This window comes from Misgurnus anguillicaudatus, chromosome 23 (genome assembly GCF_027580225.2).
Source record: "Misgurnus anguillicaudatus chromosome 23, ASM2758022v2, whole genome shotgun sequence".
Classification (NCBI taxonomy): domain Eukaryota; kingdom Metazoa; phylum Chordata; class Actinopteri; order Cypriniformes; family Cobitidae; genus Misgurnus; species Misgurnus anguillicaudatus.
The window spans coordinates 9,615,001-9,743,528 of record NC_073359.2 but is presented as its reverse complement, the minus strand read 5'-3'; the positions used below and the strand labels follow the sequence as shown (position 1 = coordinate 9,743,528).

The 128,528-nt window shown below is 37.7% G+C and overlaps 1 protein-coding gene across 1 annotated transcript; it reads left to right on the top strand.

Annotated features, from left to right (window-relative positions):
- The first annotated feature begins 10,296 nt into the window (after positions 1-10,296).
- On the top strand, positions 10,297-104,321 carry nek7 (NIMA-related kinase 7). The gene is made up of 10 exons (XM_073861613.1): positions 10,297-10,515; positions 35,319-35,399; positions 45,216-45,356; positions 52,131-52,190; positions 59,854-59,964; positions 69,056-69,164; positions 71,831-71,938; positions 81,405-81,499; positions 95,520-95,633; positions 102,115-104,321. The coding sequence occupies exons 2-10, from the start codon at positions 35,343-35,345 to the stop codon at positions 102,223-102,225; spliced, it is 906 nt and encodes a 301-aa protein (XP_073717714.1). The 5' UTR covers positions 10,297-10,515; positions 35,319-35,342; the 3' UTR covers positions 102,226-104,321.
- Positions 104,322-128,528: the final 24,207 nt, after the last annotated feature.

Genomic DNA, 128,528 nt, shown 5'->3' with positions numbered 1-128,528 from the left:
TTTGGGGGGGCAAAGTCAGCAGATATGCTCAAGCTTTCTACACCTCTTTTAAAAAAATAAGGTCCTGAGATATCAAAAAGAAGGCAATGATAAGTAGAAGATTTTTCATCCAGGACTTGAGGAGGAGTGGACGGTCACCGTAACCAGAAGCAAACAGAAACCTGAATGTTATCATCTAAAGCAGACTACGATTATATGGAAATCACATGTGGAGCCAAACTGCATGAGGAATGGAGAAGGTTTGTGATGTTTATAACTGAGCACCATGTTGTGTTGCTAACACACAGTCGGATGAGTGACGATTCGCACAGTACAAAGAGTTTTATACAGAAACATCATCCTAAAAAAGGTACAAGAAGGTACTAAAGTTGTCACTGGGGCAGTACCTTTTCAAGAAGTACATTTTGTACCTAATAGGTGCATATTGGTACATAGGACCTTCTTAAAAGGTACAATCCAAGTGACAACTTTTGTACCTTTTTTTTGAGAGTATACAAAAAGACTACCTGAAGGAAACCTTTGAACGTTTTTAAGCAATTGTTTTCTCATGTATGAACTGTTAGCTTTGGTCAAGACTCCCTGGAAGAGGAGATTTTATATCTCAAATGGACTATCCTGGTAAAATAAAGAATAAATACATTAAAAGTTAATTCATAATTATGATATCAATAAAATCTGTATTCTTGTACAGAACTTTAAATATGATTGGGAACTAGGGTTACAAAACAAATGTCAGAAATAACAAATAAGGGATGTTTTGTTTTATCTCAGACGTTTGTCCTAAACATTAAAGGATTAGTCAATTTTCTTAAAAATAATCCAGATAATTTAATCACCACCATGTCATCCAAAATGTTGTTGTCTTTCTTTGTTCAGTCAAGAAGAAATTATGTTTTTTGAGGAAAACATTCCAGGATTTTTCTCATTTTAATGGACTTTAATGGACCCCAACACTTAACAGTTTTAATGCAGTTTAAAATTGCAGTTTCAAGGACTCTAAACCATCCCAAACGAGGCATAAGGGTCTTATCTAGCAAACGATTGTCATTTTTGGCAATAAAAATAAAAATATGCATCTTCCTTCTCATCTTCCTCCTGTCCTGTGACGCGCCAGCGTGACCTTACGTAATACATCATCACGTCAAGAGGTCACGGATGACGTGTCGAAACTACGCCCCAGTGTTTACAAGTGTGGAGAAAGCGGACCGTTCCGACGTTGTTGTATGTCGAATGATCCTCATTAATGTCTTTGTGTCAGTTTATTGTTTAAAATGGTCCACAAATGTACGTTTTGTATATGTAACAAGTGACATTTCCACGGCATTACGTAATGTTTTCCTCAAAAAACATAATTTCTTCTCGACTAAACAAAGAAAGAGATCAACATTTTCGATGACATGGTGGTGAGTAAATTATCTGTATTTATTTTTTTAAGAAATCCTGAGGTGCATTTGCTCTCACTTCAGTCTCATACTGAAGTGAAAGCAAATGCATCTCAGGATTTCTCAAAAACTTAAAGCACCCCAGTGAAATCATTTGTGCGTTCTCTCGAGTTTCGTAAAAGATCAGAAAAATGGTACAAAAGCTGTTACTGGGATGGTATGTACAGTATACACATGTGGTCTCAATATGAACATTGAGGTACTAATATACTTTTTAAAAGAGTACTGCTCTAACTTACTTGTTTTTCTGAGTTGACTGTGCTTAAAGGGATAGTTCACCCAAAAATGTAAATTCTGAAATCATTTAATCACCCTCAAGTTGTTCAAAACATGTATACATTTCTTTGTTTTGCTGAATACTTATAATCGAGCAGGAAACAGGAGCCCCATTGGCTTCTGTACTGGGAATGAAAAATACTGTGGAATCAATAGTGCTTAAAATATTTGGTTACAAACATTGCTCAAAATATGTTTACAGATTTATAAATGATGACAGAATTTTCATTTTTGGGTGAAGTATCCCTTTAAATTTAGCAACTTACCAAATCTTCAATTAGTAATCAGTCAGTATGAACTGAAATATTTCTCCTCAAATTCTTCTGACAAAAAAATCAAGGATATGTTATGCTCACATATTTTTCATACTTCTATACTCTTGCACAAGTTTATTCATTTTATTACTTTTACCCCCGGTTTTACAGACAGTGCTTAAAGGAAAACACCACCGTTTTTAAAGATTTTACTATGTTCTTACCTTAACTTAGATTAATTAATACATACCTATCTTTTTTCAATGGGTGCACTTAATCTTTGTACAGCGTGTTGGGGATGTGTGAGCATAAAGCTTAGCCCCATTTGTTCCTTAGGATCCAAACAGGGATGAATTTAGAAGCCACCAAACACTTCAATGTTTTCCCTATTTAAAGACTGTTACATGAGTAGTTACAAGAGTAAGTATGATGGCACAAAATAAAACGTGACGATTTTTTAAGCAGATAAAAATGAGAACTATATTGTATGGCGGAAGAGCACTTAGTTCTGTGTAACTACTCATGTAAAAGTCTTTAAATAGGAAACGCATGGAAGTGTTTGGTGGCTACTAAATTCATCCCTGTTTGGATCCTAAGGAATGAATGGGGCTAGGCTAAATGCTAACACATTCACGACGCGCTGTACAAAGATTAAGTGCACGCATTGAATATCAATGAGTATTCATTTGTCTAAGTTGAGGTAAGAACATAGTAAAATATAAAAAAACCAACATGATCTAATAGAAAGTTGTGTTATAGTCACGCAAAATTGTATTAATTTATTTGTGTCCATGGCAGGAAATTTAGCATTTATCGTGCCTTTAGCACAAATTTCTTTTTCGTGTCATTTTATGTATTGTTTTCTCTTTTTTTCCTATTTTTAAATCATTGTTGCTTGGGGTTAGATTTGGGGTTTAGGTTATGGTGTACTTTTTGTGTATTGGTTTCTACATGTTCGCTTTCAAAACTATTCTCATCTGGAGTTGGGGTTAGAGTTGGGGTTTGGGTTAGGATGTCTAAAAATTTAACAGAAAGTGATTCTAACCCCAAGCGACAATGGTAAGAAAATACAGTTAACAGTTAACTTAACTCAAACCATTTAAGTAAACCGGTTGCATAAGTTTTAAAACACATACATTTAAGTACTGTGAACTTGAGTCATGTGCAATTATGCACTTATATTTAAGTAGTGCAATATAAGTGCATAACTGCATATGACTCAATTTGTTTAAGTTCACAGTACTCAAATGTATATGTTTTAAAACTAAGGCAACCAGTTTACTTAAATGGTTTGAGTTAACTTTTAGGTTTTACAGTGTAGAAAAAAACTTTCTCACCCTCAGAAAAAATATTTAAAGGGGTGGTTTCCCAGACAGGGATTAATTTAAGCCAGGACTAGGGCTTAGTTTAATTATGAAATATAACTAGTTTTAACAAACTTAAAGCATTACTTGTGTGCATTTTGAGGCAAAACAAAGGTCACTGATGTATTTTAAGAGTTGCGGTAAGTTTGGACAGCTCTTAAATTTATTTTAGTTTAGGACTAGTCTAATCCCTGTCTGGGAAACTGCCCCATAGAAATTCATGCGAGTGTTACGAAAAAGAATTAATAAGTGAATACAATTTTGCGTGACTATAACACGACTTTCCATGAGATCAGTCTGTAAAAAACTGTGGTGTTTTCCTTCAAGCTAGTCTTAGACTAAGTCAAGTGTTTGAGCTGCGGTGACAGATCTTAAAATATGCCAATGACATTGATTTGTCTCAAGATGCAGCAGTAACATCTTTTTCACGGTCATGTTTATAAAAGATGCTTAAACATCTCAATTTATCTAAGGCCTAGTCATGGCTTCGCCTAAGCCTTGCCTGTGAAACCGGCCGTTGATACTTAAATTAAACCTGGAAGAAATCTCCAACAGAGTTCTACAAGAGAAACTTCTGAGCAATAAAATGTTCCTCTGGGAAATTCTCAAACGTGTCTCTCCATCGGACATGTGTGCTTCAGAACACACAGTGTTGTGTAAACATCTGAAGTGTGTGTCCTGTGGACTGACACACTAGATTGAGTCTGAGAGACACACAGTGTGACACATACACACAGACAGGTACATTGCATATACAGTACACTGCAGAGCTGAGAAAGCCCACTGTCATATGATGTGTACAGTCAAGCTGACGTACTTGTGTATGTATGTGTGTGTATGTGTGTGTGTTCACCGACAGCAGCAGTTCCACACCAGCACCCTTTATCCTGGAAAAGTATGCATATCACTCGCTGCTACTGTGTCAGAAATACATGTTCATGTACCCACTGCACTGAATGTACACACACGCACACTGTGACTCTGAGGGCCCGGCAGATGCAGACGACACGTCGAAGGTTTGTAAAAGTAAGGTCAAAGTTCAATGACTTACATGCCGGTTCGGGTGAGGGGGTCAAAACACAGACCCATAGCTTCTTGGTGAAAGCAGACACACAAATATACATGAATATAGGTGCATACCAGTTGGGGCCGGTGACTTCTTTTTTCGAGGGTGCTCGATGCGAAGTTCGTCACAACATGTATGTAGTTCTTAATTTCAAAATATGTGTTCTGCGCGTCGAGTGATCCTATGTGCATCACGTGTTTTGTCAAAATAAGTGCCTGCTGCAGACGCGTCTAAAGGGTTCATGATTAAAGAGACACTCGCGTTTGCCACATTTTCGCATAATTTCATGCGTAATCAGAGTTTAGTGTTAAGGGAGTGTCTTGAGAGTATTTGTGAATGGGAGTGTCTCTTTTATCAGAAACGGTTTTGCGTGTATGCATCAGGCACTTATTTTAACAAAACACGTGATGCACATGGTTCACATGACGCAACAAACACATATTTTGAAAACACGAGCAACACACATGACACTCCGAACACATATTTTGAATTTACGCCCCTTGGATGAGCAGTCACCAGCCGCCACTGGTGCATACACTTAAAAACATATAAAAAAATCACTTACATTTTGAGTTTGAACCTATAATTTTTTATTAACTTACACTTTTAAGCAATTAATTTAATGTTTTATGTAAATTTTGCGTATTCAGATTAAAAGTGAACACTGAAAAAAATGATTCTGTGCCTTAGTAAATTTAACTTAAAAGAAATTATTAAATTCTATTTAAAAAAATGTAAAAGTAAAATAACACAAAAAATTTAAGTAATTCTAAATTAACAAATTATTGAGTAAATTTCACTTAAAGCAACACTATGTAGTTTCCATGTAAAAATGACTTACAGCTCCCCCATGTGGTTGAAAAGCGCAACAGTGCCTGGTATCAGACACTCTTCTGCAGGCAGGGGGAGGGGCGGGGCTGTGTGCTCTAACCTCCATCGCCACTTTCAGAGTGTGCTTGTAGCAGCTAGGAGGCTGCTCAGGTTGCAGCAACAGTACAATTTGTCCAGTTAAAAGTTGTTCTATCACTGAAATACTTTTAGAGACATTATTTAAAGGTAAAAAGCTCAGCGCCGCTCTAAAGAAATTGAACACATTGTTTTCTATGAGTATATGCACACCGGCGCCGCCAGGTGGCGCCTGTCCTGTGACTCAGGAAGTTGCTCAAATCCCTGTCGCGCCACACAGCGCCACTCACATAGTTTAACATTAAGTAACATTATATTTGTCCCAAATTATTATCGATTAACATTGGCTGCTAACATATATTTTGTATTTTGAAGTAGATGCTATCTGACAAAGCTTGGGCTATTTAATGTGCACTTCCGGTTTACAATACCTCCGAGTTGTCCAAGACACGACTCGACGCAGCGCGACGCTGAGCTGCGCGGCCGGTGTGCGATCCCCTTTAGAGATTAAAAAAACAATTGGATTAAACTTCATTTTAGTAGGTAGAAATTAAACCATTAAATTGATCTGGTTGCACATAATTAATTTTAGTGTACTGAACTTAAAAAATTGAGTAAATTCTACTCAAAATTATTATGAATATAATTAATCTGAAATTACTTATAAATATAAGTACATTAAATTGATAAATTGTAAGTACACTCAACTTAAAAAAATATATCTGGAGTTAGATAAATTAATTGTGTGCATCTTCTTTCCATAATAAAATTAAGTAAATTCAACATAACATTTTTTTTCAGTAAAGTTGACAAGTGGTGACACAACTTTTTTAATCTCAATATTTACAGATATTGCAGTCAATGTTTTGATCCAAATTTTGAGGACTTTTCTATTTGATGATATTATCAGTTTTTGTTTTCTTTTAGATATTTACATACTGTAATATTTCAGAGAATTAAAAAGCAATGATGCATAGTAAACAATAAATGTACATTCACAAAAATTAAGAGTAGACAGCCGCCTGAATTCCACGAATGCAGACACACATGAAACCAAAACAGAGGAAGACAAAAGCCCACGTGTGTGCGTGTGTGTTTGTTTACATACACACATAGATGAAGAGTTGATTTGGGTGACTCTTTATATATCGACAGCTGCGATGAAAAATAAAATCAAGCTTTCTTTGCAATACGTCGCGTCCCTTTCTTGTGAATCTAAAAAAGTTCATTGTTTCAGGGCAAAGGGAAACAAGACCCTAAACAAGTCACATGAGAAAGCTAATCTACATTCCAAAAACATACGAAATCAAACAAGGGTTTTGGCAAAACAAATATCTAAAAAAAAAAAAGTTCGTATTACAGAACTGCCATCGTTCTACTTTTGGAACAATCGACTCATTGGATTATTACTCAGATTCTGAGACAACAGATTCGAGTGTCGAACCGTGCAGTCATAACAGCTGCTTCTTATCCATCTATCTAATTATTCCCTCAGAAACCAGAAATTTGAAGATACTAAAGACAGTGCATATCTGTCACGGAGCAGCATTGATCTTATTGAGAGCAAAATGTGGGTGTTGAGGGAGCCCAATATAACCCATGCCATTAAATTCCAGCATGCCGTTATTCACCAGCAGAATTGACAGATTTTGCACAGACGTTTCTTTTAATCTTCAACGCTTGTTCAAGAAGAGGGGAAAACACACAGTGTGTGCTTTACCTTTCTTATATGATATTTGTGAGGTGGTTAGCAGAACTGCATTTGATGTGTCAGGACAAAAAAATAGTAGAAGCAACACGCAGCACTTGTTGATTATAAAGTGTCAAAACGCAAAAGGAAATATTGTTACTTTTCTTTTATGAAACAAAAAATACTCAAATCTCAAATCTTTTGATGTATTACTACTGTATGGGGTTTCGGCCAAACTCAGCATAAAATTGTTTTACAGCTGATTAAACAAAATGTATATTTATTCTGTATATAGATACGCTCACTTTACATTGATTTCTTCAAAGGTGACACATACATCAAATGGGGTTCCACATACTTTCATTTCACATTTTTAGTTTGTAAGGAGAAAAGTTTGCGAGTTTTACATGTACATGAATGTGGATGAGACTAATATATTTGTTGTGCAAGTTGTTTCTGTCTAAATCATGTTTAAACTGAAAGTAACACAAGCCTATGGATTGTAGGAGGTGGACAAGAGACCCTTTTAAATAGTTACACTTTAAATAAAATATGCAAATTAAAATACATCAGTTTGGTTCACACTGCAGGTAAAGGTTAACTGTTTACAATTTTCTTTGAATCTTTTGAATTGAGTTTTATATGGATTTTACATTGTGCCCTCCTGTAAAAATGTGACATTGAATGTAAAAAGCACTATACGAATAAATGTGAATTGAATTGAATTCATTTTTAAGGGGACATATCATGAAAATCAGACTTTTTCCATATTTAAGTGCTATAATTGAGTCCCCACCAGTGCTTCTATCAACCTAGAAAATGTAAAAAAAGGATAATCCAAGTTACTTAGTTTTGGTAAACCATTCTCTGCAAGCATGTGAAAAATAGGTTATTGACATTTGGCTCCCCTTGTGATGTCAGAAGGGGATAATACCGCCCCTTAATCTGCACTATCCAACCACAGCACTGCCATTTAGTGTAGAGATCAGCTCATTTGTATTTTAAAGAACACACCCAAAAAATGGCACATTTTTGCTCACACCTACAAAGTGACAATTTTAACACGCTATAATAAATTACCTATATTTTGAGCTACTCTGGGGACACCAAAGATTTATCTTTAAAAAGCCTTGTAATATGTGCCCTTTAAGCAGTTGTAGGGGCTCTAGACTTGAGTAGGGGCATCATTTTATTTGCCCTATAAAAGCAAAGGGAGAGCACAAAAAGTGCAGTTTGTTGCAGTAAAAGTCTTTTGTGCTTAAGTGGAGCTATTCACCATCTCTGAGAGTTGACATTAAGTCCATGTTTCTAAATTCTGGTAACTATATTATATTTTCCAGAAAACAAAAATGGTAAAATACAATAATTCTAATAATAGAACCACTCTGGAGGTAGAAAAGCAGTGTAATGTCACTTTCTGAATCAAATAGAAACGTACAGAATAGAATGTCAGATTTATAGATGGTTTCAGCAGTAACAACATAAACACGTGGCTTTCATGGTCATCGCGTAACATCCGGTAAACTCTGCGAAGAATAAATAACAACAAAGTCGTTTTTTTATATCACAGGCAAAATAAACAACACGTAGATTACATAGGAACCCAAAACATTTGTTATTTTTGACGAGGTATTTGTTTAAGAGTTACAGCAACTAGTCAGACCATTAAACAAACAGAAACCGGAAGGAAAGTTCGGATCAGACGCTTATCGCGTCACCGCATGTGCGCCCGATGAAACGGTATATAGAATAAAATAGAAACTTACATAATAGCTATATGTCAAACTTAAAGAACTGAAAAGAACCTAAAGACATTTTTACTGTTTGTATACAATGATGACGTGGCAGCGTATGTGCACGCAGTTTGGCAGCGGAAGTATGGCAAGAATCAGCACCCTGCTGAAAAAAAACAATAAAACCATTACAGACAATTCTAATGGTTTTATTGGGAATTGTATTGGTTCTAATGGAATATGGCCCAAAACACACTACAGTGTATTGTTTTTTTGTTGGTCTCTAATGGTATGTATTGGTTCTATGTAATGGTTCTAATAGAATATGGCCCTAAACACACTACAGTGTAGTGGTTTTAATGATCAAAGCTAATGGTTCCTTTTGGTATTTTAATGGAAACCATCAGAATTTTCTGTAATGGTTATTGTTTTTTTCAGCAGGGCAGGGAAGCAACACAGACAGAGAAAGTTATTTTAAAAATTTGACTTTATCAACTTTTTTAACACAGCTCCCAGATCCGTGTATAGTGGAGTGGATAGAAGATGTTAACAGATAACCAAATATAAAGTGGCCAGATACATATATACGTATATTATATTAGTACAACCAAACTCAACAACCAGACATTTTGATGCTGGGAAACCGTTTTAATAAACTTTCTGAGTTGCTAACACGTTAGAACCAATGGGGAATAACACAACTTCTGTTGCCAAAATGCACGCGCAGGCTATTCGATCACGTGGGCTGTAAAAAGGGTCCATAATATATGTCAAGCATAAAGACTAGAATAGAAACTTACAGAATAAATAAGGCACTGGAATAGAAAAGAACAGCAACTTACAGAACAGAACATTTAAATAAAAATCAGATTAGAAATGTGCAAAATATAATATAATATAATATAATATAATATAATATAATATAATAGACACAGAAAAGAACAGAAACTTACAGAACAGAACATTTAGATAAAAATCAGATTAGAAATGTGCAAAATATAATATAATATAATATAATATAATATAATATAATATAATATAATATAATATAATATAATATAATATAATAATATAATATAATATAATATAATATGAGTAGAATAAAATAGAATAGAATAGAACAGAAACTTACAGAACAGAACACTTAGATACAAATCAGATTAGAAATGTGCAGAATAGAATAGAATAGAACAGAACAGAGACTTGCAGAAAAGAATAGACGAAAAAAGAACAGAAACTTACAGAACGGAATACATGACTTACAGAATAGAGACTCAAAGAACAGATAAATTAGAGAAATCGAAAGCTAAAGAATGGAAACTTACAAAATAAAACACATGTCAAACTTACAGAATAAAACATACAGAATAAACCAGAATATATCTCAGAATACAACAGATAAGAAGTGCCATAAAGTTTAACAAAAGTAAATCTGAGAGAAAATTAAACTTTATGTATTTGCTCAACTACTGCATGTCCCGTGTGAAATATCCCACCCCTTGAGTGTGCTAGTGTGTGTGTGTGCGTGTGTGTAACTTACACAGGTCAGGAATGGCGTTTTAAGGAGCGCGCACACGCAGGCACGCACTCGCAGGAACACAAACGCACGATCTGTGTATCCGCGCACAGACAGTGTGTTGTTGCAGTGTCACGCAGGACCTCAGCTCGAGCTCGACCTTGATCTGGCAGACTGAGAACCCCTCATCATCATCCTCATTCTCGTGTTCATCCTCATCGGCGCGAGCTCCAGTTAAACGCGCGTGAAGCTCGACTGGCACTTCCTGGTAAGAGTTCATACTCATCCAGTCAACTTTAAAACAGCGTACTACATCACTTTCAAGTAGAATTGTCCTAAAACAAGGCCATTTTCAGTCAGTGGGACACTGTGTGCGTTGATACGTGTATATATAACAGCATTTCATCTGGTGAAATAACATGCGACTGAGAAAAGTTGACACAAGTTTGGTGCTAATTTGAGTTAGCGCGCTAAGCTAGCGCGACTTTAGCTTTAGTTTATTGGATTTGTGCACCATACGTTTACGAGTTATGATTAAACAGGATTTATGATATACGGAATTAACGTACACAGTTGTGAAACGGCGTTTTTAAACAGTTTTAATGAATGTCGGTTGGGTTTTTAGCAGTCACGCGCCACATTAGAGAGAAAGGTGAGCTAAAGCTAGTCTGCCAGTCTGACACATGCAACAGAAATGTGAGGACAGTCTCACACCATATTGCCGTGACAGTGGCCAAATAAGATTTATTCATCGATTTCGTACGAAAATGACACGCATACATTGTTTATTGCGCATTGGAGCGTTTCTTAAGAAGTTCAAGCAAACTTTACTGCTGCCATTGACATCACGTTAAATACATGTTTTGTAATCGTTATAAACTTTGTTCCTAAAGTTTGGATTGACAACAGTGAGTCAATAAGTATACAGTATACAGTTAAATATATGTATACAAATATAATTAATATAGTTGTTTGAAGTCCAAGCAATGCAGTACTTTGTATTTGTGAAGTGAGTCACTTGATTCAGGGTTTGTCTGGTTCACATTGTTCGCACTTGTCAATGAATCAGCAAAATAATGAAAATGCTGATTTCATAAAGGATAATGAATAGTAGTTGTTGTCAAACTTTTTCATAATGCGGCCCCCCTTGTGTAAGGTGCATCATTTGTTTCCCCCTAAAGAAAATGTAAAAACTATCTCAAAATTAAACATAAAAAAACTATTATTACAACAATTATACATGGTAGACTTAATTCTCTGAAGTTTGATTTATGATAAATTTATATATATATTTAATAAAATGTCAGAATACTAAGCCCTCCAGCAGCATCGCATGGCCCCCAGTTTGAGAACCACTGACGTGTAAAGTAAGTCAAAATAGTAGTAGACATTATGATATAATTTTTCCATTTTTACGTCTCATTTTCTACTATTATTAAATAGAATTTTATACTCAATTCTATTGACATTGTATCAGTTATTCTGCAAATTATATTTTGGTATTTGCAAAAAAAAATTAGATAATTGCTGCATGGAGCATGTGCACATGAAAAAAAATACAAATGAAGAGTTTGGTTCCAAAACGCAATAAATCCATTTTGACTAATTTGGGTAAAAATGTGTTTTCTATACCAAGAAAGTGACAAGATGAAAACCACTCTTTTATGTTACAAATGTTCACATACCATCTTTAGGTTATAATAATATTAAAAATTCAAATCCCCTGGGGTCAATGTGTTAGCATGACAGAAGCTTGATGTTGTCGTGTGAGAACAAGCAACAGCCGGCATTTTTCCTTTGCCCGAGTGCCTCTCACGTAAATTATTAGAAGTTGATGGGTTACGTTTCTTCTCCGCCACAGAAAACCACCACAGGTATAGCAATGCCATAAAAATTACTATTTTGTTTTTGTTTGTTTGTTGATCACGACGCACAAAGTAGAAGAGGAAAGCTAGGATGCCCTGTGCATTCAAAGCTAGCACCACCCTTATTGTTTACAATGTGTGGAATGGTGCGCTGTGATTTGTTGAGCGGATTTATTGCATTCTGCAGAGGAGGACTGGCATTTATTGCGTTTTGGGAAAAAAATGGAGAAAAGATAACCGAATAATAGGGGTGTCAACAATAATCGATTCGGCAATGCATCGCAAATGCGCACATGCACAATTCAGCATCGATGCAGCAAAGTGCCATAATCGATTATGTCACTGTTTATTTTCTGGCCTCTAGTGGACAATAAAGTTGTGAAGTTACAATTACTTCTGGGGGCATAACAACAACAATCAAGATGGCTGAGGCGGAGAGAGATGACTGTGATAGACGGGTAAATAAAAACGCACCATTTTCCATGGAAAGTGGACATATGGGCACATTTCGGATTCTACGAAGTTAATGGGAAACTAGACAAGACTTACGCTGTGTGTAAATTCTCATCTCAGGTATATAATTGTCATTGTCTTAAAGCTGCTAAGCTTCCGTTTTTGTTGAGAATAGTTGCACTTGCCTTGTTGTGTACAGTAGAATTATGATGCATCGCAATACATTGTAGAATCGAATTGAATTGTTACCTGGTGAATCGAATTGTGAGGGCAGTGCCAATGCACACCCCTACCGAATAACACGGCGGATATCGGATTTTGAGCAAAATTAAGAATTTACTTTTTAAATACCGACCAGATACAATACTGATTTTGGCTGATACTAATTTTTTTTAAAACAATGGCATTTAACGCGTCTTAGAACCAAACTCTTCAAATGTATTTTCTAGCTTAGAGGGTTTTAAACTGGGTCACACAGTTCAGGGCTCAACGTAATTTTTTTATACTGGCCCAGTTGGGCCAGTGGTTCAGGTTTTCACTTGCCCTGCCAAAATTTTCACTGGTCCCAATAAAAATGTCAGTGTCACACATTTAAAAATGGTAATTCAAAACTCAAAAATAATTGTAGTCATATAAAACCGACATGTTCCAACAAAAAAAAGGCTCTCACTCAGCTGACAGCAAAATGTGCAAAATATTGCATCGTTTCTTTCGTTGTGTTTTACCCAAGTAAATGTCTGCTTTCAAGATGTTATATATACATTGAGGAAAATATATTTTAGTGATTGAGGGTGAAGCACTGGCCCGTTCGTTTGATGGTTTGAAAGCACTGTATTATTTTTTTTGTTCAGGTGATCTTGATCCTTAAAGGGTAGATCAATTCCTTAAGAAATTCTCTGAAATGACTTTCATCTCTTGATTTTAGTTATGTATCCGGTCACACACATGTATATTATGCTTTATGATATAGAAAGTCTTTGTCAGCGTGCTATTTCTGGCATGATTTTAGGCTGAGCTGGCAATATTTCACTTCTGCTCTCAGCACGTCCGAAGGCGCATATGCGCAATTTGTCGTTGTTATTTTTCATTTTCTTGCTTTTTTAGATATTTTAGATTTCCCCAGGAAACGAACCCGCTTTCATGGCATAATTACATGATGCATATGCCACTGTAAACACAGTAATAGAGATGCTGACAGCCGGCATTTGTCATAAAATATGAGAAAATCTGAGTCAATATGCGCTGTGATCCAAAAAAACTAAATCCCAGCTTCTCCATACTGGATGCTCTCGGCATTTGTTGCATCCTTTCGCAAAACGACTCTTAATATTTCACACAGCATGACATGGGGAGCAGGGAAGAGGCTCTGTGTTTTGAAAGCTTGTCTCTCTTAATACGCAATACTCCATGTGTTGTAAATAGCTGGGCACGCCAGCCTGGCATACTAACACTCATCAGCTTTTCTTCAGCCGAGTTTCTCCAGCCCAAGGGCTGTCGAGGTCTGTGGCTGGAGTGAGCCGTAACACCCCCTCATTCCTGGATCTTCCACGACAGGATCTTGCTCTCGAACTCGGTCAGTCCGGAAAACATACAGCTAGAGAGAGCCGTAGCAGGAAGCTGTTGTATGTATGTGTTGTATTTTCAGAAGTCATGCCAAGTTGGAACACTGAGACCTTTGCCAGTTGCCTTTGAGGAGCGATGAATAAGAAACCTCTTTACACATGTCGTAAGCCAGGCCTGAAAGCTAGCAGGGTGTTTGAATTGCTCTGGAAGGTCTTGAAAAGTGGGCCGGTTCCCGTGCCGCACCGCAAGCAAGCATTGGTGGGAGACCGAGGGGCGGTGACCGAGGTCTAGTGCCACCATACTGTGAAGGCCGGGCAAGTGGCCAGCTACGTTGACAGTTTAACAGTGAATATTTTACAGCGCAGCATACTGCATGCTGTAAACAGGGGTAGGCTACATAAAGGCTGTTTATCGTGCTTGGGAAGCCTTGGAAAAAATCTGCGTCTTTTAAGCCCTGTATTAGAATAAAGCAGATGGCTTGGGCCAGTGTGGCTTGGAGAAAAGCTGGAGATAAAAGCAGGCCAGTTTCTTTGAACATGGAATCTGTCACGTTTGTATCTCCGGGTCTCCGGGTCAAAGTGTGTGCTGAGCCGCTGAAAGTCATGGGTTTTATGCCGACGTTGGCCAGAAATATCCCTGGGAATCTCATTAATATTGATGTTTTGATGTTGCAAGCATTTGTAGAGGTGGTTAACGGGCCAAATGTTTGGAGTTTTTTTTTAATGCATGGTTTAAGGTCTTTGATGAGTATTTTTCTTAACGGTGTCATTTGTCATAGCCATCCGTTGACTTTAACCGCAAGTACAAGCAGCAGTAAGTAGGACCACAAGAAGATATTGGCTAACTTTACTAGTGATATAAATAAAGATACATAAAGATGTAAGTATCTAAAGGATTTATTTTATGCTCTGAATCACAATATTGATCACACATGACTTTGAGGAAGTCTGGGAGTTGGCAGCAACAGCGACTTAGCCAGTTTTCATCTGGATCTTGATTTAACATTGGCATTTGTTTAACGCACATTTCCATCCTGATCCGGTAGCAGCATGTAAGACCCTCCAAAAGAGAATGAAACATACTTGCACTGTCTCATAAGCTGAAATGAGCTTGTGTTGCTAAAAGCATTTCGTGATCACTTGAGTCGATGGCTCACGTACAGAGCAAAGCTACATTTCTCCAGAGCCTCTCGCTCATGAAAAAACACTTCTTCTGCCCTCTATTAAAGATTCACCAAAGAGGTTGTGATCTGTGTTCTGATGGAGAGGAGGTGATGGTGGTTTAAGATGGTGTTAGCTTTACAAATATATCTCATAAAAGAGGTGAAAGGGATTTTGATGGAGCGGTCTAGCAGGATTTGGAATAGGGAAGTCCCTAATAACGGTGTTCAGAAGAGACCGTACCTTTCATAGCTCTTGACCAAGATGATGATGGTGTTTGAGGGGTACTCGACCAGTTATCTGCAAACCTTCATCAGAATAGCTCTGTGTTTACATACTTGAGAAACGAACAATGACGTACCAAACTATAGCCAGGGTTTCCATGGGTCATGGAATTTCTGGAATATCATGGCATTTAAAAGGTCTATTCCAGGGAATTTTATATTTTCATGGTCATGAAAACCAGGGATTTTTGTCTGTCTGTCCATTTATCAAAATGTAATCCGCTTGATAAGTTGTGTATAAGGAATGCAGTTTCCCGTTCATGGGCTACACTGATTTCAAGGAACACTACAATCTAAACAGCCATTTATTGGTATTGTTTACTCATTTCAGGCATTTAAGCTACAATTATAAACTCACAGTGTACACTGCATTATCCAGGCTCGTGGCATTCCGGACATAGGTCATGAAAATTCAGCTTTTTAGTCAGTGAAAGTCATGAAATTTGTAATTTGGCTTCGAGTGGGAACCGTTTGAGGCGTCAAATTCAGGTCTACTGTGTCTAGTTTGCCGCTTGAACATTTTGAGTTTACTTGCTTCGTTAAATTCTAGTCATCAAGACATTCACGCAGAAAGTCGCGTCATGGGAGGGGCTTCTGCGACTCCGCTCGCATCCTGTAATCACGTCACTACTAAAGCAAGCTTGTGATTGGTTAACGCGACGCGTTGTTCCGCCAAAGTTAAAATTTTTCAACTCGCGTGTTTGCCGCAGCAACGCTCAATTCGCGCCATTCGAATGAGGCGGAATCGTGTATACCGTGCCGCGCTAAACGCTTCATTCGCGTCGCGAGATCTCCAGACGCGTGTCAATGTGTCTTCACATCGACTTAACATTGAAATCACTCACGTTTGATGCCTCCATTGTGGCTGGTGTGAATGCAGCATTAGTATGAGTATTATTCTTAGTTCTGAGTAGTGGTACAACTTATTTTGAAAAATTGACCTATGGCTAAGTCACGCCCCTCCACTCACTCGGACAAACAATCAACACTCGGTGATGGGTGCTATGGCAGCTGTCACAGTAGGAGACATTTCACAGGAGGCAATTGATGATTTTTGGAGACGGCAAGACTCTATATAATCTCGAAGTCACCAAAAGGGCCTTAACTATGCATTGGAGGGTTATATTAATAATTTTATTGTTGAGAAGGTCTATGTAAACGCGATAAACCGCATCTCGTTGCCATCATGATCAAATTAAATATGTACTAAGTTGCATACGTTTTCAGGACAAGCCTTTTTACCATCTTTACCAAGAGTCCATCTCCGTTAGTTTGGTGCTACAGTATTTACATGAATCATTCAGCACATTACAAATAACAAAAACATTTGTTATCTCGGTTATTTTCAGATACGCTAATGAAGCTAAGTGAAATGACGTACAACGCAGCTAGAAGCTAACGTTAACGTTTTCTAATGTTAGGCTAACGTTACGTTAGAGTTGTTAAAGATAACGTTCAAATACGTTGTTGACTTAGCTTAGAACAGATGTAGACATCCTTGATGTCCTTGATTCCTCCACGTTAAGTTGGTGTTGTGGTCTAGTGCATAACTTAAAACAAAGCAGACACTTAACGTTATTTCGGTTGAAATGTGCTTGGGAAAGGGTAAAAAATACACAACATCGCCCAGCCTCTCGTGATACCTAGTGTCGGAGTTGCATGTACCCCATGCACACTGTTTGACCATTTTAAACTGAAAATGACAAGAAAAAACATATAAAAACCAATGAAACGGACTAACTGCAATGCATTTCAATGGACGTGTAAGCAGAGAATGTATTGGGTTAGCTATGCGCACTGTGATTGGCTCATCGCGTTTGGCGGAGTGGCTTAGCCATAGGTCAATTGAATGATTGGTATTGCTAATTTTAAAACATTTGACTGAATAATAAAGAGGAAATTCTTAGTAGTTAACATCAGACACTTTCAGTATTTATAGCTTTGTTAGTGATCTGGTTTAAAATGATCTATTTTTGGTTTGCGTCAGTATAACCATACTGAGGTGTTGTTTTGAAAGCTTCATGTGGTTTGAAAGGACATCAGGGGTTTCTGGTTCGACACCAGCAGTAGGTGGACAGCGCAGATGGTCTTGATCAGTAGGTACTTTTTGTCACTATGCACTTTAGTATTTAACAGTAGAAGTAATAGAATATGGATGAATACACTGAAAGTATTTAAAGAACCGCTTGTCTTTTAAAATAAACTGAGATGTTGCAACACTCTTGCGTGACTAAGGTATTGAAACGGTTAAGTGGTGCGTATCATTGAATCTTACAGAAAAAAACACTTTAATGCTTCTTACCTCAGATTGAATTGTGATGTTGACAAACTGTCAAAGGCCGCAGAGGAAACCGTGTTGTGATATTCCTCCGATTATTGCATCATGAATATTCCAGAGAAATGAAGCATGATCAACATCTGTTGTTTTGGTTCTGAGCGATACGGAGCGTAACGGTAATAACAAATCGTGCGTTTAGTGATCGGTTGAAGTCGCCTTGAAACTTCGGCCGCTTCAGATGCTAAAAAGAAAGAGCCAGGAGGGAAATTCAAGACTGTAGGCTTCTGTTAGCGTGATTGTAGCCGGTGGGCTTGACCTATGGCTGTGGCAAATAAAAGGAATTTAGCCCGGTGGTGAAAGTTGTCACATCCCATTGTGGTCAGAGGTTAGCTGGCGAACTTTGTTGTCGGTGACATGGCTTAGTCCTCATTAGACGACATGAGATGAAGGTCTTCAGAGCAAAGGGTCTGCAGGCCACGGATAACGTGCAGTTTCATGCAACAAAAACATTTATCTGAGTTTATTTTTTTTTAAAAGTAGCTTAAAAATATTTTTTGGTTGAGACATAAAGACAATGAAATAATGTGTTTATGTGAAAATTGCTTTTCCCCCTAGGTTCTGTTTTTGATAACACATTTTTATTTATTTATTTACAAGACACTGTCAAAACTGGCGCCTGCAGGTGCGTGCGATCTAGCCGAGATCTATCAGATTAAGGTCTTTCATGCTGTGCTTTCTTCGGAAGTCAATTAGGAAGTAACATTGATTCACTTGACAACTCATTGACTCTGAGTCTTTGAGAAAACTATGCTTTTTCTTTAGAACAGCAGGTGTTTGTAATCAGAATATGAAGGTATTTTAGTGGTGAAGTTTGTCTTTACAAACCAGCTCGACCAGAAATGAAGAAGTAATTGTGGACTCAAAATTATTGTTTAAGGATCATACAAGATGCAACCATTGTTAATTGTAGTGCAAATATTTGTCTGTGCATTAAGAAGTGATATGTGCTATTTTGTCTCCTTGCATAAGTGTCTGTTTTCACAGTGTAATTGTGACCATGAATAATAATCTTGCATATTCATTCAAAATCCCCTCTTATTTTAGGCTTACTGCCTCATAGTTTATTCTTAATAACCCATGAACTTTCCATGACAACTGTAGTTACCTGTGGTTGTGCAAGATCAAATGTAAGAACAGTTACTTAAACAGGACTTTTAGACGGATCTCTTGACAGAAATGCAATATAATGTACATAACTAAATGATCAGTGGTGTATAAAGACCTTACATAATGAACTGTATTGTTTTTATTACCTTATTTACCTAAATGTTTTACCGTATTTATCTATATACACCGCAGGTCTCCTTACATGGAAGGCGCCGCCATGTTTCTACAGTAGGCCTTAATGGACGAGCCCTGCGTTGTTGACATGTTTGTCCTGTGGCAGCTACCGTAGCTTCTCATTGCGTTTCGAAATTGAAGCTGGTTGCAATTCGCAATCTCACCAATAGATGCCGCTAAAACACACATTATACCTTGAAACAAGGGACAGAATAAAAGTGATGTAAAATTTCTTAAAGGGACACTCCACTTTAAAAAAAAATATATGCTTATTTTTTAGGGCTGAACGATTTGACCTAAAATCAAAACCTCGGTTAATTTAACATCTGACATCGGTTACGATTAATGAGCGATTATTATTATTTTTTGCCTCATAGTTCACTGGCAAGGTTTGTATTTTAAATATGCTCAGATATTAAAGGTGGAATATATTTTTCTACTGAAAGGGCATTTGTTGTTATCTTTTTGATTTTAAAATAATTAATTGAAGAGGAAAGTATTACTAAATAGACTTGACCATATGCAGTTGCTGCACATGTTATTATGCACAATTGATGAAACTTTCAAAATAGGAACTTATGAACCAAAGATTCATACATCCCACGTGACTAATTCTAGCCATAAGATACATACATATACAATTAGTTATATCCAGATAATGAGATGAGTGGCATGGTAATACACATTGTATCCTCCTTTACACGTTTCTTGTCTTCTATTCAGTTTTCCTGGGCTTTGCTGTTTAAGACCTTTACTCTCATCTATAATGTTTTTGGTGTTAATGTAGATTAGAAGTTCTCCCGTTCTCTCTATCTCTCTCTCTCTCTCTCTCTTTCACCTCTGCAATGTCGAATTAAACCTGCTTGCCTGCGACTTCTTGCGGTTCTGAGTTATGTGTTGACTTTACCCGTGACATAAACTTTTACGCGTCATGCAAATTTGCGGTAAAAACCTGATCGCGCATTCCGTAGTTTTATCACGGGGGCCCGCACATGCGTGACTACTTCGTTTTCCTTTGGCACTAGATGATCTGCTCAGTTAACACAGTGTTTGAGTTCTCCTCCATGTGTCTCTATGCTACTGACTGGAAGGGGCGGAGCCACGTAACCTCACACGCAGTATTATGTTTTAAAGGGAAAGTATTAACAGGATTAAAAACCGAAAATAACCGACAATAAAATAGGGTCGGTTAAAGTTTCTGAATTTCAGTTTCGGTTATTTTTCAATTAAACGTGCAGCCCTACTCATTTTCCAGCTCCCCTAAACTAGAGTTCTCAATGGACCTGAAAATTACAACCCAACCCGACCCGTGGCTTTTAAAGCCCGGACCCGATGTAACCCGTAGGGGTGTCAACAATAATCGATTAGGCGATGCATCGCAATGCGCGCATGCACGATTCAGCATCAATGCAGCAAAGTGCCATAATCGATTGTCACTGTTTATTTTCTCGAACCCGACCGGCCCGACCCTTTGAGAACTCTACCCTAAACATTAGTTAAAAATTTGATTTTTACGGCTTTGGAATCCATTCAGCTGATCTTCCGGTCTGGCAGTACCATTTTTAGCGTAGCTTAGCATAATCCATTAAATGTGATTAGACCATTAGCATCGCGCTACAAAATAACCAAAAAGTTTCGATATTTTACCTATTTAAAACTTGACTCCTCTGTAGTTACAGGGTGTCCTAAGACCGATTGAAAATTAAAAGTTGCGATTTTCTAGGCCGATATGGCTAGAAACTATACTCTCATTCTGGTGTAATCATCAAAGACTTTGCTGCCGTAACATGGCTGCAGCAGGCGTAGTGATATTACGCAGCACCTGAAAATAGTCCCCTGTTATTGAAAAGTAGCAAAGGGGACTATTTTCGGGCAGTGTGTAATATCACTACGCCTGCTGCAGCCATGTTACAGAAGCAAAGTCCTTGATAGAATGATAGAATTGTGCGCAACAAGATGTGTTTCGTGTTTTGTATTTCATATTATAAAGCAAATGAAAAAATACCAAATTTGCAATCACAGACATTATGATTAATTTAACAGAATTATTTTGTACAAGTACAATTTTCCTAAACTAGCAGAAAAATAGTTATTTCCTCCATCATTTTTGCTTCTGTGAGAAAAACACAAGCGTGTTCAGTTTGTTTGAGATTAAAATCGCAAAGTGGGTCTTTAAACCACAAATTTATCTGGCCTCTTTAGAGAAAACCAGTGCCGTTCCAATTTGGCTCTAGGGCAGAGTTTTTACAAAGGCTACACAGATAAAACCGAACAAAATAACCTCTCACCAACTATAGTCCTGAATATTCTCAGTACTTTGACTAAGATGTTTTTTCCGCATCCCGTGTTATTCAAATCACTCATCTCCGTGCAGACAAACAGGGTAGTCAAGTTACCTCTAATGGATTATTTGCATCACTTTAGGACTCCCTTCTCTGCGCTCAAGCTCCGTACATCAAACGGCACGTGGGGAGACGCGCACCCCTGCAGGGTAATTAACTGTACCCTCTCAGACCCTCCTCTATAAAGCACCTGCAGGCTTGACGGCACGCTCACAAAAGCCAGAGCTTAGAACTAATTCATCAAACCGGCCCTCGAGAAGAAACAAACAATGGCCGGTCGGGTGAGATGGTCCGGGTCTATTGCTGCCCTGCCAACTACATCCTTTTGACTCAAGGGTACGTAAAGTGGACCATTACACCTGCACGCACTCGAACCTCCTACGCCATGCTAAATGTTTATGGAAGATGCGCACATATGCACTGCTGCTGCTTTAGAAGAGCAGGGTTCAAGGGGTACGGGGACCCCGGAGCGAGAGTGTCGCTGTCGAAAGAGGGTTCAAGCTCCTCAGAGACTTGCTGTAAAAGAGTCAGGTATTAAAGGCAAAGGGCTTTGCGCTACTTTGTGTGTGGGTATAAATCACAGCCAGCCCTCACATGCAGAAGCTGTTTGTGCTGTGCTATTTACTTCCGCTGAGAAATAATCATTACCCTATAAAATGTGAAAGTGAAAAATGCAAAGGAGGCCTTTAAATAGGCACCGAACAGGATTATGAATGGCCGGTACAAACTCCCTTAAGACCGCAAGACTTTATTCCCCTTTGGTGCCTTATGGAAATGCATTCGCTTCTTACAAAAACAGCTTTTAGATGAAGCAGCAGTCGCAACACTTTTATTCAGTTACAGAATATTATAAGTTAATTACTTTACATACCGCTTCTTGAAATTTTATTGAGATTAATGAATTTTTTTTGTAATATATTATAATAGAAAACAATGTATTTGCATTGATATATGGAAATAAATGATCGTATTTTTTACTACAATATACAGTAAAAAATCTGCAAAGCTGGAAAAAAGCTTAAGCAAATTTGTTATGCAAGTCATTTTAAGTTTTTGACTGTTTAAAAAACAACTTGAAATTGTTTAACTTTATTTGTAAAGTTACATGAAAACATATGTTAAAATGACTTCCTTGAAAATTTGTTAATCTGGGGGAAAAAATTCAAGGCCCTGGGAAGTTTTTAGAAATATACATACATGGATACAGGTCATTGAAATGGCTTGAATCTATTTTATGCAAAAAGGTTTTTGGAAAAAAAATAATCCATATCATTCCCTGTGTAGTGTAGGATAATATCATAAAAAATTCTAGACTTTTTAAGCACACATGCTAAACTGTTTGCTTTAAATGCTTATATCTTCTGTATGCGAATGTTGATTCATACCAAAATGCTTTTTTTGCATAGTTGTGTTTGACACATGAAAACATCTCAGGTTATGTATGTAACTGTTGTTCCCTAAGAAGAGAACGAGACGCTGCGTCTACCTTGCCATACTTCCTGTGTCCCTGTAACGCCGTCTTTGGCAATATTTCAGATAGCGATATACTTCCTGGCTCCCGCATCACCCTGTCTTTGTCGTTAAGCCTCAACATTGGTTGAATTTGATATACACATTCAGACACAATTACCCTTGGAGGCGTCCACAAAATTGTCACTGCAGTGACGCAGAGCGAGTTCACTGGAAAGGGAACTGTAACAATGCATCTTAAAAGGTATCACGATGTAACCTTGCTCTCACTTGAAATGTGTCCCCACATTTAGTCCTTGAATTTGAGGGTATTGGACCTGGAAAGTCCTTGAAAGGTCCATGAATTTGAAGTTATCTAACGTGTGGGAACCCTGATATATGCATTTGTTTAAAGGGGTTTAAGTGGTGATTGTTGTTAAGAGTTTAAAGCAGTTCGATTTGAAAAGCTCAGATGCAAAACCCTTAAGTGCGCTGACATGTTTTCTTGTAAATTAGCATTTTTATCAGACTCTTAATGGATTCTGCCTACTGGTATTTCTGTATGGCCTGAGGGCCGGGATTAAGCAGATTTTAAGAAAAAGTATTTGATAAGTGTATAATATCATATGTGCCGAATGCATTCGTTTAAAGGAATAGTCTACTCATTTTCAATATTAAAATATGTTATTACCTTAACTAAGAATTGTTGATGCATCTGTGTGCGTGCACGTAAGCGCTGGAGCGCGCCGCGCCACTTCGATAGCATTTAGCTAAGCCCCATTCATTCAATGGTACCAATCAGAGATAAAGTTAGAAGTGACCAAACACATCAACGTTTTTCCTATTTAAGACGAGTAGTTATACGAGCAAGTTTGGTGGTACAAAATAAAACGTAGTGCTTTTCTAAGCAGATTTAAAGAGGAACTATATTTTATGGCGTAAAAGCACTTTTGGTAATAGCACTTTTGGTAATAATGCATACATTGGCGGGGCAATAAAGCTAAAATGTCTTTTATTCTAAAGTTTTTAAAAACAAAGAACTGCCACACTGGCTAGCTAACATTTCCTTTTTTTTCTCTTCAGCCAGAGTACTCATTTTTACACGTTTTTAAGGACAAGGCTTTTCACGTCAGGTGCCGTTGAAGATAAACATATTTGTACTAAATGCTGCACAAAATGCTTTCACTAGCCACGTGGTATTTCCGCAACTTACTGCGTACCATGTGAAACGGTCTTTAATGACGGCAGACGCTTTGAAGCGTAGTTTAGACATGGTTTTAGTGACTCTTTTGACCCAATTTGACCCCATTTTAATGTCACCCGGCTTCTAGTTTAACCTTAACAACCATGCTTTGCATAAAACAAGCAGCACTCTAAAAATATAGTTGTTTAAAATTAATTGCAACTAGTAAAATATTTAAATGAATGAAATGCATATTCATAAGGCTGAGCTTTCAGCACTCGCAAAGTTTTTTGTGTGATTTTTACTTTTTATTTTTTTGTAATAGCTATGCCACATTGTTACAAATCTTAAAGGAACAGTATGTAGGATTGTGGCCCAAACTGGTTTTGCAATCACAAAACTTGTGGCTAAAACTGGTACTGCAATCACACAACTGGTGGCCAATACACAAAATGACAACATAAACATCAGCTGAGGGCTGCAACTCCACTTTTTGAATGACAATATCCTGGCCGGACTGCGGTTGTCAGTGATATAAGTATTTGAAATGAAAATGATTTCTTAATGTCTAGTGATATATCAGGGCCATTTTATGATTATTTGATATAAATTTCTTACATACTGTTCCTTTAATGGTGAAGTTTTTCAAAGAGTTTATTTAACAGATAATTGATGAACAGTAGTTTATAAACAGCATTATTATCTAAATAATCTACAGGCTACACCCTAAATCTTCAAACTTGTTTCCTTCATTGTGACTTACGTTCATAGACTCACAGAGAGTTTATTTCCACAGTGTCTAAAATAAATGTGCAAATGTCCTTTTTAATTCCTGACTGTCTCATCATTAACTCTGTTCTCCTCAAAGACTCCAATGATCAGATGGCCCAAGCTTTGCTTTCACGGTAAAAAAAAAGGTTGTTCATTTCTTATAATCATGGCCACTACTTTACTGTATTCAGAAGCTCAAAGCAAGCTTTGATGTTTGCTTCATACCACGCTCCGCTGTTGGCCTTCTTCCTCACCCTTCATCCGCGCTCGGATTCGCCCACATCTGATTCCGGTCTATGTGAACACCTGTGAGCAAAGGCTAATTTAAGTCCAAAGCCAGTTAACATCTTCACTACTTGATCCACTTTAAAATCTCACTTTCTTGTTTTATCTTTTCTTTATCCATAACTGAACAGGAAACTGTAGGGAAACGTAGATATTAGGGGTGTAACGGTTCGTGTATTCGAACCGGACCGTTTCGGTTCAGGGCTTTCGGCACGGTGCGCACGTGCACCGAAAGCATTTTGTGTGCGCCTGTGCGGAACATAATACGTGCGTTTCCGCACGAACATATTAAGTGGCGGAAGTCTCCGTGTTCAGCGCAAGTCTTCTGTCAAACATATAACATAATTCGGCCCGCTGAAAGATTTTTATTTACTTAGTTGTATATCCGTTTGATTATTGATGTAAACGTTTACGTGTCGTATCTAAAAGCGCATGTTAAACGCGTGTCAACGCGCTGCTTTGTTCTTTCAAAAGTCCGGGAGAGGATGCACGTCTTTCGTTGCTACGCATTCATGAGACGCGCTTTCTGTGACAGCAAGAATAAGGAATGCGTGATCAGATTTTTCATCTGCACCTCACGTCAATCATATCATTGTCACAATGCGATCAGCTGGTCGGGACAGAGAAGAGCTGTAACCCGGGGTTACTCAGCTGTCACTCAGCTGCGGAGGGGTTCGTAAGTAAAGTCACAGCTTACATTGATGACACAAGCAAAGATTAGGAGAAACGTGCAAAAGATCAAAGATGGCTAGGTATGCAGCTCACTAATCTCAAAATGAGTGTATACTAAGTATATCATCATGTTGCTTGCTATGCAGTTACACAGAGCAGTAATATTATTTTTATACAGAGATGGTACATAGCCAATTCAATACTGTGAGTTAAACAATCCAAAATAAATCAAAACAGAAAATTTTTAGTGGCAAAAATGTAGGCTAATAGTTCATAAATGTATTCAGGAATTGAATTTGTTAGTTCAAGGTTTTAGTAGAAAAAGTTTAAGAGAAGGTTAAGATAAGAGTTACCTTCTGTTATAAAATAATGTAAAAAATAACTTTGCAGTAGTATTTTATTTATTATTTTTTCATTTTATATATATTTTATCTGTTATACTTTAATAAAGTGTTTAAAAAAGTGTAAACAAATTGTAAAAAAAAGTTTAAAGTAATAAACAACCTGCAGTTTAATGTTTGCATTTCTCCCTTACTGTACCGAAAATGAACCGAACCGTGGCTTCAAAACCGGGGTTCGCACCGAACCGTGATTTTTGCGTACGGTTACACCCCTAGTAGATATCAAGCAGAAATAGAGCATTCATGCTCCCCTTTCATGTGAAATAGACCTGTTGTGTTAGCTCGGCCATGGTAGTGCTATGTGATATTTTCACCAAAATCATGTGATTTCCTTATATCGTCGCTGCCCGATGAAACTCACGTATGTCCAAAATGGTTGCTTTTCAGGAAGTGGAAAAAACACCGTATTTCAAAAGCAGTTGAATGTAGCGTTGTCATACCTGGTACGACATCTTTACATGTAACCATATTCTTGCCAGTGTAATGATATAAAAAAGAAAAATCTCAAAATCGGCAAAATGGACATACGTGGTTTTCATCAGTGGCCGCCGGTGACGACTTTTTTCGAGGGCGCTCGATGCGAAGTTCATCACATGTATGTAGCCCGTCATGTGTGTGTGGTTCATAATTTCAAATGTGTTCTGCGCGTCGAGTGATCCTATGTGCATCACGTGTCTTGTCAAAATAAGTGCCTGCTGCAGACGTGTCTAAAGGGTTTATGATAAAAGAGACGCTAATAAGTTATTATTATGGGATAAAAAAACAAAAATCCTGAAATCATTACAATCCCTAGAATTATTATTGCTATTACTACCATTTTTGTACATACTATTACATAATATAATAATAATAATAATAATAATAATAATAATAATAATAAATTACTATTATTGTTATTACTATTATTATTATTATTAACACAAATATGTATTATTATCTGTTTAATTTATTATCATTATTGTTGTTGTTATTATTGTTATTGTTATTGTTATTGTTATTGTTATTATTATTATTATTATTATTATTATTATTATTATTATTATTATTATACAAGTATGTATTATTATCTGTTTATATTATTATTATTATTATTATTATTATTATTATTATTATTATTATTAATAAATATAATAATAATAATAATAATAATAATAATAATAATAATAATAATTATTATTATTATTATTATTATTATTATTATTATTATTATTGTTATTATTATTATTATTATTATTATTATTACACAAATATGTATTATTATCAGTTTAATTTATTATTTTATTATTATTATTATTAAACAAATATGTATTATTATCTGGTTTTATTATTATTATTATTACTATTACTATTATTAGTATTATTATTATTATTATTATTATTATTAAATATATTATTATTATTATTATTATTATTATTATTATTATACAAATGTATTATTATCAGTTTAATTTATTATTATTATTATTATTATTACACAAATATATATTATTGTCAGTTTAATTTAATATTATTTATTATTATTATTATTATTATTATTATTATTATTATTATTATTCGCTTATTATCATTGCTCAGAACAAAACCATCGTCACAATTGTTGTGTCTGTTTTGTTTTTGTTGTTTTGCTGCTTAACTAACTGTTGTATGTTTTGCACTTATAATAAAAAAGACCCTTGCGTTTGCCAGATACTCGCATAATCTCATGTGTAATCAAAGGTTACTGTTAATGGAGTGTCTTGCATGTATTTTGTGAACATGAGCGTTTCTTTTATCATAATCGGTTTTGACGCGTTTGCAGCAGGCACTTATTTTGACAAAACACGTGATGCATATGGTTCACATGACGCAACAAACACATATTTTGAATTTGCGCCCCTTGGATGAGCAGTCACAACAAGCCGCCACTGTTTTGTAATGAATTTAATGCACTTTTCTTTGCTCATTAAGTTTCCTGATCCCAAACTGGTTCATGATTGTTTTTTGTCTTGGTTGGACAAATATTAAAACATTTAATAATAAGAATCCTTATTTTTTATTATTTTTTTACTAAAATTTCTTTGTAGAATTAAACATTTTGAATTTACTTTGCTGTGATGTATGTTTTAAAATCACTTCAGCCTTCGGAGCATTGATTTGGTTACTTGATGCATATCTAAATTACCAATAATTTACGCATAACAAAGCTGCATTATTGACTTAAGATGGACACCTTGCATATACTCAAGTGTAAAAAATGCTGGAGTTAATCAATAAGATTAAACCCCAGCGTTGTATTTTATTGAGCAAAAGTTCATACTTAGAAAATAAGTAAAAAAAACATCATTTTAGCCTTAGTTTATAGAAAAGTAGTTAGGAAATGACGAAACAGATGAGATCAGGAAACGCTGCAAGCCAGATCAGGAAACGTTGCATCTAAATGGCCAATTCCTGTTTTTATTTCCCTTAATGCAGCAGGTAAAGAAACGTTTTTGCTGTATGTATCGTACATGCACAACTTTGCAGCAAGACTATTTGTTAGTCAGCTCCCAGGCCTCTATTTCAAGTAGGTTGCCTACTGTCATCATCGCACGTAATGGCCCTTTTGTCATGCGAAGCTATGTATAGCCGCTTTAGTTGTTGCCGCGGCCCCTTTTCAGTATGTTAATTTTACAAGGCACGCAGCTGGAGTACCACGTGTTACTCGCAGACGCCGTAAATAGCCGGTGGAAAAAGCGCAGATGAATGTTTCTCTAGACAGTTGGGTGTCGATGATGGAGAAGGAGTGTGTTTTGGGTGCGTGTGTGTTTGGTGTATACACTCATCTCGGTGTTTAGTCTGGAAAAGATGCGGCTTTTGTAATCTCTACCCTTTTAGTTTAGATGCTGGTGTGCTGATATCATGTGGCATCTTTAATCGATTCTGTTAATGAGGGTGTTGGTTAAGTCGTGATGGAAAGCGTCATTGCCCTTAAGTCAATTTGACACTGCATAGGTCAGTTGCTGCCAGCCAGTGTTTGAAAGTGAAAATAATTGTCAATGAGGGCAACCCGTCCCATATTGCCACTGGTAAATGTGACCTTTAATAATGTAAGTTAAATAATGCTATGTTTTAACTTTTAATCGACTTTCCATGTCGGCCGATGTCATCAAGCTTTCATTTTTCACCCACTTCAGATATGAGATGTTGTATAGAAGCTATGAGTGAGAATCTGTAGAGTATTATATTGATATCTATGTCATGTTTCCTGTAGCTGAACTGGTGAAGCACTGCATTAGCAGTGATGGGTTTGATTACCAAGGAACACATGTACTGATAAAACATGTATACCTTGAATGCACGCAAGTCGCTTTGGATAAAATTGTCAGTATTTCAGTGTTGTCAGGTTTTCAATACTTTGTTTGATCTCCTCTTACACTTTTTTTTCTTGTTGGATTTCATGTTTGGCTCTTTAAAGGTGCCAAAGAATGCATTGATACAATATGGAAATTGTTTTCTGACACCTAGAAGGTATATGACTTTATTAAGTGCAAAAATGATTCAGAGATTGTTTTACATATCCTATTACCTCATTTGAAAGGGTCAAGAATAATAATGTGGGGCTCTGCTCTGATTGGCTGTTTATCAGAGCGGCTCATTTCTGTAGCTCTGTGTGTGTGTGAAGCTGCTGACTCTTTGATCGCCCCCTGGTGGCTGGTTGCAGTACAAGTCATAAACCCGTTCTCTCCATGCAAACAAACATGACTCGTGTCAAAACAAAAAAAATTACACTTCGATAAAATTTTCCAAAAGATGGTATTGATCTCTTAAGGTAGTTGTTATTACGCTGATATATGTTAAATTGTTCATTTTAGTGATAAATTTCATTTAAGCTAGTAATTTGATGCTACAGAAACAGGGGCGTGTTGTTATATTGACATTTGTGATTAACAGCTACTCTATGTAGAGTGTCGGAGCTTCGAGGGAAGATTGAACTATTAATTTTTGATTTCTGTGTTTTAACACTGACAAAAAAAGTTTTTTTTAACTTACCTTGTTTTAGCAAGTTGAATTGGGCGTGCGAGCATTTGGATGGATGTTTAAAGGACAAGTTCGGTATTTTACACTTAAAGCCACTTAAAGTTTCCAAACGCCTCACAACCGTATATTCTTCCGCTGAGAGCTTGAATAATAGACACTTCAGCCCAGTTGGTGGCGATAATCCGCCTTTGGCAATTGCAAGAATACAAACAAAGTTCCCGGCGCTGAGTAATACCGCACAGCACATCTAATACAAGTCATGGGAGTTGGACAAAAACTACTATAAAACCTGTTGGAAAGCATCTTTTGCAGCGATTTTTGTGTGAGCCTATAACTGACCACTCGGTGAGTTTCACATCTTTGTAAACGAAAGTTTAATGCATTTTAGGAAGGATTGTTCCAGTGCACCTATATAGCCATTATAGAGGTGGGAGGTGATACAAGAAACACCGAAAATTCTCGGGCCAGCATCATATGTTCAAATTTCAGTCAAAACCGTTCTATTTCATCATAAACAATCTGAAAACAGGGCTTTAAGTGTAAAATACCAATTTTGTCCTTTAAAACCGTGGCTCCGCATATGTAAGTGCCATCGTCGTATTTTATGTTAATTTCATTACAATGAAAGAAAGAGGGATCGCGCCGTCCATCTTTTTACAGTCTTTAGTGTAAACAGACCTTATATGTTTCAGCCTGTATCAGATATTGGAAATGGACGTGTTAAGTTTGTGTTTTTTCAGTATGGACCTGCAAATGTAACTGTTACGTCAATAGTAGGGCTGTAACGATAAATCGTGCGTCCCATTAAAAATTGATTCTAAATCGCAAGGTCGCGATTCTGTTTCATGCACAGCTTGTGCGTGTACTACGACATTCGTTCAGTAGGAAGTCCTTATCAATCTAAAATCATTATGATTCGGAGTCGTTTATAAGATACATTTAAAAAAGCTAAAATCGTTAAACAAAATCATTTAAAATATTATTTATTATCATTTAAATACATGAAACTATTTGAAAAACAGCGATATAAATATTCCTCTAGACATTTCCTGGAACAGCGTTTGTAATGCTACTACTTCTGTGGCACAAAGGGAGTTTCTGCACAAGAGCGCCTCCTGACTTTGGGATGTGCCTGGTTTTACAATCTAATTCATTAAAATTAATTCATTGAGAAAACGCACATTTGCACGATTAATCGTTACAGCCCTAGTCAATAGTGGAACCTAAGTCTAAACGTTAGCATATAGCATTAACTAGCATATAGCGCTAACTCAGCCGTCAATACTTAGTCGGTGTTATGTTGATGTCTTTTTGCATTCACAAGGTTTGCATAAGAATGAGGAAAAAATTATGTTTGAGGCTAACAATATGTACAGAACTCTTTTATTCATCTATGCCTTGATAAATACAGTTTTACACTCTATGGCACCTTTAATATATCACAATAAGTAAAATATGGCAACTTCCATATTATGTTAACTATAAAGCTTGATAGTGGCCATCCCTGCGTTTGTTTCTGTAAATAGCCATACATATCCACTTTGATTTATTACTCGGATTCACGCAATCGTGTAAACAATCCTCTTTTAAAAGTAACACAGAGAAGACAGTTTTGTTAGTACAGTGTCAGCATGAGCATTCGCAAATCTACCGAGCACTGACTGCTGTCTCATGTTGTTAATTAGCACAGTGAATTATTCACCTCTGCCTCAGTCGTCATTACGAAATCTCGTAAAGAAAGAAGAACGTACGAATCTTTATGAAGGCTGAATGAGGGCAGCGTGTGTTTCATTGATATAAAATCTCATAATTACATACTCGTAGAGGTACTGTGTTAATAGTTAATTCCCGAGGGGTAATGCATCAGAATAATCCTTCAAACAGACACGAATTCAACTAAACTGCAAAAATGGCAAACAAAAACAAATCTTCAGCGAGCAACTGCCTCACACAAATCTTAGACTCAGGGTTGGTGTTTAATTAGTATTATTAACCTTCCCCAAACCGAGATGGTTTTATTTTGCCATGGTGACAGCTCCGGCACCATTTCTCCGTTCACCGGCATGAGGTATTTTAATTGGCTCGAGGCTCTGCGATCCACTCAGCCCTGACAACGCGAGGAGACGGACGTGCACCGTGGTGAGCGACATGTAAATGGCCTTTCTATGAAAGGAGTGTTTTTTTAACCCTCGCTTATATTCTTTCAGTACATCGAGGAAACGGCGAGCTTCCCTGAGCGGTGCGCCGCAGTGATGTGACAACTGAGCTATCATTAAAAATTTTGATGGCTGCCGCACGCACAGGCCCATCTCCCGGCTTGATGTAAAGAAAAGCATGCGGCCGTCTTTTGTAGTTGCTTTCTGTCACCAATGTGAGCTGAGGTCTAATTTATTCTTTCTTATCGTTGTCTCTGCGACAACACACCTCTACTGTATTTCACACGTGCGGACGTCTGCATGTTAATTTCTCTGTGGGTTAGTAAAATCTATGAATAGACCAGGCGCTCTATGAACAGAAGGGTTTAATGGAATTTTTGGTTTCAAGGTTAAAGTCTAATAATTTAATTATGAGATTAGGAGCATCAAAGTTGATTGATTTCAATCTTTGACATGATATTACTCAGCTAATATTAAAGATATCAAGGTTATATTTTCATAGAATGATCTTTACATGATCTAGGATGATTTTATGTATAAAACAATTAATCACAAAAAAATTACTACAGCTGGGTTTTTATAGACTGGGTCACATATTATGTTTCAGTAGTCTTGTAGTAGATGTCCTGTCAATCTCATGCTTAACTCTTTCCCCGCCATTGACGAGATATCTCGTCAATTAAGAGAAAACGCTTCCCCGCCAATGACGAGATTTTCCGTCTTTCCGCAATACCGCTTTTATCCACCAGGTGGCGCACTTCCGCAACTTATACAACCCGGAAGTATTGCCCTCTGACAAGCTGCTGCATGTCCGTGTCTGTTTAAAGATCGCTCTGAGTGGGATCTCTATGAAAAGTCCGTCACAAAAATGGAATTATCTCTGCTTTTTGCTCAAAATGTGGTGTTTTTGCAGAAACCTACCCATATTCAAAAGCTGATTACAAAAGAACTACTCAAGGTAGGATGAAACGGTTTTTTTTTGTTTGAAAGCAGAGGGTCTGTTCTTTCATTTGGTATATTGTATGTTTATATATCTGAAGAAGAACATTTTCTGGAAGGCATTAAACTTTCGTGAAAATCATGAAAAACGCTGGCGCTGGCTGGCAACTTTTTTAAAAAATGCTGGCGGTGAAAGAGTTAAAGGACTAGTCCATTTTCTTAAAAAATTTAAAAAATCCAGATAATTTACTCAACACCATGTCAGTCAAAATGTTGATGTTTTTCTTTGTTCAGTCGAGAAGAAATTATGTTTTTTAACATTCCAGGGTTTTTCTCATTTTAATGGACTTTAATGGACCCCAACACCTAACAGTTTTAATGCAGTTTAAAATTGCAGTTTCAAAGGTCTCTAAACGATCCCAAATGAGGCATAAGGGTCTTATCTAGCGAAACGATTGTCATTTTTGGCAAGAAAAATAAAAAATATGCACTTTTAATCCACAACTTCTCTTCTTCCTCTGGCTGTGTGACACGCCAGCGCAACCTTTTTGCGTAATGATGTCACGTGTTACATATATGAAACGCACATTTGCTGACCATTTTAAACAATAAACTGACACAAAGACATTCATTACAACAACATCGGAACGGTCATCTTTCTCCACACTTGTAAACACTGGGGTGTAGTTTCGCATATGCCATCCGTGACCTCTTGACGTGATGACGTATTACGTGAGGTCGCGCTGGCGCGTCACAGGACCAGAGAAAGACGAGAAGTTGTGGTTCAAAAATGCATATTTTAATTTTTATTGCCAAAAATGACAATCGTTTCGCTAGATAAGACCATTATACCTCATTTGGGATCGTTTAGAGTACTTTAAAACTGCAATTTTAAACTGCTTTAAATCTGTTACGTGTTGGGGTCCATTAAAGTGAGAAAAATCCTGGAATGTTTTCCTCAAAATAACATAATTTCTTCTCGACTAAACAAAGAAAGACATCAACATTTTGGATGACATGGTGGTGAGTAAATTACCTGGATTTTTTTAAGTGCAACTAAACCCCTGTTCAGATCTGACTCCACCCACTGGCAATATTTGAAAAATGAAGAAAAGTGGGCAGACCCCAACGGAGATAGAGGGGACGAACTGAGCTTGTACGAAGGGTGTGGGGAGATCGTAACAAGGGCGTAGTGCTTACGTAGGGTCGTACCACTTGCGTCACGCGGTACCGCAACATTCAATAGGAAAATTCAACTGCAGTAGCCACCGTTCAACCTGAAGAGGGCAGCACTGAGACGTTTTAACACCATATATTGTAGCATTGAAACACTTTATAACCAAATGTCAAAAAAGTTACTCAAATCAATGAACAGCACTAATAAAGCCCCATTCTTACAGATCATTAACTAAAAAAATTTGGTTTAGGGTTTAGTTACTCTTTAAGAAAATGGACTAATCCTTTAATACCATAATCTTGAGTGTACTAAGTATTCGGACAGCATCATATTTGGTTACGCATACAGTAAAATGCTTTGTATCGTTACTACATCAATAACTTCCCCAAAGTTGTTCGGTCACTTCGATTGTATTGTCTAACAAAACGCATAACCCTTTCATCTCACAATCAGGTTTTAACAATAGAATATTCCTATTTAATTTTAAGCTTGTCCAAGACTTTTTGACAGGTCTCATTAACGCGAGGGGTGTCGTGTTCTCAACTATCGGGTTCCTCGGACGAGGTGACGCTGGATGGCCGTTTCCTCGGCAGCGACATGTGAACGTCAGGAGCCTAATTCTATTACCAGATTCACACATTCAGCTTCAGACAAATCCGAAGGCCGAGATTATTAAACGCATGGGAGACGAAGGGGGGAGGATTCTGTATGATACAGGGGTTGGTTGATGTATCTTATTTTGTGTTTGCTTGGCAGGGGTGTACAGGACTGAGCTAAGACATGATGGACGCCCAATCACAAGGTCAACAGCCTCCAATGACAGTATTACAGCCACAGGTATGAATGCCGGTTACTTTTGTCATTTTGCCTCACACATAAACAAAAAACTCGCATATGATTACAGCCTAGCCGAACTTTCTTTGTAATCTTGAATATATATAAAATATATATTTATATTTTAGTCTACAAAGCGATTTTAGTTTTTTTCAGTCTACCGATCCGACTCGCCACCTGCTTGCTTAGCAGCATGTAACGTGATCTCGTCGCCCTCTTCCACATCCACATCTGCCCCTGTCAAGTCTCCCCGTGTCTGTCAATCCACCTGCAGAGAGACAGGCGGCGGTCTGCTCTGGCTGTCTCTCCGCTGTGCCGGGTGAGAGGTGATAATGAGATTCTGCTCTCTGCACAAGCAGCGTTTCCTGCACACAGGAGCCATCATGTGTTTCTCCACCATAATGCCAGAGACAGAGGTGTTGAAAATCTGCTGCTTTTAGCAGTCTTTTGCTCTGTCTCTCTCTCTCTCTCTCTCTCTCTCTCTCTCTCTCCCTCTCTCTCTCGCTTTTTCTCTTTCTTTCTCTTAATCCCCCTTTTGTCATGCTTTATTTTTAAACCTGGACTAACTCGCTATAATCATCTGGGGCCAGTTGTTCAAAAGTAATCCATTTGGATTTTGGCTATCGAATGAGATCAGAATTTAAAAATGGGTTGCTCATAGCAAAAAAAATGGATTCTGAATTTGGATTGGATCACAAAATCTAATCTAAGTTTTGATCTGGATCAAATCGTCACTTTGTGTTGTGTAAAACATTTTAGTAAGATTGGGATTTGTTTCATCACAAAAAGTAGGATTATTCTGATCCCAGCAGAAGGTTGGATTTCAGGAACAAAATTGTAATAAAACTTCTAAAAAGTTTTACTACAACTTTTAGGGGCGGTTTCAGGGTTTCCCGCAGAAAATTTATTAGTTAAGGTGGTAGGGTTGGGCGGGGGGCGGTGCCGGGGACGTGACAATCAAAGGGGCGTTTGTACGCGTTGCACGTGAAAAGAGCTCCGGCTCTTCGATCCAGATTAAACTTTGATCCAGATTAAACTTTTGGCCCCTGACTTTATAATTGGATTTCACATTTATTTGAATAGCGCTTTTCACAGTTTACACTATTGCAAAACAGCTTTACAAAAGGATATAATGTAGAATACACATAAAACACAACAATTCTGAAAATTTCTCTTGGGTCATCTGATGGAGGCAGGATCCAGACTGGAGCTGGCGTAATCCCTAGAAACAGAAAAGCACATAGAGAAAATGAGCGTTGTTGCTGTTCATAGATTTTTAGGTAGAGAATAGTTATTGATGAGTTATTTTAAGCCTTGTGATTGGTTATGGGTTATATTTAATTATACCACAGGGCTGTTGAATGCTTTATTCTGATTGGTTGAAAAATGTTCCATGGGTATGCATTATTTTTCAATATACGCACACATGACCTGTCAAATATCTTAAAATAACCACCAGAGGAATGTCTTAACAATGTCTGTAGTAATATGCAGAATAATTGACTTTGGTCCTTTTTAATTATTTGAAAATAAGGCACACCTGCGATATAACAGCAAGACCTGAATTGGAGTGACGTTACACTGCGGATGTGCATTATGTAAGGAATAATTGATGACGGCTGTTAATTTATTAGAAAATAATGCACACCCAAGGTGGTAATGCAGCACGAGGCGAATCAGGTGTACGTTATTTTCAAATAATTCAAAGGACCAGAGTCAATTATTCTGCTTGTCACGGTTACCACAAACATTGCTCTGGTGGTTATTTTAAGACACTTGACAGGTTAGGTGTGTGGTTTACAGAAAAATAATCAATTCTAGTGGAACAATTCTCAACCAATCAGAATAAAGCATTCAACAGCAATGTGGTATAATTTCAAAGAATTCAAAGGACCAAAGTCAATTATTCCTTACTTACAAGGCTGATCTGTTTATTAGGAATGTGAATTATTCGGAATTTGGATGTCACAAGGATTTTGTTTGCAATTCTCGGTAAAATTTTGTAATCTGAATTCAGTTCTGGTGTTCAGTCATTTATTTAAATTAAATGGAAATTTCCAGGTTTACGATGTGTAAGTGTAACATTGACCGGTTGTATTTTCACAAAGTTTTTGATTTGTTGAATACAGCTGAGTGCTGGGAACTTCAGGTCCGCTGTCATCTTAAAAAAAAAAAAAAGATTTGACGTTAAAGGAATAGTCGTCTCATTTTCAATATTAAAATATGTTATTACCTTGACTAAGAATTGTTGATACATCCCTCTATCATCTGTGTGCGTGCACGTAAGCGCTGGAGCGTGCTGCGACGCTTCGATAGCATTTAGCGTAGCCCCATTCATTCAATGGTACCATTTAGAGATAAAGTTAGAAGTGACCAAACACATCAACGTTTTTCCTATTTAAGACGAGTAGTTATACGAGCAAGTTTGGTGGTACAAAATAAAACGAGCTACATTTTATGGCGTAATAGCACTTTTGGGAGTACTTCGACTCGGCGCAGTTACACTCTCCCTCTCCCATTATGAGAGTGATAAGGGGAGCGGACTTTTCAGGCGAGTCGAAGTACTCCCAAAAGTTCTATTACGCCATAAAATATAGTTCCTCTTTTAAATCCGCTTAGAAAAGCGCTACGTTTTATTTTGTACCACCAAACTTGCTCATATAACTACTCGTCTTAAATAGGAAAAACGTTGATGTGTTTGGTCACTTCTAACTTTATCTCTAAATGGTACCATTGAATGAATGGGGCTAAGCTAAATGCTATCGAAGCGTCGCAGCGCGCTCCAGTGCTTACGTGCACGCACACAGATGATAGAGGGATGTATCAACAATTCTTAGTTAAGGTAATTACATATTTTAATATTGAAAATGAGTAGACTATTCCTTTAACACTCAAGGTATTTTTGTAGCAGTAAAATTCACCATGAAAACTAAAGAGAATGACTTTTACAAGGCTGAAGGATTATTCTCAAGTTTCCAAGTTTAACTCTTATTCCCTCCAGTAAAAAAATACAGAAATGCTTAAATCCTGAATTGTGTATGCAATCACGCATACAAGTTTTCCCGTCGATACCATAACTTTACGTCTCTGCGGTTTGATGGATATGCATAGAAGATACGGGATAAGTTGGTAAGACTTGCATATTTGATGGCGCATTTGCTCTCTGAGCGAGTGGGAGGGCAAGATCTTCAGATCCGGTTTTAATCGCCACGGCGGATTTTTCGTCAGAGCAAAATCCCTGTGTAAAGCAAGCCGAGCTTTAAATACTCAAGCAGATGGAAGAGGAGCACGAGTACTAGCAGGGTGAAAAAGGTATAAATATTGCATGGGTTGGGCCTGGAGAGAGAGTTTGATGAAAAGGATGCGAACAGGATCTCCTGCCTTGTTCCTCCCCGCCACGTTGATCCCCCTCCAGCACCCACCAACCAACACCACCAAGCCCGTCTTGCTACTCCACCACGTCTTCAGAGCTTGGGTTGTCCTTTCCCTGGCAGCCGCTGGCAGTGTTGTGCTGTCAGCTCACACCTAGTCTCCACACTGCTGCCACCCCGTCCTCCGTCATTCTCTACCTCCTATCTCACGTTCCTTGTCATGGCGCATTTCTCTTTTACACTTGTGTCACCAGCGGCCAACCCTCCATCCTTTACTGTTGCTCCTGTGATGTGTTGTCCCTTTGAGTTATTACCCAGCATGCTTTACTGCAGCTACCATTCCCTCTGACCTGTCTTTATATCGTGTGCTTATTTTCTAACCGAAGCACATCGAAACAAATTTTTTATTTGAATGCTAAAAGTTGGCAACTTTAGGTATATTTGGTGGCTGCATAAAAAAGCACCTCCACCTGTTTCCCTGCGTGTTATTTTGGTTTTCTCCTTTTGCCAAAACAAGCCCTTGAGCTCTCGCCCCACCCGCAAGCCGTGATATGTACAAACCGCGTCACGCCGTTGTGGAGTGACCCCGGCGGTAGTCGAGATCCTCGGCTTCTGCGGTTCATCTTGTGTCAGCTCGGCGCTCTAAATTGTGTGACAGCGCACAGCCACGGATGAGACAAGCTGTCAGTCAGGGCGCCCCTACTGCCCTTTGAAGGCGAGGCCAGGGGGCAAAAAGGTGCCGCAAATGGCCTGTGAAGTTTACATACACTGCCCACTGCTAAACAGATTACCTCTAATGAAGTGTCTGGAGCTCAGGCCGCATCAGGCCTAATCCTGGCTGGCAGTGCATCCCTTCGGCTGCCAAAAAAGCCGCCACCCTCTGGCCTCATCCCGCCGCTATGCCGTTCGCCCTTGCGTTGGGAGGTGCCCGTCGTTAATCAGGCCGGACAGTGTGCGAGCTGACATGCAAATGTAGGTCATTGCATATGTAAATGTGTGATTAGCGAGCCGCATGCCAGAACACATTAGCTCGACTTTGCTCTCAGCATGCGCTTGTCATGCTGCTTTAGAGGCTCATGCTAACATTTGTCAAGCGACCATGCGGGGAGTGAAAGCAATGCCTTGCCCCTGTGTTGACCATGCATCGCTGACCAAACCCTTATTAATACAACACATACATTCTATATATATAAATATGTATATGTGTGTGTGAGCCCATGTATATAGTGTATGTATATTTATAATCACACATTTCATGGTACTGCTGCAGTTTATCTATGGATTTCTTCTTATGGTATTATTGAAAAAAAATTAAATAACAAATTCTCTATTTGTTACACACTATGTATGTTACTAGTTTTCAGTTTTGTGTTCTTTTTTCATGAAAAGCTAGACAATGCAGCATTGTAAAAAAGCTCTCTTTTAAATAAATGTAACACATTAAGTGTTTCCCACAGGATTTCAAGAGACTGTAGTGTGATGACGTCACGTGTCAATTAGCATATGTGACGTCATAACGTCATGTTTTACTTTGATCTGTCACATTATATTGCATTTTAACACAACTGAATGCTATTTTTAACATTTACGAGAGGGCTGGGCAAAAAAAAATTATTTTTCGATTAAACGTTTTTTCATTCATATATATTTCCGCAAACATTTAATGTAAGATTAACCTTAATCTAATTACTAGTCTTCTTCACTAGATGTCACCCTCTTTTTTACCTTGCGCGATGTTACCAAGGAGTGAGAGGCAAGTCTGTCATTCATTCATTCAGTGCTTAAAATGGCAGTTTCAGGTGACGTTGATGCCACCTTCACATAAAAAGTCAAAAGTATGGAAGCTTTTTAGATTTCACAAGCAAGACTATCTATATTCATTGAGTTGAATCGAGAGTTGAGTATATACCGGCTCGAGAACCGGAACCGAAAATCGAACCGAGAATCGAAGTCGAATCGATTTGATAGCTTACGAATCGAAATGAAACGATCTGGAACATCTGAATCGAAACACAGTCCTATTTACGAGTGATATTTTTATTGTATATCGCGTATAGCGCAGACAATTTGGTGCAAATTTAGCAATATGAGAGAATACGCTGTTGCTGTTACACAGAGTTACGAACAAAATTACAGAACACATGCGCGGGCATACCACATCATAGGTAGAGAGAGAGCTCGCACACAGAGTCACAGCAAGAGAACGGGTATGTGTGGGAAACGCTACTGCTAACCTTTCGTTAAGTCATAATGACCTCGATCAGCCGTCTTCTCTGTCAGAAACATTCGTGATTGTTGTCGTTTACGCGAAAAAGAAAGTACAAGGAGGAACGCGAGTTAAAATACTTTTCACTGTAAATGCGAGAGAGGCGCGCTGCACACAACATGAGAGAGAGGAAAGGGGAGGAAGGCGGGCTGAGTGCTCGCTACAATGAATTAAGCTGTTTTAAATAGTAAAATAAAAATGTACATGGGAATTATGAAAAATGTATTTGTGGCAGCCAGTGTTGATTCTGTGGTGGGCTGCCACAGATGAATCAATGTATGGGAAACACTGAAAAGGCGTCATGAACTGTACATACATTTTTTTAAAAATTAGTAAGTAATAGGCTTTTTTCTACCCTGATTTTGATCCTCTATTTTAACTCTTTACCCGCCATTGACAAGTTAACCCGTTTTTTGGCAATCCGTATTATATTATCCACCAGGTGGCGCTCTTACCCATTTTATAAAACCCGGAAGCAAGTATGTTTTAAAGATCGCTCTGCATCTGATCTCTATCAAAAGTCCTTCACAAAAATGGAATTATCTCAGCTTTTGCTCAAAATTTGCTATTTTTTAAGAAACCTACCTGTATTTAAGAGGTGATGAAAAGAGAACAAATTTTAGGTTGTTTGAAAGCACAGGGTCTGTTCTTTCATTTGATATATTTCATTTAAATTGCACGTTGTAATTATTTTAAAAAGTGTGGATATTCTCCTGCAGAGGCAGTCTTTTGCATTACTATCAGGGGTGTAACGGGTACACAAAATGTATAATTCGGTACGTACCTCAGTTTTTAAAGTCATGATTCCCTTCCCTTCAGTTAGGGGGAACATCAACAGTTTACATACAGTTTACGTTATCTTTAAACCGTTTTTAAAGTAAAACACCTGCTTTGTTTAAAAAAAAAACGAATAATTAAAACATGAGGGAATAATGGATATTTGCATGCAACTTTGCAATGTTTGTCCCGGCTTCAGGGTTTCCTGATTGGTCACTGTACTGGACCTGACATTGATGAGCTGCGCTGCCTGCAAAAGTTGATATTCTTTTCGAAACTTGACACGGCGTCTTAAAACGCAACGCTCGGGCACGAGACGCAGCAGATACAAGATACAAGATATGCGTGTGACGTCCAAAGATGTCTGTCTAGTGTGTGTTTAAATACAAAAGCAATGGAAAAGTAGTGCATTGGAATGAAAAAAAATGCATTCGCTTTTAGCGGCTTTGGCTTTGTTGTCCGCCTTTGCGATATTTAAGTATATTCTAGAGTTGTGCCGATAGACAATAGTATAGTTTATCGATAATGGTCAGATATATGGCTGATAGCGATTAGTTATTATTATTATTTCATCAAAGTTTGACATTAACATGCGCATTGTGTGCTTTTCCTGGCATGAGAAGGTTTGTGTGCTTTACTTGCGCAAGATAGTTTGTAACGTGCGGATTCCTTCTCGCACGCACCTGGACTTGTAATGCGTGAATCTTAGACTCTTGCTCAGACCTGAACGTGTTCGGCACAGATTCCTTTTAGCACCTGAACTTGTAATGCGCATGGCTCTGACATTTTCTTGCACTAGCGAGGTTGTTAGGCGTGCAGGGGTTTAAAACCAGCAAGTGTGTTGTTCCCACTCCCTGGCACAAAGGAAATATCAGCGCCTGGGCTTTATGATGCGCTTGGATTAATGACATCAGTTTTAAGAAGGTTGTGGTCATGACAGTGTTGCCCTTAAGGGGGTCGCACACCGGCCGCGCAGCTCAGCGCCGTTCTAAAAAAATCATATAAATTATTTTCTATGAGTATACGCGCACCCGCGCCGACCAGCTTTGACTCAGGAAGTTGCTCAAATCCCTGTCGCGCCACTCACATACTTTAACATTAAATAACATCATATTTGTCCCAAATCATTAACGATTAACATTGGCTGCTAACGTATATTTTGCATTTTGAAGTAGACGCTATCTGACGAAGCTCGCGCTATTTAATGTGGACTTCCGGTTTACGATACCTTCGAGTTGTCCTAGACGTGACTCGACGCGACGCTGAGCTGCGCGGCCGGTGTGCAATCCCCTTTAGAGTAAATCAGCTTCTTTTTCAGTCCACCAATCAAGTGACTTGTCATAAATGAGTACAATATGAACAAATAAATAAATGAGTAAACTATTGCCCCGCCCCCCGATACTATTCTGTATCGTGATCTCACAGGCTGACGATAGGAGGATCTCAAAATGTGGCATATCACCCAAGACTAGTATGTTCTGCACGTAAATCAAGCCTACTGTTAATGATTGCATTCGGTATGAATATCTTTACCTAATTACTATGACGTCATAGTCACACACTTTTTATAGACCAGTTCAAATGATGTAAACAACGCTGGTCCAAAAACACTTCCTGTTACAGTTTGTGACAGTTATTTTTTTATTTTACATATATTATTATCTTTAAGATGTTTGTTTAACTTCAGTTAATTCAGGTTTATATGTTCTGTTGGTTTATTTTATCCCAACGTTTATCTAGTGTTAAAAAACGGAAACAGGAAGTGCTTCTGGACCAGTGTTGTTTACATCTCTTGAACTGGTCTATATTCTGACCGCGGTTTAAATAAAAACGTTTTTGAAATAAGAAGGAAGTGTGGGTGGTTTTGAAAACTTTTATAGTATAATTACCTCTTTACTGTCAAAAGATCAAGAAAAAATTGGATTCTCAGTTCACAACCCCGTTAATATAAGATGTATTATATTTAAAATATTACAAAACATGGGAAAAAATACACCACACTGATTTTTCCTTTATCCATGTATTTAGATTTAAAACCTGAAATAAAATAACTTGTGAAGGGGTTGCCATTAAAAATTTCTCAAATATTTCTGGAGTTGTTCCTGCTATTGCATTTAGCAAACCAAATGCAAATGTCTTATTTCAGTTTCGTTTTTTTGGATTTGACACAAAGTAGTGTTGCTGGGAAACGTGGCATCTTAGATATTAGGTTTATACAGTATGACTAAATGTAGTCTGATCCAGCTTTCTCTCTTCACTGTTGAGTTCTTCTGCTGCACCAGATGTGTCCCTGGAAGAAGAGGCTGAGAGCGTGTTGTCACATGGAAAAACAAGCTACCTCAGTGTGTTAATTGGATGGGGCAATTCTTTGGCTCACACCTTTTTTTCCTTTAAAGCTGTCAAGTTAGAAAACAATGAAATTCTTAAATTGGTCGCCCTTTGATCCACATCCGCCCCTCCAGCATCTCGCCAAGTTTCTCTGAATTTATTCTGTGTATATCTCAGACAATAATAATAATGTTGATGGATGTGACAGATTGTCCGTACAGTATATTGCAAGAAAGACGCTGATGCACCTCATTCAAATTGAACTGTTTTTAGTTGGTGTGACTATCTTAAAAAATGAACATTTCAAGTTGTTTGGATAAGCTCAAACTTAACTTTATACCAGAATATCAAAAAACATAGTAATAAATTATCATTTTATAAGAACCTGAAGAGTCTTCACTTAGTTATTATGCTATCATATGTAACCGGTATCTAACCTTTCACATGGTACAACAAGGGTGCTATTTTTATATTCATTTTTTTATCTTCAATGTATTTTGCCTTCAAGGATGTCTTATGGCCATCTCCAGGTAGTTCGCCACAAATGATGTTGCATTCCACTATCTGTCACCTTCGGTTGCCAGAGCGTTTTTGGGATTTACACAAGAAAATCCTCTAAAGGTCAACCTGTTAATTTATTTATTTGCTCGCACCATTTCCGTAGGGCTTATTGCGGGTTTTGTTTAGATTTTTAATTTTAGAGCGCAAGTGTCAAGGCGCCACAAGAATTCTTAAGAACCCCCGAGGCACTTTGTCACTAACTGGTGCAGCATAAGTCACTTCAAAAGCAGAAATGTCACGAAGGTCTGATTCATCTAGACAGTATATGGCAAAGACTCATATTGTGCTTGGGATCCAGCATGGATGCTTAATGTTGATTTGTTCTCACACTCTCTTGTCCTGACATATCGCCCTAATGACACCTATCGCAAATGCCCCCGAGAGCTTGGTTCCTTCTGTTGGCACATCAACAAAAACAAACACAATGGCCGATCTGTGGAGACACTTTAAATTTAAGACAAATCAAAAAGCTCAAAACGAATGCGTCTGATGTGCATTTCTTTTTCTTTTTTTCAGAAAATCCAACAGGATGTGGGCTATAATAATTTAGCCAATTTTGCCATTGGAAAGAAGATTGGAAGAGGACAGTTCAGCGAGGTTTATCGTGCCACATATATACAAGATCATACTCCAGTAGCTCTGAAGAAAGTACAGATAAGAAATAATTTCTTAAAGATTTTTTTATAAACAAGTTGAAAGAAAAGATTCACAGAAATTAATCAGATTTCGAATTGTATTGTAATTTAGAGTAAATATGCGACCCTGCCAGTGAAAACCCAGCTAAAGTAATTTTTAGTTTATTGTTTTCTATATAATATCATCCTACATAATGTAAAGAACATTCTGTGAAAAAGTAAACTTACACAGTTAACTAATATTTCATATTTCTTGTAAATTGCGAAAGTTTTAATTACAGTTTACATGTCACTGAATATATAAATATGCTGTTGTTGTTGCATGTACACAGCGTATAACCAGCAGGTTTTAGTGATGCACCGATGTATCGGCCTCCGATATTTATCGGCCGATTTTGTATGAATTTGAAACCATCGGCATATCGGCAATAGCACGAGAAAGGCCGATACCGATTGTTTATTAATTAACCGCATAAAGGCAATGAATTGCATGTCTGTTGTTCAATTAAAATGATTTAATGTTTGGGTGTGCACTAGGGCTGTTCCGAATACCATTTTTTGAGCTTCGAAGCTCTAGTAGAAATCAAATCAAACATTCAAAGCTTCGGAAGGAGGGACTGAACATATTTTTCTCTTTAATAAAGGCAGGAATCTGTGTGCGTATGTAGCGGCGTGCCTGTCACGCGTGCTGCGAGAACAGCATTAGTGAAACAAAACACGAGCAATACTTTTAATAAGGTAGCCTAACATTTTTTCTAACAAACAAACACTCCCGTATCAGAAATTAGAAACATAGTAATTACTGATAACGTAAAGGGTAGGCCATTTAAATAAAACAACGAAAATAAATGAACGAATGAATGAAGTTCAACAAACTGTAATAAAACAGTAGCATACTTTCAAAATCAAGTTTATTTACTAACACTTACACCATCCAATATGTTTTTTCATCAGTAGAACAATATAGAAGATATTTTGCAGAAACCCCAGGCCAGTGCTCCGTCATGCAAGTCAACCGATCCGCCACTTTTAGCATATAACGTTATATCTAATACAAAAGTAATCCCCCATAACTCCGTGTGACATATTGACGTCTTGTGAAGCAAATCAATCAGTTTTTGCAAGAAACTGAACGTTATTTACAACACTATTAGCGTGAATGCCAAAGCAGGAAGCCCGCTTTCCATTTGAGGCGATCTCTTCTTCTACTGGCTGCGTTTGTTGGCTGTTGGCTATGGATGTTGGTCTCTCTGCGCCATCTATAGAGCGGGAGCGTGAAGCGCACTTCCTGCTTGGCAAAAGCTCTGCATGAACGCTGTAAAATATATATATATATATTCGAATCTCAAAACTGAAAATCGAATGTCAACCAACGGAACGAATATTCGAACATTCTGGTCCAGCCCTACTGTGCACTATACTTAAGCACCGACAGAAAACTTTTGTTGAGCTGGCTCAAGTGTCTTAGACAATAAAAGAAACAGACTGCACTTTAGTGGGGCAAGAAGTCCAGCTTTTTTTGAAGTAGCAATATTTATTCTCTGTTTAAAGCAATAGCACTGGCATTATTTATGTTTATTAAAGAAATCCATTATATGTAAAAAAAAAAAAATTGTTAATGTTGTTAATAAAAGAAATGCTGAATAGCAAAAACCACCTTTGAAGGTTGTCATGTTGTCTTATTATATTTGTTTTAGCTTAATTTGTGCCTCTTATTATGTTGGTCAGTTGAATGTTAATTAGATACAATCCATGTTCAGTAAAAAAAATTTGATGCAGAAATAAACTAGCTAATAGACCAACTGTATAGTATTGTATACAAGTGTTTAATATCGGTATCGGCATCGGTATCGGCCAGAAGTTGTCTGTTTAAATCGGTATCGGTATCGGCCCAAAAAAATCCTATCGGTGCATCCCTAGCAGGTTTCCTTAACACGCTGTGTTTCACGTAACTTTAAACAGTGAAACTAGTAGCAGGGGTGCAAACTTGTCACCTTTCGGCGAAATTTGCAGTTTTGAATCCAAAATAGGTAATTCTTCTGATTCGTCTAGATCCGATGAGTTTTTGAAAATGAGGGGGGTCTGCGTCAGGGTTGCAGTGAATGACATTATGAAAATCATTTCCAGCTATTGTGGTAATGATGTCAAATCGATGTCAAATCAGCCTGGAAAAAACAAGCGTGTCGCACCGCGTGCGCTTTGCTTTCATTATGAGCGTGCATACCGCGCCTACATATGAAATAACGAACTTGAGCGCGCAAAAGATGCGAAATGTGAATCGCCCGGAAGAGGAGCGTGCAATAATTATTTGTTTATGTGTACTGAATAATATGAAATACAAATTTCTGTATCATTTAAAAAAAATGTGTTTTTGTTCACATTAGTAAATGCATTATTTACTTACAAAAATAAACAATATATTGTATATAAGCATTTATTTATTCTTGTTTATGTCATTACAGTAATTGATGTTAGTTTGAGGTGCATTAACTAATGTTAACAGTTAAAAATTTGATTAAAAATTAATAAAATTTACTATTAATAAATAATTGATAAAAAATATTCAAATGAAATACAAATAATTGCACCCCTGTAGTACTTTGTGTAATCTGATATCTAAGATTTTGGCATAGTCAATGTGGTAAGAAAAAATTATTACGTAGTGACTTTCACAGCAACGATATTGTTCATTGTATCTTTATCGTTATATTTGTGGTGTGAATGCCGCTATTCTCTTAAATATAAAACGATTTTTAAAACTTTTTTTATCGTACGGGCCTTTAAGCCTTGATTTCACTGCCCGGGTCTCATATATGCCTACAATATTTAGCACATAAAAATTTAACCACAAAAGCAAATGCATATTTGAGTTTCAACGATATTCTAACAATGTAAAACAATAGAGCAATAATGGGTCACACATTATATTAGGTGTCTTTAACCACTATATACTTAACTCCTTCCCCGCCATTGACGAGTTATCTCGTCAATTAAGAGAGAACATTTCCCTGCCAATGACGCGTTCCTGACGAGTTTTTACGCAAATCTGTAATTCTGCTATTATCCACTAGATACAAAATGTATAAAATACGACGCAAAAACCAATTCAATTAATTTTAAACTCTGTGTATGTTTTGATGATCGTTCTGAATTTGATCTCTTTCAAAATTCCTTTACAAAAATGCAATTATTTCAGCTTTTTACTCCAAGTTTTGTATTTTTTAAGAAACCTACGCATATTTAAGAGGTGATAAAATAACAAATGAAGATAGGATGAAACGTTTTCCTCCATGCAGCGATTGTGTACATACATTGTACTTACATTTAAAGTCTCTATAAAGTTTCTTTAGTTTATTACATAATTTTTCTTATGCAAGTAAACTGTAGTTAAAAGCACCTAATATAACGTGGCACCCAAAATTGAGTGGACCAACTAAGAAAGTTTTATAACACAAATAGCTGCGTTTCCATAAAAGATTTGCGCATTTTCTAAATGTCGACAAAAATGATTTTAAAATATGGCATTTCCATAAACCAATGTTATGCAACTTAAATTTAATTAAATATAAATAAGTATATCCAAAAATCATGGTGATGGGTGTATTCGACTTCATACGGTATCGCAGAGACCGACATGTTGATGACATCAAAATACCACGAGAGCAACTCGAAAGTGCACAGAGCTGTTAACTCGTGAATCGCTCTTGCTGTATTTTGTTGGTTCTTGTGATGCCACATGAAGTGTTTCTTCTGTCTTGTCCAGTCTTTTGTGTTGTCCTCCAACCAAACACACTGTACAATAATTGATTACAAAAATATCATGTGACTTTCACGCACGCCAAGTGACCTGTAAATACGAGAAAAAAATGCAGTTTTGCGATACATTCTTTTTTGGAATTGCCTTAAAAACCACCTCACCTTAGTGTAAAAATGTTTTTTTTTGCGATATATGGAAGTTTATTCAAAATTGACGTGTTTTCAATTTGAAGGGTTATGGAAACGCAGCAAATGTTTGTTGGGATTTTATGCATAATACAGCCATCAGATTATTTGCATGTCTTTAGCTTTAACTGAAGCAAGCATCTGATTGGCTCTGCAAGTGTTATAATTAAGATTGAATCTGTTGCTTGTCTCACCACACACATAAATAGACACAGCTATCAGAAAAAAGCTCCAGTGCTTCCTCCGGATGTGCAAAGCAGAAGTGCTGAAAGAAATAATTGGCAAGCTCTAGATTAAAAGAATGGTGCCTGGTTACCATAGCTGCTGCTTTTCTAAGATGCAACACACATATAGACGCACCATCTTCAACGCAGTGGTCTGCTCCCTCACAACCACTGGCTTTATCCACACTAATGAGGAGCCGAGGATGAGTTGGTATTTTTGTATGTGACATTAAAAAAAATGACTGGTTGTAACACATTTAACTCCGTGAATATTTCCCATAATGCCGTTTGTTTTACATGCCAGTCACATCCCTTAATTGGTGCTTGTTGAATTTAAATACCACTATTGTTGTAGTCTGTAGTATTGTATAATGTACAAATTCTGTAATGCAGAGATGCAGAGCTGCAAAATGCACCGAACCTGGTATTTCAAGCACATTTATTATTATTAGTTATTTTTATTACAGTATATAGTGGAAAGATCTAAAGTTAAATCCCTCCATGATATTGTACACATTGTTTATAGCTTTCAGGGTAGACATTCACTACAATGTCACCACATTTTATGGTTGTAAATTGAGCATAAATGCAGTGTTTTTTATTTAAATGTTTATTTCTGATAGCAAGAATTGATCAAAAATTTCCGTTATGACTCTTTATCAATACAATTTTTTAGATTTAAAGGAAAACAACACCGTTTTTCAATATTTTACTATGTTCTTACCTCAACTTAGATGAATGAATACATCCCTATCTTTTTTTAATGCGTGCACTTAAGCTTTGGAAAGCGCGTTGTGAATGTGTTAGCATTTAGCCCCATTCATTCCTTAGGATCCAAACAGGGATGAATTTAGAAGCCACCAAACACTTCCATGTTTTCCCTATTTAAAGACTATTACGCGAGTAGTTACACAAGTAAGTATGGTGGCACAAAATAAGCATGGCGATTTTTTTTAAGAAGATAAAAAATGAAAACTATATTGTATGGCGGAAGAGCACTTAGTTTGCTACACTTTGACCTCGGGCGCAGTAATATTGATAGAAGTTTTAGCGAGAGGGGGAGTAGTCAGGAGTGATGATGTTACTGCGTGCCGAGGTCGAAGGGTGACATGGCGCAAAATTTTGCCAAAGTTAAAATTTTTCAACTCGGGCATCAGCCGGCAATTCGCGTCAAACAAAAAATGCACAAAAAGCACCATTCGCGAGTACCGAACCAGGCGCTCAATTCGCGCAAACTAGAAGCGCGAATGAGCCGGAAACGTGTCTTCCGCGCCAAACGCCTCATCCGCGCCGCGAGACCTCATTAGACTTTGTGCCTCAGGTATTAATAACGTTTCTTCAATTCGTTTGATGTTGGGCAGTGTTTTATTAAAATGCATATCATTTATTGACTGAATTATCTTTAGAGTTTGTGTAATATAATTGTGTGATCTTACACTAGATGGAATAAACTACGTACAGTCAGCTGTGTTTTATATAAAAGATTACAAAAGATTATTGACATACTATGTGTAGTTTTGGTTATTACATCAAAGATTGCTCAAATGTTCGTTTCATTAAATGTTTTGTGCATTATTTCACATAGTACATGGCTGTAAATCATTTTTATTTTTATATTGATAAAAATTATTGATATATTTTAACTCTTTCCCTGCCGCTGACGAGTTAACTCGTCAATTAAGAAAAAACGCTTCCCTGCCAATGACGGGGATTTCCGTCAATCCGCAATACCGCTACTTATAATCTTCCGCAACTTATAAAACCCGGAAGTATCCCCCGTGTATGTTTTGAGGATCGCTCTGTATCTGATCTCTATCAAAAGTCCTTCATAAAAATTGAATAATCTCAGCTTTTTGCTCAAAATTTGTTTTTTAAGAAACCTACCCATATTTAAGAGGTGATAAAAAGAGAACTAATGAAGATAGGATGAAACTTTTCTTTTTAAAGCAGAGGGTCTGTTATTTCATTTAATATATTGTATGGCTATATATTAAAAAAAAAACATTTTCTGGAAGGCATTAAACTTTTCGAAATTTGTGAAAATCATGAAAAATGTTGGCGCTGCCTGGCAACTTTTTGAAAATAAAAAAATTAAAAAAACAGGTTCATTTTAAAAACAGGTTTAACTTTATTTTAAGGTGTCCTTGTTACGGTGTAATTATACATTTAAGTAAATTTATTAACAACATTTACTCACTATCGAGCTAGTGTTAGGCTTTGGATTAATTGTATATAATTATGCATAATTTACTATTAGTACTATAATAAGTATATGTAATGTGTAACACAGACAATGCACAAAAACCTAAAATGTTATGGATTTATTTATCATGTAATAATGATTGCATAAAATACACTAGCAGAAATCAACCCAAGTCTTACCAATAGCTGTTCTCACCTGTGAGTACAGCTGAATGTGAGAAAACAGAGACATTTGAAGCAGCAGGCGGGTGGATGCGGTGAGGCAAAAAGTCTGGGGGTCCAGAGGTTTTCTGCGCCTAACAGCACCTCCCCTCCTTCTTGCCCCACCAGCTTCTGCCACTACTGTTTTTTACTTGTTTTTCCTTCTGTATGGCATAACTCCCTTTCTCTTTCCTTTTTCCTTCTCCCTTTTGATCTTTTGATAGATATTCGACTTGATGGATGCCAAAGCTCGGCAAGATTGCATCAAAGAAATAGATCTCCTGAAGGTAAGAAACCAGAGAAACGAGAGACCGACACCATGTGCCGCTATTAGGCTCTCTAAAGGTGCCTATGCCGAGACCTGATACCAGAGAAAGAGAAAGAGAGAGAGAAAACAATTGATCTAAATCAGACCTACAGCTCTTTCTCTCTCCCTCATTTTCCTCTCTTTCTCTCTGTTTCTGAACACGGTCCTCTTTCTGTCATTCCTTTAGGCCAAGATTGACTCTGTTTTCAATGCCACAAAATATAGTTTTTATCTCGCCAGTAATACTTAGCAAATGGGGGATTCATTCCCCCATGGATCTTTTGATGTTCCCGAACATCATTTTTCGTTTTTGTTGTCTTTTAAATGCATCGCTTGCGTTCATCAAACCACCTTAAACAGACCGCGGCTCGCTGCAGCACGCACTAACTAACAAGTTAATGACAGCTCCAATAAGAGCTGACGTCTAGCTGATCTGAGGTGTCTGCTTTCTCTCTGTTTTGTTTTAGTATCGGTTGTCGGATAAGCCTCCCCTTAACACGTGCACACACACTTCTCGCTCCGTTATCATGTTAATTGCTTCACCCCAATTGCTGTCCATTGCCGAGCCTACTTGCTTGTAGACGTCTGCTTTGAAGAACTAGTTTTAGTTGCTGCTTTGTATATAATAATTAAACTTAACGGCCTTCATAAACGAAGATCGGCAGCAGTTAACGAAAGTCACTCATTATTACTATATCAATAAAAACGTAGTCACGTGACCTGCCTTCGAGATTGTGAAGTTTATGCTACTGTAACCAATTTTAAATTAATTTTGTTATTTTTATTGGGGAAAATTTGTCTAAATAAAATATAAAATAGTCTTATTCCTTTCAAATTGTAGTTCAGTCCACTGATTATATTAGGTCACCCAGAGGTAGAAATGCCTCCTAACAGCGCAGTGACCCGGTGACCTCCAGCGATACAAACCCTGCCTGCGTGAACGGGGTGAAGTCGAGCTCGTTGAAAATTTGGGCCTCCTGAGATATCGTCATTCCCACGGGAGGAAGGGAGGAGGATGCGGAGGTGCCGGGTGAAAAGGTCATGTTGCGGGCGTCAGGGGCGCTGTCACGCTCCTTAACGACACTTTGCCAGGCGAACGCTCCTCTGCGCTGAGGTCAGAGGGTGCTAAAACACCGAAACATCTTCTGTTCGGGTCTTTCTACCATGCGTTTCGTCTACCTTACAAAATAATTTCTAGTCCGCTGCAAATGAAATCAGTCGTTATAACCAGCTCACCTCAAGCCGCTAATAAGCCATTTGCATGGAACAGAGAATCGTGCCTTCTACCTCAGTGGACAAAGCTGGAGAAAATACGAAAGAATCGCAAATCAAAATAATGAGGGAGACTGGCAGTAGCCCCCCTTTCATCCGTGCATCTGCCTATTTGTTTTTCTGTCAGTTTAAGACACCCCCCATTTCCCACTGTAAACAAAATGATGCTGTTATGCGGAAATGTTTCGCTGTCTACAGAAGAAGCTGGCACAGTTATCCTGTTTCTTATTGTAACCATTATGTATCCCATTAGTTGATTTTTTTTGTAACGGATCATATGGAATAAATTAAAAAGCAACCGTTTAATATATTAACAGCTCTAAACATGAACAGGATTATGAAATTGCTTGCCAAACCCACGAGCAATCTCGAATGTTTCGAGTTCGCATAATATAATTGTCACTGTAATCTACCTTGTCATAAACAGAGGGTTGACTTAATGTCGTTCCCAACAGAAAGGAGGCTAATATAACAGCATGTAACGTGATTAAAGTAAATGTTGTGATAGTGTCGTGTTTCATATCACCATTGGATGTGGCAGCTCAGGGGTTTGAGAGAAAAGAAGAGTGGGGCTGACACCGCCGGCTGCAGCTGTGTGATCCAAAAATACATCTAACGGAAGTCACAGGATGGCGACAGAGACGCTCCCGTTCTCCCCTGTATCAGCGCGGGCCATGAACATTTCTTTAATAACCCCCTCTGCTGTGTCACAGCTCATCGCGGTGCCCGACACCCTCCCGTTCGCGAGGTCCCTCGCCTGTCTCGCTTCTCATTGATACACTTGTTTTCTTTTATTTTACATCCCCCAACACTCGCCTGTGCTTTTACGAACTCGCACACGTTGACCAACCAACAGGAAAAAATGACAAAAAGCTGAAGGCTTGGGACCTTTCACCTAACAGGAAGCAAATTTACAGAATGTCCAAGTATCCGCATAACAATCGCCATAGCTAGGGCTGTCACAATGATTAAATAATCGTCTCATCGCGATTGTTTGACCTCATCGCGATTATTTCACATCACCGCAATGATTGCACATCTCTCTAAAAACACAAGGGGGAGCTGCAGCGCCTGTATAAACGAGGCCGTACACTGGAAAAAATGACTTTTTTTACTTACACTGCAAAAAATGATTTTCAAGAAAAAAAATTCTTTGTATTTTTGTCTTGTTTTCAGAAAAATATATAAAATGTTTTAAATTAAGATGCTTTTTCTTGATGAGCAAAACGACCCAAGAAAATAAGTCTAGTTTGGGGTAAGCAAAATAATCTTAAACACTTTTCTTAAACAACAAATTCAAGAAAAATTCACTTACCCCATTGGCAGATTTTTTTGCTTGTTTTATGCACAAAATCACTTAAATTTGATATTTTTGTCTAAAAACTAGACTTATTTTCTTGGGTTGTTTTGCTCAAGAAAAAGCATCTCAATTTAAGAATTTGTAGATATTTTTACTGAAAACAAGACTTGAAAATCTTTTTTTTTTTTGCAATTTTTACAAAAATATATAAAATTTAAGTGAATTTGTGCTTAAAACAAGCCAAAAATGTGTGTGTTTATGAAAAAAGTAAACTTATTTCAATAAAAAATATGTTTATTCCATTATCAGATTTGTTTTGCTTGTTTTAAGCACTTGTTTACTTAAAGTTGGTATTTCTTAGTCTAAAATCTAGACTTATTTTCCTAAGTTATTTTGCTCATCAAGAAAATGCATCTTAATTTAAGAATTTTTATATATTTTTACTGAAAACAAGACAGAAATACTTAGTAAGAAAGTCATTTTTTGCAGTGTATCAGATTACTTTTAAATATGTGTTATGGACTGCAAAAAAGGATTTTCAAGAAAAAAAATCTTAGTATTTTAATCTTGTTTTCAGTAAAAATATCAAAAAATTCTTCAATTAAGATGCTTTTTCTTGATGAGCAAAACGACCCAACAAATTAACTCTAGTTTTTAGACCAAAAATATAAAAAAAATATAGCTGCAAGCAGCAATGCCGGGGTCAAGCCGAAAAGGGCACAAAAGGATGTAAAATTGAGATTGGATAAGCAAATTGAAGACTCCAGGTAAACCTAATAATTTTAGATGAAAAAACAAAAAAGTTATTAACAAAAATAATCTAAGTTCTTGTCTACTGCAATCGTCCTTCTGTTATTGACAATCAGGGAACATTAGAGCACTGAAGGACATGCGAGTGGTGTTTGCAGTGGCAAAACATGGGTCACGTCATGTTATAACAAGTTTAATTAGTCAAAAGAGACTATCCGCGTGTCTCTACGATGTTCTGATTCAGAGAAATAGCTTTTGCAAAAACGGTTGATAAGGTATTCTCAATGGTTGCTAGGGAGTGAATTGGCAACCACCAGTGATTATAGTCAAAGCCATGAAAGGAATAACCCATGATGACTCATGGTTTTAGATGTGTTGTTGCAGTAGTTTTAGGCAAAAATACCATATTCTATCTCAAAACCAGTAGGTGGCGCAATGAAAAATTTTTGCATGCAACATCAGGTCATGATTGTGTTACATCTAGCTAGTTTTATGACTATACACTTTAGTTTAGTTAAGAAACAGTTGTATGACCATAAGGCTGGCTTGTTATCAAAGGTTTTGTTCAATTATAAGGCCATCTAGTGGTGCAAGCATACAATTTTTTTTGTGTGGTCTCAGAATGTGCTCATGCATCAGCGTATCAAATCTGGTGTAAAAATCTCATTTTGTTGCAGAGTTATAACCATTTATGTGTAAAAAACACCAAATTTAAAGGTAATTTTTCGTTTTTTGCAATTTTCGGCCATTTCTGATGGAAATTTTAATATAACGCCAATAGAACTTTTTGTTCAGAAGGTAAGGTTAGTTTCTTCCTATGGTGTTTTCGAGTCGATCGGAAAAACGCTCGCGGAGATATTCACGCGTATTTTTTAAGCGCTATTTTGCTGCGCAGGGTTAACCGTAAGGCGAATTCTGGCATGTTTGGTATCGTTGGACTCAGCAACTATTCAGAACTCCAAAGAAACAAGTCCCGTGAAAATACGTCAATCGGAGCCAAAGTTATAGGCGTGTAAAGCATAAGTCTGACCACTAGGTGGCGCTGTGACGAAACTCTGCATGCACCAGTAGTTCCTGACTGGCATCACAAGTACCAAGTATCGTGTCAATAGGCTTAAGTTTGCCGAAGATACAGCCTCAAATCCGTTTTTTTGCGCTCTACGTAAAATTCGTTGACGCGGTTTACAGAAACGGATCGACGAATTGACATGAATTCCATAACTTTTTGCCGTGAGGGTCTGTAGATGCTACATACCCATTTTCGTGGAAATCGGGCTAAAGCTCTAGGACGAGTTCGCAAAAGTAGGTTTTACGAATAATTCAAAATGGCGGAAAAATTTTCATGACGGAAAATGACGTCATAGGGTCCAGTCGAATCGTCTTGAGCCAAGGAATCAGATGAAACAAGAATTTAATTTCTAGGACGTATGGGTCAGAAGTTATAAGCAGAAACGTAAGTGCAACTTTGGACTGTTGGTGGCGCTAGCGGGTTAGACATAGAGACTCCAAATTTGCTATGGGGACACATTGGACTGTCCTTTATCAGTGTGCCAAATTTCATAACTTTCCTACGTACGGTTCTATGGGCTGCCATAGACCGCAATGGCGGAAGAAGAAGAATAACTAATAATAAATATAGCTGCAAGCAGCAACACGGGGTCAAGCACCTTCGGCGCAATGCAAACACAGCACAGCAAGCACACAAAGCACAGCAAGCACAGCAAGCTCAGAAAGCACAGCAAGCACACAAAGCACAGCAAGTACTCAAAGCACAGCAAGCACACAAAGAACATCAAACACCCAAAGCACAGCAAGAAACATACAACGTATCAATCACCCAGGGCGCATTGAGCACCCAAGGTGCATCAAGAACACAAGGCGTAGCATCACAGAGCAGAACCACCGCAGTGCCAAGAAGCAACCGAAAACATGGCAAAAACTGAACATATGTGAACTACAGACAGGTCGAGAAGAATAGGTGAGAAAGAACAAAATGTAATAGAACAACGAACACTTGCCTCAGGCGGGATTAGAACCCAAGAACTCAGAATCTCATTGCGTGCGCCTTACCCGCCACGCCACTCAGTTAACACAGTTCAAGGAACAGCAGAAAAGAAATTACAGAGATGCAAGGATTGACATATGCCAATTACCAAAGATGTAGAAATGACACTGCAGAGCAGAAATAACAGAAATACAATGTATATGAGAATCAAAAAGCTCAAGTGAGATTGAAGACAAGAAAAACATTCTGTAGAGCAACGCTATAAAATGTAATATACAGTAATTAACTATGACAAATAGACAACATCACAGGCACGATCAACTTTACAGAGGTATTTCTCAAAAAAATGCCTAGGTGCCAGAAAAATCTGTTCAGTCATTTCTGTGCGGGTTGCTCCAAAGAACCTACGAGCAGAACCTGGCATAAAATAAACAAAATTTGTAAAAGGAGTAGCGAAAAGATAATTTACCATATGCCTTACAATAACACATTAATAGAATGTTGGAAAATGACAAATTAGGTATCGTTGCAATCGGCATAAACCAGTGAATTTAATTTCACAAAGAAAATTAATATCAGACAAAGTATTCAGAAGTTATAGGCAGTTCTATAAGAACTGTTATTGTTTATAACCCCTAGGTGGCGCCATACTCTGACTTCCCAGGTAACTTCAGGACATCATGCCGAAGCTCCCTACCTATTTTTTTCGCCGATATAGCCAATACTTCAAAAGTTATAGCAATTTATGACTCATTTCAAAATGGCAGACAAGCGGTCCGGTCAATCCCGGCATAATACACATCCACAGATGCGGCATGAGCCAAGGAATCCGTAGACACCACAATCATAGTTTTCTGACAAACAATTCAGTAGTTATGGGCAAAAATAGCCTTTTTTCATATCTCATGACCCATAGGTGGCGCTGTCACCAGATTCAGCATGGTCCCCCAGTTTATGCTTGACATGACGTGTACCAAATTTCATTGCAATTGATCAAAGAATGACTGAGCTACAGCTTCAGAACCATTTTTGCGTCAACCTCGTTAAGTTTGCGCATTTATTACTTTTGAACAAAGATAAAAATCAAAATTCTGTTCGGTCATTTCTATGCGGCTCACTCCAAAGATCATCTGTGCCAAATCTCATTAGAATTGAACCACATTTGAAGGAGGAGTAGCGAAAAAACGAAATACTGTACATTTCAAAATGGCCGCTACTGTAATGGGTGGAGTCTTACTGTAAAGTATCAAATTCAATAAGCGGGATGAGAGCAATCACGTGTACTAAGTAGAATTTTCATAGATCAAATAGTTCACCAATTATAACAGTTTGAACATTGAATTTTTGGACTACTGGTGGCGCTATAGAGTTACTGCTAAAGACCCCATTTTTGGTCACATGACTATTTATGACCATCTCTACAACTGTGCCAAATTTCATCATTTTCCTATGTACGGTTCATAGGGCTGCCATAGACTCCCATTGGGGAAAAATAATAATAATAATAATACTAACAGAAACAATAGGTGTCTCAGCACCTTCGGTGCTTGACCCCTAATAAGAAAACTAACAGATACAATAGGGGTCTTCGCCCATTCTGGGCTTGACCCCTAAAAATAATTTAGTGTTTAAGAAAAATTTTCAAGATTTTTTGCTTACCCCATTAGCAGATTTTTTTTTGCTTGTTTTATGCACAAAATCACTTAAATTTGATTTTTTTTGGTCTAAAAACTAAGACTTATTTTCTTGGGTCGTTTTGCTTATCAAGAAAAAGCATCCCAATCTAAAAATGTTTAGATATTTTTACTGAAAACAAGACAAAAATACTAAATTTTTTTCTTTAATCATTTTTTGCAGTGTGTGTATTAATCTTTACTGCCAGTTAAACCTGGCAAAAGATTTATTTTAAATAATCACAAAAAAATGTATGAGAATTAAATGTCAAAGCAATAAAACGGCCAATTAATCATCATAATTGTCACAGTTTATTAGACGATTAACCATCAGCCAAATTTCATAATCGTGACTGGTAGTTAGTGGTAAAACAGTGCTCTCAAATAATAGTACCGTACAAGAATAATTGTTTACATTATGATCCATTCCGTTGTTATTTCTAAAGGTTCCCTTTGGTCTTTAAGACAGCAGGGTAGCTTGGACAGTAGATGATAATGTCATGTTTACCTTCATACAAGCATCTGCTTTGGTTTCCGCCACCTTCCTGTTTGCAAGCTCTCCTGACCCACAGAGTCTTGTTAATATTTAAACAGTCACTGATACTCTGCCTCTCTCTCTCTTGCCTTTTCCTCTCTTCCACAGCAATTGAACCACCCCAATGTAATTAAATACCACGCGTCATTCATCGAAGAAAACGAGCTAAATATAGTACTGGAACTCGCAGACGCCGGGGACCTCTCACAAATGATAAAGGTATGGGACATGTGCCGATTTGTCAGCAATTTTTCCCCTTCTTTTTTGTCTTACAGGGTGTTTTCTCCATCCTGGCTGTTGGATGGATACGTGAATGCAGATTTATGTCTTTAAATGACTTTTGCTTAATGCATAAAGTCATCACGAAATGAGCAAAGTGTTTGGCTTTTTTAAGTAAAATCAGATAGGAAATTGGAACAAATGTTTGTTGGGGCTTGATTTTATGCATGAATTCACATGATTATGAAAAGTTGTCTCAATATGATATTGTTGAATATCATATTGGAAAGGAGGGATCAGTGCGTGATGATGTCATCTTAAAGGCCTCAAGCGGCTTTCACATAGGAAGCGGTGTGCGCTGCGCTCGCCGCTTGTGCTCTGCTGGCCAGACCCGAGTATAAGCTTTTCGTTCATTTTGTTTAGACGCCCCGTTTCTATTGGCCGCACGGGTAGTCGTCACAGAGCGCAGCGCAAAAGTTTAACTATTTTGAACTTTGACCGCGGCATGAGCGCAAGCTGCGCTCGCTGCGCCCGCGCTTTGCTTGACGCAACAACAAACCACCCTTTGTACGCTTTTGTGAGGCTGCTCCTCAGCGCGCGCTGTCTTGCAGTGTTGCCAGGTCTTTGTCTTTTTTGTACTTGAATACAGTTTTAGCGCTTAACCATTTTTGGCTTTTGGCTCATGAAGCGATCAAGTTTTTGGTGTTATAAAAGTGTAAAGATGTCGGTCCCAATATTTTGATATTTGAGGTAAAGCATTTGGATTTATTTCGGTTTATTATTAGATTTTTCTTGTTCGCTGCTTTTTCGTGCAAGATCTGGCAACACTGGCAAACGCTCATGCCTCAGACATTTTTTTGGACCAAAGATCAAACATAAAGACATACGTTATTTAATTAAAATAGCAAACCAATAAATCATCCAAAAGAAGACCAGGAACATGTGTTACTCTACGTGCACACCACCAGCGACGCCTGTCCCTTTCAGTGAGGTCATTAGGAGGCGTTCATAATTCTGGTTGTCACAAATTAGTAACTGTACGTTCACACCAGCTTTGACCAGGGTGTCAAAAAATGCTCTGGCTGCCCTGCCAACGACGCTATCGAAAAAGAGTAGTGGACACTTTGATGCTTGAATGCATTCTCTGGAATCTTTTAAAGAGCGCCTATTGTCCGATTCACGATTTTACATTTCCTTTGGTGTGTAAGTGTGTATTGGTACATGTTAACGATATGCAAAAGGTACAAACCCCAAAGTTAAAAATTACGCGAGTTATCGTCTCCAACGTTAATCTCTTTTTGTAGACTACAACAAACACGCGGATTGTAGGCAACAGTTTACCACTGCTTCACTCTCATTGGTAGTTTCTCCCGAAAGTCCTAAAACGGTCTTCACCTTTGTCACGTAGCTGGATACTTGTTGCTAACACTCACTGTCGGTCGTGTTGTCGAAAGTCGCCAAGCCTCCATTTAAATGAACAAGATCGCATTGGTCTGCCGTTGTTGGTCACTGGCGGTGTGCACGTAGCATTAGCAAAGTAAATAATTAGTGCTGGGCAACGATTAATCGCATACAAAATAAAAGTGATTTTTTTTTGCATAAAATATGAGTTTGTGCTGTGTGAAATTATTATGTATATATAAATACACACACATTCATGTATGTATTTAAGAAACATTTACGTGTGTGTGTATATATATTTATACTATAAATATTATTTATTTATATTTTTATATATTCTATATTATATGTAAACAAAAAATGGATATATAAATAAAAAAATTCTGAAATGTGTATATATGTATGTGTCCGTGTTTAAATATACATAAATATTACACACAGCGCACACACACATATATTATGCGATTAATCGCGATTAATCTTTGCCCAGCACTAAAATAGATTCATTTTGATGTAATGTTTACTTTTTACAACCTTTTTGTTACATTTTAAGGGCAACTATAAGGTGTAAGGTGTAACTTGCATTGGCGTATGAAGGAATGAGTGAATGGGTGAATGTGAGGCAACTAATAAAGCGCTTTGGATGGCCATGGGTCTGTTGAAAGCGCCATATAAATGCACTCCATTTACCATTTCATTGCTCAAAAGCAACGTTATTTTGTGTATTTGGCATAATATAATGTGTTCGCATGGTTTATGGTTCAAAAAACATACATTGCATTGTAGCTCACTCTCAATGCAATGCTAACAGGAGTTAACCTACATGCTGCCAGTCCAAGCGGGAGGAATTAATAATAAGTCGGTCTTTACTACATCACCAATCCCAGGAAGTAAACTGTTGCCTACAATCCGTGTGTTTGTTGTAGTCCAAGTAAAAAAAGAGATATACATGCGTCATGGTTTACTTTTGTGTGTAATAGTGATGCATAACAATTAATTGCGATTAATCTATAGCAGAATAAAAGTTTTTGTTTACATAATATATGTGTGTGTGAACTGTGTATAATAACTTTGTATAGATAAATGCACACAGATGCATGTATATATTTAAGAAATGTTTACATGTGTATATACATCTGTATATTTATGTATAATTTATATTATATATAAATATAAATACTTAATATATCAATATATATTTTTCTTAAAATAATACATGCATGTGTGCATATATATATATATATATATATATATATATATATATATATATATATATATATATATATATATATATATATATATATATATATATATATATATATATACATACATACATACATACATACATACATACATACATACATACATACATACATACATACATACATACATACATACATAATTATTATACACAGTTCGCACACATAATATATGTAAACAAAAACTTTTATTCTACTATAGATATAGATTAATCGCGATTAATCGTTATGCATCCCTAGTATGTAAGTGTGTATTAGTACATGTTAACAATATGCAAAAGGTACAAACCCCAAAGGAAATGTAAAAATGTGAATAGATCCCCTTTAAATTTTATTTTGGCTGTCACGGATTGCATTGAGTCTTCAATTGATTTTGCAGGTTGCTTTTCATTACAAGTATCGTTCACTTCAGCCCAGATTCCACCTCAGTTTTTATATACTCTCGCATTCCTTTGATTTTATTATGAGAATCCTATTCATAAGTAGGATCGTGTAGCTTTATACTGTTGCTTTGATTCCTTTCCATTTTCTCCACTCCTGACATCCCTACAGCTCACGTTTACAACCTGATGCTTCAAATTTAATGGTCTGCATGTTAATATTCCCCTCACTAAATCTCCCCCTGCATAAACAATTCTCAGCGCAAACAAAACCTCCCAGATCAAGCTTTTCCTTGCGTTTGCGTCGGTAAATGAGGAACAGTGAGGATTAGTATGACTACAACTTCGACAAGACAGCCTTTAACTGGCATCATAACAGGCGCTCAGGCTTACTTATTTTCTGACCGTCAGCTACTTCTGTTTGCTCCACCGCACCGCCAGATTTGCGCCTCTCGCCCTCCCTTTTTCCCTATCGCTGCTTTAATTAGTATCATTTTTTTATTTAACAATATCACTCCAAAGGTATATATTAGTGCTAATCCCCCCAGCATTGTTAAGTGAATACAATCAAACATTGAGCCATATGTAAAACAGAAGCTCCGAATGCATAAATTCAACATTTTTTATTCTTTTTGATTTTTCCCATCTTTTCAGTCCCCTTCCCAATTCTGTGCGTCCATCTCGGAATTCAAATGAAATCAAATGGTCCCTTCATTTGCATGCACTTACAGAATATTGCATGTGCCGTGTTTGCTTTTTAAAGGCACAGAGGGGCTGCCTCTCTCCCTCATTGACATCAAACAGCCCTCTGATATGCAAATAGAAAGGCAGGGGAAGAATAGATCCACCGACTTTATTTGGATGTGGTCCAAGGTTTCTGGCGCTCAAGACTGCTCGACGCCAATCTGATCATTTCTATGAAGAGGTGTACGGGTGGAGCCAGGGCTCAAAATTGGCAAAGTGAACAATCGTGCAACGTAATAATACGTCGCCCTAAAATAACCTACAGATCTCTCTTTTTGTTCTGTTAATAGATTCCCTACCCCATTTAACTCATTTGATAAGCAGGTTTACCACATTGCCGGTGGTTCAATTATTGAGACAGCATGTTAAAAGGTCATATAATTACAGCGTCATTTTGACTAAGCAAGCTTTATTCTGTCTTAATTAATAATGTAACGTCATATTAATTCGCGCTTTGAAGCGAGGTCATGCACTCGCAGACCCCATCCAGAGCGAACCGACTGCTCTGGACGACATGGTGCTAAAAGGTTTGCAAACTTTTGTGAAAATGATTAGCAAAATCTGTTGTTAGATTTCAAGTATAACGTGTGGAAAGTGCGGTCCAGAATTGTCGCCAGAAATTACATCAAAGCAAATGTTGCACTTTGATGTAAAATGGGTCAAATACAACATCAGACGCACTTCAGAACCGTTTAACCCTTAAATGGTCCTCGTTTTCTGTTTACACCACTACTATATGATCGCATTATTGTAAGAAAAATATACAATTTCAAAAATACAAATAATATATCTTTATTTTTGTTTACTTCTCATCTATACAATAAAGCTGTGTTTTGAGAGATTTGAAGTACTTTTGTAACCATTTACCACAAAAATCCTCAACTACACCATTAGCTTAAAGGCGGAGTCCACGATGTTTGAAAAACGCGTTGGAAAAGGAGACGGGCCGACTACCAAAACACACTTACAGCCAATAAAATCAAATCAAACGCCGGGTTGCGTATGTGTGGGGCGGGTCTATCAACAGAAGGTCTAGATTCTATTGGGGATGGGGCGTGTTTGTTTAGGTGATTTCAAATATCAACATTGGCTTTCAAACATCATGGACTCCACCTTTAAGTTGCATGTGAAATATACAAGGGTGCAAACTTGTCACCTTTTCGGCGAAATTAGCCGTTTTTTTTATCCAAAATAGGTCATTCTTAGATCCGATGAGTTTTTGAAAATGAGGGGTCACAGTATATGAAATTATGAAAATCATGTCCAGCTATTGTGGTAATGATGTCAAATCACTAGCCAGTTTGTTTTACAATTTATAGTCACCTTATTTGTTGCCGAAGTTTAAGCAGTCTGTTTAAGCAGTCTGTGCAGATTGAGCGCACACTAGGGCTGCAACTAACGATTATTTTAATAATCGATTAATCTGTCGATTATTTTTTCGATTAATCGATGAATCGGATAAAAAACAAAAAAACAAGAAAAGCATTCATTTCCAACCCCTTATTCAAAACAGAACAAAAATCTTTAGAAATTACACAAACATGTTGCTCCTTGAACATACCTGAGCTGTTACAATAATAATAAAAAAAAAAAATGGACTAACACAAAAAATACACATGTATGCTTTACATCTGCCAAATATATAGACTTTTTTATGATGCATTTCCCATCAAGAAGCCTCTCTTGATGGGATCAAAAAGATAGTAAATGAGTACACTAGAAATAAAGGTACAAAAGTTGTCACTGGACAGTACTCTTTCAAAAAGGTACACCTTTCTTTGTACCCAAAAAGTGCATATTAGTACTTCAAAAGTACATATTGGCAGTTCAAAGATACATATTTGTACCTAAATGGTACATATTAGGACTTTTTATAAAGGGTACTGCCCCAGTGACAGCTTTGTGCCTTTATATTTGACTTCATGTGTTTTCTCTGATCGGATAGCTATCTCATTTGTTAAAACTGTTCTATTTACATTTGGCCACATACATGCGTCTTGTGAAAACGGAAAATGCTTCTTCTACTCCCGCGCAAAATGCAAATACACCATTCATTACTTCGCCTTAAAAAATGTAAGACGATGTTTATGCAACAAAAGGCGGCACTTACTGTATGTTGGGCCGGGCACGCGCGTCTCCTTGCTTGGCAGTCGGCATGAGCTGGAGCGCGCAGGAAAGGGCAGCAGGAGAGTGATGGCGCGATGATTTTACGTAAAGGTCCATGACGGGGAAAAGCGTTCATACAACTCCCTCTCAAAGTTTTATTTCATTGTTTAATATCAGTGGAGTTTGTCATTGGAGTTTTTTATTCGTTCTAGAAACTTTTTTTACCCGCTGTCGTCGCTCCATAAAGCATAAGCGTGTCGTCTTTGTTTGTTTACCTCTTTGCCGGCTAACTTCCAGGTGACGCGCTTACGTTTGGGATGAGTAAAACACTGACATGTGGTTTTCCTCTACCTTTGCTGGTTTTTTCATCTTTTCCCCGCCGCCCTGTCTTTTCTCCGCCCTGTCTATGAGCCGCCGAACTCTGCAAGCAACAGTGCGCGAGAGAGACCGACGCTGCGTCCCAAACAGCATACTTCCATACCATATAGTAGGCGAAAAGCACTACTTCTCATACTCTTTGCCTACCATATAGTATAGAAATAGGCTGTTTGGGACGCAGCACGAGTGTGTTCACTCCGCTCCGCGCTTAACTGAAGGGTTTATTTTTTTCTTTTTTTAAATTAAACGTCTCTGCGTCACGCGACACGACGAATCGATAATGAAATTCGTTGCCAACACTTTTAGTAATCGATTTTTATCGATTTAATCGATTCGTTGTTGCAGCCCTAGCGCACACACACTTAACTTTTTTTTACGATTTTCTCATTCGAGGTTACGCACCCACGTCACGTTGCTGTGCGCCTGGTCACAAAAGCTTAAAATTTGTGCACGTATTTAAGCACCACAGTTTTAAATTGAGTGATTTGAAGCCGTTGAAACACAAACAACAGTGCTATATGCGCGCACTGTTTCTGTTTGAGAGAAGCGTGCAAGCCGCGCATCCGCTTCTCATTGAGCTTGTGAGTATTTTTGCCGCTGTATTAGCCTTAAATACACACATGCGTCAAAATTCCCGGCTTTTGCAAGTATCGTCATAAACACGACAATTTAGGTCTTAAGAGAAAGTAAACAGCTTAAAGAGAAAACGAATTTGTAACATTATATTAGATCCGGACTTTGGTCTTAAAGGGGAAGTTACCTAATTTTGCTCCTGTCTGTCACTTGTGTTAATTAAACAGGATTGAGAGAAAATCTCTAACTGCTCTTAGTTGAGGTGCATTAACGCAGTGGTTCTCAAACTGGGGTCCGGGGCCCCCAGGGGGGCCGCGAGATGGTGCCAGGGGGGGCCCAGTTTTATAACATTTTATAAAATACATTATTTGTCATGAATTCTGTGAAATTAAACCTGAAAAAATAAGGCAGCACTACCTGTAATTTAGTGTAATTTAATGTTTTGTTTAATTAAAATGTGAAGTTTTAGAACTGTTTTTCTTTGGGGGGGCCGCAAGGAAGTGCATCGTACACAAAGGGGGCCGCACGCTGAAAAAGTTTGAGAACCACTGCATTAACGAATGCTAACAGTTTTAAATTTGATTTAAATTTAAATAAATTAAAATGCTAAAATTAATAACATTTACAATAAATAAATAAATATACAAATTATAGTTGATATATAAACTGTTTATTAAATTTATTTATGTATTTATTTATTTATTTATTTATTTATTTGAACGTCATTTTTTTCACCCCTGATGAGTTTGCACTGAATATAGATTTTTTGTTATGAAAAAAATCACATCAAAGATTATATAAAAATTAAATTTAAATTATGTCTGGATATTGATCTAGGTGTTGGGTGTAAAATTCCACCTTTTTATGGTTAGAGATAAACCAGAATTACCGTTTAAGAAAGAAATAGCTTTGACCAGAAGAGGGTCACAGAAAGCCATTCATTTCACTGAATGTGGCCAATTGCTCACATCACTACTTTAGTGATACATTTTGTGAATTTATATATATATATATATATATATATATATATATATATATATATATATATATATATATATATATATATATATATATATATATATATATATATATATATATATATATATATATATATATATAGTCATTTTTTTATAGCTTTTTAATGCATTTTGAAATGTCTGTTTTTACAAAATGCCACAGAAATTTGAATGAATGTAAGTGTGTTTGTGTACATGTGCGTGCATTAGGTAACAACTCTTTATATCTTTTTTTTCTGCATTTGTGGCTGATTTTATTTGCCAAATTCTATACAAATGCCCTCTGTGGCAGTCATACCTGTGTGTGTTTGTGTGAGCATTCATTTTTGTCCGGAAATTTTTCAGATTCATGATGGATTTATTAATATATTTTTTTGACAATTTTTTTTGCATTTCCCATTCATTTCCCTTGGGGTCATATTGACCCCCAAGGACCATATTAATAATTTTCTTAAATACCTTTGGAACAACCAAAGCAAGCCCATTTTATTGGGTATGTATAGATAGATTATTTAGGAAAAGTCACAAAATGTTATATCTCTGAGATGAAGGGAACCACTTTTTTTACTTATGAAATGTCGATTGGGGTCATATAGACCCCAAGGACCAATTGAGGGTTAAGGAATAAACCGTCAAATAGATAGATAGATATTAAATTTAGATGCACAACTAAACTTAAAGTTTAATAGTGCCGGTTGTTGACCCTTCCCTAGTTTCCCTAGTAATTTTAAAATAGTTTTTTATGTTGGTATAATCTTGTTGGCTATATCTAGTTACATTCTGTTACTTTCATCGAGTCGACCGTTTCTCAAAGCTTGTATACACTTAATCCTCTAAAGCATGTGTGCATTTGAAAGCCCCTAAATGTTTGTTTCCCCATGAGGCTTCGGCTATGTTCACAAACGTCAGATGGTTTCCATTCCACTTGCTTCAAACGAAATGGAAATAAAAGTTTATTGAAGATGGTTTGCAATGTAGAGCCTGCATCAGATTATAGCAGCAGGGCATAACTATAAGGTGGCCGCTACCTTTTTACGATCTGATGTTTTGTCATGCTCTGATCGGACAGGTTTGACTGTGTACTAAATATAGTCCACGTTGAGCCCCAAGTTCTAAATGAAAACGTTGACGTTTCGGGGTTAGCGGGCATCGCGTGCGTCTCCGAAAATGAAAAGTCTGCACGTCTCGCCGCGATCACAGCGCATTTATTTATTTATTTGTTTATTGCCTGCAGCATTTCAAGAAACAAAGACGGCTGATTCCAGAGAAGACGGTGTGGAAGTACTTTGTTCAGCTGTGTAGTGCACTGGAGCACATGCACTCTCGCCGTGTCATGCACAGAGGTACAAACACACACACGCTTACACAGTTTCACAAGTACACACTAGAATAATGTGTGCCTTTATACATAGACTATAAAGGATCATTTCCTGTGTCAAATAATTTTTATGCTTTCATCAAGTTAACTCACTTACCGATCAGTATACAGGTTGACAGCTTTATGAAGGTTATCTCTCTAATACTAATTGCCTAACTGCCATAAACCAGTATAATTCGCACATTGACAAGCATCAGGATAGACTGGGTTGCTCAGGATTGGCTCAAATTAAATAGGTGTTAATATAAAACGCCTGTTGTTGTGATGTGATCATGCATTGGTGACATCGTTGAGCCTCACTGCAACACTCGTCGCTTAATTCAATACCATGCAGGACTCATTCTACTTAGTAGCATCTGCTCCTCATCAGCTCTGAGACAAGAGTCTTACGGTCTGTGCTATGTACAAGCTTGACCAGACACACTGCTGGGTTCATTGCATCATCCCATTGCCATTTGAAAACAAGCGAGATGACGCAACTGTCCATAGCGACCTGAGACCTGCTCCCCAGTCTTCATGTATTTATGCAACACTCGGCGAACTAATGTAACATGCCGGACGTTCACTTGAGGAGGGCGAGCGTACGAATTAGCAATGTCTATAAAGGTTTGAACATGCCTTATACACTTTCCGAAGAAAAAATGGCCAAAATATGTACCATAGCTGTCAATGGAGCAGTAACATTTCAAAAAGTACAGCTTTGCACCATAGTATCTCATAGGTACATATTGATACCAAATGTATACATATCTGTACCTAATGGTACATATTAGGATATTTTTAAAAGGTACTGCCCCAGTGACAGCAATTTACCCAATGTTGAGATGTTTATAGGGTGATATTTTGCATTTTGAGATCTTGTTCTTTAGCAAGAATATCGGCTTCGTATCTGTCAGCTGTATGTATTTGTTATCATTAGGAAAGTTTATGTCCAAAAGTAGTTGACATCGAACAGAAGTGTGTCAACATGTGATTGGTATCTCGAAAGGGACTAGCCGTCACCTAAAATAGCTTGCTAATAGTAACTCTTGTATTAACTTTTTCCCTGCCAGTTTTTTTAAGTTGCTATCCATCATTTTCAATGATTTTTACAAAAGTTTAATGCCTTCCAGTAAATTGTCTTCTTTAAAGGCGGAGTGCACAATGTTTGAAACCCAATGTTGACATTTTGAAATCACGTAAACAAACACGCCCCTACCCCAATAGAATCTGGACCTTCTTTTGATAGACCCGCCCCCCACATACGCAACCCTGGCAAGGATGTCGGTTAGTAGACACGCCCCTTACTGCTGATTTGCTACAAGTGTGTTTTGGTAGTCGGCCCAACTCCTTTTTCCAAAGCGTTGAACATTGTGCAATCCGCCTTTAAATATATAAACATACATTTTTGTAAAAAACTTTTGTTAGAGATTAGATTCAAAACAATAATCAAGCATACATGGAGTTTTTACTGTTTTTAGATCAGTTGATGCATTAGTGTTTTATAAGTTGGGTAAGAGCACCACCTAGTGGGTAATTGCGGAAATGTTAATTGGCGTAAAAACTTTTCATTGGCAGGGAAGTGTTTTCTACCATTTTTCAATATTTTACTATGTTCTTACCTCAACTTAGACAAATTAATACATACCTATCTTTTTTAATGCGTGCACTTAATTATTGTACAGCGCGTTGTGAATGTGTTAGCATTTAGCCTAGCCCCATTCATTCTTTATGCAGGGTTTACACCAGACATGGCGAACGCGAGTGATTTACATGTTAAGTCAATGCAAAGACGCAATTAGGCATCCTGCGGCATGGTACACGCGGTAAGCATAGCACGAATGGCGCGGTGTGGATGGCGCTTTCGGCGCAAATTGAGCCTTGTTGCAGGAAACGCGCGAGTTGAAAGATCTGAACTTTGGTGGATTTCCGCGCCGCGTTAACCAATCACGACCTTGCTGTAGTAGTGACGTGATTACAGGAAGCAAGGGGAGTCGCAGAAGCCCCTCCCATGACACAAATTTCCACGTGAATGTCTTAAATGACTAGAATTTAACGCGTAAGGTTTATGTGTGAATTAAGCGAGTGAACTCTCACGTTCAAGCGTCCAACTACGTGCGAATAGCGCGTTTTTGCCTCCACTACTGCGGCTGGTGGGAATTCACCATTCAGATCCAAACAGAGATGAATTTTGAAGCCACCAAAATAAAACATGGCGATTTTTTAAGCGAATAAAAAAAAGAGAACTATATTGTAAAACAGAAGTTTTAGCGAGAGGGGGAGTAGTCAGGAGTGATGATGTTACCGCGCGACGAGGTCGAAATGCTGCAAACTTAAGTACTCTTCCGCCATGTAATAGAATTCACATTTTTATCCTCTTAAAAAATCGCCACGTTTATTTTGTGCCACAATACTTACTTGTGTAACTACTCATGTAACATTCTTTAAATAGGGAAAACATGGAAGTGTTTGGTGCGTACTAAATTTATCCCTGTTTGGATCGTAAGGAATGAATGGGGCTAGGCTAAATGCTAACACATTCACGACGCGCTGTACAAAGATTAAGTGCACGCATTGAAAAAAGATAAACGTGAAGCCTTTTTTTCTCATGTGTCGTATACGTTACTACAGCATGTGTTTATTCTGCTATAGATATTAAGCCGGCGAACGTCTTCATCACAGCCACTGGAGTGGTGAAACTGGGCGACCTGGGCTTGGGACGTTTCTTCAGTTCCAAAACCACTGCTGCTCATTCCCTAGGTAATCACTTCCTCTTTTTTATCTCTTCTTTTTTCCTGACTGTCCATCTGTTTGTCTCCTTTCTCTGAATACAACAGCGATTTCCTCTGATTGCCCAGTAGGGCATGGATGTGTTTCATTAGGGCTGCCTGCAAGCAAAACCATGTGTCTTATAAAAATCTCCTTCCCCTTGGGCCCTGGGGCCAGTTGAGAGTCAAGTGTGTCAGTGGATGTAATCATTTCATGGGCTTGACCTCTTGACTTTTGTCTTCACATATGATGTTTAGTTGGGGAACAGATCTTGGCATTACTGTCACAGATGACACCCCAAGGTGTCCACACACCATGACAGAGCTACTTTTAAGAAAAGTCACCCCGTTTTGGGAAAGCTTAAAAGATGACGAGGTGTTGATCATCCTGCCACGTTCGGTTAAAAGAGTCATGCGGAACATTTAGGCCCACGCGCTGTTTTAACACCGCTTATATGTAAGATGACCTGTTGTTTATAATCTTCCTTTAACAGTTTATAAATTGTTAACAGCTTGTCTTCTGCTCGGTAGTCATTTTGTATTGTAATAAAAAAGGTTTTCTGGCTATCAGGGTCAGATGTACATATTTTGGAAAGCTCTGTGACTTCGCTTAAAATGTAATATATTTTAGTTAAGTATTTTGCATTACAAAAGCTCCTTTGGATTTTAAGTTATGTGGCATATTTTAAAGAGATGCAAAACTTTTGTAAGCAGTCAAAATTTTGTGTAGGTGTTCGATAAGTTGTAAAAACAGGGTTTCCACGGGTCCTTGAAATCCTTGAAAGTTTGTGAATCTGGAGGGAAAAATTCAAGGCCCTGGGAAGTTTTTGAAAATATACATACATAGATACAGGGCATTGAAAGTGCTTGAATCTATTTTATGCAAGAAGTTTTCTGGAAAAAAATCCATATTATTCCATGTCGTGTAGGACGGCCATTCCCAAACTGTGGTCCGCGGACCACTAGTGGTCTGTGAGGGTACTGCTGGTGGTCCATGTAAAGGCAAAATAAAATATAAAATAATATTTTTTTATAAGAAAATGTATATAGACGTTTCAGCAGTAACAACATAAACAAGCGGCTGTCGCGGTCCGTAAGTAACTTCCGGTAAACTCCGCTAATAATAAATAACCACAAAGTACTTTAAACGTAGTTTATTTATATAACAAGCAAAAAAACAACACATAGATTACCTAGAAAACCAAAACATTTGTTATTTTCGACAAGGCATTTGTTCAAGAGATCAGTTTAGCAACTAGTCAGACCATTAAAAAAACGAAACTGGAAGTAAAGTTCGGATCCAGACGTGTATCACGTGCGTCCGATGAAACCGTCTATAAAGAATATTGTTATAAGAATATTGATATAAATTTTAAATTAAATTGTCGAGTTAAGCCTTTATAGGCAATTTATATGAAACAAATTGTTTATAAATGGAATGAATAAGGCCTGTTATTATTTTAATTTCCAGTTAGTTTCTTGATCTCGCGTTTCGGAAATGTTTTGCAGATGTGCTGTTGAATTGACTTGTAAAACTCTGAAGATTAATAATCCCCTAAAATCGCCAAAGGTTTTGATATGTTTACTATATCCAAATATTCTTGTTACTGTATGGATTTCATACTACTCCATTGCTATAGAAATAACCACATTGTTCAAATGAACCATGCACCGCTTTGTGCAGTAAACTTTCCTTTAACAAACCTGTTGTACGGATGTGATGACCAGTTATAGTTTTAGGGCTAGTAAGCCTATTTAGAGGTGCAGGTTAATTCAGGACTTTGTGTAGACATATTTTATTATGAGTATTATGAGGTGGTCCGCGAAAATTCTTGATTACAAATAGTGGTCCACACACACAAAAAGTTTGAAAACCCCTGGTGTAGGATAATATCATAAAATTTATAGCCTTTTAAGCACACGCGCTAAACTGTTCGCTTTAAATGCTTATATCTTCTGTATGCGAATGGTTCATACCAAAATGCTGTTTGGCATAGTTGTGTTTGACACATGAAAGCGTCTCGGCTGCGTCTCCCTTGCCATACTTCCTGCATCCATGTAACGTCGTCTTTGGCAATATTTCAAATGCGATATAAAAGCGATATACTTCCGGATTTCCGCGTCACCCTGTCTTTGTGGTTAAGCCTCACCATTGGTTGAATTTATATACATATTCAGACGCACTTACCCCTGGAGGCGTGCCAAAAGTGTCACCGCAGTGACGCAGCGCAAGTTCCCTCGAAAGGGAACTGTAACAATGTATCTTAAAAGGTAACGCGATGTAATTTTGCGCTCACTTAAAATATGTGTCCCCACATGTAGTCTTTGAATTTGAGGGTATTGGACTTGGAAAGTCCTTGAAAAGTAAAAAAAAGGAAACACCAAACACGCTAGCAATGCCTCTGATACCAGAAATTTAGTTATTATAATATTACAATTGTAATGGTTTAATAAAAACTGTACATTATAAATTCCATTTATAAGAAATTTTACTGAACAGTTAATAGATCTGAGAGAGTTAAAATATAATGAAAAGAAAGTGTATATAATAGTATTGTTTGATGTTTGTCTTATATTTTTGTATAAATGAATTAACATGCAAATGCAGTATGTATAGAGACATACGTCTATGTGGACAGTAAGGTGTGTAAGAATACAAAATTATCTTTCATGTCCGCATGATAATGATGATGAATAAAAAATCGGTGCAAATAGGAAAAAGCTGTAAAGCATCTAGAAATTACCTCCAAATTTCACACTTTGTGTTTGCCTCAGACCGCAAGCCCACCTCAACACAACACTGAGTCAGGAAATGCATGTGACTACAATATTAAAAACCTGAGCTCACAGCGCCCTCTACAGGATACCTCGCTCTTTTCATTCAGAACCGCAGCGATTCATCCAAGGCTCGGGATGAGCTACAGTCTCAGTAAGAGCTTAATCGGGGCTCTCCTTAATCATGTCTTAATGGTGTCTGCGTCTTCGTTGGAGCCAGTGGCTCCGTGCAACCACATCATCCATTCGCACCTGCTCCCGTGGCTCGTGCTGCACGGTATCATTTACACACCGCTATGTTAGGGAGCAATTTTTTTGGGGCCCTAACATGATTTATAACAGTTTATGGATCAGGGTTATATCGTACCACCACAGTCGCAGTGGTCTTTTGCAGTTCTACCTCGCTTATGCATCCATGCATCCGAAATGGTTTTTGTATAGACAAAACAAGCACAAAAAGGCACAAGGCAGGTTCACCGAGAAAATCTTCAACACAACGCCATGTCACCTGTCCCATAGGCTTGGGCTTTCCATACGAAGGCTGAATGGTATGAAATTCATGAGTCTCTACATGGCAGGTTAAATTCACCCATGGGCAAAGAGACCTTCGATCTGTGCCTCCCTCAGGGCGGGTAGACCAAAGCTTCCTGCCTGCACGATCTTTCCAGCGCTCTCCCGCTCCATCTCTCTCTCTCTCTGCACGGGGGCGGTTTAGGGTGGAGGGTGCGGGGTGCTTCGGTAAGGTTTGGGGGTTGACAGTTCAGTCTGTAATGAGACAAACCACCGTGGTAGAACTCCGGGACGCGGGTTGGATGGAGGTCCGGGAAGCACCGTTCCACGGCTGTCAATTTTTTTCCTCTGAAGCCGAGCCCTCGCCTTTTAACTTTATCTCCGAGCGGCTCCGCAGCCCACAGATACAAACAAAGCGAAAGATTGAAAGAAAGAAAAGATAGCTCTTCTTTACATTTCCCGCCAGAGGCTTGCTAGACTTTAAATTAAGGAGAGTGGAAGGTTTTCTGAGGGGAAATCGGAACAAAGGAATTTGGTGGGAGAAACAAAAACGCTAGAAATGATTCAAATGAAAAGGAATTCCAAATCCTCGTATTATGCAATTTATCTGTGCTAATTATGTGCTAGCATCTCATTCGAAGGGGAAAAGTGACGAAAAAAGCCGTTATTATTCTGAGGTTTGAAAAGCCAATGGGACAGAACGTTTTTTTTCTTTCTTTTGTAATTAAACATTACTGTAAATACCACGCCATCGAGAGTCTCGTAATCTTTCTCGTTTTTTCACAAAAATGCATCATAATGTCATAACAATTCATAACAATAGTTACGAATCCCAACACGGTTTACAATTTATTTGCATGAATAAGTAATGCGCTCTTAATTTGACGTGCTGCTGGAATAGTTGCTCTGTACCGCTAAGCCTTTACGAAACTATTAGCATAAGAGAAGACGAATATTTTCAAGTGTCTAACGATGGATGTCAAAGCTCTCGACTGAGTGTGATGACCAATTACTAAATGGCATTAGTTATACAGCCAATAAAGGGTTAATCGCCATTTAATTCTTCATTTTAGAGTAACTTTTTGCCTTATTAACCAATAAAATTTAAAAAACGACAAAAAAATCCCAGTAACATTGATGGGTCTGACATGCGTGCACATTGCATCACATGGCGAGACGGTAGGGATGCTGCTTGTGTTTTTCTCAGTAAGTGTTTCAACCTCAGCCCAGCCGTTCTGACACAACGTTTGGTGTTGAGACGTTTCGCTTTGGCTCTTGTTCTCGCCACCTGAGACATCTTAACGGTGTGTCAGATCTGAGCTGTTTGCGGCAAGGCTAAACTTTTGTAAACTGCAAGCATTTGTCAGAATGTTTTTACTCAGTTTTTTACCCTGACTTCCTTCCATCATCAATCTTTGACGGCGGTTGGCTGGTCGGCTACAGTCGATGAGCAGTAAGAATCTTGTGATGGCTTTAGGGAGTTTGACTGGCCTCTTGGGTACCGCTCTTGTGTCTGATAGCTATTAGTCACTGCCAATTACCCACACTTCTCTGCAGGGCCACAGACTAAATGACCTGACGGTCTTTTTAGTCTCGCTTTTGTTGTGCCTCGAGTCTCGAAGCCTTTTGACATGTGCGACGTCACGGTGCGTAAACATGCCGTTTACCTTTGTCTTGAAAAGCCTTTTAGGCACATGCTGATCAATTGAAACATGAAATGTGGGATTTTTATAATAAATGCCAATTTCAAATATAGTCCTGTGTACAGTACCGTCCTGTGTAGAGAGAAAGACGTGACCAAGTTTTATTTGGCTGGCTTGAATGGCTCCTGTTGTAAATCATTCAGGTTCTTTTGTAATGAGAGGTGAATGAGAATGAATCTGCTCTTATGTAAGCTGAGATTTTGATTTCCCAGTGCTCGTACTTACAGACAGTCTGAAACCAGTCCCGCAGACTCTCTTAGCCACCCACCTAAATGCGTTCACGAACATTTACAGCGCTTGACTCCATCTGGAAAAGTTGTTGTACAACTTCAATGTCAAAACTACCACTGTTCCCAAATTATAGATTTTTCTATCCCGAATGAATGCTGTTTTATTTCATTGCTGTTTTTCTAGTAAAACTGTATTATCAGGTGACTTTGAATGGTGAATGGCATGTTTTGATTTTATGGGCCAGATTTACAGCATTTTCAGAGTGCAATTTCAATAAAGCGCTGATGGGAGTGGAAATTTCTGACAAGGCGCAGGTTAAAGAACAGAGGCGCAGAAATCATATTTTTCATAATGACCAAGAGCAGCACAAGTGAGTGTAGGGTTTAAACTAGCTTTTAAGGTGTTAAATTATGGCGCAAATACCAGTAAATTGACGAGCGGAAAACTTAGTAAATGTCGTTACATGATTAATTTAAATACTCTTTTCCCCATAAATTTAGCATCTAAATGGGAAACCTCTACAAATGATTATGCATTAAAGGCCCCGTGCTTCCTGTGTTTTGAAGCTTTGGTTGTGTTTTATAGTGCGCAATATAATATGCGTTCATGTTTCACGTGTAAAAAAACCACGTTAATTTACTTATCTGTATACTGCTGTTTTCACTGTCCTAAAAATGAGCCGATGTCTTCCTTGTTCTATGAAGTCCCTCTTTCAGAAATACGTGACGAGTTCTGATTGTGTAGTTTGTTTGGTGTGTTGTGATTCGACAGCAGCTTATCTAAGCCAGAGCCGTTTGAGCTTAGCTGGCGACTGACGTATTCCAGTGTGCGGAGTTTAGTCAAACTCTTATATTGACGTCATTAATCCGAGAACTAGAGGGCCGTAGTCCAAACCAGCCATTCGCTGTAAGCTTTTAAAGGCGAATTCTGTTAAAGAAAATATAGCTCCCGGCATTGAACGTTGAGCTTTATCATTTTGCAAGTATTATTAATGCTCTAACAGCAACATTACACACTTACTAAAGTTTGAAAAATGGGATCAGGAAGAACATGACCTTTAAGGACAGTCAAATAATATAATTTGATAAATTTTCACTGTGTCTTTAGTAAATCCAAGAGTCGTTTGCGCAAACTGTTAGTAAATCTGGCCGTAAATTTTTAAAGGTGGTGTGTGTAAATTTTAGTGGCCTCTAGTGGTGAGATTATGAATTACAACCAACAGCTCACCCCTCAATTTCTAAAGTTTGAATAATGGGATCAGGAAGAACGTGACCTTTAAGGACAGTCAAATAATATAATTTGATAAATTTTCACTGTGTCTTTAGTAAATCCAAGAGTCGTTTGCGCAAACTGTTAGTAAATCTGGCCGTAAATTTTTAAAGGTGGTGTGTGTAAATTTTAGTGGCCTCTAGTGGTGATATTATGAATTACAACCAACAGCTCACCCCTCAATTTCTAAAGTTTGAATAATGGGATCAGGAAGAACGTGACCTTTAAGGACAGTCAAATAATATAATTTGATAAATTTTCACTGTGTCTTTAGTAAATCCAAGAGTCGTTTGCGCAAACTGTTAGTAAATCTGGCCGTAAATTTTTAAAGGTGGTGTGTGTAAATTTTAGTGGCCTCTAGTGGTGATATTATGAATTACAACCAACAGCTCACCCCTCAATTTCTAAAGTTTGAATAATGGGATCAGGAAGAACGTGACCTTTAAGGACAGTCAAATAATATAATTTGATAAATTTTCACTGTGTCTTTAGTAAATCCAAGAGTCGTTTGCGCAAACTGTTAGTAAATCTGGCCGTAAATTTTTAAAGGTGGTGTGTGTAAATTTTAGTGGCCTCTAGTGGTGATATTATGAATTACAACCAACAGCTCACCCCTCAATTTCTAAAGTTTGAATAATGGGATCAGGAAGAACGTGACCTTTAAGGACAGTCAAATAATATAATTTGATAAATTTTCACTGTGTCTTTAGTAAATCCAAGAGTCGTTTGCGCAAACTGTTAGTAAATCTGGCCGTAAATTTTTAAAGGTGGTGTGTGTAAATTTTAGTGGCCTCTAGTGGTGATATTATGAATTACAACCAACAGCTCACCCCTCAATTTCTAAAGTTTGAATAATGGGATCAGGAAGAACGTGACCTTTAAGGACAGTCAAATAATATAATTTGATAAATTTTCACTGTGTGTCTTTTTAGTAAATCCAAGAGTCGTTTGCGCAAACTGTTAGTAAATCTGGCCGTAAATTGTTAAAGGTGGTGTGTGTAAATTTTAGTGGCCTCTAGTGGTGAGATTATGAATTACAACCAACAGCTCACCCCTCAATTTCAAAATGTGAGAAAATGTAGTGATGAAGGCGCTCTATAGAGCAGTTTGTCCATTTAGGGCTACTATAGAAACATGATGGCAACTTCCATGTAAGGGGACCGACGTTGTGTGTAGATAAAAACGTCTCATTCTAAGGAAATAAAACAATAGAGTTCATTATGTAAAGTTTTTATACACCACTGATAATGTAGTTATGTAAATTATATTGCACTTCTGTCAAGAGATCCTTCTAAAAGTTACACAATGCAGCTTTAAACTAAGAAATAAGTGTAAAATTCGAATTTGGTAAAGTAATATAGTTAAATATGGTTTCATTTAGTGAAAAACTAAAATCGATTTTGCCGATTTTACAGTATCTTACTTAATACATTAAACATTTAGAATGTAATGGGCATTCTAATGGCTGTTCAGTTAAAGTGATGCTTTTTAGTCCAAAAAAATTAAGAATTAGCGTAAATGCTTTAAAGGTGGGGTGCATGATCTCTGAAAGCCAATGTTGATATTTAAAATCACCTAAACAAACACACCCCTACCCTGATAGAATCTGGACCTCCTTTTGGTAGACCCACCCCACACATACGCAACCAGGCAATATCTGTTAGTAGACACACACCTTAAGGGCTCATTATAGTCGTGCGTAGGTCCTACGGCGTAGGGTCCGCGTCGGTTTTCATTTATACTTTTGTGTCGTCGTCCGCGTCGACGTGCAAACACACGCGCGACCGCTGGTGGACAGTATCCAAGCGTGTAACCACAGTAGCAGCGCGACCGTCAGAGAAGAAGAAACCGGGCAAGTTTACCCACAAACGAAGAAGAAACAGCAACTTGTTGTGTATGTTTTGAGAAGACCAGCAATGATGGAAGTAAATAAACAGCGACTTTTGATGCAGTTTGAGTTAAATCACTCCTCAACTTGGTTCATCTTTGTTTTCACCGTCACAAACGGAAATACCTATGACGCAGTTTTTTTTTTTACCTGACGGGAGGGTTTCTGGTGGACCAATCACAGCGCTTGCGGTCCGCGTAGAACTGACGCGCTGTTAAAAATTTTGCGAGGTGCGCGTCAGGCTACGCAGAGCTATGCACAGGCTACGGATAGCCTACGCCGTAGAACCTACGCATGACTATAAATCGCCCTTTACTGCTGATTGGCTACAAGTGTGTTTTGGTACTCGGCCCGACTGAAAATCATGCACCCCGCCTTTAAAAGAGATGTAAATTAAACATATTCAGAATATGTGCAGAATATTTAGAATCATCAAACTCTTTATGATGGTCAATTCTAACTAGAGATGCACCGATACAATTTTCTGTGCCAGTACTGATATTTGATTACCTAGAATGACATCTACCTTTACGATAGTTTTGCTTTTCACTCCTTGTTTCAAATTATGATGTCGTGAAATCCTAGAAATGTGGAGCGTACGAATTGCAATACTGTTGTCATTGTCACCCAATTAAAAATAATCACACTGTATGAGTTCGGATGCATTTTACGCCCCTTTTAATTTCCAGAATATAGCCGTTTTAATAATCGGCTGATATCGGATAGTGGGGAAATTGCTGATACTGATTATAGGCAGATATATCTGTGCATTCCTATTTCTAAAACTGGTGTTGTTTCAGATCTGTCAGTGGTCCACTGTTTAAGGTACGTGTTATTCGATTGTGCACTTGACCATCAATATATAAATGGTTAGTATGTGTTTTGACCCTTACCACAGGCACGCATCATTGAGTTCATGTGTATCTCTCTGTTGTTAGTAACCTCCTCTTTGTCATCTAAAAATCTTCAGTCTGAATCCTTTGTCAATGAAGCATCCATGGATGAACTCCTCGCATTGTAAATCAGACACAGCCTAACTCTCTCTCTCTCTCTCTCTGCCTGTCTCTCTTTGTGTTCCCTAGTGGGCACCCCATATTACATGTCTCCCGAGCGGATACACGAAAACGGATATAACTTCAAATCTGACATCTGGTCGCTAGGCTGCCTGCTCTATGAGGTAAAGTATAAAAAGCAATCCCATCACCCCCCCCCAATCTTCAGCACCGTTCCTCTTCTTTTGTGAGACGCAATCAGACACCCCGACTTCAACCACGCAGCCCGTCGTGAAAATTACAGCATGGGTTTGTAGTCGGAGGTAAATGTTTCCTGCATAGGAAACCTGGAGTGTGTCGCAAAGCCGACGGGGAAATTCGCTTGACGTTTACATGTGTTTTAGATAACATGCGCTACTCGCAATCCAAAATGATACTGACTGCTTCGATGAGCCTTTAATAACGTACACTTCCCGAAGACACAGTGCACTTAGATCCAATACGATCCTAACGTTTCTCAGTCTAAATTTTAAATTAAGTTTGCTTATTTGGTCCTACTTTCACCTAAACCCCTTACTTTACTAGGTTACCCGTAATCTTAAATGAATAGTCTACTCATTTTCAATATTGAAATATGTTGTTGCCTTGACTGGGAATTGTTGATGCATCCCTCTATCATCTGTGTGCGTGCACGTAAGCGCTGGAGCGCGCTGCGACGCTTCGATAGCATTTAGCTTAGCCCCATTCATTCAATGGTACCAATCAGAGATAAAGTTAGAAGTGACCAAACACATCAACGTTCTTCCCATTTAAGACGAGCAGCTATACGAGCAAGCTTGGTGGTACAAAATAAAACGCAGCGGATTTAAAAGAGGAACTATATTTTATGGCGTAATAGCACTTTTGGGAGTACTTCGACTCGCCTGAAAAGTCCGCTCCCCTTCTCACTCTCATAATGGGAGAGGGAGGGTGTTACTGCGCCGAGTCGAACTACTCCCAAAAGTGCTATTACGCCATAAAATATAGTTCCTCTTTTAAATCCACTTAGAAAAGCGCTACGTTTTATTTTGTACCACCCAACTTGCTCGTATAACTACTCGTCTTAAATAGGAAAAACGTTGATGTGTTTGGTCACTTCTGGCTTTGTCTCTGAGTGGTACCATTGAATGAATGGGGCTAAGCTAAATGCTATCGAAGCGTCGCAGCGCGCTCCAGCGCTTACGTGCACGCACACAGATGATAGAGGGATGTATCAACAATTCTTAGTTAAGGTAATAACATATTTTAATATTGAAAATGAGTAGACTATTCCTTTAACCTTTAGGTTCTTGCGTAACAACGATCTTAACAACGAAAGCATTTTCATGCTTTAACCCGAAACGAGGGCCACCTGGAATCATCCGCAGCAATCTGTAAATGACACAATGCTTAAACCCACGGGACGTGCTTGCCACCAAAAACTGGTGTATAAACACACACGCGTGCAGGCACAGATTCACACTCACGCTGTGCGGAAATAGACACATTGTTAGTCCAGCACTCGTTCTATCCCATGAATCCCCCTGAGTGTTTTTTCCTTTTTTTTTTTTGGCGAGGGGGGCAGCTTACCAGTAGCTACACCTCCCACAGTGCCTGGGGCTGAAAAACAACCATCTGAGTTCACCGCTGCTTGGAGACAGTGTTTCTTGGCACTAATTAGTCTCCCATAATGCACCAGGCCCATCAGTGTGATCAGGCCGCCCTGCTTAGCAGTGGCCACGGGTCAGCCAAGTGTGGGGAGAAGGCAAACGGGGAACAGTTGTGATCTCTTAAGCTTCTGTCGAAGCCAGGCCCGGCCTCGGCCTCGAACAGATCTCTGCTGTCGCCCTGTGGTACACGAAGACTTTCATCTTGTCTCGCTGCCAGCGGGTCACGTGACCTGTGGGGGGTGGCTGGGAAGGTGATGAATTGACATCTGTTTGAGTGACAGATCTGATAATCGGCAAACCCGCCGGCGGTTGGTGTGATGTTGCAACCCGGAGGAAAAATTCGTTGCTCAGAAACCTTTCTTTATTAGCTTGGGATACTTAATGAAGTTCTCAGGTTTTTTTTCACATTTTAGCATCAACTTCGTCTTAGATGTCTTTTTAAATGAGACAGTTGATTTATATTACAGCAGTGGTTCTCAAACTGGGGTTGCCAAATAATGCTGGGGGGCCCTAGTTGTATAAAATACATTAATTTATCAAAAATTCAACACCTCAGAAAAATATTGCTGCATAGCTCTACATTGTATAATTACATATGTTTTGTTTAATTAAATTTTTTTAAATTTGAGATGTTTTATGTCATGAATTGACATAATCCCTTTTGCAAAGGGATGCACCCTTCCAAAAGGGGTGGGCACGTGCTATAAAATAAATAGTGGCAGCATATCTTAGATAATTCTGTAAAATTAATTACAAAAATTATTTAAAATTCACATTAAAATCTCTAAATTGCAGAATTTGGCTTTACTCTCAAATTCAAATCAGAATTAGCTAATGACTTAAGATATAGATATGTGTGTGTATAAAGATTGCACGTTTCATAATTTATTTCGTTGTCGGACAGTCGAAAGCTAGCTGCAATGCTCCACCGCACACTCTTGACATCTTGCATTGATCTCCATTGATCTATTTTGCGCGAAAGGTCTATAGGTGTGCATGTAATTCCTTTATTCTGAGAGCATGAATCTTTTAGTCGATCTGTTGTGGGGGTCACGGGGCCTCGATTGAAAATCATCAATACCTGTGCATTCTTCTCCATCTGCATCTGCCATTCCGTTTGATGCCCACACTCTCGGTTGGAGCTCATCTGGTCAGCTGATGGGGCCGCCCGCCTCGCGATGAAGCGCAGGGGTGCGGGACAAGGCCAGAGACGGGGTTGGATCCCAAACGGCCCTCGCGGCAGACGGGACACACGCTCTCCGCGTGCATCTCTCAATAAGACCGCACTGTATAACGTGGTCCATCTGCATTATTGACGGCTCTCTACACCGTAGAGGAAATGTGTGGTTGTGTTTTAAACTGAGGGTCTTGTTTACGTGTTGGGTAAGATTTTGGTTATTCAGCAGAGCTGTAGCAAGTAAATTTAAATTACTGAAATTTTATAGTAAGTTTAATGTTGTTCACTAAAAACTTTCTTAGTAATTTCGTAGCCTGCGAGTCGAGGAAAATGCAGTAGACATCTGTGATTATGAATACTTTACCAGGGCTTGACAACATCAATCATCCACTGCAATTCGTTTAGCTGACTTTTCATTTTTATAGCTAGGTAATAGCGATATATTTAGTATAGCTCAATAATAGAGAGTTGGGTTACACTTTATTTTAAGGCGTCACTGTTACATTGTAATTATATATTTAAGTACCAAGTAATAATCATCAACAACATGTACTTACTGTAGGGTTAGGGTTAGGAATAGTTGCATGTAATTACGCATAATTAACTGTTATTACTATAATAATTACATGTAACATGTGTAACAAAGACGCCGTAAAATAAAGTGTTACCAAGAGTTGCATTAGCAGCACAAAAGGTCATGGATTCGAACACACATACTGATAAAATGTATACTGTAGGAAGCTTTGGATAAAAGTGTCTGTCAAATGCATAAATATTAATGAATTGCATCAGGAAGTAGTGTTTAGTAAATTTGCCACCTAGTAGACATATTTGAATACGAAGCAATATTAAATTTCCAACTACCAGACACAGGGACACTTCACTATTTAAATTTTGACTCTTCTGTAGTTACATCATGTACTAAGATCGACGGACAATTAAAAGTTCATATTTTTTTCTAGGCAAATATGGCCAGGAACTATACTCTCATTCTGGCATAATAATCAAAGACTTTGCTGCCGTAAGTAATGATATTACGCAGCAGCCGAAGATAGTCCCCTGCTATTGAAAGTAACAAAGGGGACTATTTTCGGGCACTGCGTAATATAATTGCGCATCCTGCAGCCATGTTACGGCAGCAAAGTCCTTGATTATTACGGCAGAATGAGAGTATAGTTCCTAGCCATATCTGCCTAGAAAATCACAACTTTTAATTTTCCGTCAGTCTTGGTACACTATGTAACTACAGAAAAGTCGATTTTTAAATAGGAAAAATATCGAAACGCTTCGGTAATTTTAGCGCGATGCTAATGGTCTAATCAGATAGATTATGCTAAGCTATGCTAAAAGTGGTACCGGCAAACCCGGAGAACAGCTGAATGGATTCCAAAACCGTAAAAATCAAATATTTAACTCCAAGGGAGCAGTGTTAATTTCGTTGATGAAGACGATGACGAAAAATATTCGTCAACGAACCTTTTTCACAGACGAAAACTGAATAAAAACTAAATAACAGTCAGATATGATGACGAAGACTGTAACGAAATATAACTGACACTTTAGTCAACAAATAAAAATAAGACGACAATGTTAGGGAGGGACGAATGGAGAAGAGATCCAATCAGAGCTACTCATTTTGCGGGACAAGTTGTGAAGAAATCCAATCAAAGCGAATCGTTGAGGGTAGGTTGATTTATGCAGGCAGCAGAGGCATTTTAAAAACCCGCGACAAAGTTCGTTTTCACAACAGGTTGTTTACATTATACTTAGTTTTACAGTCTTAGTTACCCAGCTTTGGCTGATGTCAGTTGACTTCGCTCGTTAGCAACACGCTAACGTTTTGAGGTACACCCGGTCTGAAGACATGTCTCATTGACAACAAAAATGTCAGAGCTAACGTCTAATCTGGTCACGCTTAAAATATTACAACAAGACTGCCTGTAAAGACGACTCATCCAGAAATACATGCGAAGGTAAGCATACACGCTAAGGTTATTTTATCAGATAAACCACCGTGTTTTCGCTAAACTTGGAATAACAGAAACTAAAGGAATACACGTCTGAACTGTATTGATTGCATTGGATTGTCTGAATTAATACTGAGTATAAATATTCAGTGTCCTCAAATTGAATGAAATGTGTAAAGTTACTATTATAGTAGATGTTGTGCCGTTACATGACTGGACAAAGTGCGTGCGTGTCTGTCTGTTGTGCTCTCGTGTGTCTGTGTGTGCATGTCATTCAAAGAAAATGCATATCTTTTTCTGGGACCATGTATATTTTTTTGGTAGAGCGAGTCTTATGCTTATTTTATGTGAGATTATCTTTTGTGAGAAAGCCAGGGTCAGTGTTTTTGACATTAAAGGAATAGTCTACTCATTTTCAATATTAAAATATGTTATTACCTTAACTAAGAATTGTTGATACATCCCTCTATCATCTGTGTGCGTGCACGTAAGCGCTGGAGTGTGCTGCGACGCTTCGATAGCATTTAGCTTAGCCCCATTCATTCAATGGTACCATTTAGAGATAAAGTTAGAAGTGACCAAACACATCAACGTTTTTCCTATTTAAGACGAGTAGTTATACGAGCAAGTTTGGTGGTACAAAATAAAACGTGGCGCTTTTCTGGGCGGATTTAAAAGAGGAACTATATTTTATGGCGTAATAGCACTTTTGGGAGTACTTTGACTTGCCTGAAAAGTCCGCTCCCCTTCTCACTCTCATAATGGGAGAGGGAGGGTGTTACTGCGCCGAGTCGAAGTACTCCCAAAAGTGCTATTACGCCATAAAATATAGTTCCTCTTTTAAATCCGCTTAGAAAAGCGCTACGTTTTATTTTATAACTACTCGTCTTAAATAGGAAAAACGTTGATGTGTTTGGTCACTTCTAACTTTATCTCTAAATGGTACAATTGAATGAATGGGGCTAAGCTAAATGCTATCGAAGCGTCGCAGCACGCTCCAGCGCTTACGTGCACGCACACAGATGATAGAGGGATGTATCAACAATTCTTAGTTAAGGTAATAACATATTTTAATATTGAAAATGAGTAGACTATTCCTTTAAGAAAAAAATAAAATGCGTGTTTTTTACAACAACCATTAAATCTGTGTCTGTATTGCATATTCAAACCTTACCATTCCATAACAGACTGAGGATACTTCCAATGACTAAAAAACTTAAGACTAGATTAAGACTAAAACTAAAAGATTTCAGATGACTAAAATAAGACTAAAACTAAATTGTGTGTTATCCAAAAGATTAAGACTAAATCAGAATTTGCTGCCAAAATTAACACTGCAAGGAAGCTAAAAATGAGCATTTAAAAAAAAGTGGTGTCCCTTTAAGAAGATTTTTTTGTAGGTCTATTAGTCTACTAATCTCGCGCTAGGACAGTCGGTTTTGGTGTTAAGTTTTATGGCGCTGAAAATGAAAGGGTCGTCTCGGGTGACCCAAATGGCCCTCACGGTGTCCTCACCGTTTCCTCTCCGCCATGTCTCTAGTCTCTATTAAAGACAGACAGAGTTCATATTGGTGGATCTCTGTGCTCTTGGTCTGGCCTGGCCTTTTGAAGTCCTCCTAAACCCCTTCTTAATAGCCGTTCTTGAAGGTGTTTCGGATTTATGTCTGCATAAATAAGAGGCAGAGACCGTTGCATCTGCCTTCATCACAAAAACACGATGCCTGGCTTCCTGCTCAACGTTTTACAATTAAAACCGTGAAGTCACAGTCGCCGTTTACGACCATGTGTTTCGAGTATAGCCGACGACGCTGGGAGATGAGAAGCGAATCGGCTCTGTAATAGATTAACACGAGAGCTAAAAGTAAACAGAGTAGCATGCATCACAAGGCGTTGCATTTTTGATACGTGCCGCAAATGATATTCTTTCATGAAAAAAGAATGCTTAGTGTACAGTGTGAGAGATAAGATTTTTTATATATTTAATTCGTGCAGGTTTTTTCATAGCAAGCATCCTTCCAGACGTTTGAGCTGATTCAACTCGCTTATTCAAATATAGATTACCTGGTATACCTTGGTGTTTTCTCACTACGCATCTCAGATTTTAATTTGATAGCTTAGTGAATTAATTCGGCCCAGACGTGTACAGCTGCGGAATACTCATGTTCTTTAAAGACGCTGCGTACGGGAACGCCGGAGTCTCCGAAGGACTCTTAACATTCCGACGAGCTACCTCGCCCGTGTTTTGCTAATGATGCATAAAACCGAGGAGCGTCTGCACACTCATTCAGCAAATTTACAAACATAACACGCGTCTGAAACTTTTCGGAGTTTCGATTCACAGAGAGGCGATTTTGTCTTTTTTGTTGTTGTTGAAGAGAAAAACCCAGCTTAATCATCACTGTCTGTGTGAATCTCTCTCTGTGTGTGTGTTTTTGTCTCGGGTATGTGTGTGTGCCAGTTGTCACGCTTAGAATATGGATTCATATTTAATTGTGTTCCCTCCTTTTGCCTGCGCCTCCATTTGATTAATATATCATTAAAGAAGAGTGCAAGAAAGATGAGTGAGATGAAATAATGATGGTTCTCTTGCGCTTGAACACCAGACGCCCTCTATCCCGACTCCTGAGAGTTACGCAGGACCTCTGTTATAAATTACCATGCAAAGAGTTTGACGAAGAAGAAAGCTCAATAATAATTACGCTAATAGATAGCTCTTCTCTACGGATTGAGACCTTCAGGCCTGACGTGATTGAATACAGTTTTTGCTTCGCAAGCTTGCGTATGAATTGCATTCTTAGAGAATCGTTTTTAGGTTTGGCTTTTCAACTACCGTCATAGTGGAGTGACAACTCCAAGAGTGAGCTATTAATAATCCAACATGGATATTTGAACATATGTGGCCTTGTGTGAGAAATCCAGGCTAAAGTCTCATAATCTAATGATACATCAAAGTTCACATTGATTTCAATTTTTGACATGAGCTTACTCAGGCAGTATTAAAGATATCAAGGTTATATTTTTACATACAGTACTGTGCAAACGTCTTAGGCCCACCAGCAAACTTGTTGTTTTAGAAGTTTTAACTCTTTCACCGCCAGCATTTTTTTTAAAAAGTTGCCAGCCAGCGCCAGCGTTTTTCATGATTTTCACAAAAGTTTTAATGCCTTCCAGAAAATGTTTTTCTTCAAATATATAAACATACAATATACCAAATGAAAGAACAGACCCTCTGCTTTCAAACAAATAAAACTGTTTTATCCTACCTTCAGTAGTTCTTTTATAATCAGCTTTTGAATATGGGTAGGTTTCTGCAAAAACACCACATTTTGAGCAAAAAGCAAAGATAATTCCATTTTTGTGACGGACTTTTCATTGAGATCGCAACAAACACGGACATGCAGCCACTTGCCATAGGGCAATACTTCCGGTATTAAAAAGTTGCGGAAGGGGATTATCCACCTAGTGGATAATAGCGGTATTGCAGAAAGATGGAAATACTCGTCATTGGCGGGGAAGCGTTTTCTCTTGATTGACGAGATAAGTCGTCAATGGCGGGGAAAGAGTTAATGTCCATCTATTATTGTTTATCTATTTTATTAAGATACAAACAGAAAATACAGGAAATATGTAAAAAAAACATTTTTTTAAACTAAATGTTTTCTTTAGGCATCGTCTGTGTTTAGTGTGACCTCCCTTGGCACTAAACACATCTTGAGCGTTTTTGAGCAGAATGAAGTAAAAATACTAATTTATTTAAAATTAGAAATTAGGATTTAACCTCTATGAAAAGCACCCCCACGCTGGCCCAAACCAAAATTTATTTAAGATAAAAATTAAAAAAGTTAGAGAGGCTGAAATACATTGTAATAAATTTGCATAACATCTAATTTAATACTAAAAATCTTAATGATAAATATGTGTGTGAAACCTAGAAATGCAATGATGCCAAAGCCACAAGTCTGAAGAAGTTATGTTTTACGTTTGAGGTCAATAGGCCCAAAAATGAGCTTCTTGCAGGCTAGTGCCTTTTCTAGGTGCCAAATTTAACAGCGTGTCAGATCTACGCGGACCGCAAGCGCTGTGATTGGTCCACCAGAACCTCTCCCATCAGGTAAAAAAAACTGCGTCATGGGTATTTCCGTTTGCGACGGTGAAAACAAAGAATGGCTAAGTTGAGGAGTGATTTAACTCAAACTGCAACAAAAGTCGCTGTTTATTTACTTCCATCATTGCTGGTCTTTTCAAATTATACACAAGAAGTTGCTGTTTCTTCTTCGTTTGTGGCTTAACTTGCAAAGCTTCTTCTTCTTTGGCGTTCGCGGTGCTACTGTGGTTACACGCGTGGTTACTGCCTACCAGCGGCCTGCGCGCGTGTTTGCACGATGACGCAAAAGTATAAATGAAAACCGACGCGGAACCTACGCCGTCGCGGCTACGCCGTAGGACCTACGCATGACTATAACGAGCCCTTTAGTTTACATGCATACACGTTCGTTCTTATTATTATTTATCCTTATGTTAGCGTATAAAATTCCGTTTCCACACCAGGAAATTAAACGTCACACAAAGATCGTTGGATTCGTTATCTAATTGGCTACACGTTCTGGCTATCAGTATTTTTCATGAAGTCATTGGAGGAACAAGCGAGCCAGATGGCATCACAATATTTTACAGCGCTGTTTGGATATTATGTATTATACTCCCGCCTACTTTTTAAAACAAAGTTTGAACGCGGGTTTGAATGCGAGTGTAATCTCATATACACTGTTACGACATACATAATCCTCAGATTGTATATTATATTTTATAACAAGACGTTCATGCAAAATCTGATGTAAACAATAACAGTATATCTATATTTAACCGATTATACGCATTTGTGGACAAAAATGGTCATTGGATGTATTTTATAAGACGGTTTTAAAGAGTTATTCACACATCTGAAACAGACTGGATTCGATTCGCGATCGTTATATCAACACAAAGATAAGGAGTCCCGTTTATATTTTGCATGTTGTCATCTGGACTTCTTTAACAAAATACTACATTTATGATGCTAGAGCATTTGTATTTAGACCTTTTAAACGATGTATAGTAATGTTAATATTATTCATGTTTGTAGACAGTAGGCTATATAGATATTGTTAGCAGCATAAAAAATAAACTGACGTCATCCCGCACCCGAGCTAGTGCGTGTCGAGAGGTTAATTTTATTTAGGTTTAAGAGATCCTGCAGTTTCCTGCTATTGCTCAAGTGGAAGGGGAGTTTACCCTAAACACTTTAAACTTCAGTTTACATTTTTATACAGTTTTAAATACTACATACACATTTCCTGTATTTTTTGGATGTATTCTATTAAAGAGACCGAGAAACAATTATATATGATCACTATAACATTGCAAAAACAACAAATATAATTGTGGCATGGTGGCCTAAGACTTTTTTCCATACTGTATGTAAATCACAAAAAATGACTTTAGGGTTTTCACAGACAGGGTCACATGTACATGTGTGATGTCCCCTCGCTTCTGTGTTTGTATACTAGTGTGGAGTACGTTTCTGGTCTAACACATACAATACATACATCTAGTAGCAAGCCATAGCTGTGCGCTACTGTGTTTTTCCTTCCTGTCTGGGCGACAATACGTGTTTACGACGACTTAGTCGTTTTCTGTGGCTGCATGCGTAAGTGATTGCTACGGGTGTCTGTGTCAGCGCACTTATGTGTTTGTGGTCGAGATTCTGTTTAAGTATGTTCCCCCTGAGCTCCCATGTCTGTGTGTGCGTTTTTCTTTTGTGTGTGCATGCGAGTGTGTAAACGCGCGTGTCTTTTGCCACCGTTGCACCGGTAGTCGGAGCCCCGCAGACAGACAGCAGGCCAGCGTGGTGCTGGGTGGACTCCTCTGGAATACCAATGAGGAGAGCTGCTGGGCTCCGGGGGTCAGGGAGCAAGTCAATCATCTTGCCCATCGCCTGGGCGCCCCGAATCAAATTAGCCTGAAAAATTCAGGGGCCGGGAGCACGGGGCGAGCAGCTGTCAGGGCCAAGAGCGCCCAGGCACTAATGAACCAGATGAATAGTGCAAAAACTCCAAAATAAAAACAGGACAGTTGACATTTTTCATATGTCAGAAGCAGAAGATGCATGAAAATATGGTGGTCCTTGTTTAACCCTTTGCTGGCTACAGATGCCTCCCACCCCTGACCCCCCTCTGCGGCCCTACACACACACACACACACACACACACACACACACACACACACATATAAACCAGACAGCCCATTCCTCCTCCATCCACAGGTACATGAGACATAAACAATCAAAGCCACAGTTACATTTGCATTTTGCTAAGTGGCTTGCTATGGTAGTGCGTCACAATTATCCCGGGAAGTCTTCGCAAGAGCAACGGCACGCTGCAGAGACAGATGTTGCCATGAAACTACACTATAGATATCATTTTGGTAAAGAAACAAAGAACTTCCCATCATTGTTGAGCTTTGATTTTTCCCCCATTGTGAGTATGTGAAAGGGCAGCTAAAATACACGTACAAAAAGCAGTCTGACCGAACCATACTTGTCCATGGCATCCATTACTGTCACACACACACACATGCTTCCCATCATTTTTACAAATGGAGGGATTATGAATATGAAGTCAGTTTTATATTGCTTTATCATAATCCTATAACATTATCAAAGCATCACTTTCAAGACTGAATGGGAAGACTTAGTGTCCAGTTGGATCCATCTTCATATTCGAACCCAGGGAACAAACTTGATGATGAAAAAATTTATAAATCCTTACACTGCAAAAAAATGATTTTCAAGAAAAAAAAATCGTAGTATTTTTGTCTTGTTTTCAGTAAAAATATCTAAAAATCCTTAAATTAAGATGCTTTTTCTTGATGAGCAAAACGACCCAAGAAAACAAGTCTATTTTTTAGACCAAAAATATCAAATTTAAGTGATTTTGTGCATAAAACAAGCAAAAAAATCTACCAATGGGGTAAGCAATTTTTTCTTGAATTTTTCTTGAATTTTAATGTTTAAGAAAAATGTTCAAGATGTTTTGCTTGTTTTGTGCACAAGATCACTTGAGTTTGATGTTTTTTGTAAAAACTAGCTTTATTTTTTGGGTCGTTTTGCTTATCGGGAGGGGGCATCTTGATTTGGGAATTTTTAGATATTTTTACTGAAAACAAGACAAAAATACCAAGAAAGTCATTTTTTCCAGTGTGTAAGTCACTCTGTATAAAAGTGTCTGCCAAATGCAAAAATGTAAATATAAATGTACCCCCATGATTAATGTCCCAATGTGTGACGTTGAGGATATGTTGCTCTGAAATGCTGAAACATCATAGTCCCTTTTAAAGCTTAGTTGTTCGTTTTTTGTTGTTTCGCTTTCTTGAGACAGGACATCCATCATTTTTCTTTGCACTTGCTGTCGTGGCCAATTTTTTTGTTGTCGCAAGTGAATCAGCCCAGATTCAGGAATCTAATTGAGATGGTGAATGTGACTAAGTATTGTGAGGACATGGATGGTTTCAGATGGTTTCCAGCATCAACACACTGACAAGTCTTAGCAAATCTAGCATATTTTCAGTTGCAGAATGCTTGCTTGTCCATCGACCTCCTGTGTGTGCTATATTGCGCAATTTTTGTTTCTAGTTAATGGCCTTTTTTGCAAATAAAAGTCCCCCTGTGGTGAAAATGAAGTTTCTATTGTTGTTTATATGACTGTGGTGTTTCACAAACCATATGAAAATTCATGAGTATTTATAAAATTTGTGTTTTTCCCGAGGTTTGAAATCACCTTGTTTTCCTTTACAAACACGTAACCAATCACATCAACACAGTTGAACGTAAATCTCTTTTCTTGGACTACAACAAACACACGGATTGTAGGCAACAGTTTACGTACGGGGATTGCTGATATAGAAAAATCGACATTATCATTATTCCCCCCGCTTGGGACTCAGCCTGTAAGAGCCTTTTTACACCTGGTCACTTCATGTGTTTTCTCTGATCGGATTGCTATCTGATTTGTTAAAACTGTTCCATTTACATTTGCCCAAATAAATGCGTCTTGGCAAAACGGATATGAATCCGATCTTTTACCCCCGCCCAAAATGCAAATACACTATTTATTAATCCACCTTAAAGAACTTAATATGACGTTTATGCAACAATAGGCAGTCCTTACTGTATGTTGTTACAGTAGAGTGACAGCGCGGTGATTTAATGCAGGTCCGTGATGGGAAAAGCATTCACAAAACTCTATCTTAAAGTTTTATTTCTTTGTTTAATATCATTTGAGTTTGTCATTAGACTCTTACTGATTCTAGGAAGCTTTTTTACCCGCTGTCGTCGCTCCATAAAGCAACGAGCGTGACGTCTTTGTTTGCCTTTTTGACGGCTAACTTCTGGATGACGTGCTTACGTTTGGGAGGAGTTATGCGCTGAAAGATGCAGTTTCATCAACCAGATGTATTTACACTTGTCCAGTTTCATCTGAAATGCGTCCCAGACCACCTCCTGATGTGGTTTGAGCGATCGGATTTAAATCCGTCTCGAAAAGGTTTCGGAGGGCATTTACACCTCCCCTAAGTTAACTCCAGTTAGCATTGCATTGTGCGCGAATCTTTCAAACATGGTAAGGAGTGCCACATTTCTGGCTGACATTCAGGCCAATCACAACATACAGATTAGCTGGCCAATCAGGGACACAGAGCTTTTCAAATCGATGAGTTTTGTATAAATCCATGCGTTTCAGGAAGACAGTATATCTGGAGGTACAAAAATGTACGGTATGTGAAAAATAATTTTGAACCATGCAAACACATTGTATTATACCAAATACACAAAAAACGTTGTGTTTTAGCAATGAAGTAGGTGCCATTTAACTAATACAATTATTGACTACAAGGGGGACTGAAGCATCTTCGTCTGGAGCTGATTGTACAATAAAGCTTTTTTGTACAGATGTACACGTGTGTCACACATATGCTGTTTACTGTTACTGTGCGACTCCCACAATGAGCATCATGCATTTAAGATGCCCCATCAATTTAAAAATAACTTAAAAAAAACCCTTCAAAACGGCAGTGCTCATTTCTATTTTATTGCTTATTAGGGGTGTTTGAATTCTCTTACAGTTGTAAAATGCTGTTTCTGACCTCGATTGAAAGTCATTGTGTACATTGTTAATGCAAATCATTGTGTGTTAGAATTAAAGACATAACTTTTAAACCGTTTTCATGAGAGAAACGAATACAATTTCTAAACCAGCATAACCTTTCCAATTCTACCTATTTTTAAGATAACAAGATCCATTTCTAAAGTGCCTCTCACATTTCTTTTCTTCACACGTAGATGGCTGCCTTGCAGAGTCCGTTCTACGGGGACAAAATGAACCTGTACTCGCTGTGTAAAAAGATTGAGCAGTGTGACTACCCTCCACTACCATCTGACCATTACTCTGAAGAGGTATGTTTCAAACTCAAGATTTCCAAAAGCTTTCTCACTCTTCGCCATCTTCAGCGTTTCATTCTTGCAAAACACACACCCGCATACAAAACTTCTCTTTGTCCTTTACTAGATTGATTCACTCAAAAATATAAATTCTGTAACCGTTACCATTTATCTTCTATTTCTTCCAAATCAGTATGATTTTCTCTGAACATGTTCAGTTGCAAAACATTAAAGCTGCCCTTTTTCATTCAATAAAATAATCCCACACTGTCAAAATCATAGATGCCATACGACAGACTGTATTAAATTTAAGTTGTTTCTATTATGCATGCACTCTTTCAAATCATCACAGTCACAAAAAAAACAACAACATAAGAAACATATGGTTTGGAATGACAAGAAAGGGGACAGAATTTTCTTTTTGGGTGAATTCCTGCTAGTTGCATGTCCTCACCAGGCTTCTTAAACTCTTTAACCAGCAAAACCTTCTTGGCTGGCTTGTTGATGGTGGACAACAGTGTTCGGGACACGTCAAAGTTGCAGTTAAACTACAATAAAGCTGCTCTTTAGTTAAGCAAAAGATATTTTAAATATGATTAGATTTTCAAAATGTGTGAGACCACAAACATGATAAAAAAATCGACGATTTGACAAGTTTGTTTGACAGCACACCATGCACCATCAGAATAACTTCACAAACAACGCGAGTCTCAAGGGTGTCGCACACCGGACACCATGAATCTAAAAACAGAATACATTATTTTCTATGAGGTTACGCACACCGGCGGCGCCTGCTGGCAGCTGTCCGCTATAACTCAGGACGCTGCTCAAATCTTTGTCGCGCCACTCACATAGTTTAACATTAAATAACATCATATTTGTCTCAAATCGTTAGCGATTAACATTGGCTGCTAACGTATATTTTGAATTTTGAAGTAGACGCTATCTGACTAAGCTCGCGCTATTTAACGTGTACGATACCTTCGAGTTGTCCTAGACGTGACGTGGCACGGCGCTTCACGTTTGGTGTGCGATCCCCTTCAGCTAAGAACACAGGAGATCTCGCGATTTCTCTCTCGGCTAAACGCGACTTTACAGTAAACAAACATGGCGAACAATGGGCATAAAGAGATGGCATTAATACACAATAGACTGCTTTTTTACATTTCCAATGGCCATCTCCCTTTGGACTGTGCCTGCTGTGCCATGTAGTTGTTATGGTTTCTTTTATAAGCTCGCTTTCTGATTGGGTTTCGTTTCGTTTTACGTGACAATCTACAGCGTGTGTGTACGTTAGTCCTCGGGGTTTACCCTACACAACAAGATTTCTGATTTGCGATCCTAACGACCCTGATGTGCTTCCCAACAGATTCAGACGCTCTTAACGCACCGTGCACCACAGGAAAATCTGATTAGATAATCAGTGCAACTATGAAGACGATCGGGACTTTACCTTTGATTGTCGTAAGGGGTACAATTTCAGCCCGATTATCTTGTGGTGTGTAACCGGCTTTAGCTACACTACATCTTACAAATCAAAGTTGTAACTACATTAAAGCTATTAAAGTCACAATGAAATTGAAAAAAAAACTTTTTTATTTATTTATTTTTTTTTACAAATGACTTATCTGTGAGCTTCAATATTATTTTTTTAATTTATGTGTCCTCATAATCTTAAATCAAAAACGCAAATCTCCTCATCTTCTCGAAACGATCTCTTCTTACTCTCTTTACTGCTTTTTGCAAAAGATCGCAGCGATTAGAAAATAGCAACATAACGCAACTTCCAACCTAGGCATTGGGCCGGTTACCGGTGTCAAGGTATACCGCGGTTTTAAAGGTGCAGTGTGTAAATTTTAGCTGCCTCTAGTGGTGAGGTTGCGAATTGCAACCAACGGCTTAGTTCACAGCTCACCCTTTGCTTTTGAAACACATAGAGAAGCTACGGGAGCCACCACCGGAAAACATGTCATCGTCGGAGACAACTTAGTAAAAAAAATTTAAGGGCTTCTGTAGAAAAATGGCAGCACAAAATGGCGACTTCCATGTAAGGGGACCCTCTATGTATGTAGATAAAAACATCTCATTCTAAGGTAATAAACACATAACGGTTCATTATGAAAGGTCCTTATACACCCTGATAATATAGTTTTGTATATTATTTTGCATTTCAGTTAAGAGATCCTGATAAAAATTACACACTGCACCTTTAAAGAGTCAAGGTGTCAAAACCACTAAAATTTTATGTGATACCGTTTTCAAGGTATAAGCTGTGTTTACACAAAATTAAGTTAAATAATTAAGTTGATGTTTTTACATTTAATATTATTAATATTAATACATTTTAATTTTTATAATTTTTTTAAAGAATATTATAATTTAAGGACTTATTTTTGCCTGGCATACATGCTGTATGTTGCTTAAAAAATAAAATGTATTTTGTCCAGTTGAAAAATAGTTTGTATATGCAGACATTTGAAAATAACACATTTTAGTGCAATACCGCAACACCGTGATACCGTGGTATTTTTGCTTAAGGTTCTCATACCGCCAAAATCTCATACCGGCCCATGCCTACTTCCAACAATCTAATAAATTCTCTACCTTTTTAATTTCAAAAGCCATTTTACTTGGATATACGTTACTACTGGGAAAATAAAACAATCACTACTGCCGTATTTAAAGTTATAAAATTATGTAAATATAATATTGTAATAAGCACAAAAATACTGTAACATAACATGCTGTTAGTTAGTAACTCCACAACACATGTAGCACGGCTATACCAGTCCATCATCCAGACCAGCAATAACCAGCATGTGAATTTTCACCACGGCAACTAAAGGCCGTCTGTTTCCGTAACGTCCCATCACTCTGATGTCAGCTAGAGGAGGACCCTCTGAAATCCTCCGATAGATCCGGCAAGATCCAACCAAAGCTGCCATTATTATTATTATTATTTACAAGCCCAGCACAACTCATCCTCCATTCACTAGTTCCTTGAGCTTCCCACCGACCTGCCTCCCTCCCTGTCTGCGTGTAAACAATGCACCTGAAGGCGAAAGGGAAAAAACTGTCAGACGTTCATCTTTGGAGTGTCATTTACCGTCTCCTTGCATCTCACCTGACAGGCAGCCCCCTTTCAAAAACGCGACCGCATTTCTCTCTCACAAGAGCATGAATATTTTACATATCTGCATTATTTCTAACCCCGCCCCCTCCCTCCAACACCACCACCACCACCCCTCATTTCTTCTCCACTAATTCTCAGACTATGCCTGCATTTGCATTTCACATGCCGGGCTGATTAGGAGACGCCGCGCCATGCAACAGCAGCCAGGGCCCGGCAAGAGAGAGGCGGTTGCCATGGCGATCCGACACGGGGGCATCTTCTTTCCTTCCGCTTTTTCCTTAATGATGCTTCTGGTTGTCTGGGCTGGGTTTGTTTCTAAGTGTAGCTGCACCCCTCTCAATCCTGCTCTTGCTCCGGTGCGACTTAAGGGGACTGCGCTTGTGTGTGCTTGTTTTCCTTTTTCTGCATGTCGAATGTTTGTTGCCGAGAATTAACAAACATTCGCAGGGCCAGAGGGCATTTTGCTGGAAGATACATTGCTTCCAGCTTATCCCTTGGCTGTTGGAAGAAACTCTCCGCACGATGAGATCTGAGACGCTTGCCATTTTACTTTGTCAGTCAACTTGTTCGTCTTATTTAACCTAGCAGGGCTGCACAATTGGGCCTACAACAAATCACTTTTGATTATTTTGCCAAAAAATTTGATATGTGGGATATATGATAAAAGCAAAAACAAGAAAAATGCAATCATGCTGAAACTGCTTTCATGTTTAACAGCATATGTAAAAATGACAAATAAGTAAGTGATGTCTTTTGTTTCCATGTTTGATTCATATTGTGATGCCAGAAAGAAAAGAGATTCGGGTGATCATATAAGAATTATTTGAAGAGTTTGGTTCCAAAACCTCAAAACATGTTTAATTTTATGTTATCACGTTTTTATTGTTTAATTGTGCTACTTAGCTGCATTTTGATTGTTATTAATTGAAATGCACAATCAAAAAATGTGATTTTTGAAAATTTAAGTTATTGCGTTTTTTAAGCAAACTCTTTATTTAGACTACATCGACTTTAATAAAATTAAAAACAATTAAAAGAATGACTCTTATTCAAGACTGTCAAGACTTTATTTGGCCAAAAATCATTTTCCTTTTTTAATCATGATTACAAAATTCAAATATTCATACAAATTGGGTGACATTCTGTAAATGCACTGTAAAAAATATTTTTTTGTTCATCTTAAAAAGTAAGTTACCTGGTTGCCTTAAAAATTTGAGTAAATTCAACTTTAAAATATTAGTTAACTAAAAAAGTGTAAAAATTGTTGTCAGCTAATATTTTTAAGGCGAATTAACTTCTTAAATAAAATTTTAATGCAACCACACTGTGAAAAAAATGTCAAATTAACATGTAAAGAGTTTGGTTCAAAAACGCAATAAATCTATTTTGACAAATTTCGGTAAAAATGTGTTTTCTATACCAAGAAAGTGACAAGATGAAAAACACAATTTTCTGTTGCAAACTTTCACATAGCATCTTTAGGTTATAATAACATAAAAAATTTAAATCCATAATTTGATTTTCAAAGATTTATTATAAAAACGGATTATTTTTTCCGCAAAGTGCAATAAATCCATAACAAGTTTTTTTCCAAAATACTATAAATCTATTGAATCAATATATAAATGTGTCATTTAGTTGACTAGTGGTATACACTGATTAAAAAAATTGTAATTGTAAAAAATTACAATAATGGCATTAATCAAAACTAGGGATGCACCGATACCACTTTTTTTAGGCTTGAGTACGAGTACCGATATCTTTTCCCTGGTACTCGCCGATATCGATGCTTGTTGTACTGTTTTTTTCATGTGGCAGTTTTCTAACAACAACAACAACACACTTAAGGGGATCGCACACCGGCCGCGCAGCTCGGCGCCGCGCCGCGTCGCGCCTAGGAGAACTCGGAGGTATTGTAAACCGGAAGTGCACATTAAATAGCGCGAGCTTCGTCAGATAACGTCTATTTCAAAATGTAAAATATACATTAGCAGCCAATGTTACTTGTTAATGATTTGGGACACATATGATGTTATGTAATGTTAAACTGTGTGAGTGGCGCTGTGTGGCGCGACAGGGATTTGAACAACTTCCTGAGTCACAGCTGGGCGGCGCGGACAGGCGCCACCTGGCGGCGCCGGTGTGCGTACACTCATAGAAAACAATGTGTTACATTTTTTTAGAACGGCGCGGCGCGGCGCTGCGCGGCGCTGAGCTGCGCGGCCGGTGTGCGATCCCCTTTAGACTAATGAACATATCAGCATCTTTATTTTTAACCAATTCAACTCATATTATAAAAACAAATCATTCTTATGTGCTTATCATCACAAATTTTCAAAGCCAAAATTTCACAGTGTCCAATAACCTCCAAAGGGCAAAACCAAGGACACAAAGCTGTCAAAGTGCTAAAGAAATCACAGACAAGACAATCAAATTTGTCATAAAGTACGTCACGTGAGGAATCAGTACATGAGCTTGGTATCGGGCCCGATACCGATACTGTTATCGGTATCAAACCACTTACTTTGTCATATTAAGAACACTGTTATTGCTGCTGTCATCCGTAAGACGTCGTCGCTGAACTTTTTTGACAGCGATCAGCTGTAAAATGTTTTGGTCCTGTTCGATTTTTGTTGACTTCGAGTAAATAATGGAAAGTTTTGTTTCTTTGTTGATCACGAAGTACAAAGTAGATGAGCAAAACTAGGTTTTTGTGTGTATTCAACGAGCCACCATTGTTGTTTACAGTGTGTGGAATGGTGCGCTGTGATTGGTTAAGCTGGTTAAGCGGATTTATTGCATTCTGCATAAACGGAGATGTGGCGTTTATCGCGTTTTGGGAAAAAAAGTGAGAAATGATGACAGAATGACACGGCAGATATCGGATTTTGCGTAAAATTAAGAATTTACTTTTTATTACTGACCTGATACAATACGGATTTTGGTGGTGATGACTAATAAAAAAATGGCGTTTATCGCGTTTTGGAACCAAACTCTTAAAATTATTGTATGTTAATTTAACTTTACAAATTAAGTTTTAATTTTTACTTTTTTTATCAGTTATGCCAACTTATAACAATTAAAAGTAAAGTAGTAGTTTGAATTGACTTGCAAAGTTGTTTTAACTTTTACATTTTTTTATTTTATTGAACCCAGTTCTCTCTTAGCCGAGTATTTGCAGGAAACAGTAGTGCTCCTTCACTTTGAAGCATGCAACATATGCAGACCATATATTTATATAAATCGTGACCATCTGCGCTAAGCCATTCCGAGAACTTGCTTTTATAAGATTAATTGTGCAGCCCTACCCAGTGAAATAAATTCAACCTGAAATCTTAACTCTTTTATTTTTCTTCCCCCAAGCTGCGAAAACTGGTAGATATGTGCATCAACCCCGACCCAGAGAAAAGGCCAGACATCACCTACGTATACGGCATCGCCAAGCACATGCACGCCCTGACCATCGCAAACTGAGTCTGCCACCCACTTCTTCTTGCTCCTAATTCCGAAGGCATTCATCCGGCCCAGCCCTTCCCACAATTGTCATTTCATATGCTTGTTTCGCTCCAACATAACGCAAGTTGACTTTAAAGTACGAGCGAGGCATCGTATACATCACAATATTGTAAATACAGCACAAGGCCCTTGATTTATTATTAACAGAGGTATTTGGACAGTAGATGTAAATGAAATGCATGAGATGACCAAGAAGAATGGGGAAAATCAGCAGTGTTGTAAAATTTCATTTTTAAGATGTTGGTACAATGCAAAGATTGCGGTATGCATATATAGATAGATATACTTCCTGTTTTTAACTTCTATCACCACATTAGCACACAATTAAATCAGATGTTTTTATCACCCCACCATTCCCCTTTGTAAAACTATATAAGACTAACTATATGGGCTAAATAAGTAGTCCATCTCTACTAAACCTATTCAGCGGACTTCAGATGTTCTGCTGGGTCGACTTGCAAAATATGCATTTACTCAAAGTATTCAAACTTGTTGGGAGATACATAGATTGTGCATTTAGTAGTTTTAATGTTTATCTTATGCGGCTTTCACATAGGACGCGTTGCGCTGCGCTATGGAACTCATTCATTTCAATGGCTTACGCCGCGCGAGGGCGGTTTGTTGTTGCGTCGAGCAAAGCACGGGCGCAGCGAGCGCAGCGTGCGCAGCTTGCACTCACGCCGCGGTCAAAGTTCAAAATAGTTTAACTTTTGCTCTGCGCTCTGTGACGATTACCCGTGCAGCCAATAGAAACGGGACGTCCAAAGAAAATGGACGAAGAGCTTATAAACGGGTCTGGCCAGCAGAGCACAAGCGTCACACCGCTTCCAATGTGAAAGCCGCATTACCCCCCACTGCCCCTCTCACACATGTATATATTTATTGCAATGCATCCTGGGACTGTTTCCTTAAAAAAAAAACACCAATGAAATACAGACCTTTTTACTTCTCACTCCATTGATTTGTACTTTTTGTACGAAATCTATCAAATAAGTGCACTATAAAGAATTGATACTACCGTTTATCACGACTAGTAAAATAATACAGTGCATATTCAATACGGATATCATCACAATGCATCCGGCGAATTCTTCCCACGTCAGCACCTCGGTGGCTGCTACTTGAACTTCAATAAATGATTAATGCAAAGGTCTTGCATACAATGCAGTAACTTATAAATATTCACATATCCTCCGTGCCTTCAGATTTTCGAGAGTGCCTTGTTTTTCTGCACAAAGGAAAGCCTTTCTTCTTGTAAACCAAATAGTTTGATTTTACGAAATACGAAAGTGTTTCTCCAACTACATAATTCAATGGGTTTACAAGTGTCGTCGCAATACCTGTACGTTTACAAACAAGTTGTATTTTAGCGATCACATGAACGCAATGCAATGTATGTCTTCTTGGCCTTGTACAATTCTGCTCTGTTCACTTTTTGAAAACATTTTGACCTCTTCCAGACTGTAATCTGTGTGCTCTTGTACGGCTTGTGATCGTCGGCAGACTCGGTCTAATATAGGTTACACAAGCGTATGAAGTTATACTATACAGACAGCAGCTATTATGCGGCACCTTTTGATCATGCAGTATGATTTGCTGTGATGTACCAAATATAAAATGGTATTTGTTTTAAAACTTTAGTCGAGAGCATTAGTGTTTACTTTTTTTTATTGTATTTTGCAATAATCACATGCATAACGTTTTGTTACCACGATAACAGATTATGCTTGTTGCCGGAAAGACAATAGTATGTGAGAGTACTTAAGGATCATTTGTTTAAGTCGTGGCGATGAAGATCGTTCTGCGTGTGCCTCAACAGTGAGATCTAGTCTCTACTACGGTTGTTTTGAGGATTGTACGGCACACGAATTGGACACTGACTGTCTACCAGACTATTCGTTCTCTGCTTTCACCCGTATCATTTGGATGGTGAAGGAAAGGCAACTTTTATTTATTTGGTTTTTTTTGACCGATGTTTAACATTCAAGATGCACATTCATACTTTACATGCTAATTGAAATGAAAAAAATTAAAGAAATACTATGTTAACCTTTTTCACTCTGGTCTTTTTGATGTTTTAAATTGTTTGTATATACTTTTTTTGCACCATTTTGTGATAAAATGAACATAACATAAGTATGTTTTTAAGTGACCTTTGACTCAAAAATGTTAATTCTGTCATCTTTTACTGACTCGTAAGGCTTTAAAATATTGTAATGAAAGTGAATGGGGACCAAGTCTGTCAGTTACTAAAATGAAAACAAAAATGATTATTAAAGTGTTTTTATATTTTGATTTGTCTTTTGTCTTACATTCCAAATCATTCTTACAGTTTTAATAGATCGACTGATACATCGAGGAGACCCAACTTAAACAATATATGATGTGATATATAGACCACTAAGGACCCCATTCGTCATTCACTTTCATTATATACTGTATATATAAGGCGTAAGGTAACCAGGTTGTACATCTTTCTATTAGCACATGCCAATCAATCCCCTAAAGCCCCGCCCACTCCTATTTGTTACTGTGTTTATTTGTGTCTTAAACAACTGGCTTCAATAATCTCCGAGCTTTATTAGTTGGCATGTTGCATTGTGTCGCGCTCATGCCCCAGGGTCTCCGTCCGGCTTATTCCCACTAGGAGAAAGATCAGCACGGCAACTATTTTCCTGCATTCTAATGAATTCCTTGAGGAGCGAGGTTCAATTTCATCACTGGAAATTGCTCCCTTGAAACCGCCAGAAAACGAAAACAAACTAAAGTTAACATCACAATTGATATCAGGCATATTCTGGCTGTTTGCTTGTAAAAGTTGCAAGTAAAGACAATATCTGGGTAAACAATGACGTAAACATCACTTAATGTTTGAAGTTTTTGACACATATAAATCTTTAATGAATATTATATGCTTAAAATTAAAATAAACTAAAACATTCAAATGAAATTAACTTAAATTGATTAATACATGGTAAGCAGGTGTCTCCAACCTTTTTGTGGGCAACGGATAAAACAATCTGGAGGGCTACTTTTTCATAGTCTGCTCAAAACTTTTTTGTTTGACTTGTTTATGTTTTAGTATTGTTTAAAATGTTAGCGTACGTAAGCCAAGCTAATATGAAAAATATGTAATACATAAATATTAGAATTGAGACTATTAATAAAATGTGCTTTGGCACCACGTTGGAGACCCCTGATGTAAAGAATACCTATAATAATTTATACCTGAATATTTTGGTTTTTTTGCTTTTTCACAGAATAAGACCTAAATATTTTTTATAAAATGTCATAGAGGCTTAATTTATAATGTTGTTTTGTTGCAAATGATAATTTTGTGAAGGCACCGTTCAGGTGATCAGTGAACCCTCTTCAGCACATTTTACATTTGACACAGTAATGCGTGTCAAAAAACGCAATTTGTGTGTGTTTCTGTGGAGAATCAAGTTTGTTATGTTATAATACCTACCATTTATAAACCTAAACGTTTTATAAATTATTTAAAAATAGAAAATGGAGAGATGTCGGACAGAGTAATTGATATTACAAATTATTTCAAGTTAAATCAACTTTAAAGTCGGAGCTGATGTTCTAGTGGGCAGTGCTCCGACATGTGGTGCTTTCGCACTTTCGGCGACCCGAGTTCGATTCCCGACTCGTGGTCATTTGCCGATCCCATACCCCTCTCTTCTCCCTGTATTTTCCTGTCCTCTCCTAAAAACTCACTGTTAAATAAAGGCAAAAACTGGCCAAAAAATAAAAATCAATATAGAACACATATTTTGAAATTACAACCACACACATGACGGGCACATACACGTTGTGACGAACTTCGCATCGAGGGCCCTCAAAAAAAGAGGTCACCGTTCGCCACTTATAGAGGTTTAATTTATAATCTTGTTTTGTTGTAAATGATAGCACAATACTAACAATGCATGTCAAAAATGCAGTTTGTGTGTTTCTGCGGATATTGTGTTATTGCGTTAAAAATACCCACCATTTATAACACTAAAAGTAATAAATTATTTAAAAATCTGAAAATTTTTGAGCTCAGTTAACTTAGTGGAGATGTTGGACAAAGGAATTGATATCACAAATTATTTCAATTTATATCAACTTAAAATGAAGTTTATTGGACTTGTTTAATTATATAGGAATTACTAGAAATTTTAAGTTAAATGTACACTTAGTTCACTTACTTAATTTTACAAGGGCAACAATTTTCCTTCTCCTATTTTTTAAGTAAATTCAACTTGTCCGGATATACAGCACTCTAAAAATGTCTGGGTTACTTTTAACCCTTTGTGCTAAATAGCACTAAAAGCTCGTAATTATTTTTCGTCAACCATTTTTAGTGCCAAGTATATAGCACCTATGAAGAAACATACGGGGGTGATATAGCCCCACTATAGCACCAGATATGTTTCTATATAGCACAATAGGGTGCTACACAGGTACTACATAGGTTCTATATGGCACTTAAAATGTTTACCCTATTAATACGAGCCAGTGAACCACTTTTAGTGCTATTTAGCACCATTTGTTTTTAGAGTGCATGCTGGGTTAAATTGACCCAATGTTGGGTTGTTTAATGCAACCATGGGGTATAATAACCCAGCATTGGGTCAATTTTAACCCAGCAGTGTATTTTGTCCAATATTTACCCAGTATGAGTCAAATATAATCCAGCTATTTTTAAAGTGAGTGTCTCTTTACCCAGTCTGGTGACATAGTGTTGATACTGGAGATGAAAATGGGATTTGGCGTTTCAATTGTCTGTGCACTTATATGACACTGGAAAACAGATGCAGGTATCCATCTAGTGGTGGTAAAGTCTAACTGCACTACTAACTGAGTACAACAGCCCAATCTGAACGTCTTTCTGTTATACCACAGACAATCTTAATGGAATCAAATGAACTGCAAATAAAACGAAAATCCTCTTGTTACAATATTTAACCACTGCACTTTTAAAGTCTCAAAAACCATTTTAAGTTAATGTAGAATTGTGGATCCATGTACACTTTGTCGGCAGCCGGCACAGGCACCGAAATATGTCAGTGCAGATGAACTGAGTCAGATGTTTCTACATTTTGCACCAAGCCCAAATATATTCCATCTTCTGAAGATCCAGGTGCTTGGTTCAGCTTCCCATATCTGTCTGTTGCCAGAGGGACCGGCACTTGTAACGTGTCCCTTCTGCTCTGCCAGCAGATTCAGCGGCTGGCAGCATTTTCATTGATTTTTTTCTGCATTTCGGCAAGAGTAACACGCCGCTTCACTTTAGGTCTGGCGCTTGATGCGAGTTCTGCCTTGAAGTCGGCGGAAAGCTGACATTTGATTGGCCGATCGTGTGGTCAGCAGACAGAGTTGCTCTTTGAGCAAAACTTTGTCCAAGTTCGGAGCTACAGTACAGGTTCAGCTGGGACGACAGAAAATAAAGGGCAAAAACAAAAAACGTAGACAGAAGTTTTTACCCAATGGACGTGCATGGTGGAAACCGCTAGATTTTTCTTTTATTTAAAGGATTTCTGCTTTAAAGCTAAAATATCAATGGGTTTGAAATGGCTTGTGGCGCATGCTTGGCAACTTTAAACCAATTAGTTAGCAAGGGACCAGGAATCATCAAGGGATGGTCTCCAAATCCATCATTCAAACCGTTGCTTTCTTTTACATAAAAAGTTTCTCCATAATGCTGCATCTGGCAATATCTCAGACCTCGAGTTTCTAAGGAATCAAAACAACCAGGAATTAAATTTGTTTTATGGACTGCTGTTCAGCGTTGCATTACTTCCAGTCATTTGCGTCGCAGTAATCAGTGACATTTTTAAGCTGGCTATGCACAAATAGGTTTGTGTATTATATATTTATATACATATAGTTTTGTGTAAGTAAGCATAAGGAAATACATGCTCCTTTGTGGTGAACCTTAAAAGGATTAGTCAATTTTCTTAAAAAAAAAATCTAGATAATTTACTCACCACCATGTCATCCAAAATGTTGATGTCTTTCTTTGTTCAGTCGAGAAGAAATTGTTTTTTAAGGATTTTTCTCATTTTAATGGACTTTAATGAACCCCAACACTTTTAATGCAGTTTCACATTGCAGTTTCAAAGGACTCTAAACGATCTCAAACGAGGCATAAGGGTCTTATCTAGCGAAACGATTGTCATTTTTGGCAAGGAAAAAATTTAACTTTTAAACCACAACTTCTCGTCTATCTGCGCCAGCGAGACCTCGCGTACTACGTCATCACGTCAAGAGGTCACGGATGACGTATGTGAAACTCCACCCCAGTGTTTACAAGTGTGGAGAAAGAGGACTGTTCCGACGTTGTTGTATGTCGAATGATACTATTTAATGTCTTTGTGTCAGTTTATTGTTTAAAATGGTCCGCAAATATGCGTTTCACATTGTTACGCAATTACGTGAGGTTGCGCTGGCTCGTCACACAGCTGGAGGAAGAAGAAGAGTTGTGGTTTAAAAGTGCATATATTTTATTTTTCTTGCCAAAAATGACAATCGTTTCGCTAGATAAGACCCTTATGCCTCGTTTGAGATCGTTTAGAGTCCTTTGAAACTGCAATTTTAAACTGCATTAAAAAGTGTTGGGGTCCATTGGAGTCCATTGGAATGAAAAAAATCCTGGAATGTTTTCCTCAAAAGACATAATTTCTTCTCGACTGAACAAAGAAAGACATCAACATTTTGGATGACATGGTGGTGAGTAAATTATCTGGATGAGGAAAATTGACTAATCCTTTAGAGGTTTAAATGAAGGTTTAAATGAAAATTTTGTCTCATTTTGTTACAAACCTGTATACATTTTTTTTTGTTCTGATGAACACGAAGGAAGATATTTTGGGAATATTTGAAGAGTTTGGTTTCAAAACGCAATAAATCCATTTAAATCCAAATGTGTTTTCTATACCAAGAAAGTGACAAGATGAAAACCAATATTTTCTGTTACAAACTTTCACAAAGCATCTTTAGGTTATAATAGCATTAAAAATTCAAATCCATAATTTGATTTTCAAAGATTTATTATAAAACCTGATATTTTTTTCCGCAAAATGCAAGAAATCTATTGAATCAATATTTAAACGTGCATTCATCTTTGTCATGATATATTTATTTAGTTGACTAGTGGTATATAATGATTAAAAAAATAAACATTAATGTCATTAATCAAAACACTTACTTTGTTATATTAAGATTACTGTCATTGCTGCTGTCATTCTTGGGACATCATCACTGAACTTTATTGACAGCGATTAGCTGTAAAATGTTTTGGTCCTGCTCGATTTTCGTTGGCTTTGAGTAATGGAAAGTTTTTCATAAGATCCTCCGGGGTCAATGTGTTAGCATGACAGAAGCTTGATGCTGTTGGGAGAACAAGCAACAGCCGGCATTTTTCCGTCGCCCAAGTGCCTCTCACGTAAATTATTTGATTTTGATGGCTTACGTTTCTTCCCCGCTAGAAAACCACCACAGGTTTATCCATTCCAACAAAGGTATTATTTTGTTTTTGTTTGTTTGTTGATCACGAAGTACAAAGTAGATGAGGAAAACTAGGATTCTGTTGTGTATACAACGCGCCGCCATTGTTGTTTACAATGTGTGGAATGGTGCGCTGTGATTGGCTGAGCGGATTTATTGCATTCTGCAGAGAAGGAGGACTTGCGTTTATCGCATTTCGGGGAAAAAATGACAATAACATGCCGCATATCAGATTTTGCGTAAAATTAAGAATTAACTTTTTAATACTGACCTGATACAATACTCATTTTAGTGGTAACTATTTTTTTTAAATAGTGGTTTATTGCGTTTTGGAACCAAACACTTAATTTGTAACCAAACCAATCATGAGCCCCGATCACACTTCTATAGTAAGAAAACTGATACAATGGAAGTGAATGGGGCTCATGAACAAATAAATGTATACAGCAGTGTTTCCCACAGGATTTTGAGGAGACTGTGGTGGTGATGACGCCACCCGCTAATTAGCATATATGTGATGTCATCATGTCGTGTTTGCGTTTGATCTAGTGTTGGCACCTGAAATATGTTTCACTTCTACTCTTTGATCTGTATCTGTATTTGATCTGTATTATATATATCAAATTATATTTTAAGCCAAATTAAGCTGTTTTAAATGTGAAATAAAAATGTAAATGGGAATCATGAAATTCTATTTGTGGGGGCCAGTGTTGATTCTGTGGTGGGCCACCACAAATAAATCAATGTATGGGAAACACTGTACAGGTTTGCAACAACATAAGAGCGAGTAAATAATGACAGAATTTTCATTTTTGGCTGAACTATCCATTTAAATAGCATCTCCTGGTATATTTAACCCACGTCCCCCGGCCGACAAAGCATTTTTACAACCTTTTGGGGTTTTCCGTAAACCAACGATTGGAAACAAATGCTAGGTTGAGGTTTGTAAAGAAATCAAATGCAGAGAGTCTCTTTACAGGTGGTTCTTTAACCACAGCTGCTTTGAATTCTGAAGTCTTTCCTACCAAAATGTCACATCCCATCCTGTTGCCTCTCGTCATCAGGCTGTGAATTAAAAAAGGGAATGGACCTGCTTGAGTAAGCATGAAAAGAGAGAATGTTTGCTGTTAGTTTCCTTTTGGACTCCAATCTGGAGTGTAAAGAAAGTAATTAAAATCATCCGGAGGCTAAAAAAATAATTAACAGAGACCAAACAGGGTTCACATTGTGAGCTAATATGCATCTGCAGAAGTGCGCGCAAATATGATACAGTACATTCTTTGCTTTTTACAGTATACAAATGAAGGTTGCAATTTGCAATGCATGAAATGATTCGGTCACATTTCATCTTACAGATAAAAAGTTGCTTTTTGGCTTATCAGTGGTGTTAGTGAATGTTACTGTAGTCCCCAAATAATTAAATAATTTTTAAATCAACATATGCTTCTTGCTTCAGTGTATTTTACCCTTGACCACAGAATCAGTCATAAGTAGCATGAGTATATTTGTTGTAATAGCCAACAATACATTGTACTGTATGAGTCAAAATTATCGATTTTTTTTTTAATGCAAAAAATCATGTTCCATGCCGATATTTAGTAAATTTTCTACCATAAATATATAAAAAATGTATTTATCATTAGTAATATGTGGTGTTAAGGACTTTTTGGACAGCTTTAAAAGCGATTTTCTCAATATTTAAATTTTTTTAGTTTAATTTTTCAAATAGTTTTATCTCGGCGAAATATTGTCCTGTCCTAACAAACCATATATCAATGGAAAGTTTATTTTTTCCGGTTTCAGGTGTTGTATAAATCTCAATTTCATAAAATGTACCCTTATAACTGTTGTGGTTTAGGATCACATATGACGTATGCAGTTAGATTATGCTGTTGCAACTAGTGATAGGACATTGTATTTGCAGAGGTCTGAAATATCGGATGATATTTGGATTTTTTTATTATTGGCATCGGACGATAAATCTTTTCAATCGGCCAATAAATGTCTCTATTACTTAAATTTGATGTTTGTATTAAAAACGACACTCAGGGTCACTCGATGTTAAGCCAAAGTCTGACAGACAGTAAAATGACCAATCATTATTCACTTTTTAACATGACATTATGTTGTGTCACACACAAAACCACACTAGTTTAACACACTTATTCAAACAGTACCATAATGCTGCGTTCAGACCAGCCGCAGTAGAGGCGTCAAGCGCGAGTGATTTCAATGTTAAGTCAATGTAAAGACGCGTTGAGGCATGGCTGGAGGTCTAGCATCGCGAATGATGCGTTTAGCGCGGCACGTTAGACGCTATTCCGCCTCACCTTCGCTAATTGAAAAATTTGAACTTTGGCGGAAAGACGCACTGCGTTAACCAATCAAGAGCTTGCTCTAGTAGTGACGTGAGTCGCAGAAGTCCCTCCCATGACGCAAATTTCCGCGTGAATGTCTCGATAACTAGAATTTCACACGCTGCTTTTACACGTGAATTAAGCGGGTCAATTCAAAATGTTCAAGCGGCAGACGCGAATTTGACGTCTCAAATGCGGCTGGTGTGAACCCACGGTAAGATGTCAGATCTACATTAATTATGTATTGTAAATATGTTTTAAGTACTTTAAAAGGCTATTTTTATAAATGTTATGCTAATGTTTTTTAGTTTCACCAATTTTCTGTTTGTCTTTTATTTACTGTGATAACATTTGTGTTATATCTGCCTCATATCCGCCATAAAAAAAAAAACATTTTGGTCGACCTTTGATTGCAGCTAATTGGACTAAGTTCTGCATATCTGCAATTTAATTGTTAATTGATAAACATATCAGATGTAAATGCAAGTAAATGGTTTTGCTCAGGTGTTCCCAACCCTTTTATTTCACGACCCACTTAAATGGGTACAATCTATCTCAGGACCAAACACAATATTTTTAATTTAAATATGTCAACAAATTAGTTTTTAGTTTCCTTGACATTTATGAATGACACAAGTTCATATAATGAAATATAACTCTTTCCCCGCCATTGACGTGTTAACTCGTCAATTAAGAGAAAACGCTTCTTTGCCAATGACGAGTTTTTACGACAATCCATATTTCCGCTATTATCCACCAGGTGGCGCTCTTACCCAACTTGTAAAATCCAGAAGCAACCCCTTAGGCTAAACAGTTTAAACTCTGTGTATGTTTTGATTAGGGCTGCACGATTTGGGTAATTTTTCCCATTGCGGTTATTGATGCTAATATTGCGATGTGCGATTGCGATTATACTGAATGGTATCATGAGTCAACTTGATGGGTTTTAAGGAAAATCCACACACAGTTTAGCTGAAATGTGTATTTGTAAAACTAGAAATGTTTTCGTATTGCCACGTGATGTAGCAACTGCTTAGTGTCAGTAATCCTAAATCCAAAATACCGCCATACAACAGACGTAGAGTTTTTTTTTAGCTACCAGATCACTTTCAACCTCCTCTGCATCCATCTTCGCTCTGGTATAAGTGACGACGCACACCACACGTGCATGCCTTTTTTGTTCGTTTTTCTTTCTTTTTTAAACAGCAAGGAAAATCATCAAACTGTTATCAGAGTTTGTGTTAACAAGTCCACACATTTATTTATTTAATATAATTGCAACATTTTGCTGTCATATAATCGCACAGGCTGACATCGCGATTGCAATGCGATTAATTGTGCAGCACTAGTTTTGATCATTGCTCTGAATCTGATCTCTATCAAAAGTCTTTCATAAGGGGCGGTTCACATTTCGCGTCTAAAACTGCACGGAAAACGCAACCTACGGTGCGCTTGCGGCATTCTGAAAAGTTGGAATGTTTTTAACTCGATGCGGTGCATGCTTCCATTATGAGTGTGTATACCGGGTGCCTACATTTGAAATAACGAACTTGAGCGCGCAAAGGCCTAAACATCGCCCCTTAAATGCTATTATATCATCTTGTTGCTCAAAATTTAGTATTTTTGAAGAAACCTACCCATATTTGAGAGGAGATGAAAAGAACAAATAAAGGAAAAAAGTTTCATTTTATATATTGTATGTTCATATATTTAAAGAAGAACATTTTCTGTTCTTTTTAAGGCAATAAACTTTTGTGAAAATCATAAAAAAATGCTTTGGCTGGCAACTTTTTTTTAAAACGCTGGTGGGGAAAGAGTTGCAGTACCAAAATCCCTTTGGTACTCATATCAAAATCTTGTCATTGCTAGTCATTTAATTGGACTAGACGCAATAGCCAAGTGACTTTGCGTGACCCACTTTATCAGACTATGCAAACCATACCGGCCCGACCCACAGTTTGAAAAACCCTGCTCATGATCCTCAGGAATTGCAGGGAACTTCTGGATGCCAACCGCTATGATGACCAAATCTCATAGGACTGTTCGCCTACACATTGGAGCCTTTTGGATTTGGGCTCCCACCGTTTTCAAGTGCTGTAATGTTGTGCAGCTCCCTAGTAAATCAAAAACGCTACCAGATGCAGGCTTTGCTCTTCAACCTTACTGAAAGAAATGCAACTCTGTTTCGGGGCTTTGATTTACGCGGCGAGCGTGCGACCACAGACATTCCTGCGTAAACCTGTGGCCTCGCTCCTCGCTGAAGGAAAAGCCTGCATGTGCCTGCGCGTTCCCACGCTTTCCTCTGCCGGCGAACGCTGGTCTCCGGTCATTATGGGTCTGAAATTGTCAGTAGGCTCGCTCGCATTTTTCATCAACCGATGGCCTTGTGTGTCCTTGGCTGAGGGCACTGGGGAAGTATACAGCTTTGAAATCGCATTTTGAATAATACAACTGCATTATGTTCAAAGCTGTTTTGAGTTGACAGTCAGCAGCGCAGCTGGAGATGACTGACGTTTGGACCGACTATGTTTCCGAAAACAAAATTACTTTGTTTTTACTCCAAGCATCGTTGTATATATTTAGAGGTGAAACATCTGTTTTGGACAAATCCTTTTGCTTGAGGAAAACGCTCGGAGCTGTTGTCGACTATTTGTTGACAGCTTTTAACGCAAGAGAAGACATCCTGCGTTTTAAAAGTAGTTTGCTCTGACAGGAACGAAACAACAAAGTGGCATGACCTGCCGTGTCTGTGAAAATGCGTTTTAAATGACAAGTATATGGCATACTAGCGGCGTCTTGGCATGAGGGTGGAGATGTACTGTGTTGGACTTTTCTTGAAGCAGGTATCACAGGCGTATATCAGAGAAAGAGAGAGGACACAAAGACCCACCTCCATGTGGCAGGGCCAAGAAAGCATGTGCACGTTGTCCTGTAGTTTTCACTTTTCTCCAATAAGGCGATAAACAAGCAGACAGCATTAATTTGGAGGTTGTGTGATGGAAACCGGCAAGGGAAATGGGAGCTGCCTTTTCCTGACAAACGGCTCGGCGTGTTTACAGAGTTTTTTTCTTAAACAACACCTGTCACACTGTTACTGTAAAGTCCAATTAACACAGTCGTCCTAACTCCCCCTTCCTTCCCCCTATACCTCGTCTCCGCAGTGTTTCATTTACCTGTTCTTGACAGTCAGACCTCAGGCTTTGTGGTAAGACCGTCCAACCAGGATTATGAATAGCCATATTGTCAGTTCTTTAATGCAGTTTGTGATACTTATGGAGGTGTATTTATGGAGTAAAATGATCATGGAACAGTTTGACGTCTGTCGATTTCTTTACCTCGATTGATTTGCTTATTTGAAGCAACACTTTTTGTTTTTGTCTTGTGTTATGTTGTAAAATTAGTTATGGAGGCCCACACATGGCATGTGGTAAAAAAATTCAATATTAATATGTGAGCTCATTTTACTAATTTGTTCCCTAATTTGAGGCACGTTTTTTTAAATTCGTACCCTCGTTTTAGTTAAAGGGGCTGTGAATTGGTCGATTTTATTGCTTTATGACGTTGATTGATGTCTACTTATGCATTTCGCGTTGTTTTTACATTCAAAAACATCAAAAGCAATAAGTAATACGCTATTTTGTAACATGGATTAGTGGCTGTCTTGAGAAATGGTTCGTTTGAAGGGGCGGGCCGCATTGAAGACCTGAACGTAAACACCCACTGCTATGATTGGACAGCTTCATTCCCCGTCATTACATGTAGGGAAATGTTTTAAAAACATTAATGTGATAAAAATAGCAGCCGAACACAAATATGTTTGAGACACAAAAGATTCTGGGTGCTAAAGATGATACACATAAATGACAATACGTATATTAAAGTAGAAACAAAACTCGACGTGACTAAATTACCGTATAAAACACAGTAAGCGTGCATCCGAATCTAAACTGCGGCTAATAAATCCTTATCAATAACTTTGTATATTTCTATTGTGCTTGTGAGGTTGCTTTTACATTCACGTAATGTTAAATAACACAGTTATATGATAAAAATAAGCTTTGTTGAGTGTTTGACCTTTCAAACGCAACTTGCCTAAATTACCGTATACAACACAGTAAACGGGCATCAGAATCTAAACTGCGGTTGATAAATCCTTCCTTATAACTAACTTTGTATATTTCTACCTTTAAATTACAGTCGTATTGTTAAGTGTTGTACCTTTATTAATCGTTTAATGTTTTTAGTAAATTAAAACAGTCAACAAACGTATTTAGACACGGATGTTACAACAGGACATCAAGCAATCTCTTTTAACAAAGCAATAGTGAAACGCAGTAACTTAAATAAAGTAAAATGTCTTACTGTGTATTATACTGCTGTGTCATTGTTGTCAGATCCAATATAAGTGGTGCTTCTGACTGAGTCTCTCTGCAAATCCAGCATCGACTTCTTTACAAATGAATCCATGTCCACAACGTTAACAAACGCTCCCCACACGAGCTGGAACTTCTTCAAAAGCAAACTTTATCCAAGCATATTGCTAATGTTAAGGTCCAAGCCTCCGAATTGAAGTATTTAGCTTCTGTGTTGTTCCCATGGTTGTTCCCACGCGGTTCTTTCAGAACCGAAAACGCGTTTCCATGGTATCATAACAGATCACCGCGTCAAAATAAAAGTCTCTCAGAAAAAAATGTATTTAAAAAGTCATTTTGGTTAAATTTGTCAATTTTTAAAGACATGTTTACTTACTGAGACACACGTGTCACGCGAAGCTGTGGGCGGGGCTACAAAAGTAGACTTGTCCTTTTGGTTATGGGGAGGTGTTTCAATTCTACTTTGACGTCATAGATTTCCGAATTTTTCACTGGAGTGTTTAGCTGGCTTGGTGCCAAAGACGGTTATATTTCAGTAGCACGGACGTTTTCAGTTCTGAAACTTGCAGGATGTTCATTTAAGTATGATGACCTCTTATATAACAAATTATCAAGTTAAAATTGAGTTTTTGATTCACCGCTCCTTTAAACCGTACATGTTTTACCAATGCCTGCCAGCAATTTCATAAACCCACCATCGTTTAACCACAAATTACTGTAATAAAATGTGCTTGCGCATTAATAAAATGTGGTAGAAAATTGTCGTCTCATGTAATATTTGTTCCTTCATGTCGTGTGGGAATAAATTGCTTTGTAAATAAGTTAAACTAACTGAAAGTTATTTACATATAAATATATAAAACATAAAATGCTGGGTTATTTTCAATCTAGAGTTGGGTGAAAAAGGGCCAAACTGGGTTGTTTAAACCCAAAATGCTGGGTTGTTTTAACACGGTTGGGCCAAATATTTTTTCTATGTTAAAGAGCACCTATTTTATTACTAAAAAAGTTATTTTCTACATACTGTACATTTTTTGTAGCTCCAGATTTCAATCTCTTCCTGAAATGCACAGATATGAAAAGCTCTGTGTCCCTGATTGGCCAGCTAATCTGTATCTTGTGATTGGCCTGAATACCTCTGATGCTCCTTACCATGTTTGAAAGATTTGCCAACAATGCAATGCTAACAGGGGTTAACTTACAGGCTGTGAGTCCGAAGCGGGAGGAATTATGATAATGTCGGTCTTTACTACATCACCAATCCCAGAAAGTAAACTGTTGCTTACAATCTGTGTGTTTGTTGTAGTCCAAGAAAAGAGATTTACGTTGGAGACGATAACTCGCATCATCGTTTTGCATATTGTTAACATGTACTTATACACACAAGGAAATTTTAAAACGTGAATCGGACAATAGGTGCTCATTAATTTAAAACAAAGACTGGGTTAACCCAAAGCCTCCCAGTAGATTATTTTATAGATGGGAAAAACTAAACATTATAATATATTTAAATGTAGTTAGTATATTTTTGTAGTTAGTATATAAATTACATTCGCTGTCTGAACAAAACATAACTAACATAAAGTAGGGGTGAGCATGTCAGCAACACCTAGTAACTGATAGCTGGTATTGAAAACATTTTTACACAGCAGGGTTAGTTGTCACACAGTGTTACCATTAAACCTCAGGTATACAATGATAATGAAATGAAAACAATGTATAAACTATTCATCAAAATGATAACTGTTAATACGATATCAGAAGAAATAATTGACAATTATGATTTTTTTTGTCTTGATTGTGCAGCCCTTTCAAAAAATTGTGCATTGATGCAAAATACAGTAATGGTTAGATGAAGGATCATGGATGGATGAATGTGTGGATATATATATACACATTAGGGATGTAACGGTATTTCACAGTACGATACTTCACGGTACAAAAAAAGCCACGATGTTGCATCGACCATGATGGGAATATTTATACGATGGCGTTCTTTTAATTTTATTCGTTGACCGGTCAACACGTGATCTACTCTGCGCCAGCGTCACCTTTGCTTCACCGCAGTCACACAGACATCGCTTGAATCTGAACGTCAGCAACGTGACTTTGGTAGAAACAGAAATTGATATAGATAATGCTCTGTCATATTTTAAGTCCAACGTCTGGCATCATTTTGTTTTCATTTTTCGACGGGAATCTTAAACAATCGCACGGACGCGTACCCCTACCAAAACATGTCGAGACGCGAGCTACTGTCCTTTCAGCTGCGCGCAGCCGCTTATGAAAGTCAAGATGACGCCACGCGATTGAGATATCTTATGAAAACATAACAAACTATAGTAAGTTTCTAAATAATAATGATAATCTTATTCTGACTCGATCACTATTAGCTCCTGTAGATGGACATCAGAAATGTTTTGTGCAAAGCAGGGAAAGGGAAGCAGAAATGAGAGATGATGAGTTTAAAGTAGTTTAATCCTCACCCAGTCAGTCATAAATATTATTAAATCTCAAGTAAACCTCTGTCAAATAGAATTGCATTGTTGCTGAAAAAATCAACAGATTTATGTGTTATACTATTTTGTATTTTCAGTTATGATATTAATATTTAGTGTATAGCTGTAGGACACAGTTGGCAGTAACTATGACTGAGATTATTTTAGTATAACAGTCATAAAATGAATGGTTTCTTAAAATAGTGTTATTGTAAACATATTCTTGTAAAAAATAAGTTATTAATTACTGTTATATTTTTATAATGTAAAATGCAAATGTGCAATAAAATATATTCATTTCCAAACCTTGGCCATTTATGCCTCCAAACATGTTAACAATGTTCCTGTTAAGTATAATAAACATGATACTTAAATATTTTTAAATAGCTACATCTAGGAATAGTGTGTTAAGCAAAGGACATTGTATAGAAGTGTTAGGCTTTTAAAAAAGTCAGGAAAAATTAAGGGGCCTGTGCCCCAGTAGAGCTTTATATCTAACAACGCCCCTATGTACAGAAAATTTGCTGGCAGTATTAACTCTTTCCTCGCTATTGACGAGTTATCTTGTCAATTAAAAGAAAATATTTGCATGAAAAACATCTTCCTGTTGAGTTTTTATGTTAATCTGTAATACCGCAAATATTCACTTACCCAATTTATAAAAAAAACTGAAACAAAAAATTATTTACTAATTTTAGTGTATGTTTTGATAGAGATCAGATTCAGAACCATTATTAAAATTCCTTCACAAAAATGCAATTATTTTAGCTTTTTGCTAAAACATTTTTTGTTTTTTTTAAAGAAAAATACCCATATTTAATAGTTAATAAGCAGAGAAATAAATATAAATAGGATAGATAGAAACGTTTTTTTTTTTCCGTTTTGTTTGAAAGCTGAGGGTCTCTTTTTTATTTGATATATTTGTATGTTTATATATTTTTAGAAGAACATTTTCCTGGAAGGCATTTTGTGAAACTTTTTTTGAAAATCACAAAAAATGCTGGCGGGCAACTTCAAAAAAAAAAAATGCTGGTGAGGAATGAGTTAAAGAAACAGAATAAAATTATAATTTTCAAGTATTTAGTGTGAGGTCCTTTTACACGTTTTTTTTTTACAAACCTAATTTTGTAATTTTTCTCTCAAACCTAAATGAAATGAAAGCCTAATTTCTAATCAGATGACTTCTCAAAAGAGTTCAAGATGTGTTTAGAGGTCACACTAAATACTGACTTTTGCCTAAACTTTGGCCATTTGGTAACTAAAAAAGAAAATAATACTAAAAATAGTTTTTTTCCATGTATCTTAATAAAGAAACTGAAAAATAAATATGGATGATTACTGAAACTTGGATAAAAAAACAAGTGGTGGCACAGTACTGTATATGTTGATGTGGTTTTATTAAAACTAGTAAATACACTGGAATTCAATTATGATTTGTATCACTCTTTATGACATTTTGAGGTGTTGAGTGGGAAATGCATGTAATATGCATTTATGCAAATCCACGAACATGGAAATTATTCCTTGAATTCATTTAAAGGCCAACATTTGCATACCGAGTCATAATTAACTATTTACAACTTCGGTCCCAACGAGCAGTACTGAACGTGAACATTTCTCACCCTAGTCCATCAAGCCCTCCAATTAAGCATGCGAGACCGCTTTCAGCACGGCACAGATTCGGACTTTCCCTGTTTGTTTGAAATGATCCGGAGAGGGCAAAGTTTGGAGGCGACGCACCGAAATCGACTCTCGGCGCTTAACCTTTCTGGCGATTTCCCCTGTGTATATGCGAGAGGGGGAAAGTTGCCTTGATTAGTTTAGTTTGCTGAAAAATCAGCATAATAAAGCATGTGAATACGATCAAGAGATCTTACATCTTCTGCTTGTTTACGACTGCTCGGTGGAGATGCCACGTCGCCCCCTCTCTGACCCTGAGGCAGGGAGTCACATAATGCACTTCCCGTGCTCCCATTTGGTGGCAACAGTTCCCGATGGAGGCTGGATACAGCGCGGCCCCTCCAGGCAGTCCTGGGGTGCCGTTACCCACCAGCACGCATCTGTGCATGGTAATGAATGCGAGACATGCCGATGTGGAAGTCGATGGCATGCTCAACAAGGACTGACCCCGTGGTTTGTGGACGCAAGACACCGGCTCAGTGGGACATCCCCTTCGCTCACTGATCAGAGGAACTTCTGTTTCGATTCAACGCTGAAGGCACAAAAATAAAGTAACTGATTAGACGTCGCCCATGCAGCTAGCTAGAAAGTCTTTTTTTATTCTGGGGCTTGTTTGTTTTTTGCCCCGTCTAAGCCTTTTGTCATCCTCAGACAGCGACGGATCCAAGTACTCTGTGGTGTGGGGCTTCGCTTGTAATTAGCCGAAAGTTCTGAGAGACTCGACAGGAAGAAAGTGCAGTATGATGCTCAGAATGCCTCACTTGTTTATTTCAAATCTTTTTCTGAACAAATCAAAAACTATTTCGCTCAGAGACGTTGAGACTGAGTTAAAACTCTTCATTTCATCAGTGTGTGGAGTCTTACGGTTAGGTACAGTATCAAAAGTGAAAAGAAGTTCGGTCCAGAAAACGCATCAACAAACTTTCTCCCAAAGAAAAAGGTTTTCAATATTGGCACACATTTGATTGTTATGCATTTTGTGCACGGTACGCATAGTGTATGCCATGTTAGATCATTTTCAAGCAAGTCAATTTACAAGCAAAGACAGGTCGATAACTAATCATAGAGTTTTCATTTGCAAGCATCTAGGTGATTCTCGCGAAATTAGACTTATGAGGTGTCATGAAACATTTTGATAAAAAAAGTAAATGCAAAGTAATAAGCATACAGTTACAAACATCTCTTCATGTACTATTTTGCATATGATTTCAAATGACATCATACAAACCAATTTAGTTTTTTCCACATTTAAGGGAAAAATTTTCATTACCGCAACGTGTGCATGACTGGATTTGGGTTCTTTGACATGGAAATATTAATAATTAAAAAAAGCTTCAGTGCATGTTATACTATAAACATTTACAGTAAAGAAACATGGTTTTTAGTGATCATTGGTAAATGTAGAGACAATAATAAGGAAAATAAATGTGTCCAAGACCAATTTTCTCATCCTCCGCAACAATTTTCAATCATTGTTTAAGCCCTCAAGGAACTTACATTTAAAAAAAAAATTGTTGTAAGGGACATAATTGACTGTAACACTCATGATGGCTACCAGGTAAGCAGTTCTTATTTTTTCTCTTCAGATAAAAGTAGAAATTTTGTTTGTCATAGAACCTAGACAACTTTTTAGTTCTCATTACCGAAACATGAGTTTCTTTACAGATTACTTGATTTTAAAAGTAACTAAGTTAGATTACAAGTTACTTTGTTAGTTACATTCCAGTATCTGCCAACACCCACACTGCCTCAACATTAAAAATGTCAACCAGTTTTGCCAACACTCACTTTATTGGAAGTGCATTTTTAACAGTAACGTCAACAATGTATCTCCTGACATTTTAAGTTGAACTGTTGTGTTTTAAAAAACTAATATATATATATATATATATACACGAGTCTTTCTTGACTTCACTTAACATAAATAATATTTTTTTGCTGTGGTCAATAACTCACAAGTGTGGTCTATCAATACCAGCTGGAATTTTGAACAAATGTAAAACGACTTCTGTATAATTTCACTTTAAACAAGAGTAGTGAATTGTTACTATTGACCTTGACAGCAGGGACGAAAGTAACACACAGGTGGGTCAAAAGTAACACAACAAAACATGATAGATTTTTGTGTTACAGTTGTTTTTATTAAATATATATTACTATGACCTCTTTAATATGTAACTGCAAACTTATTTTGTCATTTATCTTTGTAAAAAATAATTAAATTACATTTTTATTTTAAATTTCAGTTTTATCAAATGTTTCAAAAGCAACCAACAGTACAAACTTAAATTGCTGAGACTAAAAAAAATTCAATAGTTTGAACACTATGAAAATGAAATTAAATCAAATTGGAATAGTATCAATTTTTAAACATATTATACACAGTATTAGGAGCGGGACAAAACTAACAAGTGTTACTTTTGACCCAACAGGATCTACTCACAAAATAAAAGGTAGTCGAGTTTAAACTTTTATTTTGAAAAACTGAGAAGTCTTCAGGATGTTATATAGTAAATACCTTGTAGATTTATCAGTATTGTAACACATGAAATGAGAAACACAACGCGTTATAAGAAAATAACCGCTTTTGTAATTTATCATGGTTGAAAACACCTTTATGGATGTACACACGGAAAACGGTGAGTAAATAACGCGATATTTGTCAACTCTTTCAGAGGTTATGTGCTAATATGCTGTCATACTGAGATGGAGATGTTATCAGGGCTCGGAGAAAATCGCTTTGTTACTTTCGTTCTTCAACTCTCCCACACTTACTGGTTTTGCACTGAAGTCCAGCTTTTGTTGTTTGGGTAGTGGATGACCTCCTGCTCACTGCTTCGCATCACCGGGTGGGACTTGCTCTTAGTTTGACTGTCTGTGCCGTGCCGCGACTCCAAATGTTTTTTTTTATTTGACGTAGTTTTTTTGTAGCTGCTTCTCTCTTCTCTCTCCATTGTACGTTGTTTACGTTTGTGTCGCTTACACGTGACCTGAATTGTCCTCGTGCTGAAAACGTGACTTGTCGCACACCTGACTTCACTTCCCGAGACGCAAGAAGAAATATACAAGAAAATATATATTTTACTAAGGAAAATTTCAAAAATAGTAATGCACAGTGACTTGGATAAGTAACTTTAATCTGATTACTGGTTTGGAAATATTAACGCGTTAGATTACTCGTTACTAAAAAAAGTGGTCAGATTACCAGTAAGTAACACGTTACCGGCATCACTGGTTGCGGTAATGAAATTTTTTTTATAATGATAATCTAAAAAATGTAAATAATTTTATAGGAAATATTTTTAAATCCTCTTAAAATAATGGTTATAATAAGTTCAGACCTTAATCTTATATGTGCAAAATATTGGCTTCAAGGGCTTTTTAAAAATTCTGATGCTGGACACTTTCTAAATCTGGATTTCGAGAGAATCACCCTAATGTGTTTATTATATATGGAATAAAAAGTGATTTTGGTCTAATTTTGTCCTACATGACTGTAAGGGTGAAAGGTGTGAATTTTTTTGTTCTGCATAATTAAGGGCGTGGCCACTTGAGTGACAGGTGAAATGCCACTGCTGTCACTACTGTCGAAAGATTCACCCACCTCCCACCTTTTACCCATTTTCGGTTATCCACAAGTGATGCGCGGTGACGCGTGGCCAAGATGGCAACATCAGGCTCGCCAACTATAGGCTTTAAAAAAGCTCTCCACAAACCTATGGGTGAAGTCACGGACACTACGTCCATAATTCTTAAAGTATATTGTAAAAACAGACTGAAATGTAAGTGGTTTTCATTCACATTAAATCTCAAATCATTCATAGCAAGCAAATCTGGTACTCCCCATCCCCAAAAAAATTCTATTGAGAGATTACCTAAATTTCATTCTGCTTCTCACTTAAACCCATTGCACACAAACTTACCTGGAGGCAACATTTGAGCCGATATTTATGACCTAGACAACTTTTTAGTTCTCATTACCGAAACATGAGTTCGTAAATGCATTTAATGTAATATCATGTTGCGGTAATGATAATTTTCCGAAAAAATTAAATAATTCTATAGGAAATATTTTTTTAAATCCTCTAAAAACAATGATTACAGTAAGTTCAGACCTTAATCTTATATGTGCAAAAAAAAATTTAAGGGCTTTTTAAAAATACTGATGCTTGACACCTTTCGGATTTCGTGAGAATCACCCATCTGTGTTACTCTTTATCTGCAATTTTTTTCGGTTATAAGACGTTTCAGTGCTGTCGAATATGTTCATCTCCCCATGTGTCTGTCCTGAATTGTGTGGATGGGTAATGCGGAAAATAGCATGAGCTATTCTACCATTGCTTTTTGGTTATGTACAAAGTCTTTGTCCCCCATTCTGGGAGTATACGGTACTGATGCAACATCCTGATCTTTATGAGTCCATGTTAAAGTGCCCGTGAGGGATAACCTTCCCATCCCCGAATCCAAATCTTGAAAGCAATATTGCTTTCATATTTATAGTCGATGGTAATTTTAAACTCCTCCAAGGCCACATTAAGCAGCCTCGTGTCAAAATAAAAGTCTTGTAGCTCAATAATGCAAGAATTCTAACACTTTGGAGAGAAACGAAACTTGCGAGGGCTCTTACGATGCTTAAACCAGCAAGTGTTAAATTTCGTGGTATACCCCGAGTCTCTAGATATGCTGCTTCGGGCTTAGACATCAAGAGTAGAAGGGGTCAGACCTTACTGTGAATGTGTGATATTATGGCCTGGCTCTCGCCCACCAATAGAGGCCAGTCGGTACCCCGACAGCGCGACCTCACGGCACAAAGGATGGTCCTGCCGCAGCTTTCCGGCCCCATTAGCACCGGAGCGTCAAGGCAAAGCTCCAGAACCTCATTCATTATTCATCGGCGCGCAGGCAGAGGCCCTGATAAATTCTCGCTTTAAGTGACAATGAGTGACAGAGCCTGGGTTTTTTATGACCATCCTCTCTCTGCCGCCAGTGGCGCGCTGGCCAAAGGTCCAGCCTGATCCTCCGCTAATGACCGGCATGATGTATGTGCAGCGAAGCGGCGGCTGACACCGGTGCTCTACCGTCCCGGTCCCACGCCGAGGGTAAGCTCCAGCCCAACCCGGGCGCTCAGCGGGCCACGGAAACTCCTCATTAGCTGGGACACGCAGGGTTAACCTGAATAGTGGGGGAATGGAAGGTGAACGGGGGTATTTGGCAATGATGGTGGGACAGTTTATTATTATACACCTCTTGGATACGAATGGAGACATTCATGAGCTTTAGCGCTTACATTTGGCAACCCATGTACCTGTTTTTAACAATAGATACAAATATTTATAAAGTTAATATTTAGAAATAAGCACTCAGGTCATCATCTAGATTTTTCTTTTTTGCGGATATCTGTAAGAATACGTTGAGTATTGACTTGCTCGGGGTTTATCATTGAAACTTCAAAGGCATTTCAACATTTTATTCCATTTCAACTTTCAGATGGAGAAGGGAGGAGTCCTTAGCCTCTGTTTGTATCTGTACGTCTCCAGTGATATCGATTGAATCGGATTTTAACCCCTCTTCTTTTCGCTACACCGAAGACAAACGCTTTCGGTAGAACAAAGGCTGCCTAGCGTGTGTGGCTATAGCCTTCACTGACAATTCTCTAGGGTGCTACCAATGTATCTGTAGGAAAAAATGAGACTTCTCAAGGGAATGTGTACCATTAACGTGTGCCATTCTGAGTTTTAGGGGTACTTGTTCCTCATTGTCTGCAATATTATAATTCAGCCTAATACATTGATTCTTTAGTAAACTTATGACACATAATAAAATAATTGCAAGACCCAAAACCAGACCAGCCTTTTTTGTAAATAAAATCCTCCTATAAAATGTAAAGAACATTCAATGAAAATATAACCTTGATATCTTTAATATTGACTGAGTAAGGTCATGTCAAAGATTAAAATTAATGATTGAAATCAAACTTACAATTAGATTTTAAGACTTGGATTTCACAAACAGGGTCACATTAACTCTTTCCCCGCCATTAACTAAGTTATCTCAATTAAGAGATTCGTGTTTCCTGATAAGTTTTTATGTTAATCTGTAATACCGCGATTATCCACTTACCCAATTTGTAAAAAAAAACTGAAGCAAAATTATTTACTTATTTTACACTCCGTTTTGATAATCGTTTTGAATCTGATCTCTAACAAAATTCCTTCACAAAAATGCAATTATTTAAACTTTAGCAAAAAAATATTTTTGAAAAAAAAATATCCATATCACTTTAAAAAAAAATCTGGCTAATTTACTCACCACCATGTCATCCAAAATGTTGATGTCTTTCTTTGTTCAGTCGAGAAGAAATTATGTTTTTTGAGGAAAACGTTCCAGGATGTTTCTCATTTTAATGGACTTTAATGGACCCCAACACTTAACAGTTTTAATGCAGTTTAAAATTGCAGTTTCAAAGGACTCTAAACAATCCCAAACGAGGCGTAAGGGTCTTATCTAGCGAAACGATTGTAATTTTTGCAAGAAAAATTAAAAATATGCACTTTTAAACCACAACTTCTCTTCTTGCTCCGTAATACGTCATCTCGTCAAAAGGTTACAGATGACGTATGCGAATCTACGCCCCAGTGTTTACAAGTGTGGAGAAAGAGGACCGTTCCGACGTTGTTGTATGTGGAATGATACTAATTAATGTATTTGTGTCAGTTTATTGTTTAATAATAATAATAATAATTCGTTACATTTATATAGCGCTTTTCTCAGTTCTCAAAGCGCTTTACATATGAATGGGGGAATCTCCTCAACCACCACCAAAAATGGTCCGCAAATGTGCGTTTCATATATGTAACACATGACCTTTCCACGTCATTACCCAATTAGGTGAGGTCGCACTGGCTCCTCAGTAAGTCGGAGGAAGAAGAGAAGTTGTGGTTCAAAAGTGAATATATCGTTTCACTAGATAAGACCCTGATGCCTCGTTTGAGATCGTTTAGAGTCCTTTGAAACTGCAATTTTAAACTGCATTAAAACTGTTAAGTGTTGGGGTCCATTAAAGTCCATTAAAATGAGAAAAATCCTGAAATGTTTTCCTCAAAAAACATTTCTTCTCGACTGAACAAAGAAAGACATCAACATTTTGAATGACATGGTGGTGAGTAAATTATCTGGATTTTTTAAAGAAAATTGACTAATCCTTTAAGAGTTTATAAGCAGAGAAAAAAATGTAGATAGGATCTACATCCTGTTTTGTTTGTTTGAAAGCAGAGGGTTTGTTCTTTCATTTGATATATTTGTATGTTATATTTATAGAAGAGGCTTTTTGTGAAACTTGCTGGCGGTGAATAAGTTAATAAAAGAAATTGGATTAAACCTAAGCTTCGGCTGGTTTAAAGTTTTTATTTTATTGATCGCACTAATAATCAAGCTAAAACCATCATGAACATGCAAAGTGGATGTTTTTCAGCCATGACAGACAGCAAATATGTTAGCTCACTCTGGTCATTGAAAGCTCCTCAGCTATAGCTCCTCATTAGGTTGGTGTCCCTGTTTCATCTTCGATATGTCATCCAGTCAGAGCATTCAATTACCAAATCCCCCATGGGGAACCTGCTAAGGTCCCCCCACCAACCTGCATTATTTCCTCTTTAACCACTTATTTTGTGAGCTTATGTCCTGTTCAATGCTTTTGATATGACATGGATGTTTATACTGTAGGCTACGGCTAGTCAACTGGTGGCCTGCGGGCCAAATGCGGCCCTCCAATCATCTTTATCCGGCCCGCCGGTCATCTTTGGGTGGTTTAAAATCAGCATGGTTTCTTTGAAGCCACCTTTTAACAGTACATG

Coding starts and splice junctions, on each gene's coding strand:
- nek7 (XM_073861613.1), top strand. CDS start 35,343: ATGATGGACGCCCAATCACAAGGTCAACAGCCTCCAATGACAGTATTA. Junction 59,965..69,055: donor ACCTCTCACAAATGATAAAG/GTATGGGACATG, acceptor TATTGCCTGCAG/CATTTCAAGAAACAAAGACG. Junction 69,165..71,830: donor TCGCCGTGTCATGCACAGAG/GTACAAACACAC, acceptor ATTCTGCTATAG/ATATTAAGCCGGCGAACGTC.